General features: G+C 44.6%; 3 protein-coding genes across 4 annotated transcripts; all 3 read left to right on the forward strand.

Annotated features, from left to right (window-relative positions):
- The first annotated feature begins 513 nt into the window (after positions 1-513).
- On the forward strand, positions 514-928 carry LOC121144624 (nucleoside diphosphate kinase, mitochondrial-like). Its single transcript, XM_040962944.1, has one exon. The coding sequence runs from the start codon at positions 569-571 to the stop codon at positions 902-904; it is 336 nt and encodes a 111-aa protein (XP_040818878.1). The 5' UTR covers positions 514-568; the 3' UTR covers positions 905-928.
- An 11,923-nt stretch (positions 929-12,851) lies between these two features.
- On the forward strand, positions 12,852-83,987 carry C5 (complement C5). 2 transcript variants are annotated; one of them, XM_040963134.1, is made up of 41 exons: positions 12,852-12,973; positions 16,020-16,212; positions 16,756-16,918; positions 19,559-19,629; positions 21,002-21,093; positions 23,650-23,732; positions 25,948-26,038; positions 27,586-27,700; positions 30,123-30,249; positions 32,388-32,503; positions 33,959-34,144; positions 35,368-35,571; positions 37,428-37,637; positions 37,761-37,910; positions 39,989-40,118; positions 41,703-41,765; positions 42,799-42,996; positions 45,023-45,113; positions 46,470-46,543; positions 47,891-48,030; positions 48,304-48,531; positions 48,953-49,013; positions 50,630-50,719; positions 51,376-51,585; positions 52,033-52,108; positions 55,427-55,586; positions 57,264-57,359; positions 58,959-59,130; positions 61,932-62,143; positions 64,244-64,396; positions 66,937-66,999; positions 68,974-69,055; positions 70,010-70,067; positions 74,344-74,446; positions 74,767-74,841; positions 74,959-75,064; positions 76,116-76,199; positions 78,027-78,116; positions 80,766-80,849; positions 82,718-82,856; positions 83,453-83,987. In XM_040963134.1, the coding sequence occupies exons 1-41, from the start codon at positions 12,909-12,911 to the stop codon at positions 83,589-83,591; spliced, it is 5,043 nt and encodes a 1,680-aa protein (XP_040819068.1). In that variant the 5' UTR covers positions 12,852-12,908; the 3' UTR covers positions 83,592-83,987. The 2 variants fall into 2 exon arrangements, with proteins under 2 accessions (XP_040819068.1, XP_040819067.1); XM_040963133.1 differs by lacking the exon at positions 12,852-12,973 and having other exon boundaries at positions 15,652-16,212.
- Positions 83,988-109,185: 25,198 nt separating this feature from the next.
- On the forward strand, positions 109,186-124,913 carry TRAF1 (TNF receptor associated factor 1). The gene is made up of 7 exons (XM_040962929.1): positions 109,186-109,743; positions 111,330-111,414; positions 116,759-116,824; positions 117,269-117,679; positions 118,923-119,100; positions 121,073-121,221; positions 124,623-124,913. Exons 1-7 carry the CDS (start codon positions 109,604-109,606, stop codon positions 124,839-124,841), a joined length of 1,248 nt encoding a protein of 415 aa, XP_040818863.1. The 5' UTR covers positions 109,186-109,603; the 3' UTR covers positions 124,842-124,913.
- Positions 124,914-132,860: the final 7,947 nt, after the last annotated feature.

Genomic DNA, 132,860 nt, shown 5'->3' on the forward strand with positions numbered 1-132,860 from the left:
TAGCATTAGCTTGATTATAGCCCACAAAGTTGTCCCACTTTGAGGAAAGGGAGCGAGCCTGTTGTACCCCCAGAATTAGTCACATATTACTCATGGACCAATCCCAGGGAGAAGGTGTGACTTCTAAGGCATCTTCTGGCAAAATGTCTTCCGTGACTGAGCTGAATAACCTGGAAAAGGGCAGTTTAGGAAACTTGAGCAGTTGATATTCACAGCATCTGTAGGATGAGTGTACTGGTTCACTAAAGTGAATATGGTTAGGCTATCAACTGTATCTACTGTGCCCAGAAAGTGTACAAGATCAGAATAGCTTCCAGATGTTTAGTGTCTCTAACCAGTTTTGAAACTTTTTTCAAAACCGAGACTCCCTTTTAAATCTTTTGCAACTTGCTCATCAAAAACTAGCTTCTTCACTTTGAATTCCAAAGTTTAAAGCCTGTCATTTACATTTCTAGACTTGCTTTTCAATGATCTTACTGACATTAGTAATAAACCTGAAGACTAACCAAGAAATTTAAAGCTGAGTTCACAAGAATGACAGTCTCAAGAATGTGCACTTTGGCTTGGGATGGCCCTCCTGGCCTCAGAGTGTCCGCTGATCGTGGTGAAGCCAGATGGTGTCCAGCAGTGGCTTGTGGGGGAGGTGATGGAGATGAAGATGCTTCAGGTGCCTGAGAGTGTCATTGCTGAGCATTATCAGGACCTGCAGGAGAAGCACTTCTCCCCGACCCTCCTCAGCTACATGAGCTCTGGACCCATGGTGGCCACGGTCTGCACATCAAGGGCTATGATAATGGCCACCGACTCCTATGAAGCTGCCCCCAGGACCATCTGGGGGGACGTTAGTGCCCACATCAGCAGGAATGTCATCCATGCCAGCGATTCCATTGAGGGGGCCATTTAAACCAAGTTTTCTGGCCACCAGGTGGACCAGAAAAAAGAAAAGGTGTTTAGGTGAACACAAGTAAAAATTTGGAACATTTAGCATGCTAACTCCATAGCAACAAAATACAGCAACCTCTGAAGCAATGAAAATCAACTTTGAAATTGTTAATTCTCTTGGGTGTGTTCATGGTTACAAAATCTTTGCTCTGATTGTTTGCCTTATATCCTGAAAGAGAAGCAGCCAGAACAGCCAGACACCTGCTTTCCCTTCAATAGCCAGTCCCGCACCACCTGGGCTGTGCGAGCCAAGTCACCCTGTTCTTCAAAGGTCAGCCTTCTGTTATTGGGTTGAGCAACCACTAGGTGGCAAATAGGATTGGTTAACCTACTGTCACTTCTTGAATGGGCATAAGAAAAATATACAGCTTATAAGCAGTCAAAATAGTATATTATTTGTGAATTACCATAGCATCAAAGGGAAATTCAAAAATTTCTCCTCGTTCTAATTTTCATTGCTGTAAGTTGTTTTCCCAGGCTAAAAATGGTAACAAATAACTAGATGATGTCTTTCTTAGATGAGAGCTGAGATTCCTGCTCATATTTCGGACGTCAAGTGGAATTGCTTGAGTACAAGAGACATGCTGAAGAAAAAAAGGTTTTGTAATTTAGTAAACATGAATCAGACCTTTCCTATGTGAAAGGCATGAGGGAGGGAGGTTTGCCCAGATAAACAAGATCGGGACTTTGGACTTCCAGAGCTCAGGCTGTAGGACAGTAGTGCAAGTGGCTTCGTGCAGGCGGGGGATGCTGGGACTGAAAGATGAGATCGATCACTGTGGAAGCTCACCAGGTTCTGGGGCGCCGACAATAGTCACAATGAAGGGAAGAGTTCTGGTGTTGCTGATACTCACCTACCTTGTGCCAGAACACTGCTTGCTTGAAATAACAGTTATCATTTCAACTATATTTTATTTATTTGCATTTAGATTTGCATTTGGTGAAACTACAGTTGTCTATCTCGATGGAACCAGAAAATTACTTTGTTAGCCATAAAAACTTTGCGTACTTCAAGATTATTATAAGAGCTAGGTAAGAAAAAGGTAAGAAAGTTGTTTTTTTTTTTTTTCCAGAATGTCAAACAGGTTTCATTTCAAGGTCCAATATGACATGATTGTTAACACTTGCCTGGGCCCTAAACTGAGAACCATTCCTAAGGCTCAGTGTAAAAACAACTGTGATTAAGCTTATGTACCATAATTTAGGCTCAAGGATATTTTCATCAAGTGTATTTGCTGATTCCAATTCGCTACTGTTTTAAGTTTTGTAATCAAAGATTATATAGCACAGTAACTATGCAGGTGATTATACTGTAAGAAGTGTAAAAACTTAGGTAGGCAGACTAGGCAAGGCATAAGTATGGGCCAGGTTTGAGGCCAGATTGGGCTGAGCTTGGGCTGAGCTAAGCCACCCACTCCTGGATGTGCACAAGAACCAGATGGCATGCTGGCTAGGAAAATTTAAAAGATTACACACAAAAAGGCATCAGAAGCCATAAATGTGTCCTAATGGTCTGTTTTTCAGCCATGTTCCTTCCTCCCCACGCCCCAGTCATTCATAATCACTTTAATGGGTCACATGGGCCATAATCAAAAACTTCGATGAAGAGTCAAAATAGTTCATTGGGCATTCTCATCCGTTTTTGTGCTCTGCTTTCACTCCACTCAGGCTTAGAACCAAAGCTAGAAAAGAGCCATGATGAGTAGTGATTATTTCATTTGAATTTGTTTATTCACTCCTTTAAATAATGTCCTATTATTTGACTCAGGTACAAAACTTCAAGAGGGGAGGAAGTAAGTAATTTTCTATAAAACCTCCTGATCGGAGTTATATCCCTAAGGCTTAACTCTTGGGTAAATTTTGAATAGTGTGCTTTTGTAAACCTATGAAGTAGAAATTACAGAAAGAAAGAGAGGGGAAAATCTGAGAATTAAGATTTCAATCATCTAAGGAAAGTGAACGAGTCTCAGTTAACACTAACCACAGTCAGGTGTTCCTCTTAATGGTTACCAGGTGTATTTTTCTGGAAGGGAACTAAATATTTCTTTTCTGAATAGATGTTTGATTATTTCCTTCCTGAACAGATACTTGAAGCTACAGACAAGAGTAAGAGGAATGTGGAGCAAGTGGTGGCAGAAACAACACTGAAGTGTTCCACTTGGTAGTTCTCATTATCCAGACAAATGCATATGCAAATGACTCCCAACAAAATGGGAATCAGTTCTGTCTCCAAAGAACATGAATATTTTAGTCATGAAAATAACGCTGTACACTTCCTATTTCTGACCTGCACACATTCTTCCTCCAAACTCACTGATTTCATAATTTTGTTTCGTTAAAAAATGTTATTTTCTTGTGATAAAAATGCATCTTAATGTATATCCTAAAAGAAATTTTAAATGTATGTTGTTAGTGATTGTAGGTTCTAAGTTGTACAAATATCTCTAAAACGTATTCTTCCTGCTTTACTGAAACTTTATTCCATTTGATTAGTAGCTCCCAATTCTCATCTCCACCATTCCATTCTTTCTAAAGAAAAAAATTTATTTTTATTGGAAAGGCAGATTTATAGAGAGAAGAGGATAAGATCTTCCATCCACTGGTTCACTCCTTAAGTGCCACAACTGCTGGAGCTGAGTCCCACTAAAGCTAGGAGCCAGGAGCTTCTTCCGGGTCTTCCACATTGGTGCAGGGTCCCAAGGAGTTGGGTCATCCTCCACTACTTTGCCAGTCCATAAATTAGTGCCCAAATGAGATGCTGATGATTGAAGGTGGAGGATTAGCCTGTTGAACCATGGCATCGGCTCCTGAATTTTATTAGTCTAGATTTCATATAATTGATATCACCCATTATTTGTTTTTCTGTGACTGGATTATTCCACTTAGCAAAAATGTCTCCAAGGTTCAACCATATTGTCACCTATCGCATAAAATTTTCTTTTATTTTTCGTTTTAATTCTATCTATCTATCTATCTATCTATCTATCTATCTATCTATCTATCTATCTATCTATGCAGTGAGACAGACAGAGCTCTCATCTGCTGTTTCTCTTTCATGACGCCTGAATTGCTAGGGCTGCCTAGGTCAAAACCAGAAAACAAGATCTTGGTCTGGATCTCTTTCATGGGTGGCAAGAACCCAAGGACTTGAGCCATCTGCACCTTCTGCCTCCCAGGGTACACATTAGTGGAAGCTAGAATCAGAAGCAGAGCAAGAACTCAAACGAAGCACCTTAGTGTGGATTGTGGCCATTTCAACCCATGTCTTAACCACTATGTCAAAGACCCACCTTGAGATGTATGTCCCCTTCTAACTGTGTGTCTGTAATCTTTATCCATTCATCTGTTGATTAACATTAAAATTATTTTCTTGGCTATTATGGATGGCACTGTGACGGACATGGGTGTGTCACTATTTCATTAAGATGCTAATTTCAATTCTTTTGGATGAATACATAAAAGTGAGATTGCTGATTCACATGTAGATACATTTTTTTTTTAGAAATCTCTATGTTGTCTTTCATAGCAGCTACATTTTTTATCATTCCCACAAATAGTTTACAAAGTTTCCAAGATCTCTCTATCTTCATCTATCCACTTGGTTTCATTACTTTAGGATTGAGAAAATCTTTCCAAGGTTTACTGGTTGACAATTCCACCTTCATGCATCCACAGACCCAGGAAAATGATGTGAAGCTTTGCCAGGCGAATTGTCCAAACCTGTTCTGTCAAGGCAGTTGATTTTCCCTGCTGGGTTGGATGAGCTGGTTGTCATGTTCCCCGTGTGAATCTGAACATTATGTCCACTGTGCAGGCATCAAGAACTGAGTAGGCCAAATCCTGGAAGAAGTTCCTAGCTTTTGGCTTCAGATCAGCTTAGCCCTGGCCATTTGGGGAGTGAACCAGCAGATGGCAGATCTTTCTCTCTGTAAATCTGATCTACCTTTCCAATAAATAAATAAATTGTTAAAAATGGATAAATATTTAAAATATGAATTAACTAGGGAAATAAAGCTACTAAATAGAACTCAGAACTAGAGAGAATTATAATGGAGAGAAGCATCAATATGTGACTTTCTTCTTTTCTACATAATAAAAAATTATGAGAATTTGAAAAATAGGTACTCAAGGAACCTACTAGCACACTAATGTGTATTGTTACCTTTTATAGGCCTTTGTATTATTGATGTGCTGCAGTTGCTGATGCTTGAAGACCATTTCCCAGCCATAAATGGCAATGCTGCAAGAATTGATTAAAAAGTATACTATCCAGCACCAAAACTCTGGGAATGTAAGCAAGTAGGTAAATGCATGACAGTAGTATCAAAAGATGAGGAAGCAAAATCATTTCACTTAGAGCACAAGGCATGTAAGTAGGTGGAAGTTTATGGAGGGACGTGGAAGACCATCAATACTCTGAAATCTTAATCTATGGTGAAGGAGACAGGGTCACATTTTGTAGGGAATGATGGGAGTTGGGGAAAGGTTTCCCTAAGTAAAGCTATAGAAACTGAAGGCACTTGAACAGTTCCTGGGTATTGGGTAGAAGGCAGATTAGGGAGCAAATGCTTCATGGGATAAGTGACTACTGAAGCTGTAAACACTGCAGAGTAATTTTCCAATACAGTTGAAACCCCAAACATTGCTATACCATATTTACCACAATGGAGGGTCTGTTTGTCTAGAAAGAGCTCTTTGGGCCCAGCACAATAGCCTCATGTCTAAATCCTTACCTTGCACGACAGGGCTCCTGTATGGGCACCAGTTTGTGTTCTGGCTGCTCCACTTCCCTTCAAGCTCCCTGCTGGTGACCTAGAAAAGCAGTAGAGGGTGGCCCAAAGCCTTGGGACCCCGTGTTCACATGGGAGCCCCAGAAGAAGCTCCTGGCTCCTGAAACTTTATGCTGGTTCCGGGCTTTAGATTGACTCAGCTACGGCTGTTGCAGCCATCTGGGGAATGAACCAGCTGATGGAAGATCTTTCTGTATCTCCTTTCCTCTGTAAATTTGTCTTTCCAATATAAATAAATAAATCTCTAAAAAGAAGGAAAAGAGGAAGGAGGAATGAATGAAGCAAGGAAGGAAGGAAAGAAGAGGAAAAAGAGAGAGAGAGAGAAAGGAAAGGAGGAAAGAAAAAAAGGAAAAGGAAAAGGAACTGTTTGACAAGCCTGGAACTGGCACACTGCTATCTACTAAGCCCTGGAACGTGCCCTTCCCTTGACTGCCTGGTGACCTCACCCGGGGCATCTGTGGTTGGAGAAAAGGTCTTTTTGGTTGAATAAGAACAGTAGAAAAATTGTATTTAAAGAAGTGAAATCACAAACTTAAAATGAAATGCTTCAATACATTCATTTGTGAATTTTGCCTTCTATTAAAAGATAGTATTCTATATTGCCTCTTTATCCTCCCTTCAAAAAAACCAATAGTTCTGTGAGAGCTCAATCTTACGTTTCTAATAATTTGCTCCTCAATATTCATGGATATTAAATTAAAAAGAAGAAAACACTGTTGGGTGTTTTTAATTAACCCAGAATTTATGCTTTATTTCCTCATAACCATTCGAACCTGAATTTAAGTATTTAAATTTAAATATAGGGTTTAAATTAATTTAAATATAATTTAAATATAGGGTTTAATTTAATATAGGGTATAATTTAAATATAGGGTTTGGTTTCCTTTAATGTTGAGTATGGCTCAGTTTCAAGTTCCAAAAGGAAATGCAAATTGAATGGGATTTCCAGCAAGGCTACTCCACGAGAATTGCTTCAACACAGAAGTATCGCTTTGTGCCTTCTTTTTGCAGGCTCCAACTCAGAAACAATAATTGACATTCCAGCAGCCACCTTGGACTGTGATGTAACATTGAAGTTGGAAATTAAGAGCTATAACAGTGGGACAACAACAACAAAACAATAGTTCCTCTTTCTAACAATATGTGGAACCACTATTCTAGCCCTTGATTTCCAGCCTCTATATTTCTTTCATGTGAGAAGAAAAGAAATCTATTATATACATTAAAATTTAACTATAATTAGTATTATCTCAATTAAAAGATTTTGGTGGGGCCAGTGATGTGGCATAGTGAGGAAAGCTGGCATATGCAGTGTTGGCATCCCATGTGAGCTCCAATTTAATTCCTGGCTGCTCCACTTCCAGTCTAGCTCAGCACTAATTCTCGTGGGTAAACAACGGAAGATGGCCCAGGTCCTTTGGCTCCCTACCCCATGGGAGACCCAGAAGTTCCTGGATCTGGCTTCAGAAAGGCCCAGCACAGCTGCTGTGGCCATTTTGGGAATGAATCGGTGTAAAGAAATTTCTCTCTTTCTTTTTAACTATACCTTTAAATAAATAAATCTTTATTTAAAAGACAGTTGCTTCTAGCAAGTGAAATATATAAGCAGGAATTCATTGGAGGCATGTGGTCTGCTACTCTTCATTTTTAAAATAATGAGGAGTTTCTTTTTATTTTTTAAAGATTTGTCTATTTGAAATTCAAAGTTACACAGAGGAGAGGAAGGAACAAAGAGAGAGAAAGAGAGATCTTTGATCCTCTGGTTCACTCCTCAAATGACTGCAACAACCGGAGCTGGTCTAATCTGAAGCCAGGAGCCAGGAGTTTCTGCCAGTTCTCCCACGTGGGTGCAGGAGCTCAAGCCCTTGAGCCATCCTCTGCTGCTTTCTCAGGCACATGAACAGGAAGTTGGGTCGGAAGTAGATTAGCCCAGACTCCAACTTGTGCATATATGAGATGCCAGCATTGCAGATGGTGACTTCACTTACACAGTGCTGGCCCCAATAAATAATTCATTAATTAATAAATCATTTTAAAAAAGCTTTTCTAAAATGTATTGTTTTATTTGAGAGAGAATGAGAGAGAGAGAGATGTCATCTGCTGGTTCATATCCCAAATGCCCACAATTGCTGGGTCTGGGCCTGTGCAGAACACAGGAGCCAAGAGGTGGGATCCCATAGTGAAGTCTCGCGTGTAGGTGACAAGGACTCAAGCACTTGGCCCTTCACTACTGCTTCCCAGGGCCAGAGCAAGGAACTGAACTCAAGCATTCCTGTGCAGGACCAGCATCTTAGCCACCAGGTAAGTGCTTGAAATAAAAGCTGATAATCCCTGTGAAGATTTACTAAGGTAATAAAAAAAAGTATAGTGCTTGGAAGTTGGATATGGCAGCTTCCATTACATAAAATGCTGAAATTTTGGTTTGTACTAAGAAATCAGGTTATCTTTTTGTTGTTGATGATGTTAATAGTTTCAATATGAAAAGAAAAGAAAATCTCGAGGAAACTACCTAGGAAACAGCATAAGTCAGTGTGATTTCCTGGAACTTTAACAAATGTTTACAGCTCGCATTGACTTGGTTAGGTGGACAGAGTATCTCCTATTTTACTAAGAAGAAAAGGGACAATTGTGAAACCAGAGTTTGTGTTGGAAATATGTCCCTTTTTAGACACAGGTGACCCCAACACAAGTATGTTTCCTCTTGAAAGCTATTAAATACTACCAGCAGGTGACACTTCCAAAGTAGGCTTGTGAAGCCTCGTTTTTTTTTTTAAATCTTCAAGTACCTTGGCGAGTCTAAGTGTCCATAGCAGAGGAGCAATCACCTACCAGTGGCGGTGGTGAACATAAGGAGCTTCCCCAGGAACTGCGTTTTAAGGAAAACACCAGTACAAGTTATTATGATTTCATGACAAACTATACCAAGTGTTAGTGACTTACCTGAATTACCTCCACAGTCCATAGGAGCAAGAATTCAGGAATGGTGAATCTGAGTAGTTTCCAAATAAATTCTCTGATGAGGTTATAGCCACCTCAAGGCATGAGTAGGGATGAAGAATTCACTTTCAAGAAAACTCTAGGCAGGAGGTGTCAGTCCTTTTCCACTCCGGCCTCTCACAGGCTTTCTGAGCCTCCCCCTACCTTTTGTCTGGCTCTCCCCAGAACAGGCAGTCTACAAAGGAGAAGGTGAGCACAGCATGTCTGCATGTAGGACCTGACCTCGGAGGCCATTGTTCTTTCGGTGTGTTTTGCTCTATTGGTCATTTGAACCAGCCATCCTACAGAGGGGTAGGAGACCACACAGGCCAATGAGGTGAGGATTACTGTGGACCATCTCGGAGACTAGCTATGACATCTAGCCTCTGAATGAGTAACAGCTATTAGAATTAGGTGGAATAACTTAGACTGAACAAGATGTGAGATTGAAGGTAAAAGTGTGCATTGGTGGAACCAAAGAGGGTGAATGGGATGGGCTTTGATGCATTACCAAATCTGAGGGCTAGAAAGTACAGCTCAAGCGAACTTATTTGTGAGGAATAATGCAAGCATGGAATCTTCCTTCTTCATATTGTGTCATACTCAGAATTGCCCACCTGCCTGGCACTGGCCCACTGCTCTATAATGAAACCAGCATGACTCTCACATGTAAGCTTAGAGCAATTTCATACTTAGAAGGCACTTGTGTTTTGCTGGCTGTCTCCAGACTTGCAATAGGTGCATGAAAATTAGAAGAAGCACTTATGGATTATACCACCTCACTCCCCCTATTCAGCCTTAAGGCACCTGTGGTTAGCCATGTGGTGAGTTTAACTTCTAAAAATGATAGCACACAAAATATTGCTAAACTTTTATTCTCTGGAGTTCAACCCATGAATGTGCCTCTCTACAACTTCTCTGATTTTGAAAATCCTACCAAATATATGCTTTCATCATATGAGAAAAAAGAGTTCTGTATCTTGTATTAATGAAAAATTTGCTTCTAGACTCTTTTACTAGATGTGAAACAACTACTTAAAGAATGCTTGTTTGAAGCATACAAATTTACCAGCCTGCTAGAAGCACCTTTATGTCATGGTGACTTCAGGGAATAATCACAAGTAATTCCCTTGAGAAGAACTGGGCAGGAACCAAGCAGGGCCTGTGGGGGAGGGGGTGGCTTATGCAGTCAACTGGGCTTGATCTTGGGGTCCTAGCCAAGGTAGCATTAGCACAAAAGTCAGATGAGCACCAAAGTTTCTGCCTCTTTCAGAAATGCAGTATTCCATTTTGAGGGAAATCAGTTTTAGCTTTAGAATCCAAAGTTCAAGATTCTCTCAGAGAGGCCCAGTGCAATGGTTTAATGGCTAAATCCTCACCTTGTATCCACCAGGCTCCCCTAGAGGCACCAGTTAGTGTCCCAGCTGCTCCATTCCCCTTCCAGCTCCCTGTCTGTATCCTGGGAAAGCAGTAGAGGATTACCCAAAGCCTTGAGATCCTGCACCCTGTGGGAGACATGGAAGAAATCCTGATTCTTGGCATCAGATTGGCTCAACTCCAGCCATTGCAGCCACTTGGGGAGTGAGCCTGCAGATAAAGATCTTCCTCTCTGCCTCTCCTTCTCTCTGTAAATCTGATCTATCTTTCCAATAAACATAAATAAATCTTTTAAAAAAAATTCCCTCAGAGGCACATTTTAGAATATAAAGAAAAAAGAATCCATCTTTGAGCCACATATAGAAGGCAGATACAATTTTTAAACAGTTGAGAACCTGTGAAGTGTTGTACTTTGCTACTTTTGAAAACCTTTGAGGTTCATCATTCTTAAAATGTCTCCTAGCAGAAAAACAGGCCAGTGATGTATCAGTATCAAGTGTTTCTTCTAGAACACAACAAAAATTCAAATGTTTCCCACCCTCCCTTAAATTTCTTTTTCCTGAAAATGACGACAAAAGTGCTTTGTTTATTCTAACTTGACCCACCTTTCGCAATCCAGCTTAATCATTCTACAGATTTACTTTTGAAAGAAATGAGCTTGTGGACAGACAGTAGCTGTGGATGTTTGCTGTTTCAGTGGCATGCAGTAAAAAGCTTTAGTCAAATTTGAACATCAGATTTCTCGAGAGTGCCTTTTCTAAAAAGAATTTCAAGCATTATATTGGTAAATATAATCTTATTAAGGCAAAGTGCTGATGTGACCATAAATATTTGATTTATACAAATATATTTAGTGATTTTTTTAAAAGATATTTTTATTGCTATTTGAAAGGTGGACTTTACAATTTTCTTCTCTAAAATGGGACAACCAAGGAGCAATTCCTTGCATGCCCTTTGCAAACTTAGGTTATCCTTAGACAGTTTACGGAACAAAAGACACAAGCGTTTAGGTTTTCTCTAAGAAAAACCATCTCATAAGCTCTATCAGTTTGAAATTGAATTGATACAGATGTTGGTCAATCAATACCAGTGTGACCCTACCTGAGGGGTGACCTCAAATGTGCCACATCAGAACTCCTGACCCAGGGAGAAGAGGCTGAAGGCAATGTGGTCCTAGGGTCCAGCAGTGTCCTGCAGGGTGCCCAGACTCCCATTGTAGAGTCCTTTTATTTACATTGCTAAAACTGTTCTCCTGTGAAAATGTGGGCGAAGGAAATGAACAAGTATTTTTCAAAAGAACAGATTCAAATGGCTAATAGACATATGAAAAAATGCTCAGGCTCCCTAGCTATCAGGAAGCTACAAATGAAAACCACATTGAGGTTCCACCTAACTCCAGGGAGACTAGTCTATAGTCAGAACTCTACTAACAACACCTACTAGAATGGATGTGGGAGAAAGGTACCCTGCTTCACTTTGCTGTGAGCATAGGCTAGTACAACCATTATGGAAGTCAGTATGGAGAGTGCTGAAACAACTGAAATTGATCTACTGTATGACCCAGCTATCCCACTTCTGGGAAGATATCCAAAGGAAATGAAAGCTGCATGAGAAAATGATCTGTAATCCTATATTTATAGCAGCTCAATCTGTAATAGCAAAGACATGAAAACAACCCAGGTGCACACTGAGAGAGGAACAGATAAACAAATGTGGTATATCCGCTCCGTGAAATATTTCAGCCGTTCAAAAGAATGAAATTCTACGATTTGCAACCAAATGGCCCAACTAGGGACCATTTTACTCAGTGAAATAAGTAAATTCCAAAAGGACAATATTCCTTTATTGGAATATATATTCATATATTCTCTCTGATATAATGCAACCAACTTGCAAAATATAAGATCAATAGCCCTTTCAATACTGTTTTTGCTACATCTCATGGGTTTTGGTGTTTTTGTTTTCATGAAAAATATTTAAAATATTTTTCTCTTATTAAATTCATAGGTCATACAGTAGCGTTATTTTCTTCAAGAAGGTTTTTGATTTTCGTTCTCATTTATTCAGCAACACATTGGTTATTCAATAGCATGTTATTTAACTTCATGTTGTTGTATAATTTTCAACTTTATTCCTGTTGTTGATTTTGTTTTATGGCTTCTCATTAAAGGGGATGGATAGTAACTATGTAATTGAGACTATGTGAAGCTACAATGCAGTATGCATCTCTACTTCCAAATCACGGATGGACTGCCAGTGAAACTGTTAAATATGTGTTGACAATGGGAGTCTGGACTCTGCCATTGCCCATACCTGCAAGGTCAGGATACACTTACAAAGCTGAATGATGGACTTATGACTGCTTATGAAGGACTATTGTAAAAATGCATGGGGGAAATCAATGGATGGAAAGGGAATTTGTGGAGGGGGTTAAGGGAAATCCCAGAGCCTATGGAATTGTATCATTGCAAGATAATTAAATATATGTAATATATATAAATCCTATATTGTATAATAAAGTGTATATTATATATGAATTGTATGTGATATATAAATTATATGTTATATATACATTATATATACACACATTTATGTATAATATGTATGTATTCCCTCAGTATAAATAAAACATCCCTTAGCCTTACTCCTGGGTAAGAAAGGGTGTTTTATTCCTAATTTTAATTTTCCTACTTAGATGTCCTTCTTCCTAACAATAATTAACCAGAAAACGAATTTACCCGAATTCTTCAAGCACAGTTAGTTTGTTTTAAAGGAGAGTCACTTCTCGAGGGTTGTATCCATGGTGTGCTGCTACCTCCAGTCATGGGCCTTTGGGGAGTGCTGTGTTTTTTAATCTTCATGGGGAAAAGTTGGGGGCAGGAGCAAACGTAAGTAAAACAAACTGTCTTCATTTTTGAATGCATCTTAGATATGATGAGTGAAAATTAAGTTCAACAGATCCTGTCAACTTGAAAATATAGCTTTCTGTTTTTGAGATTAATGAATTACCCATGAAAATCATGGAAAACTTTGATTTGATGAGTAGCCAATAAAAAAATGCAATTGTTACTTGTAAAAATTTAGTTCAAATTCCTATTTTAAAATGTACAAGATGAACTCAAGATAATAAAATTTCTCAGGAATTACTTTTTTATGTACTACACGGTTCAGTGAGGGTTACTTGAGAATCAGTTATAAGATTGGAAGAGTCTATTGTCATAATTACTTCTGCATTTATGAGCCGATTCTTCACAATTTTAGTGTTATTATTCTAGTATTGTACTTTTAAATCTATGTCTTAAACATGGTGCTGTCAGATGTGGAAATAATATTTTAAGGCTGAAAAGTTACAAGAGCTATCTATACAAATCTGCTCACTTTTCATACAGAGCTAAGTTCAAGGGAAGTAACTAATACTGGTGGAGAGACAGAGGCAGGACTTTCACCATCTCATCTGCCCCTTTGATTTCTCCACTTTTCCATAAGCCTATCCATATGAATATATTCTAAATATGCAAATATACTTAGCATACCATCAATGTATAATACTCTTGTGCCTAATCAGATCCGATCACATGACCAGTCATACCATTACATTGTAAGGTGGTTTTTCTAATTTAATCCCCTTTGAAAGACAAGGAGAAGCTCAGCAAGATGAAAGGATTTCACATCAGCAGCAGAAATGAGGCTAGAACCTGGGTCCCCTGATTTTCGATCAGAATTATTCTGAATTCCTTCTAATACACTGCCCTGGCTCTTGCCAAAAAATATTCCTCACTTTTTGTAAAAAAGAAACTGTGGTAATTGCCATGTTACACACTAATCATTTCATTGATTGAGTCACCAAACGTGTTTTAAGCACCTATCATGTGAGAAGTTCTGAGAGTAGAGCAAGCAACTGAGAGAAGACAATTCCTAGAGCTTAACACTTTTTGGAGAGAAGCCAATGAGGAATGAATGAGCCAATGAAAGATGACTGGGTGCAGGTCAGGTGGTTGTTAGTATAAGGAGCGCAAAACAAGGAGAAAAAGAGGTTAAAGGAAAATGACAGGGTACTATAGAAGTGTGGGCAGCGGAGGTTGTCTTAAGAAGGTGGGACTCAAAGTTTGAAAGAAGGAAGTACCTTGGGGAGAATGTTCTAGGGAGAGAACTACTTGCTCCTCAGCAAAGTCCGTGACCCAATCCTCTGCATCTGTTGACAAAACTCATGAAAGTATGAAATTCTGGAGGGATGGTACTACTGACAACACTTGAAGACTGAAGTCTGTATGAGGGGTGATTCCAGCTCCATCTGTTAGGGGGGTTTGTCCACTTTCACAAATCAATGAGCAGTTTCCTTATCTTCCAATGAAATAATAAGACCTTTCTCACAGAGTCGTTTTAGCAACACAAAGAGTTTACCTGTGCTGGAGTTTTTCAAATACATACTATGGTTACATGAGATCCATATTACTATGTAACCTCACAGCTGCACTTTCATTTTCTACCCTCCCCCTGCTAAGCGCTTGGTAAGGAGAATTCAACTGATTGAATTCTAGGGATTGTTTTCTTTCCTCTTTCGCAATTTGCCTGTCAATGACTAGATGCCCTCTGTGATTTGATTACTGCCAAGCTGATTTCATTGTTAACAAAAGATTCTTTTTCTTTAAAATTGTAAAAAATTTTGATTCAGAATTTTGTACATATATGGGGACTTTTTTATTCCTAAAAAGCTTTCAAATTTTTTAATGTGGGCAGGAACTTGCCCTAATTCTGCCAGGTGAAGTAATGTGGGTGCCCCCCGCCCCAAGCCTATGGGGCCACCTGAATCAGTTAGTCACCTTTTGGTTGAAACACACTTCTTCCATGTAATAACACATACGGGTCTCACTTTTTAAATTAGATGCTATTGTGATATATGATTAAGAATCTGGTTTGCAACTCTGAGTTTCCATTCAAACAATAAAAAAAAATTACACATGTCAAATTTCAAAAGCTTATATAACTTTGCTTCTATTCTTGTATAAATTTCATGAAAAAATAAAATGGAGAGAAGCTTCTGTGATTGTGAACAACCCTTGTCCCATTGAAAGAGACCTGAATATCAAGTCCTACCTCATTCACTTACGAACCTTAGATCAAACTCACCTCTCTCACTTGTGAAAATGGAATAAGAATAGCAGCTACATCATTGTCTTGTGATGAAGACGGAAAGACTTGTATGCACTGGGGTACTATGCCTCTGCTAGGTGGCAGCAGCTCGGTGATGTACAATTGTTCTTGTATGATTGTGGTTATTTGTGCCTCCAGGGCGGCCATCCCTACTTCTATTTCCAGGTACATCTCCTCCCATCCTACTGATATTCTTCTTCTTCACCTATTCAGTATGGCATACTGTTTTTAAGATTATTTCCTTTCAATGAATACTGAAATTAATGAATCATATTTTGTCTTGAACACTAAGCATGCTGATTGCTTTTGTATGCATGTTCTTATTGAGCTCTAACCACAGTCAGAGCTCAAGCACTTTAATCTCAGAGAGGGATGGTGACATTATGATGGTCACTTTGGCCAAAAGAGAGAGCCAGAGTTCAACCACTGCTACCTATGTTGTTCTTTGTTCTGTTGGGCAAAAAAGTGTGCTGACCCCGTTTACGTGTGCCTGCTAACACCAGGAAAGGTCATCTTTGGTGGCAAAGGCTCAGAAGAAGTGCCATTTGGATTTTATAAAGGTAACGCTTAATCTCCAGGTTTTTCTTTATCCCAAATTATTTCTTCCTGGAGACTATGCTAAGATTATCATAGATCACGAATGAGTTTTGTTTTAAATGGCATGCAAGTTAAACTACATGTATCTTACATCAGATCTCTGAAGTGTGAGAAAAATTATCAACAATACAAGAAAACGTGTCATGTAAAGATATTGAACCTTCTTTTTTCACCTTGTTTCAACAGATATGTCATCTCAGCACCCAAAGTATTCTGTGTTGGAGCATCTGAAACTGTTGTAATTCAAGTTTATGGATACATGGAAGCATTTGACGCAACAATCTCTATTAAAAGTTATCCTGATAAAAAAATCAGTTACTCTTCAGAGTATGTTAGTTTAACCCCCGAAAATAAATTCCAAAATTCTGCAACCTTAACAGTATGTATTTATTTTGTATTTTATTTTTTATTCATAGAATACTCTTGACAAAATACATTGAGTTTAAATATTGATAGCATATAGATTTGATTATTTATAGTACTCTGTCACTATGATTATTGGATAAATGTCAGCTACTAATGATGAATATGAGTAAAACAGAACATTCTAAACAGAGGAAGATGTTTTAAAGATTTATTTATTCTTAGTGGAAAGGGATATATTTACAAAGAGCCAAAGAGAGACAGAAACATCTTCCATCTGCTGATTCACTCCCCAAAAGGGCCCAGCTATGGGAGGTGAGTTGATCTGAAACCAGGAGCCAGGACCTTCTTCGCAATTCCCATGGAGTGCAGGAGCTCAAAGATTTGAGCCATTTCCACTGCTCTCCCAGGCCATAAGTGGGGAGCTGGATCAGAAAAGCAGCAACCATATGGGATGCCAGTGCTGCAGGCACTGTGCAAAAGCCGGAAGTATGTTTTTGAACAATGCATAAAAACTCTCACATTTTATATGTTTTTCCGTTGGCATTTTCCTTTACAGATACAACCCAAACAGTTGTCTGGAGGACAAAATGCAGTTTCATATGTTTATTTGGAAGTTGTTTCAAAGCATTTTTCACAATCCAAAAAAATTTCGATAACCTATGACAATGGATTTCTCATCATTCATACAGACAAACCTGTTTACACTCCACACCAATCAGGTAAAGTTGCTTCTCTTCCTTGAAGGTTAGACACTGGGTGGGATTCACATTATATGGTAAAGCTTTTTAACATCATCTGATGTCAAGTGTAGACAGATTTCCAAATGTATTTGAAATACTTTTAACTACCATGAATTTTATATTTTCAAGGAACACCTAATTTATAATTCATAGGAAAATTGCTAAATAAGTTGCAGTATCAGTAATTACATTATTTTTTGCAATAGTTGCTTCCAAATAGAAAAATGAATCTATTAAAATAATATTTAAAAATCATGTTAGGTAAACAAATACAGATTTTAACTGGAAATGTGATCTTTGGCAATGGGCAAAAAGTTTGTTATAGAGCCATGATCATAAAAGAAATCCACTCTGGAGCTAATTCTCGAATTCAGAATGTTACTCCAACCATGGGGGCTCAAATATTTTGGCAGAGTATAAGCTAGATCACTAAAACATATGAATATTAATTTTCAGAAAAGGATCTATTTCGGAAAGTTTCTCTTAGAAGTTTGGTATTGATGGCTCTGTTAGAGGGAGAAAGGGTGAGTCATAAAACATAAGCAAGTGTAAGGTTGCTCATACAATCCTGTGTTTGTAAAGCCTTCAGTTCCCTTATCTCTCCATCTCTCCATCATGAGCATTTGCGCACAACAGAGATGGAATTATGAGGTACACATAAGAGGAAGGAGGTGGCCATGGAATTGTGTTAATGGCGTTGTTGGAAAAGTGTGGAGAGAGGGAGGCAAGACCAGCTGACTTTCTTGAAGATCTTTACACATAATGGATACTTGAGGACCAGGCAGGAGGAGGACGAGGAGTAGAACTTGGCTATTCCATTACAGTTTCAACAGGAGCACTCCTGGCCTTGGAAAGGAAAGACCTAGCGAAGGTGGGGCTGTTGCCGTCAGCTTGGGAGCTGTGCCATTGTAGTGCTGTCTCTTGACTTCAGGAAGCTAACTGATGAATAAGAAAAGTCTCTGCCCATAAAGGTTAGGTCCTTTAAAACAACAACAAAAAACATATCCTTGCCCCTGTTTTGTGGTACAGAATGCTTTACTGATTGGATCCTGTTGGCGCTACTCACCGCTTAAGAGTCATCAGTCTTTGTCCCATAAGATCATAGCCCTTTACCCCGGGCCTGAGGCCTTCCATACCAAGCAAGATTTTCCTTATGGATCACCTAATTTATTATGTCTCTATCAAGACTTTACCTTAAGAAGATATGGTATTCTCATTTTTTGACAGGAGTTTCAAAAATTACTTATTAATTTGAGAGAGAAAAAGAAAAAGTAACAACAGATGAGAGAGTTTCCATTGACTGGTTTGCTCCCCAAAAGCCATCATGGTGTGGAGTTAGAGACTAGGACTGAATAAACGCCTCCCACTATGGGAGGAGGCACCTACCAGTCAATAGCAGATGTTGTTGCTAGTCTTCTGTATATAGGCAATTCTTTCTGGCGTTAGGTGGAACCTTAGTAAAACCATTGTTTTTCAAACCATTGCTTGTGATGATGGTTCCCCACTTGAGCACTGGTTCAAGCCCCTGGCTGCTCGACTTTTATTTATTTGTTTAAAAATAATGACTTATTTAAAGGTAGGGTTACAGAGAGATGGGGGAGAGGCAGCGAGAGAGAGAGAAAGAGAGAGCTCTTCTATCTGCTGGTTCACTGTCACTGAAAAGAACCAGCTCAATTGTCTCAAACAACTATGAATTAAAAGTTACACATTTTGTTGTTGAAAAACAGAAGGCAATGGAGAAAAATGAATAGTTACTGAGCTCTGCCAATATGCTTTTTACAGACAATAAGGATTTTGTTTAATAAATAACAAAATATACAATTCAATTACATCTCACTTTTTCATAATTAGAAGAGTATATTATATCTGAATCAAACCAATATTGTCTCTGATATGAGACAATATATGTCACTCCCATATAATCATGTCACTATCTTGATACCATGAAATTCTTCTTTTCCCAAAGAATTAATAATTTTTTTTAAAGATTTACTTATTTTTATTGGAAAAGTAGTTACAGAAAGAGAAGGAGAGACCAAGAGAGAGGTCTTCTGTCCATTGGTTTATTCCTGAAATTGCTGTAAAGGCTAGAACGGGGCTCAACTGAGTCCAAGAGCCAGAAGTTTCTCTGTGTTTCTCACATGGATTCAATGACGCAAGGACTTGGGCCAGCCTCTGCTGCTTTTCCAGGCCATAAGCAGGGAGTTGGACCACAAATGGAGCAGGCAGAACTTGAGCCAGTACCCATATTTGATGCCAGCACTGCACGTAGAGGCCAGGCCACTAGCCCACTACTCTGGCCCTGATACTACGCAATTCTTAACCAACAACGATTTTATTATAGTTTAGCCAATTTTGAACCATGGATGTATTCCAAAGACTTGTATATAAATGTATCTGAATAAATTCATTAGGGAAATCAGCACTTTAAAATAATTCCAGAGGATTCTCTTTAAAATAAGCCAATCTTTAGTAATGGATATGTATATAAACTAAATTTTTTCTTTCTTTCAAACTTTATCTGGTGATGTATACTGACTTTTTCGCTGTGGTGGGACTCTTATAAGGATGATTGTTCTCAAAGTAGCTTTGTTTTGATGGTATCACTTGTTCTTACAGTAAAGGTTAGAGTTTATTCATTGAATGATGACTTGAAGCCAGCCAAGAGACAAACTGTCCTAACATTCATAGTAAGTATCTTATTTACTTAAATGAATACAATTATAAGTTAATAAAAATAGTCCTCTCCTGGAAGCCTTGAATTGGGCCATTTGAAAGGAATTCACTTAGGCCCTTTGAAAAGAATGAAGCTCACTCCATGTAGAAAGCAGCATGAACTCAGCTGGGGGGGCAGGCAGGCAGGAAGAAGGATAAAATGAGAAGAGATAAATTGACTGATGCAAGATCTGGAAGAAAACCAGTCAGAGGCAATGACAGTGAAAATGCCCTTCCTCTGTGGGAGATTACACGGTTGTGGGTGTGTGAGTTTAATGTCACATCTCCAGGGTTGGAATCGTCAGAACCCTGGCACTGCATGACAGAAGAATGGACGCGTTACCCCATGTAAGAACAGTCCCCTGAAAGAGAGTATGGGGAAGCTAACCAAGCCCAGAGCTGCAGGGAGTCCATGTGTGGGCAAACTCACAGAGAAGCATCATCTTAGGGGGATTACGCACAGTGGGCGACAAGACGAAGAGCAGCAAGAAGATGCTTGGCTGCAAGTGTAATTACTGTTCAAAACAGGCTCTTGCAAGCTTCATGATGTTTAATTCCAGAGAATCAATTCCGACCATGAGTTTCAGTCATGGCAAATGGTGCCAAGATTTTCAATTAAAGCTGAACTGAACAAACATGGAAAGTCAAAACTAGTTTCAGCAATTATTAACATAAATATAAAACTTAAGGGGGGAGCATGAAAATTGTCATTTTCATATGTAGCCATTATCAAACTCAAATATAATAGATGTATTGTACATTCACTGAGTGGCTAAAAAATACAAATGAACATCTATAAGAATCAGATTCTGAAATCCATAAAGAATCCTAAGTGTTTGGTTTATTTAACTGTCAGGTTGTTTCTCTTTAACTTTTATGGATTTTTTAAAAGCTGTATAATAGAAATTTGAATCCCTTCTAGATATTGAGGAGAGATGGAGAAGGTTCCAAAAAGGGAAAGAGAAATGACTAAAATGAACAAGATTTGCCTTCTCTGATATTTAATTGATCCTCCTCCTTCATATTGAATTTGAAGATATTTTTGTAGACCCAAGACTGTGTAATCAGTTAACAACCGTGAGATGTGGTTCCTGTGCTCTAGTGGTTGTTATGATTTGAAAATGTTCCCTTTCACGCATGCCTGCTTGCCTTCCACTTTTCCACTAATCTGCCATGAAATGAATCAGGATGAAGTCCTGACAGTGATCAGGGCCATGCTGTTGGACCTCCTAACCCCTGTGAATGTGAGCCAGAATAAATCTCTTCTCTTTCTAAATGACCCAGTTGCATATACATTGTTACAGCAAGCAAAACCAAACTAACTAACCAGTTTGTTTTTATTGAAAGGATCCTGAAGGATCAGAAATTGACATGGTGGAAGAAACTGATTATACTGGAATCGTCTCTTTTCCTGACTTCAAGATTCCATCGAATCCTAAGTATGTAAAAAAGTATTGGTTAGTCAAGTTTCCTCTACAAAGCCCATCTGCTTTGTTGTGAAACAAATGTTCAGTTAGAGGGAGCCATCTAGTGATAGTAAAAAGTGTCATGCATGTATGTAGGTAAACTTTAAATCTAGAGAGGTATTAGGTCCAGTTCCTGGGCAATAATAAATAAACAAGATAAAATAATAAAATAAAATAAAAATCCCATTCATTCCCACACTCTCTCCATTTCTTCCATTTGTCCTCATGAGAAAAGATTTAAGAACATCTTTAAGCAGGATTTGCTATAAACATATAGCAAACATATGCCCGGTGAGTACAAATTGTAATAGAAATGAAATATACAAGCTAGAAATGAAGACTGCAGTCCCTGCCTTCAAAAAATTTGTGATAGAGCAGGATGAAGAAGATAGAAGATAGGAATAAGACATGGGCACCTGTAAGTGGCTACCATACAATCTTAAAGCAAAATCTGTTACAACGTTCCTTTTTCCTCTACCCTCTATAAAGGCGTCTATAGTTATTTCACTGTTACATTTTTTTCTGAAAATTTGAATTGAAATTGGAGGGTTTAGACAATCTGGATAATTTTAAAAGTATAGACTTGAAAGTACTACATGCTGTATAGAACAGCATGGAATCCATTGTTTTAGTACTGTGGTCATTTCTTCAACTTTATCTTCTGCCTGTTGCCATGTGGAATGGTGTGTGTCATGTCCAGTATTCATGTACCTCTGTGCCTTTGCCCATGCTGGTCCCACTGCTCAGAGGCTGGTTCTTCACAAAACTGGCTTATTTGCATCTTTTACGACTCAGAGTAAATGAAGTCTTTTCCAACAGGCTCCCACTGTATGCGACCTAAGGTGGTCCTCTCTTTTTCTCTCCAGCTAAACACCATAGATATCTTCTTCACTTATTACAGTCATGTTTATGTATTATTTATTTGCTTGCCTTTTTATTCCCCACTAGATTATAACCTCCTGAACAGTGATACCCAATTGGCATTGCTCATTTGTTGTGTCTCCAACACGTCAACACCATGAACACTTGATCAGTATTTGTTCAATTGATGATGATGATGATAACCGTAACATTAGCATTTATTGATTCTGTGAGCAATCTGCAAAATAGATATTGGTTCTCCCATTTTACAACCTAGGTTAAGTAACTTCCCCAAATGAAACCTGACAGAAAATTAAAAGTGGGAGGTTTGAATTCTCTTGGACAAAGTATTGCTATGACTCAAGGGTTTTTCTGTACTTTTTATTTTTTGTTTCCAGTAGTTATCTGGTACTCAGTAAGTATTTCTGAGTGAAGCTTGTTGACAAAATGATCTTCCTCCTTTTTTTTTTTTTTAAAAAAAAAAAGTACACTTTGTCTCCAGCCACAACTTCATTTATGTAAGGTGTTAATTTTATCATCCAGGTAAATACTTGACATGTTATATTTTCCTAGACACATTATTATAGACATTCTACTATAGTGTGGGTTTTAGGATTATGTAAGTATTAAGGTTCCATCATGTAAACCCTCTAGTAACCTAAACTTTTAAAACATATAATTACTATTTTTTAAGTTTTATGACCCAATTCCATAGGCTGTGGCATTTTCCGTACCCCCTCTCAAAATTCCTTCTCCCTCTCCACTGATTTCCCCTATATTATTACAATAGTCCTTCATAAGTGGTCATAAGTCCATCATTCTACTTTTTTTTAAAGTGCATCCTGACATTGCAGGTATGAACAACGGCAGAGAGTCCAGCATCCTATTGTCAACACATATTTAACAGTTTCATTGAAAGTCCATCCTTGATTTGAAAGTAGAGATGAATACTGCATTGTAGCTTCACATCTGGATGTGATAGTTTCAATTACTTAATTACTATCCATTCCCTTAAATGAAAAGCCATAAGCCAAAATCAACAACAGAATAAAGTTGAAAATTTTACAATAACATGAAGTTAAATATCATGCTACTGAATGACCAATGTGTCGTTGAAGAAATGAAAAAGCAAGCAAAAAATTTCTTGGAGAAAATGATGCTATTGCATGACCTGTGAATCAGTGAAGAATTTAATAAGGGGAAAAAACTATTTTGAAGACATTAAAATAAAAACAAAAATATAAAAACCCTATGAGTTGCAGCAAAAACAGTATTGAAAGGGCTATTGATCTTGTATTTTGTAAGGCGGTTGTCTTATATCAGAGAGAATATATGAGAACTGTCTTTTGGGGATTAACTTATTTCACTGAGCATTATGGTTCCTTGTTGGGATCAAACATAAGCTTTTAAAATCTAAACTAATGATGACAGGAAGGTACAGTATCTACAATGAAAGTGCACTAAAAATGAATTATTGAACATTACCTTTTATTTTGGAACTGTCAGTTATTTCTGCTTTTTGCTTAAAAACGTGTCACATACAAAATATATTACTCAGACTATCCATGCGCATTATTTTCTCTTTAAAGCAAGAATGTATTTGATTTTCTTTGAGTAGATTGAATTTGCTTGACTACATCTGTAATTTCAAATACTTTGTTCCCACAGATATGGTGTTTGGACTATCACAGCTAAATATAAAGAGGATTTTTCAACAACTGGAACAGCATATTTTGAAGTTAAAGAATATGGTAATTTTTGATCATTAAAGAAGTCTACCTATAAAAAGTTAATGTCCTTGCAACAGTTTATTTTCATTAATGTACTTAATTAAAAGCTGCTTCTTTCTGATGCAACCTGTGGCTGTTGCTACAAGCACTGGTTGGGAAAAAGTCAGGTGGTCGTAGCTTGCATATCTAGATTCTAATTCCAGCATGCCCTTCCCTGTTAACCAGTCGCGATCAAGCGCACTGAATCTTTGGACTTGCTTGTGTATCATGACAGAGCTGAAAGCGCTAGTCTCTTAAGGAGTTGGGCTAATTGCAGTGTTTCCTAGAATTATAATTTTAGGAGAAAATTAGGGCAATCAGAAGAAAAAATTGAACCAAGCAAGATTAATAAATGGTTTCCTACAGTCTTACTACCAGTTAGTGATAGGACAAAGAAAATTCAGTTTCCTTACCCCTAGTCCAACACTGTTTTCTTTCTAGATCATAACTTCTTGATAATTTAATGAAAATGTAAGATATTCTTATTTTGAAATCAATAATATTAATGAACTAATAATTGACATATAGTTAATATTTCCATTTCTTTTAATAGTTTTCTAGAATATGTGTGTTCGGCTATTAAATTTGACTGTCTTCTCCCTGATGTCATGTTTTATTCCCTCAGGAGTCACAAAATGATACAGAAAGCAATACGTGTGCAGATTTTCAGAATTAACAAGGAAAATAATGACAAAACAAATTTGCTAAAATGAAACTCAGTCTTAAAGATTACAGGCTCCCCGTGGCATATAACCCTAACCAAGCTTCCTTCCTCCAGGTGTTTTTGCTACTTTGCAAGCCTTCGAGAATCCATTCACCTCTTATTTCTACAGCCACTCTCACTCATTCCTCACCAAGCTTCCTCTCAGCTGCTGCAAACCACTGTCTGCTTCCAAACTATTTGGCTTGAAATGACCCCAACCTTCAAATGGAAATCTTTCCATGTTTTTTCTCACTGAAGAGTCCCCAGCAGCTCTCTCTCTTTTTTTTTTTTTATTGCAAAATTAGAATCTTCTTGAATTCTTCCCATCGTCCCTCCCTCTTCGGTCTCATTTTATACCACCTCTCTCCTCTTTTCCCCCTAGTGCAGGTATTTGTGCCTGGGATCCTTCCATAACTCCTACACACTCTGCAAGTCTCAGCTCAAAGGGCATTGACTCAGAGCAGCTCCCCCCAGTGCCTCTTTCTTGGTTCGGATTCCCAAGATGTTGTATCAGTATTCATGACTACAGTTTAGGTGTTTACGTGTTGTTACATCTTTTCCTCCCTGCTTTCCTATGGGTTCATCAAGAACAGTTGTGTCTGTCTTGTTAACTAGTAGATCCTGTTGTCAGGCAGGTGCCTGCTACATTGCGAGCAAGGATGTGCTGTTTCCCAGCACCTCCTATCACGGTGAGAACGTGCTTGCTTTTTGTTAGCATAGCAACACAACCCAAAGCAACAGATTGCTTTGTCCTTTTATTTCTGGGCTTCGCTATCCATAACACATGTGAGTAGTATCTCAGTCAATTGTTCCACTTAGCCTGTCCACACATCAGGTTTATTTAATAATTTAGTTTTATATTAATTTTCATGCAGATTAATAAAATTAGAATCCATGTGAATTCATAGAAAAAACAGTGCCATTTTCTCCTAGATAGCCAATTTGCCAGAGACTAAGAAAAAAAAAATCCACAACTCCCTTTTTGTTCTAATTTTCCATTTTTTATTGGTATTCTTTCTTATAGTTAATAACAAAGTCTTTTTCACTAACATCTGAGTTCTGTGCTGTCATGTGAAGACTAGATGGATTTTATCTTACCAGACCAAAAAAATCGAAATGCTAAGTCAGAATTTTCCTTTTCTATTTTCAATTCATAAATCAAACAGATATTGTTTATTAAATAATTATTAGATGGGGAGATGGGAAATATATAAAGATAGGGAATGGTCGTTTGTGTACACTCCAGTGGAGGAAGTATTCTGTTACCTATAATGTTATAATCAAAATGCAAGTGATTGCCTCTGGGCGTAATAGAATGATGTGACCTCAGATGGAACAACAAGGCTAACCCAAGATGTTGCCCTGGTTGTCCCTGAAGATGACGACGATGATGATGATGAATATCTTGTTGATGTCACAGCTTGCCCAAGTATACTTGTTTGCTATGCTTTAAAAAAAGATCTCTAAATATTGTCTTTTCATTTTTATTTTCAGTCTTGCCACAATTTACTGTCTTGATAGAACCAGAAAGTAATTTTATTGGTTTTAAGAACTTTAAGAATTTTGAAATCACTATAAAAGCAAGGTAAGAAAGTTCCTCTTTTTTTCAATTTAACCAGCTATACTGAATGCCAACTAGTTTGAGGATAATTACCCAAAGTGAGATTTATGGTTTCTTAGCAGAGTTTTCCATGGCTTACTGTCGTTCACTTGCTTATTCTTATTTTAGTTATGCACTAACAAGAAAATGGTCTTAAAGGCCTAAACCCAGTGTGTATGTTCAGAAACCACTTTGAGTTAGAATACTTGTAGTGAGCTATTAAAGCCTTCACTCACCATTTTTCATGACTTACTAATTCAGCTAAATGCTGCCAAACTACTTGAAAAACAGTGCCTTAAAAAAAGAAAACCACACACATAACAATTTGCAACTCTGCTGAGCAGTTCTACTGATCTGAGCCATACTGACATCATCAGGGCACAGCCACATGGCTGCAGTCACATCTGGCAGTGACTGGCAGCTGGCCGGTGTTAAAGGATCTGGGCCATGTGTGTATGTCATCACTCCGCAGGCCAGCCTGGAAGGGCAGCAATGCTCACAGAGAAAGAATGGAAGCACGAGCATCCTCTGGGGACGTAGGCTAAGCACTTGGCACATCATCACATGCACTACTTTCCTTTTGCCCATGGCCACCCCACAAGAAGTAGATTCTTTCCATAACCTTTATGTGCAAGAGTCCACAAAGGCTGTGGCTCCGTGGAGAGGTGAAGCATCAGAATTAATTTTGCAACAAGCTGCTCTAAGAGGCTAGATCACTTGAAAATGACTACATAATGTAGCTATTACTAGCCAATTTAGATAATTACATGTGCCAAGCATTTAAGAACTCTGCATGTATCAGCACATTTAATCTTCATAACAACTCTACAAGGGAGAGGTACATGGTGTTGAAAACTTTGCGCAAGTTCACACAAGTGTGCACGGCTTCTCGGGTTCTGGATTTGACGCTTCTAGATGAAACACTGCTCTCTATCACTTCTCCCTTAGCATTTATTCTGGAAAACAGTGTTGTCACTTACTCTAAAGCAGAATGAAAGGTTTACTTGAGAGAAAATTATGGAAACCAGTGCTTATGATGGAAACAAATTATTGTCCAAGCCATGATCAAGGAAAAGTTTCTCTCTCTGTACAGTATTATTTGCAAGGTAGAAAGTTTACATTGTTCTTGCTCTAATTCTAAACCAAAATGGAAAGAGTTTAATTTTTTTTAGAAAGAAGTACTTTATAACAGTGCTATTGCGCATGCTCCTTTTAAAGACTTAAGATATTGTACTGAGAAACACCCCACCACTGTCGTGATCTGTGACAAAATAAAATGGCCCGAGAGGAAGAGCGTGGAGCTGAGCCCTTTCATCTCCCAACATCAGTTTTCCCATGTAGCACAGAGCGATACAAATCTGTTCATACTCTAGCTTTCTTATTGTGGTTCTGTGAAGATGGAATGTGATAGAAGGTGGAAAGCGCTTTAAAGCATATCAAGGGGGTTTTGTAACTTCAGATCGTTACCATGTTATCTGGAGCTCATTGTTGTAACCATATTAGCTAAATGATCTCATTGTATTGTTCAACAGATATTTTTATAATAAAGTAGTCTCTGATGCTGAAGTTTTTATCTTTTTTGGAATAAGAGAAGACTTACAGAATGATCAAAAAGAAATGATGCATAAAGCAATGATGAGCACAATGGTAAGATGTTAAGACACAGACACTTATGTCTGAAGGTGATGTGAGAAAGCCCCTGGTCCCATCCCTGGCTTTGCACAGACGTAGAACTTGCAGGGAGAGTCCTCTCTCAGCTTCCCATCGGCTTCAGGATAAACTCTTGCCAGTGTCTGCTTGCTGCCATTTTCTCGCCCTTCCCTCTTGTTGCTGTTTCTGTAACCTCTCCTTGTAGTTCTGCTGGCCTCCCCGGCTTTGTAGAACTATTGCCTCCACTTGGGAATGCTCGCTCATCCTGTCCCCTGTTGCCTCTTCGCTTCAGGCTAGGGCCTTCTCAATTGTTAAGTCTCAGTGGGCATGCCCTTTCTCTGTGGAGCTGTCCCAATTCCTCTAAACTTCGGTAGCTGGCCCTGCCCCAGGTCTCTCTGTCAGGAGCATTTCCCCCACTTTATGGCAGCGGCTCTCGACCAAGAATGACATTTGTGACTATTACAAAGGGGAATGAAGTGTTAGCGCCATTCTGTGAAAACAGACCCGGAGGCTGCTACACTCCTGTGATGAATGCATGGAACGACCCCTGCAACCAAGCAGCCTAACGTATAAAATGTCATCAAAGCCCAGGCTGACAAAACTGTCCTTTATCAGAACAGTTCATTTACTTATTGTTCACTCTGGACATTAAATTCCTTGTGATCTGACCTGTTCCGGTTACATGCCTGTAGACAGTATTGTCCCAGATTTAGTGCTAGAGGCTGCTGGAACCGAGATTAGAGCCATGTTCCATTTTCTTTTTTTTTCGGTATGCTTTATGCATCACCACAGATGATACAGGTTCACTTTTGTTCACTGTTTTAAAGTAATTCTTAACTTGTTTGATAGGGAGACAGAGACAGAATGATTCTCACATGTACTTGTTCACTCCCCAAATGCCCACAAGAGCCAAAGCAGAGAGCCAGGTTGAGGCTAAAAATTGGGACATTGAGCTGTGTCTCTCACCTGGGGGGCAAGTACTCACTACTTGAGCTGTCACCTGATGTTTCCCATGGTACTTCTTGGCAGGAAATTGAAATCAGGAGTTGATCTGGAACTGAAATGCGGACACTCTGATACAGAATGCAGATGTTCCAACAGTGTCTTTACCACTTTGCCAAGAGCCTGCCCCTCACTATTCAAATTCATTGCTTAGCCTCTGACTTGTACTTTTTATTTTTTAAAATGTATTTGTTTGTTTGAAAGTCAGAATCATAAAAAAAAAAAGAGGGAGAGAAAGAGGGAGGGAGAGAGACATCTTCTCCCTTTGGTTCATTCTCAGATGGCCATAACGGTCAGGGCTGAGCCAGGTGGAAGACAGGATCCAGGAGCTTCTTTAAGTTTTCTCACATGGATGACAGAGGCTCAAACACTTGAACCATCTTCTGCTGCTTCCTGGGAATAGTAGCAGGGAGCTGGATCCAAAGTGTAGCAGCCGGGACTCGAACTGGCACCCATATGGGCTGCCAGAGTTGTGAGCAGCAGCTTTCTGCACTATTGCATGACACTGCTGCCCTAGACTTTTTTCTTCAAAGGACAGTCTTATTTACTCAAGACAATTAAATGCCTTTTTAAAAATTAATATTTCTGCTCCAAACACTGTGATTCGGAGCAAAATAAAACAAAAAACTGTGTTTCCTTAAATCAGTTTTAGAAGAAAAGGGCCCAGTGCAGTAGCTTAATCGCTAAAGTCCTCGCCTTGCATGTGCTGGGATCCTATAGTGCACCGATTCTAATCCTGGCAGTCCCACTTCCCGTTCAGTTCCCTGCCTGTGGCCTGGGAAAGCAGTGGAGGATGGCCAAAAACCTTGTGACTCTGCACCTGTGTGGGAGACCCGGAAGAGGTTCTGGACTCCTGGCTTTGGATCGGCACAGCACCGGCTGTTGCAGCCGCTTGGGGAGTGAGTCATCGGATGGAATATCTTCCTCTCTGTATATCTGACTTTCCAATTAAAAAAAAAAAAGAGCAAAATAGGACAAAACCTGTTTTACTGTTCTGATTGTTAAATAAAATATTATGAGTTGCCTTGTATCCCTTTACCAAGGGTATAATTTTAAAGTAGTGCTTACATTTGGAAATAGTGAAATAGAGTTAAGCATTTTAAAACCCAACAAACCTTTAGTCAAGGACAGAAATAAGCTAAGAGGCCTGGAAAGATGGGTGGTGGCTCAGAGGTTAAAAGATAACATCTTTGTCAGCTAAGTACCAGAAAGATCTGCTGGTCCACCTGTTGTGTAAGACTCTGCCCCATCGATATACAAATAGGTTAGAAAGAAGCATTCGGGGCTCAGTCATTCCCTTCACTGGTGATGTTTCATCTTTCCTCCGACATTTGCCTGCAACATAGAGGTGCAGAGTTTGTTAATTTTTCATTGTGGATTCTGTGAAGTAACTCTTATGTCTTTCCCCTTTAAAAAGTTGACAGATGGAATTGCTCAAGTCACATTTGATTCTGAAGCAGCAATTAAAGAACTGTCATACAACAGTCTAGAAGAATTAAACAACAAGTACCTTTATATTGCAGTAACAGTCACAGAGGCCACAGGTAAGTGCCGTGTGTGTGTGTGTGTGAACTTTCTTTTGGAAATGACTGAACAGAATATTGACAGTATTCATACTCTCCATAGTTCTTTCATATTTTCTTTTCTTTCTTTATATCTTCAGTTATATCTTTATATCTTTAAAAACTGGGGTTGTGGAGCTCTGCCACTCTGCCACTGGGCTCCTGTTATCTCGAGTGCAGAGATGGGATAGCACTGCCCAATTGGTGTGCAAAGTGGTTCTGCAGGCTCTCTGGCTTAAACATCTGACACCCCAGTCCTGTCCATCAAACCCCAAATGGGATTGTATATGTAATGTAGTATGTAGGTAAAGGTAATATCATTATCTTTGTTCTAATTCCCATATCCGTGCGATGTTGGAGTTGAACTGCCTGTAAAGCCCTTTGCAGCTGTGTGATTCAGGAATTTTATCTGAAATGGAAGTTGATGATATGTCTCTAAGATGAATGTTAATGGAGGAGCCCACCCCGTAGGGTTACAGTGAGACTCAAAAAGCCAGTGGATGTAAGACAGTCTAACAGAGAGTGCCTGCAAGGCTTCCTCTTCTCCCCTTCTCTGCCCCTTCCTTCTGCTGGTCTGCTTCTCCCCTCCTCCTCTTCTCCTTCCTCTCATTGCTCCTCCCCTTCACTCTTCTAGTCCTCCTCTTCCTCTCCCCTCCTCTTTCCTTCCTTCCACTCATTGCCCTTATCCTCCCTCTTCTTCACAAGGGTCCACTTACTGTTTCCTCAGTATCTTGCCCAGGAATCTCAACCCCACACCTGTTGTTTTAAATACTGTTAATTACTCTTTTGTGTTGAGTGAAACTGTCATAGTTCTGACATGCCTTGATTACTAATGGTCCTTGTGTTTTCAGGTTTATATTGAACCCCCAACTAACCTTGGACAAGCAATTTTCTCACACTGAGCCAAATTTTTATGTGTAAACCAGTTGCTCTCCAAGATGGCTCTCGCCCTTTAAATGTGTCCTTCAGTGGTAGCAGAAGGAAGAATTCAGGGCATCATTGAGCTGTGAGCACCTTGAATATATTCAATAGATGCATATTACATGTTGGAAAATGAGAATATCTTTATACTCTATGCCCTACTTAGTTTTTCAACATTGTCTGAATTTTTTTTTCTTACTTTATTTTTTGCCCTCAACCAATTTCAAATTAATTTATCAGTATATATGAGGTATTACAAAGGATTGTCAAACAGGCAGGCTTGCAAATGAGAATGCACCCAGCAGTCAGAGGTGAAAGAGATGAACCAAGGAATCCATTGGAAGAAAGAATTCTGTACTTGGTCTAAGGAAAATTCTTTAATGCCTTCAGAGGAGGGCATGCTTCTGCACAATTTTGAGCAGCTAAAATGGGTGTCTTGAAGACAATCAGACTTGAGGGACTCTAAGTAGGATCTCAGGGGAAGGATGGTAGACAGGGGAAGTGGAGAACCTTTCTCAGCAAGGGCAGACCAGAAAGAGTGGAAAGCAAAGCTTGTAGAATACCAGATTATCCAGTTTAGCTGAAGGCGGAGGGGCGGGGGGTGGTGAGAATTAGGGATGTGGTATTGGGAAGGAGTTCGAGAGTTCTAGAACTGCATGTGTTATTCTTCATAGTTTAACTTGAGTTGATTATTAATAGTTTCAGCAGGATGGTAACACTGTTGTGTGGACCCAGAGAGTTCTCTCTGCAGCAAGCTCTTCCTCATTGTTGCAAACACTTTCCCTAATCCCTGCCCTTGTGTGGTCTCTGTAAGGCCCAATCTCTGCTCTACTCTCTTCCCTGTCTCCTCAATCTCTTGGGCACTTTCAACCAAATCACAGGCCATTATGAAAAGTGATGTCTCTTCCTGGTGCTCCTCTTTGGTCCAGTCTCACAGCTCTGCTTGCACAAGGGCATTGCTCCACGTGAGCCACGAATGTAAGGCCTTACAAACTCCTGAGACCTAAGCTCTTCTCCAGCTTGCCCCTCTGAACCATGAACCACACCCTACTCCTGCCAGTAGATGAGTGTGAACAGGAAGGGAGTGAATGGCTGAACATGTCTGTAGAGTCATATAAAGACAAAACAGATGTCCTTGCACATCATTATACTCCTAAAAATAAAAAAAAATGTCAGCATGTTGCCTGTCATTTCCTTAGGTGGATTTTCCGAAGAGGCAGAAGTACCTGGCATCAAATACATTCTCTCTCCCTATACGTTGAATTTGGTTGCTACTCCTCTTTTCTTGAAGCCTGGAATCCCCTACTCTATCAAGGTAGATGGGGAAGAAAAACCCCGCTGAAGATGTTGTCTGTTTATGCAAAGTACAGGGATGGCGAATAGGGGGCAGGGGCTGGGGAGGGCATCACAGTGAGGACTCACTCTGGAAGACCCGCTGCTGCGGACATAGACAGGACTGGAACTGCGCAGCAGCTGCCGCGGCACAGTCATTTCAACTGCTAGGACAAGTGCCAGCCTGTGTGAGATGTTCTATAAATAAAGACTGCATCTAATTATGTGGAAGTAAAATTGACACGTCTATACATTTTCTTAAAAAGATTTATTTATATTTGTTGCAAAGGCAGATATACAGGAAAGATCTTCCATCTCCTGATTCACTCCAAGTAGTCCCAAGGGCTGGAGCTCTCCTGACCCAAAGCCAGAAGCCTCCTCTGTGTTTCCCACGTAGGTGCAGGGTCCCAAGGCTTTGGGTCATCCTTGACTGCTTTCCCAGGCCACAAACAGGGAGCCAGATGGGAAGTGGAGCAGCTGGGACATGAACTGGCTCCCTTATGGGATCCTAGCATGTGCAAGGCGAGGACTTTAGTCACTAAACTACCATGACGGGTCCACATCTACAGTTTTAGAAATTCTATGATTTAAAATTATTTGGTGGCAGCTTCAAGTTCTACATTTAAAATGCACAATTTATTATTAACTGTAGGTAACTGGCTTTTTTAACAAAAAGATGTACCAAGCCCAAAGCAAACTTTAAATTGCTGTACCTTTTTATATGCATATACAGTGTGTAATATTTAATCACATAAAGTGCACATAGTAATGTATACTATATCATGTAAAATGTAACATTACATAGAATAAACATCTAAAATGTCTTTTATACATTTTATATCACATAGATTTGTAAAACTGATACACATAATACTCTATTCATTTAGAAAAGGATAAGAAATAGCTGTATCTCCTTATGTTTGTCATATCTAAAAGAATCATTCTCAGAAAAGATTGCCTCATGTTGTCCAGATACAATCCTAAATTCATCCAAGAAAACGTAGACGTTATATATAGCACAAGGCCATATCATAGCTACTGTTTGACTTAGCAATATTTATAAGTGGGGTTCAAATAGTTCATGGGGAAAAAAGAATGAAAAAACAAATTTCTTTTGGTGCAATAAATTTTAAAATTCATACACACCAAGAATCTTCACAAAGTTCATGGAAATGCTCATTATAAATATAAGGGATCTCATAAAAATTAAAACATCTTTTAATTTTACTTTTCCACAAAATTCTTGAAATACAGGAGGATACATTCCAGAATGATTTAACTAATGCAACCTTTCTGCTAGCTGAAAACAGATTTTTCTTTTCTGAATCAAATATAATTTATACTTTGTGGGGGGAGGAAGGAAAATTATTTCAGATTTGTTATGCTGTAAGAGAAGTGATGAGCTGTTGAAATGGATTTGGATTGCTCGGACACACAGGTGCAGGTTAAGGATACGCTTGACCAATTCGTCGGAGGGATTCCAGTAACCTTGAATGCACAAACAGTCGATGTCAACCAAGAGACATCCGACTTGGAGTCAAAGGAGAGTATAACGCGTCTCAGCGATGGAGTAGCCTCGTTTGTGCTTAATCTGCCATCTGGAGTGACGGCACTCAACTTTGACGTAAGCTAAATTCTCTTGCTCTGTTTTCTAGAACAACGTGTACTTTTCACCGTATGTTTTGGCTAGAACATAGAACAGATGTGGAAGGTTTTATACACAAGTCCAGAGAACAGTTCTGTAAGGTTACATCCAAAACAAATGAGTACCAGAGACAATCTGCCAAGCCACTGAATGGTTTCTTTAAAATGAAGGACTTAATTATTTCTCCCTACATCGATATAACTTCTATAGGTATTAGAATCCAGAAGCTCCAGTGAGCACCAGTTGTCGGGATAGCTTCTTTCCTCTCCCATAACCCAGTTTTTATTTCTTTTCAGTCACCAGAGTTCGAACATGAAAGCTTCCCTTTTTCCTAATGCACAAACCACTGTACCTCAGAGCTCAGTTAGCAGCCTTCTCTCCTGGAAGACAGTTTGAAGTTGTCGATTTCAGAAACAGGATGAGTCATTGGATAACACAGACGAGCAGATGCAGCATGTGTATATCCCCTGTTATCTATGAACACTTGCTAAACCCTGGACACATTTAATATCCATGCAGTCAGAATACAGGCGGAGAACACCTGCCATTTTATGGCTGAGGAAACAAATTCTAACCTCTCCTTTTATTACACTGTTTATTCAGTGGTCTAATTAGCGCTGAGATGTAAACTAATGTAAACCTGATGGAGTGTGAGCCATTAGCTCGATGGCCGTCTGTAGGTGGGTGGTGCTGCTGTGATATTATTTTTGCCCACCTGCACTTATAAACACCCCTCTATTCCACTACTTCATGATGAAATTAGGGCAACGGTCTGCAATGTTCATTCCCGGTCCTGGTCCCCCATCCTCAAGAACCGCTGATACCTTCCCATCATGTTCCTTCTCCCACCCCTAATTCCTGCCACCTCATTCTGAAGGAAAACCCCAGTTTACCGTGACATAACAGGAAGTGTGCTGATGTTTCTCCTAGAGCATCGTCTGTCTTTGTTTTACCAGGCTTTTCTACCATAACCCATAATCCCATTGTTGTTTTCTGTAGTCTTCATAAAATTTACTTGAGATCAGGACAGCTGTACAAACACTGGGGCGATAGATTTGCTGTTTTCTTTAGCGCTTGGTGCTGTGAAATTTCTAAAGTGAAAGAAAAAAAAAAGAATTTAAAAGATAGGTTTCACAGAAAGCATCACATGTTTTGTTGAGCTTTTGTTTTGTTTTTTTCTTTTTCTTTTTTTTTTTTTCCAGGTCAATACTAATGCCCCAGATCTTCCAGAAGAAAATCAGGCCAGCAAAACTTTCCAGGCAGTAGCATACTCATCTCTCAGCCAGAGCTACCTGTATATTGACTGGACTGAAAACTATAAAGCCTTGCTTGTGGGACAACATCTCAATGTGTTGGTTACCCCCAGAAGTCCATATATTGACAAAATAACTCACTATAATTACCTGGTAAATATTTTGATATATTTACATCTTATTCTCTCCACCTGGAGTATTTTCCTTTGCTTATAGAAAAACATTAGAATGACTTACATTTTTTAAAAATATTGCAAGGCAGAGTTACAGATGGAAGGAGAGAGGCCAAAGAGGGAGAGAGGTAACAGAAAAAAAGAGGGAGCTTCCATCTTCCCACCTGCTGGTTCACTCCCTGAAGAGCCACCGTGGCCAGGACTGAGCCAGACCACAGACAGCAGCCAAGAGCTAATTCCTGGTCTCCAGTGTGGGTACAGGAGCCCAAGCACTTGCACCATCCTCCACTGCTTTCCCAGGAGCATTAGCAGGGAACTGGATAAGAAGTGGAGCAGCCAGCACTTGAATTAGTGCCCACTTTGGATGCCAGCACTGTGTGTGGTAGCTTACCGTGCTATGCTACAGCACAGCTCCCAGAATGACTTCTTACATTTGTATTTACAAAGCAATTTTAGGAATATTATCTAATCTAATCTGCAGATTTTTCAGAAACTTTTGAGAGAAGGCATAATTGATTTGATCATTTCACAGATGAGGAAACCAAGCAACAGAGAGAGACCATGGCCACTGAATTCAGCAGAGGAAGACTACCTAAACCAGAGCCTCCAATTCCTGATCTAACAACTCCTTTCCTCATAGAGAGCTCATTGAAACCACCTCACCTCTGCTTAATGCATGCCAAACAGTGCACGCCTAGACCTAACTCACTGGCATGAAAAGGGGGACCCAGCTCCTGCTGGTTAAAGAGTCACACGATGCCTGAAATTGCATCACTGATATTAAGCAGAAGGCAGAGCAGTAAAAGCCCTGGTGAAATCTCGGAAGGAAGGTGCAAAGAAGGGAAAGGCATGAAAATCTTCCTGATACTGGCCAGCGAGACAGCCAAACTGGCGGTGAACATTTTGCAAGAAGAAATAAATAAAGGAATACCATAGAAAAATACTAAGCAATGAGGGATTAGAAAAATTGTTGCTGTGTACCCAAACTGTGTGTGTCTCTAAGGACAATTTAAGGGATCTGGGAAGATGTTTGGCTTCAAGTGATTTTCTTTTTTTAAGTCTAAGGCCTACAATTAGAATCTGGTCCATGACTTTAAAACTTAATCCCCAAATAAGACACACTCCCTGTCCTTGTTTGTTTGTTTGTTTGTTTTATCAATGAAACAAAGGTGATTGTAATAATAAGTGTGATGACTGTAAACAGTTTGGGGTTCAAGTTTTAGTTCTCTAATGTCCCAGTTATGTGCTTTTGAACTAAAGTCAGTGTGGCTTTTATTTAGTGCCTGGGTCTCAATTCACTTCATCGAGGCAATATTGCTGTGCTCTTGATGTGTTGTGTGAATTCAAGGAGTTATATAGGTATTAACATTCCCGGCAAACGGTGCACCCAAACATGTTATCTTTCATTTTCTTTAATATAGTTTTTGATCTAGCTCCAGACTCCATCCTGAAGCACAGATTTGGTATTCATGTTTTTTTTAAGATTTATTTTTATTGGCAAGTCATATATACAGAGAGGAGGAGAGACAGAGAGGAAGATCTTCTGTTTGATGACTCACTCCCCAAGCAGCCACAATGTCCAGAGCTGTGCTGATCTGAAGCCAGGAGCTTGGAGCCTCTTCCAGGTCTCCCATGTGGATGCAGGGACCCAAGGATTTGGGCCGTCCTCAACTGCTTTCCTAGGCCACAGACAGGAAGCTGGATGGAAAGAGTGGCTGCCAGGATTAGAATCGGTGCCCATATGCGATGCCAGCACATGCAAGGCGAGGACTTTAGCCTCTAAGCTACAGTGCCAGGCCCTTGTTATTCATTATTAATGTCATTGTTTATTTTTAGATTCTATCCAAGGGAAAAATTGTGCACTTTGGCACAAGGGAGAAACTTTCAGATTCATCTTATCAAAGTATAAACATCCCAGTGACCCAGAACATGGTTCCTTCAGCCCGTCTCTTGGTTTACTACATCATCACAGGAGAGCAGACAGCAGAATTAGTGTCTGACTCAGTGTGGTTGAACATTGAAGAGAAGTGTGGCAACCAGCTTCAGGTGAGACACAACTGGGAAATTACACTTGAGTTTTTATCTGAGTGAAGAAGGCTAAGGAAACAGATGCCTCTGCAAAGTCTTGCCTCATACAGTTCAACTTACCTTTATCAAATGCTCTTTCAGGTCCGTCTGTTTCCAGATGTGGATGCATATTCTCCAGGCCAATCTGTGTCTCTTAGTATGGAAACAGAGTCACGTTCATGGGTGGCCTTAACAGCAGTGGACAGTGCTGTGTACAGCGTTCAAAGGACAGCCAAGAAGCCCTTGGAAAGAGTTAAGTCCAGTAGTCTCCCCACTTATCCACACTTTTGTTTTCTGTCATTTCATTGACCTGTGGTCAACTTAGGTATATTAAATAGAAAATTCCAGAAGTGTACAACCCATAGGTTTTCAGTTGACCACCATTCTGAAAACTTTCATTGTTACACAAGGATGTGAATCATCCCTTTCTCCAACATATCCATGCTGCCCTGCCTGCTATTAGATGGACTGTAGTGTTTATAAACAAGGAATTTATATTTTACATAATGATCGCAAAGCACAGGAGTAATGATGCTGGCAATTTTATTGCAGTATGTTGTTATTATTCTGTTTTTTTTTAAGGTATTACTAATTTATTACTGTGCCTAGTTTATAAACTTCACCATGGTATATTTATAGGCAAAACAAATACCATAATATACTATTTGTCCTATCAGGGATCCCCTAGGGGTCTTGAAATATATTGCTCCATGGATAGCGCAGTATTTTTATGTGTTTCTGTTGTTGTTACAGAATGGAATGGCTCAGTGCATTGAGCGTAGGTTATAATCAAGGTAGTTATAGGGATGGAATTGAGGAAAGAGCTACTTTTTCATAATCTAATCAACATAGTGGTTCTTAAGAAAAGAAGTCACCTTCATGTTAGTTCCCAAAGTCCAGGTCACTCCTTTTTTAAGGTGTAGATTGTGGACTTCCAAACATATAACTGTGATATCAGTTACATTCATGGAGCAATAATTACATTCATGGAGGAGAATTTTCAGATTTGAAGCAGAGTAATGTTGGTAGTTGATATAGAAGCCCAAGACTGGATAGATAACCGTGTGTGTGTGTGTGTGTGTGTGTGTGTGTGTGTGTGTGTGTGTGTGTGTGTATTAAAAATCTCTGGCAAAGAAGAACTTGAAAATTTTCAATTTCCACTGATTTCCATTTTTTGCACTCTGCTGAGCTATCATTTTCTAGGCTTGAACTTATTTAAACAATTAAGAAAAAACTGAGAAACTATAGCTTAAGGGTGAGCATTTAACCTAGCAGTTAAGACACTGATATTGCATAGTAAAGTACCTGGGTTCAATTCCTAGCTCTGGCACCTGTCTGCAACTTTCTGCTAATGCAGACCCTGGAAGGCAGCAATGATGGCTTACTTAAGTGGGTTCCTACCACCCATTAGGAAGACTTGGGTAATGTCCTTGAATCCTGGCTTTGGCCCAAGCCTGCCCCTGGTCGTTTTGGGTACGTGGAAAGTAGAGCCCTAGGTGGGAGCATTCTCATATTCTCTCTCTCTCTCTCTCTCTCTCTCTCTCTCTCTCCCTACCAAATAAATAAGAACATGGGGGCAGGTATGTTACAGCAATGACATCTCCACTTGGGAAGCCTGCATCCCGCATCACAGGGCCTGGTTTCCATGCACACCCAGGGGAAGCAGATGATGGTTCAAGCACTTGGATCCTTGTCACCCACATGGGAAATGTGGATTGAGTTCTGGGCTCCAGGCTTCAGCCCAGCCCAGCCCAGCCCTGGTTGTGGTGGGCATTTAGTGAATGAAACAGTAAATGTAAGATCTTGCTCTGTGTCTTTCAAATAAAATTAAAATGAGTGACAAAAATACAGGTTAAAAATATTGAGGTGATGAGGCTAAAAATGTATCCAAAGGATATTTAAGATCTAAATTAAAACTTAAAGAAACTCCCCAGACAAGTTCTCACCTACTTAGAACTCTGAACCTTTCTGAAACACAGAAGAAATGTGCTCTTATTTTTCAGCAGCTTCAAAATTATGCACTTGCTAGTTCACTTGTTTGTTTTGAGCATTGTCTTGATTGTAGTATGTGCTATACCATGGTTCTGTTTCCAAGAGTATCTTCACAAAGCCTTTTGTTTCACACTCATTCTTGACTTAATTTCTGCTAGATGCACGAAAGGACAGGCTAAAAGAATGAAGTTGAGAAATGTGGGCTCTGAGCATTTGGTAAATGAACAGCTTAGGGTTTTCACCAAGACCCTAAATCATGTGACAACTAGTACATTTAGTTCTTTAGAGGAATGAATCACATATATGAGTAGGCTCAATGTTTTTGCCTTTCTAAACAGGTATTTCAAGCCTTTGAGAAGAGTGACCTGGGCTGTGGAGCAGGTGGTGGCCGCAACAATGCAGATGTGTTCCGTCTAGCTGGGCTTACCTTCCTCACGAACGCAAATGCAGATGACTCCCAAGAAAGTGGTAAAAATGCTCAGCATCTTTATCCTTGATTTTTCATTGATCATTCACCTCCCATCCCTTGTCATCACCCTTCTGTAATGTGCTTGTATACTAGTCTTACAAGGCCAGGACCATGTAACACATCTGTATAAAATGTTTCATTGACTGCAAGATAAAATATAAATTCTTTAATGTCATCCTCAAAGCTTCTCATGTTCTCCCCAGCTCTGTCTTTCAACCTGCTTTCCAACCTTGCTGTATGTTTAGCTTTTATGGGACCCAGTGTAAGTACTTGGGAAGCACTAGGGTATTTTGAATTTTTGAATCGTTGCCTACTGGGGCTACTTTCTCCTTAATTAACCTGGAGAAGTGAATGTAAGAGTCATCTCTATGAGATCTTCTTTTAGAACTGACCATTCTCTCTTTATTAAATGGGGAAGATATTCTAGGAGCTAGATTCTGTTCTAAGTAATGTAAGTAATAATAAGTAATTTGAAAGGCATAGCTAAAGAGAGACAGATATCTTCCATCTACCAGTTTGCTCCCTAAATAGCCGCAACAGCCCAGGCTGGGCCAGGCTAAGGCCATAATCTAGAAGCTTCTCTTGGGTCTCCTGCATGCGTACAGGGATTCAAGCACTTGGGCCATCTTCTGCTGCTTTCTCAGGCAGGGAGTTGGATCAGAGGTGGAGCAGCCAGGGATCAACTGGCACCCACGTGGAATGCCAGCATTGCATACACTATGATGCTAGCCCCCTCTTTTTCTTACTATTTATCTATTTTAATTTACTTGGAAGGCAGAGTGACAGAGAAAGAAACAGAGAGAGAAATGGAGACTTTGTATTGTCTGGTTCACTCCCTAAATTCCCACATTGGCCAGAGTTGAGCCAGGCCAAAACCAGGAGCTGAAATGCTATCTGGATAGCCCGTGTGGATGGTAGGTACCAAAGAACTTGAGCCATTACCAGATGCCTCCCAGGGAATGCATCAGTATAAGCTCAACTAGAAGTAGAGATATTGAGCTTTGCACCAGGGTTCCAGAGGGAAGGCAACAGCCAAGCAGCTGCACCGCTGTGTCTGCCACCGCCACTGCGCATTCTTGGGCTGTGTTACCTCTTGATTCACCTGCTTCACTGTGAGCTCTTCAAAGGTGACATCTTATTCTCCTTCTCTCTATAATTTCAAAGATATTCATGTTCATACTTCATATTGTGACTCACAGCATGTTTGTAATATAACAGAAAGAGCCTGTAATAAGAAAATAGCATACTCAACAGAAACTTATTACTCCACATTCTTAGGTGTTTCTCAGTACTCAGTGAGTCAAAGAGGTGCAGGATTCAAAACCGAATTCAGATGAAACAAATCAAGCTGCATGACTCTAGATGCCGAGTACCATTAAGATCAAGCAGAGAACACTAAGATGAGCGGTACTAAATGCCCAACCACAAAGAGGCTCTCATGTCCCTGTATTGAATGACTGACTTGGGGATTAATGCTTAATTTCATGAATACTTAAGTAATTTCATGAAACTAATTTTTTACGGTTTTTATCTTCTTTCTCTCCCTTTTTTTTTAATCCCTCGCTCTCTCTTTTTTTTAACAGATGTACCTTGTAAAGAAATCCTCAGGCCAAAAAGAACACTCCTAGAGAAAATAAATAAAGCAGGTACTCTCAGATTTCATTTAATTGTAAGAAGAGTGTGGTCATTTTCCTCATAAGAGGGAGAAAGTAAAACTCTGTGTAATTTCCCCCTAATTCCAATATGATGGGTGAAAAGAAAGGAAGAAACGGATGTCTACTTCACCTCCCTCAGAAGGTCAATCCAGTTCATTTGCCAAACCTTTAATTGGAAGAAAATAGGTCTTTATTAGTTTTATTTCTAGAATATAAAATATTAACCTTTATTTGTCACAAGCTTCATCTGGTAGTCAAAAATCATATTCTTTCATGCTGATAAAATTCACAATCTAATAAACTTTAGCATATATCTAGAAATCAGTTTCTTCTTCTACTTTATATATTTAACAAGCCAATAGCATTTGGGTATCATTTTGAAAATAGGTATAAAGGAAATTATTTTAAAAGAATTATTTCAATGGTAATATGATCATAGGTCATGTTATAGTAAAGAACACCATACTGGAGTCAATGACCTGTGTCCAATTAATAATTATTATTAATAAGATAATATTTGGATAAGAGTTATTTTAATTTTGAGCTTAATTTTAAATTCTAGCCATTTGGAAAAAGAGGAGCTGCTTAATCTTTACAACTTTAGATGAGGCTACTCCTGAACTCCACACCCCACATGTTAAGAAATGTTTGGAAAAAATAGCATTACATAGAGCTTGAAAAAGGAAATTCTTGAATCGTGTTGAAAGCTGTGTTCAAATACTTGGAAGATTCTTGGATATTTAACTTATTTTACTCAGAGTATTGCCCCTAGTTTGCTAGTTTCAAGATATAGCATGAGTATTTGGCTTTCTTGTAGGAAATCCTTTAGCCATGAAAGGTGACTTAGAATGAAACATTTGATGAGGTCACGTTTTCACCTTTGCTGGAGCCGGCTGGTCAATTAATTCGCCAGGGCTGTGTTGGGGAAGGGGAATCATCTGGCCGTAGAATTGTGATTTCTACCCAGTCTGAGATGTGCTGACTCTAGGTATAATCTCAGGCATTTTTATGATAATTTTTCCAGCTGCTAAATACAAACATAAAGTGATAAAGACTTGTTGTTATCATGGAGCCTACCTTAATAAAGATGAGAGCTGTGAGCAGCGAGCGGCCCGGATTACAGTAGGCCCAAAGTGCGTCAACGCCTTCAATGAATGCTGCATCATCGCGACAGAGTTCCGTGCTAATATGTCTCATAAAAATATCCAACTGGGAAGGTTACGTGAGTCTGAGCTTTTCTAGAAGAATTCTGCTTGATAATGAAGAATCTTGTGTATTTTCATGCTGTTAAGAAATGCAGTTTTCATACTTGGTTTAAAATTGAAGGGAGAAAAGAAAATTTGGAAATACCCACCAGGAAAAAAAAAATGTCCTTTTTAGCAATCGCTGTTATGCTAACTATAGAACAGAATGCATAAGTCTGGAGTCAACACCCAGTGTAAATGGAAAGCCAACTCGTTCTGTAAGTCTAGGCATCTGTCCTCTCTGACCCTGGAGCAGGAAGAGTCTGCTGCTGCTGACTCAGCCTGACAGATGCTGGATGTGGTCCCCCTCTCCCCTCCCCCCACGTTCTTTCCAAGATGTTCCTGGATGGGTGGAAGGCTTTCCTAGGTGTGGAATTCCTGCCTGAACCTAATCACGGTTCCCTTGGTGAAGGGCAGATGTGATTTCCCTAAGCTGTCCCCAGTAAGAGGGCTGGACTCACTCACTCATCAGGTTACCAGACAATGGCAGGGCTTGCTTCCTTGCTCCAACACACAGAAGTGTCCAGTTTTCTTCTGACCCTTATACACACGTAGGCTTGTGTCCACCCAATGTCTTTTAACACTCAGGCCTCAAGAGAAGTAACCCATAATCTTGTGTGGATAGCATCTTCTGTATTTTCTTTAAAGCTGATATACAAGTCTTTTTTCTTGAAGTAAATGCAAATAAATGACCAAGTTAAGACTAAAAATTACATGAAACCTCCCTAATTCTTATTTATTTTTCTAAGATTTATTTTATGTATTTGAAAGACATTAGACATTTTTAGACATTAGGTACTTATTAGACATTATTATTAAACATTAGAAAGACATTTATTTGAAAGACATTACAGAGAGAGTGAAGAGATGGAGAGCTCTATGACCACAATGGCTGGAACTGGACCACGCTGAAGCCAGGAGTTTCATCCAGGTTTCCCATGTGGGTGGCAGGGGCCCAAGGACTTGATCCATCCTCCACTGCGTGCCCAGGTGCAGTAAAAGGGAGCTCCATTGGAAGTAAAGCAGCCAAGATTCGAACCAACGCCCATATGGCATGTGAGCATTACAGATAGCATCTTTAAAGATTTATTTTTTTTTAATTTTTATCGGAAAGGCGGATATATAGAGAGGAAAGACAGAGAGGAAGATCTTCCATCTGATGATTCACTCCTCAGGTGGCTGAGACGGCTGGAGCTGAGCCAATCCGAAGCCAGGAGCCTCTTCCAGGTCTCCCATGTGGGAGCAGGGTCCCAAAGCTTTGGGCCGTCCTCGACTGCTTTCCCAGGCCACAGGGAGCTGGATGGGAAGCGGGGCTGCCGGGATTAGAACCGGTGCCCATATGGGATCCCGGGCATGCAAGGCGAGGACCTTAACCACTGTGCCATTGCGCCAGGCCCTGCAGATAGCATCTTAACCTGTTAGGCTACAACATCAGTTCCTCACCCTACTTTTTAATACAACTGCAATTATATTAGAATTATGTCATAATCAATATCTGTATAATCTCAGGAATACATAACAGTTAAAATTAAAAACAATTACTTGGGAGACAGAGAAAGAACATGCTTTCCCATCTATTGGATCACTCCCTAAATGCTTACAACAGTCAAGCTTGGCTAGTGCCCAAGTCAGGAGATGGAAACTCAATGCATGTTTCCCAGGTGGATGGCTATAGCACCCAATTATCTGAGCCGTCACCCCTGGCTGCCCAAATCTTCAGTAGTAAGAAGCTGGAGTCAGGAGTTACAAGCATCTTAACCACTAGGCTAAATGCCTGCCTTTGAACATTTAACACTTTAAGAAATAAGTGATTAAAGATATGTTTATACTTTGCTTTATTGATGCTATTAGTGGGGAAACCTTAAGGCGTTTATAGAACTAAACACAATATTTTACTGATTGTTCAGAAAAATGCTTGTTATCAATTAATGACCATATTTAACAATTCAGCTGTAAGTAGAATATATGTTGTTTTCCTATAACTGAATTTGCTATTTTTACCAGATACGATGCCCTTGTTACCAGTAAATAAGCCAGAAGTCCGGAGCTATTTTCCAGAAAGCTGGTTGTGGGAAGTTCATGAGGTTTCCAGAAGGTATTGTACTTTCAGTGTTCCTCTGAAAAGCATGTGGAAAACGCAAGTATCATCTGCCCATTTCCCAATAGTTGCTTACTACCGAGGGGTTAAGATGATCCTACAGTTTGCTCAAGTTTGTTTTGTTTGCTTCATGCTTTTATTTTGCTCTGGTTATTGGTGAAAGAAGGTACTATTTTATTGTACTATTTTAATTTATTTCACTTTAGCACGCATTCACTGCACACAACTATGTGTATAGACTATATCAAATAGCCGGTTTCATCCTAGAATAGCTGTACTCTAAGACATTTATAAAACAAAAAGAAAGTTTCTTGAGCTCTTTTCTTACTAAAGCCTTTTATTCAACACATTTTTGTGGACTGTATCCGCTATACCAACAGTGAAGGCTCTTGATTCCTCGAGCCTCTTGCTTTGGAGGTCGGCTGCAGATATTGGCTTTCCGATAAAACTCCAGGTACCACATCCAGAGCCTCTTGGATCATCCTGTCCTGACCTTCCTCTGTCCCTGGTCATTCTTCCTCCACCCTTGTCCATTTCATCTGACACTGTTCATTAGCTGGAACTTTCACTGGTAAAGCTTTTTAGCATCCTACCCTGTCTGATTGAGTTCGTTCCCTCTCAATTAGCCCTGACGCGTGAATCACACAGGACCTTATGGGCCTGTTGGCTTGCCTGTCTCCCACGTGGTGTTTGTTACTCAGCTTTCTGTCTTATGTGCAGCACCTGGTTGAGGATCCCTTTTGTACAGAGTCAAAAATAAGTGTATTGGATGAAGGCACACTGCCACTGAACCCTCTTAGTGACTTAGTGATCCAGTCATTACGACATAGCAAAATGTATTTATGCCATTATTTCTTCCACTAAACTGTAAGTTGCTTGAAGTCAAGACTGTATCTTACTAGTGCTATATGAGCAGTATTTGGCTTTAGCACTGACACAATTGATGGACTATAGTAATAAATAAATACATAAACTTAATTGTGATCAGAAATTATTGGTTGTATAATTTTTATGAGCAATGTTAAGATTCCTGACTTTGCATCCTTATTTTAGAATGAATACATTTTGTTTTGTTTTGTGTGCTTCAGTTTTTGCGATGTTTTAAAAGCATCCTTCTAAACTTGAATTCTCATGATGCTGGTGCAATAACTGAAAACACAGGGGATAGAGTTTTGCCAAACATCTTTCTTGATGTGTTTTTCCCTAATGCTTATTACAATTTTGTCTTGTGATTTTTTTTCTGTCTCTCTACTATGACATAATATGAAGCAAAAATGCAGTTAATGGTTACTGTGTTAGAGTGGGTTCATCAGTATCCCACTATATTATAATATCAACATTTTTAACTTACAGAAGCCAGTTGCAGCTTGTGCTACCTGATTCTCTAACTACGTGGGAAATTCAGGGTGTCGGCATTTCGGACAGTGGTGAGCAAGCTTATGTTATATACTCACTTAAGGAGTAACCTAATTAACAAGATATAGCGACCATTGTCTACTTAGCTTACCCATGACATACATCAAACATATTTTAAAATATTCTTTTTAATATATTACCAGAAGGCTTAAATATAATCACATACATTTTACAGCCTGTATCTCTACTTCTTAATAAAAGATGGACTCCCAGTGAAAGTGTTACATATATCTTGGTTGGACTGCTGGACTTTCTACCATTCTCTATACCTACAGTGTCAGGATGCACTTACATAGCAGGATGATGGACTTGTGACAGTTTTTGAGGGACAAACTATTGTTTCAATATAGGAGAAAATGTTGGGGGAGAGAGAATGAGGAGGGTAAAAGAGGAAATCCCTGAGCCTAAGAAATTTTATCATGAAAAATAAAGAATTTAAATATATATATATGTATATATATACATTCTTTTTATATTACCAGAAGACTTGACTATAACCATATATTTGACATATTGATTTTTTTGTTCTTGTACTAGCTATAAATCTACAAATTCTAATGTCAAGTGTCTATTTTCCTTTGCTTTTCTCAGTCTTTGGGAGTTTGAGGACAATTAGGAACAAACATACATCTTCCTTCTTGAGCTAATGCTCTTGGAGTAACAGTACCTTTTTTAAATAAACCTTTTACTTTATATTACTCATTTATTTTTTACATCTATTTTTTATTTAAAAGGCAGAGTACATGGGGGTGGGGTGAAAGGAAAGAGAGAAGAAGACAGAGAGAGAGAGGTCTTCCAGCAACTGGGTCACTCCCCCAAATGGCTACAATGACTAGAGCTGGGCCAGGCTGAAGCCAGGAACCTGCAGCCTCTTCCAGATCTCTCACATGGGTTTAGGGGCACAAGAACTTGAACTACCTTGTTCTGCTTTCCCAGGTGCATTCACAGGGAACTGGATTGGAAGTGGAGCAACTGAGTCTCAAACCTGTGCCCATACGGGATGCTAGTGTCATGGGCAGCAGCTGTGCCTACTGTGCCATAACACCAGTCCCATTTGTTGGTTTTGTTTTCATGTTATTTTGGTTTCCATATACATTCATTAAATGAAGAAAAAAAGAAAATCTAAGAAGAGTTGATGCTTTGGTGAGATAAACCTTCTCATACCCTAGAATTAAGTATTTGTTGAACAAAGGATAGTGAATCGAAAATCCAAAGACGTGCAATGACAGTGTAGATAAAAACATCATCTTGCATTCTGTTTTCCTTGAAGTAAAACCAATGTGAGATGTTTGAGGACTGTCAAAGCTCTTTAGAAATTCCCTAACTTGCCTCTACTCTGTTTTCACTTTGGGTGAAAGGTCTATGCGTTGCTGATACTCTCAAGGCAAAGGTATTCAAAGATGTCTTCCTGGAGATGAACATACCATATTCTGTCGTCCGAGGGGAACAGATCCAATTGAAAGGAACTGTTTACAACTATAGGACTTCTGGCATGATGGTAAGTAGGTCTGATGATCTAATGAAATGATCCTAACACACAACCGAAACCCCAACCTGACTCGGCAGTGTGAGTCAGGGCTGAGTTTGTAGCCATCCCTCCCTGTTGCTAAGTGCCACCACAGCGCGTGTACAGTCAGGATGCCTGAGATGAGCTTGCTTCTGTACCCCAGAATCCAAGGAAGAGAGTCTGTGTCCAGAGAAACATAGTGGAAGGTACACTTTTTTAGAGGTGAAGGATTTTTGACGTCATTCTTCGCCCCTGCTGTTTCAGTTCTGTGTTAAAATGTCTGCTGTGGAGGGAATCTGTACGTCCGGAAACCCAGGCAGTGAGCGTCAGGGCAGGAGGCCTCCCGCGTGTGTGCGCCAGAGGGTGGAAGGCTCCTCCACGCACTTGGTGACCTTCAGTGTGCTGCCACTGGAAACCGGCCTGCACAGCATCAACTTCTCGCTGGAGACTCCATTCGGAGGAGAAACTTTAGTAAAAACCTTACGAGTGGTGGTAAGAGAAGCCCTTACACCGATGCATGTGGGTCCGTAGCCTGGAGAGAGCAGCTTGGCTTTGGATCCTGGCTTCATCAATTTCTGGCACGTTATGTACCTCGTGTCAAATGGAAATTAAAGTAGCACCTACCTCATAGAGATTGGAGAGATTAAATGAGCCAAATGCATGCAAAAACACTTAAGCCAATTACTTGGCTCATAATAGATTTTTTTTAAAAGTGTTTGTTCTGACCCATGTACAAATGTCCAGAAAGTCTGATTCCTCATCATGTATATAACTATTTATACATGTTTTTCTTTTTTAAAAAATAGTTTTTCTTTTTTCCCCATTGGAAAAGTAGTCAAGAACTGTTGTTCCAAGGAACTCAGGCTCCATCCATTTAATTCACCTGCTGACTGTTTTATGCCTTTATTTTTAGCCAGAAGGTGTCAAAAGGGAAAGTCACGCCGGTGTTACTCTGGACCCCAGGGGCATTTATGGTAGGCAAGATGATTTTGTCTTTCATATGTTGTCCATTTGCTTTAGAAATTTAAGTATTTCATAAATTAAAATACTATTATTCAAAGTGTTAGCTAGGAACAGAAAAATTCACTTCTTTAAATTTATCTTTTTGTTAGGACTTCTTTATTTTAAAAGATTTTTATTTATCTATTTATTTTCATTGGAAAGTCAGATTTACAGAGAGAAGTTGGAGAAACAGAGAGAAAGCTCTTCCATTGGTTCACTCCCCCAAGGGGCCACAATGACCAGAGTTGAGCTGATCCGAAGCCAGGAGTTTCTTTTTGGGTCTCCCACATGAGTGCAGGGTCCCAAGGTGTCGAGACATCCTCTACTGCCAGACCACAAGCAGAGAGCTGGACGGGAAGCAGGGCTGCTGGGATTAGAACTGGCGCCCATATGGGATCCCAATGCATGCAAGGCAAGGGCTAGCCACTAAGCCATTGTGCCAGGCCCAAAAACTCACTTCTTAAATCACTGCCCTTTTTGGTTTTACTATGCTATAGATAACTGTGCCAAGAACAAAGTAATTCCATAACTTTAAACACAAAGCATTGAAATAGTAAGAAATACATAACATCTCTGTATGTTAGTCATTTTCTATGGTAGTAATAGTTTATAATGTTTTGTTATAGAATCATCAGTCCAAAGATCACCTAACAAAAAGTCCTGAACCTGACACGATGGCTCCATGGCTAACCCCTCACCTTGCAAGTGCCAGAGTGCCATATGGGCACCAGTTCATGTCCCCAGCTGCTCCATTTCCCATCTGTTTATGGCCTGGGAAAGCAGTAAGGATGGCCAAAAGTCTTGGGACCCTGGATCTGCATGGGAAACCCAGCAAGAGCTCCTGGCTCCTGGGTTGAAAAAGGCTCAGCTCCAGCCATTGCAGCCACTTGGGGAGTGAACCACCAGATGGAGGACCTTTCTCTGCTCTCTGTAAATCTTGCTTTCCAATAAAAATAAAGGAATCTTTAAAAAATAATTTTTAAAATTCTTTATATTCTTACCTAGCACATTATGTAAAAACTTGATAAGGATGATTAATTTTTTTAAAAAAAGGTTTATTTATTTCTTGAAAGACAGAGATAGGCAGGTCGAGCAGGGGGAGAGAGATTGATCGTCCATCCTCTGGTTCACTCCTCAAATAAGCTTGGTAGAGCTGGAACTCAAAGCCAGATACCCTGACATGGGATGCCAGTAACCTAAGGGGCATATTACCCACTATCACAAATGACTGCCTCAATGCTAGCTAGTTTTAGATTTCGGTTTCAGGAACAATTTTGTCTCTTTAAACAAAATGATAAACTACATTTTATTGACAAACAAAATTTATAGAACCTATTTATGTCATGTCTTGAAACGATTAGGAAACACACAGCCAAATTTAACACTTTATTTAAAGAGATCATACATGACTGGAATTTGTTTTAATATACTCATGAATTTTTAACTTTCTTGTAAAATTGTGATAGTGTTACTTTAAGAGAGCCTTTTATTTTGAACAATGCTTTGAAAGTAAGCAAGTTACAAATAACCTGTCAGTGGTCTCCCCCTAGGAACTCTGTAAATCAATTTTTTAATATATATATTTCAGGTGTCATTAGCAGACGAAAGGAGTTCCCATATAGAATACCATTAGATTTGGTCCCCAAAACAAATGTCCAACGGATTTTGAGTGTAAAAGGTAATTTAATAAATGCTTTCTTATTTTTTATTTTACTCTGTGCTTCAAAGAAAACATAAGTATTTTCTTGATTATCTATTTTTGTTTCTCGGATCAGTAGCATACATACCTCTAGGAGTTTCCTACCCCTAAAACTCTCACCCAGCCCCAGCTTCAAAGGCTTACTCACTTTTCTAACCATCTTTTTCCGCTGACCTGATCTCAATGGAGATTCGTTATCTTACCACAGAAGGTGGAGGCTGTCTCTGGCCCAGTGAGTCTACTAAAGTGGGAGTGCAGCTGCTTCTACACTTAAAGAACTTTCCTTGGTCTTAGTGGCCAACCAATCCTGAGCCAAACAATGCCAAGAGAACAGAAACACTCTGCCAAACTCCTGGACCCAAAGGATTTGATTTCAGCCCTTTACATTGTTGTAACAAAGTACCCGAGAGTGAGTCATTTCTAAAGAACAGAATTTATTTCTCACAGACCTGAAGGCTAGCAAGTCTCACCTGTGGATTCAGAGTCTTCAAGGCTGCTCTCCAGACTCAATGACATCTTAAGAAGCAAGTCAACTGGCTAATTAAGGATAGACATGACTGCCCTTTTGCTTTAAGCATCCTGTTGGAAGTTGACAGAAAGTGATTGTGCCTGTTGTGATTTCTTTCTTGTTTCAGGACTACTTATAGGAGAGGTCCTGTCTGCAGTTCTAAGTCAGGAAGGCATCAACATCCTAACCCATCTCCCCAAGGGCAGTGCGGAGGCGGAGCTGATGTGCGTGGCCCCAGTATTCTATGTTTTCCACTACCTGGAAACAGGAAATCATTGGAATATGTTTTCTGACTCACATACTAAAAAACAGAACCTGAAGAAAAAAATGAAAGAAGGTAAAAATATATTTTTTTACATAAAAATCTAGTGATTTTAAACAAAGAATTAAGTTGTTATGTGTTACATAAAATCTTCTTTGGAAAAACACCTTATCCAAAAAAAAAAAAAATCGTAAGGTAGATTCTGCTACTATAACAAATATTATTGTAGAAACATTTTGGCTTAACTTACCAAAGACCTGGCTGAGAATTAAGGCACTTGCATTCCAGACTCAATACGGTCCTTCCCTGATCTTTGAATGAGAGCAGAATGTTCTGTTGGGTAAATTCCCAATTTAAGCAATTTGTACACTTCCTTCGAGACGTTCCAGGTTGGCCACAGAGCATCTGTGTGTGTTGCCCAACACCAGAGCAAGCTTGCTGTTCCCACAGGACTGCTCATGAGTTCTTTAGGTGGGGCGGGAGGGGAGTAAAACACTGTGTTCTCTTTTTTGTGCCTCCTAGGCATAGTGAGTGTCTTGTCCTACAGAAACGCCGACCATTCTTACAGCATGTGGAAGGGAGCAAGTGCGAGCACTTGGTAAGTCGAAGGTTTTGTGTGTTTCTACAGCGGTTGAGTGAAGGCTAACAACCGTTATGGATACTCCATGCATCCAATCACCCAGGCTAAAAGGCCAGGCATCCTTCACGCCTCCCTTTCTCTTAGGATCCACATCTGATTCAGTAAATACATTTAAGTTTACCTTCAAAATTATCCTGGGGGCTAGCGCAGTGGTTTCACGGGCTAATAATCCCCTGCCTGCTTCATGGCATCCCATAACGGCACCATTTTGGGTCCCAGCTGCTCCACTTCCAATCCAGCTCCCTGCTGATGACCTGGGAAAGCAGTGGAAGATGGCCTAGAGGCTTGGGCCCCTGAACCTACATTGGGAGACTCAAAAAGCTCTCCTGGATCCCAGCTTCAGACTGACCCAGCTCCAGCTGTTGGGGGCTATTTAGGACCTGTTCTATCCAATATGTCATAGTCATCTCTGCTACATTCCTTTTCTCCTTAGCATGTATCATTGACATTTTCACCTCACTTCTTATCTACCTCCCTCACAGCAACATATGCTCCAAGTATTCCTAGTGCCTGCGGAACAGATTTTTGTCCTTTACCTAGAGGTCCCAGGCTTGCTTTCTTGGCCATTTTGAATTTTCTGTAATCTCTCCACATGCAACTTCATCTTTGCCCCTGACTTTAATTGCCCATATGCTTTAAGTCCTACCTCTGGCTCCACATTTTTTCCCAGCCTGGAAGCCGGAGGTTCTTCACACACAATCCACACGAAAGTGTTTCTCCAATACACTTCTCCATCTCCTCAGTCAGTGCAGAGCAGTACCCTACACTCTACCTGCCACCAAGCCAGCCAACATCAGCAGTCCTTGCTGATATCTCCACTTCTTTTAGGACTCCAAACTGGATCCGACCAGGCGTAGATGCACATTTTAAAATACATGGGAACCTCATATGTGCCAACTAGGGGATAAAGCAGGGATCGGGATGGGGTCAAGGCAGATTGGAATCCGCTCTAACGGGAGCTAGGAAATAGGTGCCTGCAGGACAGAAACCTGCAAGACAGGAAAACCTCTAGGTAACACCCAGAGCTGTTCAAGAATTTGGTGCAAGACTGAGTGGGTGGTGTTCAGCCAGGAATAGATGAACATCTGAGTGCTAGATCCGCAAGTTTCTGGAAAGAAATCTTACATGAAGAAGAAAATGGCTAGCACTTGAACATCTTCAAAAACATTTTGGGAAATGTATAAAAGAAGCAAGAAGTACAAATATCGCTGATACTAGCATGACTTTAAATTAATGACATTCCTCATATGAGCCTACTCTTTTCTAACAAAGAAAAAAATTACAGAATAGCTTGGATTTTATGTTTAACCCCAAGCCTCCACTGAATTTCTGTTTACTCCCATCCCAAGGATGTTCACTATCACGAGATTGTGCATCCCTCCCAATCAGTTTAAAATATATATGTAAATGTGTATATGAATTAGCATGGTTATAAACAGCATTATATTGAACTTATTGTTCTGCAACTTGTATTTTTCCTCTAATCTTTATTTTTTTTAGACCTTGCAATATAGGTAGATGCAGCACATTGCTTTTTGTTGCCATGTAGTATTTAATGTTACAACCATGCCATATATTGGGCCCGGCGTGGTGGCGCAGTGGTTAAGGTCCTTGCCTTGCACTCCCGGGATCCCATATGGGCACCGGTTCTAATCCCGGCGGCCCCGCTTCCCATCGAGCTCCCTGTTTGTGGCCTGGGAAAGCAGTCGAGGATGGCCCAAAGCTTTGGGACCCTGGACCCGCATGGGAGACCTGGAATGAAGTTCCTGGATCCTGGCTTCGGATCGGCATAGCACCAGCTGTTGTGCTCACTTGGGGAGTGACTCATCGGATGGGAGATCTTCCTCTCTGTCTCTCCTCTCTGTATATCCACCTTTCCAATAAAAATTTTAAAAATAAACCTTAAAAAAAAACTATGCCATATATCGGAGTGCCCAGATTGGAATCCCAGCTCCACTACCAGTTCCAGCTTCCTACTAAAGTGCAGCCCAGGAAGCAGTGGGTGAAGGCTCAGGCACTTAGTTCCTTGCCACCTGTGTGGGAGACCTTGGTGGAGTGCTGGTGTCTGACTTGAGCCTGGCCCAGTCCCAGCTGCTGCAGGAATTGTGAAGAGAAGCAGTATATAGTAGATACCTCTCTCTCTCTCAAAAATATACATTTAAGAAACAATGAAAGCAAAAATAAACTTTAAAAGTAAAGGGAAATCAAGTAGCCTGAGTCCTGGATGTGTGAGAAGCTGAGAGTGGCAGGCTCTTGGGCAGCAGGAGAGTAAAGAGCCCCTCGTGGGAGTTTGGGGTGCAATCCCATGAAGAATATTAGTAGAAGCTCAAAATGTCTTGGCTGAGCAATCACAATCCTTGCAATTTCTTTTTGTGAGGACCAGTATTATGTACATCAGGTTGGGCAGTGTTTTGGATACCTGCATCCCATGTCAGCATGCCTGGACTTGCATCCTAGCTCCACTTCCAATTCTAGCTTCCTGCATATGTGCACCCTGGGAGGCAGCAGGTGGAGACTCAAGCACTTGGGTCCCTGACACTCTCTTGGGAGATTCAAATTTACGTCCCACTTCCTGGCATCAGCTTGCTCCCTCTCTGACTGCTGCAGAGGTGTGAGGCATTCTGTCAGTCTAACGCTCAAATAAACAAGATGAATCAACTAAAGTGATAGAAAACAAAGATTTCTTGTGATATGGCAAGTTCTGCTTCGATGCAGAGCTTGAGGAAGCAATGTAAACAATTCTGGGGATGTTGGGAACTGGGATTAAAGCCACAGACACGGGTTTGTGTGTCACAGCTCGTACAAATTTCACAATCCAGAATTTCATGATGTTATGCCTCCGTATCTTGTATTTATGAGTAAATATGTGCCTCTAATATGCTTCACCTCTATTATTTTTTAACTGTAGGGAATGTTTGTATAATCAGGAATCACTTTTTAGCTTGTGTGTTGGCTAACAATGCTGTAATTATGAAGATGTGCTTCCACATTTGTTTGAACATTTTGGAGATCTCCCCCCAAATTTTCCGTTCTCTTTTAAAGTGGTGGGTTACTTTGGAATTTTATGTTTTTTTCTTTTCTTTGTTTTTAAAGTTTATGTAAAGTGTATAAAGTTTGTTTATTTTACAATATAGATTTTCTTGCATAGTAAAGGAATTTTATGTTTAAAATGACACTTTCTTTTACAGATTGAGAGCTAGTTAATTGACAGACCTTATGAATCAAAAGTTAAAAGAGATTCAATTCTCTGAATGTTTGCTTGATTTTATCTTAAAGGTTAACAGCTTTTGCTTTAAGAGTGCTTGGACAAGTGAATAAATATGTAGAGCACAACAGAAATTCAATTTGTAATTCTTTATATTGGCTGATTGAGAATTGTCAATTAGAAAATGGATCTTTCAGGGAAAATTCCAACTATCAACCAATAAAACTGCAGGTAAGGAAACCAATTGTACACATTAGCAATAGTTTTATTTCCATACAAGTTTGTGTTGCATTCTCATCCTATTATGAGAAAGAAACAAAATTAAGAAACTCCCTCTGTGAATAAGCAAACAGGAAGTTCACTAGAGGTCAGATAAGGGACATCCTAGGTTAACAGCAGAGTTAATCTAGACTGAGTAAATTAATTAAATGAATTGACCAGGCTCTGGGAGTGAAGTGCTGAAGGAAGCAGGAAGAGCACTTCATGTAGAGCAGACAGCATACCTGGCACTTACAGGGTTAATACCATCCTTTTTCTTTTAGTTGAAAATTAAAATTGTATTTATTTGTGATATTAAAGAGCAAAATGAGCTAATGAACATATGTATTACCTAATATACTAATCACTAGTGGGTTTTTTTTATAACATTTTAAAAAAGATTTATTTTTATTGGAAAGTCAAATACACAGAGAGGAGGAGAGATAGAAAGATCTTCCATCCACTGATTCACTCAAGTGGTCACAACAGCCTGAATGAAACTGATCCAAAGTCAGGAGCCCAGGGCTTCCTCTGGGTCTCCCATGCGGGTGCAGGGTCTCAAGGCTTGGGGCTGTTCTCAACTGCTTTCCCAGGCCACAAGCAGGGAGCTGGATGGGATGTGGGGCCGCTGGGACACAAACCAGCACCCATATGGGATCCTGACGTGTGCAAGGCAAGGACTTTAGGCTCTGGGCTACCGCGCTGGGCCCTGTGATAACATTTAAAATCAACTCTTTCAGTAATCTTCAAGTACCATAGAATATGTTGTTATTAATCATAGTCATCATGATATATCATGGATCTCCTGATTTGTTCTTGGCTATATTAAAATTTTTCATCCTTTGACCAACATCCTTGCCATCATCCTCCCATTCCCAGCCTCCTTTTTATTTTCTGCTTCTGTGAGTTCAACTTCTTTAGATTATGTATAGTGTCCTCTGGGTTCATCTATATTGTCACACATGACAGGAGCTCTTTCTGTTTTAAGACTGAGTAAGTGTTCTGGTGTGTGTGTGTGTTTCCTTTTTCCCCCCCATCATCCATTGATGGATATTTAGGCTGCTAGCTTATCTTGGCTATAGAATCTGGGAGTGCAGATGTCTCTTCAATATACTGAATTCATTTCCCTTGGCTGTGTAACCAAAAGTGAAATCACTGACCTATATGGTAGCTATATTTGTAATTCTTTGAGGAATGCTCATACTGTTTTCCATAATGCCTGTACTTATATTCCTACCAACAAAGTTCAGTGCTTCTCTTTTCTCCATTTTCTTGACAGCTCTTTTTACCTTGAATTTGTAGTAGTCATTTTAGTGGATATATGGTAAATTCACTGAGGTCTTACTTTGCATTCGCCTAATTATTAGTGATTTTAGCATTTCCCCACACATTTGTTATGTCTGTTATTTTGAATTAGAAGGAAAGGTGGATCATCCGACGCTTTGGAGCCACCGAGAACTAAATGGTAAGGGACCTTGGGAAGGAGAAATGAACTCCTACAGTCACAGAGGTAAAGAATGCCAGGAAGCTGTCCAGCTCAAGTACATGAATGGCAGGAGTCGGCAATCAAGCACACAATAGACACTAGGACCACAACACTTCACTTTAAAGATATCTGTTCCCTTACCTTTAAAACTTGTTTGTTTTTAGGGTACCTTGCCTGCAGAAGCCAGAGAGAACTCCTTGTATCTTACAGCCTTTACAGTGATTGGAATTAGAAAGGCTTACGACGTATGCCCCCTGGTGGTAAGAGCCTTTTTTCTTTCTTCTCTTTCTAGCACTTATGTTTTCTGTACTAAATACTGGAAGGGGCCACTGTCCAGAAGACACTTTGTCTGCAACGCTTCTTTTCCTTCTTTTCACATTGCTTGAAAGTAGCTTTAAGCCCCAGGATGAAAGGATTTCAGAAATGTCATAGGGATTGAAGATTAACCATAGCCTGACCTGCTTGACTTGAGAACACTAAGACTTCTGAGAAAGGTGAATTTGATTGCTCCATGTCATGGGCTACTAAACTGGGAAGCTGAGACTACAACCAGCAACCAGGACTATGATGGGAAAATGAGCCAGTGTCCTTAGCGTCCCTCTCTCACTTCTGCTGGGTCTTACTGTATGTGTTGCTGTTATTCTATAGTGGAGTCCCTCTTTATGCGTCAAGAGTTGAGGATGTACAGTAATAGGCTCGCTTCATTGGGTTGTACTGTTTTGTTTGCCTAGAAGTTGAGCTGGTAGGGGATGGGGGGATTGGGATGGCCTGGGAAGAGGTAATTCCTTGATCCAATGTTAAATACTCTCACCTGCACGTGCAAAATCAATCAGATGCTGCCTTCAAACCAGGATACAGAACGAAGTTGTGAAAATTCAAGGGGAATAGCAAGACAGGAACCACAAAACAAAACCATTTTTCAAAGTTATGGGTTTTTTTGGAAAGCATTGGTATTTATACTAAAAGTAAAATAACAAGGAAGTGGCATTTTTCCTAGAAGTTAAGACATTGCCATCCCACCTTAGAGTATCTGGAATTCAGCTTCGTTCTGCTTCTGGAGCCTGACTCCAATCATATCCTCCAGAGTGGGTCCTGGAAAGCAGTGGTGATGGCTCGAGGAGCTGGGAGCCTCCATTCACGGGGGTGAGTGAGTGGTAGTAGTCATAGCTCCTCAATGCAGCCACTGCAGGAATATGGAGAGTGAGGCAGCAGAGAAGAGCTGTGTGCGTGTGTGTGATCTCTACCTCTCAAATAAAAACAATAGAACTTCAAAAACTAATAATCAACCAGGACTGCATCCCAGAGCCTGGGATAACAATTTGGAACCAAGGGGGTCGGGTCACGTGAGCAGCGGGCACATGCAGAGTTGACACATCAGGCCTTCTGCTAACCCACTCTCCAGAACAGCTAGGGCAAAACGACAGGGACTCTTCTCACAGGGATTCTTAGAATTGAAAGCTATTTTGGCATATGGGCTCCTTTTCTGATTTTTTTAATATAACACCTCCTGAACCCATGATGAGCCCATCTCAGCTATGCTGAGAGGAATGCTAGAAGTTGTATCTATGCCTTGTACATCTTCCTGGAAGCCAGGCCTGACATTGGGATCAAAAACCAAAGGCACAAACCTTCCAAATGAAGGAGGTCAGAAGCCAAAGGTTTGTCCTAATTGGAACAGGCCCATCGTGCTTTGGGTGATGGACCTCTGCTTCCTCCCAGACGTGCTGTGCACTTCCATGCGGTCAGTCCTGTTTCCAGCCTCTGCCCTGTCAGGATGGTGTCCCCTGAGGGTGGCTCCCAGGAGCCAGCAGCCTGATGCTTGACCAAGAAGTTTGGGTGTCTTCTGTTCTTGTTTTCAGAAAGTCAGCACAGCTCTAATGAAAGCTGAGAACTTCCTGCTTGAAAACAGTCTCCAAGCCAAGAGCACCTTCACATTGGCTATTGCAGCTTACGCTCTTTCCCTGGGAGATAGAACTCACTCACAGTTTCGTTCCATTGCTTCAGCTCTGAAGAGGGCAGCTTTGGTTAAAGGTATGACTTTTCTCTTAAGTTTATTCAGCCAGTATTTACTATATATACAGAATCTTAGGATTCTGGGAGATTGGAGTAGTGAGATACAAACCCCTACCTTCAAGGAGTAGAACCATCATAATACTAGGCAACAGGTGCTATTTTTCATTCATTCAGTAAGTACTTATTCTTTCCTTTATTGACGAGTTGGTATTGAGTATGCTATGCTTATCTCCTGCATGCCAGGCACTGTTCTAGGCTCTGGGGATAAAGCAAATAAATGATACAGACTCCCCAAAAATCTAGGCCCTCATGAAACTTACATACAAAAAGGGGAGGAAAAAACTCATGATAAACAATTAAAACTTTATGAAAAAGCTGGTGATGATTGATGTGTAGTAAAATCAATTAGGAAAAGTGAAGGGGTGGCCTGTCATCCTAGATCAGGTGATTGGGCAGAAACCTCACTGAGACAGGATGCAAGTGGAGACCTGAAAGAAGCTAAGCGAGCAAGCCAGCTACCCAGAGGGTGGTCCTGGTGGAGAAACAGCATGTGGCAAAGCCCAAAGGCACAAGCTCATCTGGTACTCCAAGAAGGACAAACAGTAAAAAAGTGTGATATGAGGAGTCCAAAGTGGGGTCTGGGAAGGAAATAGTGAGGGAGGAAGCGAAGGTCATGTAGAATATAAGAGATCATTACAGGGGTTCTCCACGTGCGCAAGGGACATGGCACTCAAGCAAGCAAGTGGACTGAATGTGAGGTTCAACCCCGTAGCCTGATTCAGGCCTACCTCCACCCAGAGCAAGGAGTGCCCGTCCACATTCAGATGGGGGCCAAACAAAGCCTTAAGATTGTACCAGTTCTTAGTGTGAGAGAGGGAGTGAGCCACTGGGGGATTTCAAGCAAAATGCATGACTTGGTTTGTGTTTTTCCAATTTGCTGTGAAGCCAAGTATTTTGTTTTGAATAATAAAACTACTGCTTTCTGAAGCTAGAAGTGTTGAGATAGGACATAGCGAAAGTCATTGGCATTCCTGGGAATTCCCGAACCCTCTCCTGGCTGAGATTTTGTAAGTCTTACATGAGGTTTACAGCTGCCTGCAAAGTTTCACTCTGTCATGAATACATTTCATCATATACTTTAAAACCACTTGTGTATTTCCTTAAAAATAACGCCAAAGAAATACCCTGGGCTTTCTAAGACTGTAAAATGAATTAAATTTAAAACTAGAAGGAAACTTCATAATGCAAATACTGTGTGAGCTGGAAGTTTTAAGTGTTTTAAGTGTTTCAATTCAAATACAACAAAATCTGAAAGAAAGGGAGGTATCTGGTCTAATGTCATGAAAATAATGCAGCTGTGATTATCTGAGACAAATATGGTATAGATACATCAAAATTTTGACTAACCTTTAAAAATGATTCCCAAATATATTTTACTGGTTTATGAAAAAGATATTTTGTAATATGTTCCACACAAATTACAAAGTTTGTATCTGAGATGGCAAACTCAAGTTACTTTTGCAATAACACATAAAAAATAATTTAGAATCAAGTTAATGAAAATTCTGCATATATGAAATTCTCTTTGGTACTTTACATTTGAAGGAGGTCATAAAATACTTAACTAAGGCTTTTTGGATGTGATCTTACACTTTCCAGGATATGAATTTTTTTTTTCATCAGGGAAAAAATTTACCAATTTATTTTGCTCTGTTAATAGTAGTGGTCCTTCATATGGAAGCAGTGCTTTCTGGTGTATGAAGACTTTTACATTTGTGACTCCTTTGAGTTTTACTGCACAGAAGGAAGCACTATGTGTACTGTAAATATTAGCAAGTCGAGTCCCACAGAACTAAAGGGACTTACCCAAGGAAACCTGGCACTTTCCACTCTGCTGTAATACTGCTCACTAATACATGTAGAAATTGTTTGTTGGTCTTTTAAAATACGAAGAGTTGGAGCCGTGATGGCTCATAGGGTAATACTCAACCTTACAGTGCCAGGATCCCATATGGGCACTGGTTTAAGTCCCAGCTACTCCACTTCCCATCCAGCTCCCTGCTTGTGACCTGGGAAAGCAGTAGAAGATGGTCCAAAGCTTTGGGACCCTGCACCTACATGAGAGACTCAGAAGAAGCTCCTGGTTCCTATTTTCAGATCAGTTCAGTTTCGACCATTGTAACCACTTGGGAAGGGTACCGGTGAGCAGAAGATGTTTCTCTCTGTTTCTCTCTGTCAAAGACATGTGAAAACACAAAAAGACTAATAACATTATATTAAGAGATTTTATTTTGTTTTATTCATCTTAAGGAAGTGCTTCTTTAAGAAAAAAGATTTATTTATTTTATTTTATTTTATTTTATTTTATTTTATTTTATTTTATTTTTGGACAGGCAGATATACAAAGAGTAGGAGAGACAACAATCTTTCCTCTGCTTCCCAAATAGCTGCAACAGTGAGAGCTGAACTGATCTGAAGCCAGGAGTCAGGAACTTCTTGCACGCTTCCCACGCAGCTGCAGTATCCCAAGCTTTAAGCCATCCTCTATTGCTTTTTTCCCAGGCCACAAGCAGGGCGTTAGATGGGAAATGGAGCAGCTGGGACATGAACCAGCGTCCATATGAGATTCTGGTGTTTGCAAGGCAAGGATTTAGGCACTGAGTCATCACGCTGACCCAAGGAAGTGCTTCTAACAAAAAAACAAAACAACAACAAAAACAACAGCAACAACAAAAAACACCTTTTTGAAACCGGAAAGCCAGAATGCATCTAACCACATTTTTCAATCATATTAATGAATGCCCACTGTTGATATGCAGGTGGTAACCCACCCATTTACCGGTTTTGGAAAGATGGTCTTCAACAAAATAAAGAAACTTCCACACCTAATGCTGGCACAGCCGGCATGGTAGAAACCACTGCCTATGCTTTGCTAACCTATCTGAACCTGAAGGAGATGAACTATGTTAACCCAATCATCAAATGGCTGACTGAAGAGCAGAGGTACGGGGGCGGCTTCTATTCAACTCAGGTAAAGTTTCTTTGTGTCATCTTTTGGATACCTTCTTATTGTTTCCCAAACCACGCATTTCACACCCACTCTGACCTCCTTACTTCTATCTGCTAAAGCTGCATATCTTAGGTAATGAATAGAGGTCTAGAACTGCAAGGCCCCCTTTTATCCAATTACTGGATTGGCATCCTTATTACACAGTGGGAGAGATGAGCTGGGGAAGTTCATTCAAGGAATTGGCAAAAGAATCAAAATCAGAACTTCTGTCTCCTGTTGCCAAGCCCAGAACTTCCTTTTTAAATTCTTAATGGGAAGTTTACTAGCAATTGCATCACATATTATGTAATAGACCGTGGCTGTCATGTAGATACCAGTGTTTCCTCCCCCACAAAGAATAAATGCAAAGGTATTGATATATGTTACCAGTCTATTGGTACAAATTCTAATGAGTGCACATTTGTGTTACACATGACTACTGTATAGTGTTATAATTGTTATGTAGAGTTGTGTACCAAACTGTGACATATCATTCTTCACCACACCACTGTGTAATGGTTTAGCACACATGAGGTTATAACGCAGCTGACAAATTCCTATGGCTTAGTGATGTTAGCCGGTGTAACATCCTAACAGTACATTGCTTACATATTTGTAGTGATGCCGGTACAAATGAGTCCATGGTACATGCGACTGTGTGCAGTAAATGATAGTTGATCATGCTGGTGAAAGACCATAGTGCTGGTTTTAGCGAGCTCTAGGGTTTTTAGGATTTGTAATTGCTGCCTAGGGACACCCATGAATAAGGGCGGTTTTAGTGTAAGTGAGAGATGAGTTCTGGGTGATTCCCAGTAACAGGGTCATGAAACTTTCGGGCAAGCATGGGGACTGAGACCTGATGGTTTGGAGGGAAGTATCCATAAGATCTATTTGGGTCAGACTGATTCACCAACCAACATTTTAAGGTGTATTCCTACTTATAAAGGTTTGCTGTAAAACAGACTACCTTGTTTGTGACACCAGCAGCATCCTCACACTTGTAATGTTTACTGCAGCTCTTAAATTCATCTAAGCTTGTATCACTCCATGACGTTCTCACGATGATTAACTCGTGTAGCAATGGAAGCCTCAGAAAGCGTTCCATGAAGAACCAACACTTGATTATACAACTATTTTTCAACTGTGGTTCAAATGTTAGCATCTTCCCTGTGCCCTGGATGTTTAACTAATGAGTGGGTGTATATTGTGTGTATGTGTGAGTGTCTGTGCATGTATCGTGTGTGTGTGTGTGTGGAGGCAGAAGTGGTGGTCCTTCAGGATTAATTTAATGATCGTCTTAGGGCTTCCTTGTGCAGGCATACAGTTGTAAGATTACCAGAAATGAGCACTGTATTTGCATTGGCAGAGGGAGTAGTCAATGATCTAACATTTCCAACTAGTCATTTTTGTGCTGCTATAACAGAATGCTGTACACTGGGTCGTGTGTAATGAGCAGAAGTGTGTTCGTGAACTCAAAGTTCTAGAGGCAAAGTCCATGATCAGGGGCTAGCATCTGACAAGGGCCTTCTTTCTCCATCATTCTGTGACATCAAGGGAGAGAGAGAATATTAGAAGAGGGTGACAGATGTGCCCTTTAATAAACAATCCACTTCCAGTATAAACGGCATTAATCTGGTCATTAGATGGGTGCCTCCATGACTCCAGTGTCTCCCATTAGGCTCTCTCAATTCTGCCGTACTGTTTCCAACACATAAACTTTGGGGACACATTCAAAGGGAGTAGACACCAAAAAGATCTGCTAGGTACTACCTTGTGGCCCCACCTATCTTACATTGCAGTTGGAAAGAATAAACTGTGAATGAAAATAGTACATATCGCAATGAATGTTTATAATGGGCAGAAAGGGAACACTGAAACAGAGATTAATGATGGGAGGCAGAGTTCAGGGCCTCCTGTAGAAATATCCAAGCTAAGACAGAAGCGTAAGAGGTGAAAAAATGATCAGGGAGGAAGTGCCGCTTCTGGCCCAGGGCCTCCTCCTGGTCTGCATTTGTTATCTTACTCCTTAGAGAAAGCTTCCGACTCTGCAGGATCCTTTCTTTTATGTCTTCTTGTTGACAGGATACCATTAATGCCATTGAGGGCCTGACCGAATATTCTCTCCTGGCCAAACAACTGCAGTTGAATATGGACATCAATGTCTCTTACAAAAACAAAGGTAACTTCCAGCTTTACAAGATGACAGAGAAGAATTTCCTTGGGAGACCAGTAGAGGTAAATGAAGAATTTTTTTTTATCATGTTTAACAATTAGATAGGATCTCTGAAATGATCTGCTCTACTCTTATTTCATAAATGTAATGTGTTCACTACTAAAACATATTTTAAATGTCTGTTATGTTGTAAGCAGGAGTGCCCACTGTATCCTGGTCCTTAGGGTTTCAAAAGTAAAACCCCAAAAACCTGTTTGTTGGAGAGATACGATCATTGAAACAGACAAATGCACAAACTGAGACTGGATAAGTACCTAGCAGTCGAGAGCAGGCCTCCTGCTCCCATTGAGAAGACATGTGTGTCAGGTGTGTCCTGTCGTACGAATTAAATCTGGAAGCAACAGGAAGAGTTAGCCAGGTGAAGAAAGGCAAGAACATTCCAGACTCAGACCAGCACACGTGAAGGTACCACTGCAGAATAAGAGAAAAGTTGTGTTTGGAATCTTGCCATCGATTCTGACCTGACCCTAGACATGCATGCAAACCGTGGCCAAGCTGGAATTGGCCTCAAAGTCCCCCAACTCCTTGTCCCATGTCATTTGTTACTAATGAATTGTTGAAAGTGAAAAACTTTGATGGCTATTGAAAAATTGCCAAAGAAAATGGACTTATTTGGAAAAACTGGGTTCCACACTAAAGTTAGCTGCAATTATACTGCTATTGATGCTTATTCTTCTAGTTGCTGTATTTGTATTGCATTCAAGTACGTTTAAATACACAAAAATTATACTCTGGTTTCTCTTCAGATCATATAAATCTTTTACCTTTTACTAAATACGCAAAAACTGGAAATAATCCTCATTATTCACATCTTTCACAAATCTGTAAAAGGTAAATAGGCATACAAAATTCAAATTTAAAGGCAAAAATTACAATCAAATGGTCAGTTGGAAAATATATTGATTGTTGATAAGGGTATAGATACAGATATCTATGTAGATGTAGGGAAAGTATATGTATATAGATTAGGGTATAGATATAGATAAGAGTGCATACATGCATATATATGTATATGCACACACACATAAACACATAGAGAGACATAGATGCTAAATGTAAAGATCCAAAAATTTGAATCACAATAGTCCCTGAAGGCTCTGGTGACATATGTGTGGGCATTGGCATGCCCTCTTCAGTTCACTGCATCACCACTGTCACAACCCACACCGGGCGAGATTGTCCGTACTTGCTTTGTTTGCCTGGGCCTCTGCAGTCAGGCGTGCTTGTGGTCCTCGCTAGGGACTGTGTCCCCTGGAGATTCATGTTCTGAGTCTCAGCTCTGAAGCAGGGCCCTTGACCTGAGGAGGCTGCCAGGCCGATCTGAGGAAGCTGGGATGGTTCTTGTCTGTAGAGGAAGTTGAGTCCAGGACCTGTTGTCATCTTCCAGTGACTTGAACCTCAGCCCAGCAGGCTAACCCCCTGTGAACTCTGAGTTGCTGTGATCTGGGTTGGAATTCTCTACACAGAATTCCCGGATATGTGTCCCATGAAAGAACAAGTGATCAAATGAAGTGTGGGAAACTCTAACTGAAGTTAAACAAGCTATTTGGTAAAAAAAAGAAAAGACCCCTGTTGTTTAATATGTATGTGACTAAATGTGGTGACTCCAAGGCAGAGGCCAGTCACCGGGCATAGCATTCCCAAATTTATTTGTCCCTGGAAGCTTCTCTTCACATGGAACCCCAAGACACTCACTTTCCAGTAGTTGCTGTTATAGTCTGTCAGAAAAAAAAAATCGAAATCTTGACCTATTTTTCCAATGTTTACTAAAATGTGAAGGACAGATTAGCAAGCAAATGCACACCAAATCCCCTTTGCACTTTCTGCTGAGCAAAGGGAAGGGGGGCTTGCAGAGAAGAACGAAAGAAGAGCCAGTTCTGCACACCCTTGCTCTAAAGATTCTCCTATTTGCTACACATCTGGCAGTTTTAGGATGATAGGGCTTCTGTGGAAAGGAGAATTACTCAACTCAGTTCCTGCCTTCACTTTTGTCCTGGCAGGGTGAGAAGAAGAACCACAGCCGCTAAGGACTTGGCAAGCTGGTGTGGGGTGTGGCATTCAGGGATTTTGATAAACAAAGGACAGTGACTAATGGGGACAATAAGGAAGGGCTCAAAGGAGAAAGTAAGAGAGGGTCAAAGGTAGATGCACTTCCTTTGGTGTGTGCAGGCTCCCTGTCCTCCATGTCAATACAGTATCCCCGGGAATGTTGATTCTGAGCTATGCACTTACAGGGATTGGCCAAAAGAAAGGAAGATTCGTTTTGACCATAACCATACGTACATAAAACTGTAGCCAAGGGCGGCCTCTGATGTGGACTTTCTTGGCTCACTCAGGAGAACTTGGACATCCTATTTGTGTGTGGAGGGGAGAGGGAAGCTGCAGCATGCTTTTAGTGCCTACTCGGTTCATAGTTCTCTGTCTTACCCACTTAACCTTACTAGAGCTCTGGGAGAGGAGTCTGGGAGGTGTCAGCACACTCTTCTTGTTCTTTCCTACTGAGTAACAAATGAAATCATGATCTCTCCATCCACCTTCCCAGGTGCCTCTCGATGATGACCTTGTCATCAGCACGGGACACAGCAATGGTTTGGCTACTGTACATGTAAGTACTTCATCATGTGGACTTTGCCAAAAAATCACAGAAATTGGAATTTGGGTAATCATGACTGGAGTAGGAATTCTTGAGGTTTTTTTTTTCTCATCATGAAAGTTTATTTCCTCGTTTCTTGAGGATAGCTTTCCTGGTTACAGGCATTCTTGCTGGCACACAATTTACTTACGGTCATGTCTGTGTTGCTCTTTGTATGCAATGTATTCTGGATATTTCTAGAAATTATATATCTGTATAGATGTTGTGGTTATATACAGGAGTACTTTAAAAAGTTCATGGAGCCATGAAGGATGCAAACACAGTTAAGAAACTGATTGGGACACCCATATCCCACTTTAAAGTACCTGGGCTTGAATTCAACTCCCAGTTAATGTGCTCCTTTGAAGGCAAGAAGCTGAGTTCCTGCAACCCTCATGGGAAACGAGAATTGAGTTCCCAGATCCTGGCTTGGGCCAAGCCCAAGCCAGCTGTTATGGGTACTTGGGAAGTGAACCATCCAATGAGAGAGATATCTCTCTCTGTGTTTCAAATTTCCTTAATCAAAATCTCCATGGAACTGGAATTAAAAGATGTTTATCGGCATAGTATCGGCCCGTTGCGCTCACTTGGGGAGTGAATCATCGGACAGAAGATCTTCCTCTCTGTCTCTCCTCTCTGTGTATCTGCCTTTCCAATAAAAAAATAATAAAAATAAATCTTTTAAAAAAAAAGATGTTTATTTTGGCATACAAATTTGAACTCTATGCTTATACACAGTGAAGCATTATTTACTAGAAAAAAAGAAATGAAGTTCTACCATTTGTAGCAAAATGGACTCAACTGGAAGACATCATGTTGAGTGAAATAAGCTAGACCCAGAAAGACAAATAGCTCCTATTCTGTCTTACATGTGGAAGCTAAAAAACAAACAAACAAAAAACATCTGTGGGTATCAGTATTGCTGCAATACAGTTTTGGAATACTTTATTTTACACCTTTGTCAAATCAATGGATAAGAACGATATATGACTATAAGTTGAATGATCTGTGATTATTTTAAAATTTACTATATAAAGACGAAGTGGTCATTTTTCCATTCAATTATTGTTTATACTCCTCTAAATTCCCATTAAGCTAGGATTTTATTTTGATTTTTGTTTGTTAAACTTATTTCATTAAGCACAAGTCTCCTACTGTAATGTAAATTTCAAGTACATTATCTCAAAACGAAGGAGACTGGGAGAGAAAGAGGGAGAGGAAGAGAAGAGCACGCTCTCAGAATTGTGTATAATCACACTGAAAACTAAGAATTAAAAAAAGCACAAAGGAAATTGTAAAACTAGGATATAAATTAGGAAAATCTTTTAGATGAAGAAAAATCCCACTATAGAGTTTTGAATTTATTAAAATTCACTGATTAAGAAAAAAAACCTCCTTTTAGTATATTGATTGTGTTCCTTAGTAAATCTGTTTCTAGCATTGCCTGCATGGGATGAAATGCCCACTTTTCTGTCACTTCTAATTGCTCTGACGGTGGCTGTCCTTAACATCACCTCCACACATCCACACACACCTGTGACTTGGTGTTTCCCAGAATGGCTTATGCTCTGCGAGAAATCCATCCTTCCGAGTTGTGCTGTATTGTGTTGTGTGTAAAATGAAAGTATGCGGGTTCAAGGACAAGAGCCTTGGGAGCTTTTCTAAGTGAGGAATTTGCTCAGATTTGTCTGCCTGAGTTGAAGCGGGATTCTGCCTGGTCAGAGCTCGCTGTCTTGCCTGCCTTCTTGGAAGTTTTCAGCTACTTCAGAATAAGGAGTTTGCAGAAAGTTTTAACTACTGGAAAAATTAGTCTTTAACATACACCATTCATATTCAGTGATGAAAATAATGCTTCAAGCATCACATCTGCAGCAACAATATTTCTGGAATATCCTTTCCATGATCCTATTTTAAATGGAATCTTTTTGTTTCCTTGTCCCAATGTAGGTCACAACTATAGTTCATAAAACTAGTACCTCTGAGGAAATTTGCAGCTTTCATTTGAAAATCGATACCCAGGACATTGAAGGTAAGCAGCACGATCTCATCTACACTGTAATTTTTCTAAACACAAAGAACATCGGACAGAGCGCTTACCTGATGCAGAGAAACATGCTTACTCAAAATTCTTAATTAAATTCTTTAGCACGCTGCCGTCCAAGTAAACATCATTGTAATTTATTATAATAGATAGAACTCAATAGTAGTTGGACACTAATACTTAATAGTTAAGCGATATGTATTCACCGCTGATGAAGAAATAGTTTTGATGATGGGAAGTATGACTGGTTGCAGAGCCACAGACATGCTTAAGTCCACAACAATGACTTTGTTGAATGTTTGTCAGTGTTCCTCTGCAGGACAGCACATTTCCTTCTCATCTTGTGAGTCTCCCATCCCTTACCCCTCTATTTCAAGAGGTGCGGTAAATGCACAGTTCTCTGCCTCCGTCTTTAACTGATGTAGCCCGTACTCTTATGATCTTTTTCTTTAATATGCCTCTTTCTTTCAAAAAATAAAGAAGGTGTGACCCCCTGTGCTAGAAGGTTCCCCCTCAGGTCCCAAAGGCAGTCTGCTTGCTTACTCTTGTCTCCTCCCCGTTGTCCCACTGTCCCACGCTGGGGTGGATGCTGCTGCCTTTGTCCTCTCGCCTTGCATTTATGACCCCCAGGCTTGTTCCTACGGGAAACTTGCCGACTCCCAACCACTCCAGGGCTCTGCTTGTTCCTCCCTTCAGCATCACCTAAACACGCTACCAATATGTATTTTCTTAAATGATGTCTTCCTTAAATTATAAATTCTTTAAAAGCAGAGAACTGTTCAAGTTAGTTAAAAACTTCCTGGTGTTGTCAGTAGCCATGAGTTTTCATTAACGTCACTGAACGTGTGCTCAGAGACTTGCTCATTCATGATTCTGTTCTGACAGGTTCCCAAACTGCTCAAAAACAGCTTACTCTTCTGTTTGTTTTTTTGTGTGTACTAGCATCCCACTACAATGGCTACAGCAAATTGGGATACAAACGCATAATAGCATGTGCCAGGTGAGCCCATTTCCACAAAGGGGAATATAGACTTTGAGGTCTTACTTTTACTATAGTGTTATTTCTTTGTATCTTTCTGACTGTAACAATGTCAAGGACATGCAAAATCATTCATTATTTTATAGGCAGAACAGGCACTCCTAAATAACTGCTTAATTATAAAGAGCTTTGACTTTGTTCCCATCTACTTTTCCATGTTTATCTTCTGAATCAAACAACATAGTAATACTTTTTATGTCTCTTAAAAGAGTAGAGATGGGATATGAGTATGGGAGAGGGATGCAGAAGTTTCTCTCGTAAGCCACTGCTGCTTTCCTACCTGGCCACCATCACTCGGTGGCTCTCAGCTTGGGCTGCACATTTAAAGTCAGCTGGAGGGTTTGCGGCCATGTCCAAAGCTTGGACCTCCACACTAAAGGCCATTCTGATACAGCCAGGAGAACTCCTCTGCTGACTGACTAGCAAGATCAAAATTAGCCATCATTTTAGTTTCCTGTGTCTGCTAAGTCACCATTTACTAGAAATGTAATGGCTTAATACAACACAAACTTAACCCACAGAAAGTATCTTCCTTCCTTCTTCCCCCCCCCTCCCTTCTTTCCTTTTCCTTTCTTTTCTTTTCTTTTTTTCTTTTATTTTTTCTCTTAAAGACAGAGAGAAAGAGGACACACCAACAGGGAGGATTTTCTATCCATTAATTAGCTCCCCAAATGTCCACAGCAGCCAGAGTAGAGCAAGGTCAAAGCCAGAAGCCTCAAGTTCCTTCCAGGACTCCCACAGGCATGGCAGTGATCCAGCTACTTGGACCACCATCCTCTGACTTCCAGGCATATTATCAGGAAGTCAGATTGGAGACAAAATAGAACTGGAACCAGAGACAAATTTGGGATCGCAAGTGGTGGCTTAACCCAGCACAGAACAATACCAGCTCCCAAAGCAACTTGCTGTCTTAGAATTCTGGGGGTCAGAAGTCTTAACACAAAAGAGTTGTCAGGACTGGATGCCTTCTGGAGGCTTCAGCGGGAATCCATCTCCTTTACCTTTTTCCAGATTTCAGAGGTTGCCTGTGTTTCTTGGGTTGTAGCTTTGCTCTAGCTTCCATGGCAGCCTCGCAGCATCTTCCAGTCTCCTACCACCTTCCATCGCACAGCTCCTTCTTGACTCTCCTGCTGTCTCCTTTGAACAGTTCTTGTGGTTCATATGGGCCCAACCAGATAGTCCAGGATAATCTCCCTCCTTCCAGATACAGTCCTATATTTGCAGTTTTGGATGATCCAGACAAAGCCATCTTTGAGCATTATTATTCTGTTTACCACAACTATGATTCTAAAATGTTTATGTAAATAGAGGTTTTTAGAAAGCATGTATACTTTGGGCTATCCAGGGGAAACAGGGACATAATTAGTGTTCTCTAAAGTCCAGAGAGGACCCCACAGGGAGGCAGCTGACTTCTGGGCAGAGCTGGGATGCATGCATGGGATGCTGTGCTGGGGCCTCTAGAGTCAGCGTAAACCTGGCTGCTGGGTGACAGAGGGGGATGCCTGCTTGCAGGCTCAGCCAGTGCCCTTCCACCTGTGCGCTTGCTTCTCCAGCCTGATGCAGTAAAGCAAGGATATCAGGCTGTGGATCTACAAGTCTGCTGTGTAGTGAGTGGTTCTTTTTTTTTTTTTTAAGATTTATTTATTTTTATTGGAAAGGTGGATATACAGAGAGGAGGAGAGACAGAGAAAAAGATCTTCTGTCCAATGGTTCACTTCCCAAGTGGCTGCAATGGCCGATGCTGCACCGATCTGACGCCAGGAGCCAGGAACTCTTCCAGGTCTCCCACTCGGATACAGGGTCCCAAGGCTTTGGGCTGTCCTCAGCTGCTTTCCCAGGCCACAAGCAGGGAACTGGATGGGAAGCAGGTCAGCCGGGATTAGCATCAGTGACCATATGGGATCCCGGTGTGTGCAAGGCGAGGACCTTAACCACTACACTATTGCGCCGGGCCCAGTGAGTGGTTCTTATCACTCACTGCTTTGACTTCATTAACAGGAAGCCTAGTTCCAGTTGTCAGTATACAAAGCTAGCGAGACACCACAGTGACAATCTCGTCCTTTGGCCTTACAGACTGAGGACAGCATGTTCAGAGAAGGAGGGGTGAATACCCTTTTGGCTGTGCAACACTGAGGTTAAGCCAGGAGGATTCCAAGAGGAACTGTGTAGTCCCTTATTCATGTCAGAAGTTCCCTGCCTTCCGACACATTCCCCCCTGATTCAAAAACACCCGCATACGCAGTCTCTGTGTGCCGAGGGCCTCTTGCTTATACTTAGCTTTTCATAGCCTCCCTGTCGTGTTCCTAAGAAAGGAAAAAACGGAGTTCATTTCTCTCGCAACAAAAGGCCTTTGGGGCAGATTGCTGGCTTTGGCAGCAGGCAAAAGGCTTCTCAAAAGGAGGATTTCTGTTCCACAGTTGAAACAGTCTCCATGGCAACCAGTCATCAAGGCTCCCTCAGCCTTTTCAGGGAAACGCTCGCTCCGTTCTGGAGGCCCTTTCCACCCTGCTGACAGTGTGTGTTTTGCTTCTGTGAGCAAGACTTCCCTGCCCTTACCCACCCGATTCCAGACATGTGCACATGTGTGGCTCTCAGCCGTCTCTCCAGATCCAAATGAGTCACCCGGGTGAAGAACGGGGATTTTACATTTTTACATATCTAAGATTTTACAGTACTCTCAGTTATTGTGGCAAGTGTTACATGTGGAACTTCCAAGTAGGGACTGCTCTGTAAGCAGTTAGCATGGGGAGAGCTAAGCCCTGCCACTGCAGACACTCCTGTTTCATAGCTCCTGACCCCGCTAAGCGAACACAGTTCACTTCCCTTCTGAGGAGCTGCTCCCCTTCTCTCTTCCTTTCACCCTGCCCGCTCTCCCAAGCTCCGCTGTCGCACATGCAGCTGCCTCTTCAGGCAGCCTGAAGCGAGGCTGGAACCTGACACTTGCAGGGAAGTAACTTTACACTGTTCCCCCAGCTCCGCCACCAGACTGCCCTTGCTGTGTGTCCTCCAGCCATGCTGGATGGTAGCACCAAGCCTCTCCCAAGACCACAGCCTTAGAATCCTACAGACAGACTTGAAACACTTCTTCAGAGCTCACTTCACACAACAGAAAATGAGCCTAGAGAGGGGGTTTGATTTGCGGAAATCTGTGGGCAGAACTGGGATAAAACCCAAGTTTTCTGATTTCTCCCTTCAGTGTTATTTTCTCTCCTTCTGTCCCTTCTGCCTTTCTCCTTAGCCTCCCAGACAGAAGACAGTCCTTGAGCATGATCTTTTAAATAAACGATTATGGGAGGTTTTGAAAATGGAGGAAAGAGAGGGACAGACAGAAGAGAGATCATCATAATCTCATTACTGAGTGGTTTTACAGTTTGCAGCTAATTTTCTCCTTTGAATGTACTCCACTAACAAAAGAATTAAAGCAAGAAGTGAGACAAGGATTCTTTCACATATGCATGAAGCAGACGCAGTCACCTGGAATACACGCCTTCCTCACATCCCAGCTTCCCCAGCTGGTCCACTCGTGGGGGACTCCTGTCTTCCAGCCATGGAGTGGCCCTTTGATGCCATTGATCCAGTGAGGAAAGAGGATAGATGACTGGAAGATTCCTTGTAACTCTCAAAGTCAGGGATTCTAACCCACACAGTATCCACAGTGCATACATGGAGACCCCAACTGTGAAAAATTAAAGTCTGCTAAGGAGTAGTGCAGCAGGGGTCATTTCTTTGAGAATATTATCTGCTGGCCCGGTGCAGAAGCCTAGTGGCTAAATCCTTGTCTTGCATTCGCTGGGATCCCATGTGGGTGCCAGTTTGTGTCCCAGCTGCTCCACTTCCCATCCAGCTCCCTGCTTGTGGCCTGGGAAGGCAGTGGAGGACGGCCCAAAGCCTTGGGACCCTGTACCTGCATGGGAGACGTGGAAGAGGCTCCTGGCTCCTGGCTTCAAATCCACTCTGCTCTGATCATTGTGGCCATTTGGGAAGTAGCCCAGCAGACAAAGGATCTTTCTCTCTGTCTCTCCTGTCTGTATATCTCCGTTTCCCATAAAAACATAAAATAAATCTTATCTACCAAAAAGCTCATTGAAATGTGTTTTATAAAAAACCTATGAGTGTTCAAAGTCTTTTTTTTTTTTGGTACCAAAAGTAGACCTATCTTTCAAGTGCATATCCCATCAGCTTCTTGAAGTGCCCATGTGTCTGTTTATTCCACGCCCTAACCTCTGACTTCTCTTAGCTACAAGGCCAACAAGGAAGATTCGCCATCTGGATCCTCCCACGCAGTAATGGACATCTCTTTGCCCACTGGAATCAGCGCCAATCAAGATGACTTAAGAGCTGTACGTGTTTCTTTTAGCATTGTTTTGAGCACTCTCGATTTTACAGACACATTTCTTTCATTTTAATATGCTACTTCCATAGAATCACCCAGAATACACTTTCCAAAACAACGGTCTCCCTAAGTCTTGATTTATCAGAGCCAAGTGTGGAAGCACACGTCTCCGTGTTCTGAAACTGAACATGCAGTTCATGTGCTCAGACTTTGCAAGAAGAGGAGCTGCTGTTCAACTTCCTTGTTGTTTCACATCCCATCAACAGGTGAATGTGTTTAAACAAAAAGCTAAAGATGTTAAAATTGAGTGTTTCTTTCTTCCTTCAGCTTGTGGAAGGGGTAGATCAACTATTAACTGACTACCAAATCAAAGATGGACATGTGATCCTGCAAGTGAATTCAGTAAGCTTTCCATTCTGCCAGTTTCCCCTTATCATCACTATTTAAAATGTATAGGCTAAAATCTCCTGAACATCTTCTCTCCCATAATCGCCTTACATTCTTGCATTTGTCTGACAGATTCCTTCCAGTGATTTTCTTTGTGTCCGATTCCGGATATTTGAACTTTTTCAAGTTGGATATTTGAGTCCTGCGACTTTTACAGTATATGAATATCACAGGCCAGGTAACCAATGCTACTATAAAAATTTTTTTGGAAGACTACTGTGAATTTTTTACAGAAATTTTAGACCCACTAGAGTCCTGGAAATGTCATATATTGTCTCTTGGAAGAACTCATTCTTAGAAGTCTCCACTAGAACATTCAAGAGCTACTATTATACACAAACTACTTGGTGGCATTAAACAAATCATTTCACCTGTCTTCGATTTCTTCCTTTTTCAAAATAACTGGATTTGATTGCCCCCAACTTTTAAACTTCTTTGTCTTGGGTTTATCTGTGGTATCACTTTTATACTCATTACAGCTCTTACTTTTTTTTAGAGAAGAAATCCATGTACCCTTCTATCTCTCTGTTCCTCCCACCACTGCGTCTATCAAATTCCAGTTCTTACACTTTGAAGGTAGCTCTGTTAGAGCAGATTTCACATTGTGGTATGATTGGCTTATATATCTTTCTCACCAAACCCAAGTAGAATGTTTGCATTCTTATGTCCCTAGTATCTAACAGTGTCAGGCACATATCTGTAATAATGTAAACACAGAAATGTTTATTAAGGAAGTGATCTCACATTTCACTATTAGCCAATTATGTGAGTGTTGAGTGGTTAAAGAGCTTATTGGTTTATAGGCTAGATGACTATCTTGGGCAGTTCTTAGAAAATTCTTAAAAATAAACCAAACTGATGACATCATTCATTCTAGTTTTATTTCTGAAATCACAAAGAATAATGATTAGCCCTTTCATCCAACCTAAACAATTACAATTATTTAAATAACATGACTTATTTTCTTCTGATTCATGGAACTATAGAATTTTTTTCAGTCTAAGAAATGAATGTTGAGTGGGTAAATTGCAAGCAGTGAACTTAGCTAGTATGAGGAGATCTTTTTGAAGGTAAAGGAACCATTGTTCATATTTTAAGCTCTGCGGTCCTTAGTCATAAGAAGAAATGTTTGGAATAGGTGGCTTCTGTGATCCCAAGTTACAGAGGAATCAGTATGTCTGTCAGGTATCTACAAACTGCTTCTCTTAACCATGTTTTTATTGCCACAGATAAACACTGCACCATGTTTTACAGTACTTCTTACTCCAAATTCCAGAGAATCTGTGAAGGAGCAATGTGCAAGTGTGTGGAAGGTAAAAGTTCATTCAGCATATTTAAACTGCATGATGTGAAGGCGGACAGGGGCAGACATTTGGCAAACATGTTGTCCCTTGGGACAACCACACCCAGTGTCAGCTTTCTGCTAGTGTGCAACCTAGATGCCGGTGGGTAATGGCTCAAACGTGGGTCTTTGTCACCCACATGGGAGACCCAAGTTGAGTTCCAGGCTCGTGGCTTCATCTGGCCAACCGTGCTGTTGTGAGTGGGGAGTGAACCAGCTAATGGAAGATTCATTCTTCTCTCTCTCTCTCTCTTTCTCTCCGTCTCCCTGTCTCTCCCTTCCTCTCTCTTCCTCTCCCTTCCTCTCCCTCTCCTCCTGCCTTTAAAATTAAGTATTAATTTTACTTTTAAAACATGTGAACCTCATGCTTATTTAAAGCAGCCACTCATAAATCAAAGGTCTTCTGAGAAAGCTGCTCAGAAGTAGCAATGTAGGGGCCATTGGTCTGCCCTACACAGTGTTAGGCCACCACCACACAGGTTAGGCCATCACTGGTTACAATATTCCATATCAGAGTGCCAATATGCACCTTGAATGCTGTGCCTCCTGTAAGTACATCAGAAAAGGCAGCAGATGACAGCCCAAGGTGGGAGACCCAGGCAAAGTTCCTGGCTCCTTGCTTCAGCCTGGCTCTGCCACTGGATTTGCAGTTGTTTGAGAAATAAGCCAACAGATCAAAAATTTCTATCTCTCTGTGATTCTGTCTTTCAAATAAACAAAATAAACCTTTCTTTCATAATTAGAAATTTAATCTCAGTTGATTGAAAGTTAGTAATTCCTTACGTTTGGTAAAGCTGCTTCTCCATCACTCCTGAACCAGTTGGATGATAACGTGCAGGGGCAGACACCATCCGGTGGCCAGTGGACATCAGAGGGATGACACGATATGAAGTTCTTATAACCTTTTTTTTTTTTCTAAATGATAGGAACCTAACCTAAGAACTGGAGGTCCAGGGCTAAACTACATCTCTTCTGTCTTTCTCCTTATTTTTCTCAGTTTATGTGATGCTCTGCTTTTTGGCCAGTTGCATTCGGTTTTCTGTGAGCTAAAGACAGACTTCTTGGCCAAGGAGTAAATCTAGACCTCAGGAAAGGTGAAAAAGCTAACTCTGTGTATGGCTGGTTGGTTTGGTTTGGATTTTTTCCAAAATTGTAAACAACTACACACATCCTAGGTACACATACAATCCTATATCCACAAATCTAATTTGTCATTGTAGATCTTTCGACTGACTTTTTTTCCTTTTTAAAATTGTTATTTATTGATTTAGAAAGAGTTGCAGAGAGAGACAGGAGAGACACAGAGAAATCTTGCATTTACTGATTCTCTCCCTGATGGCTACAATGCCCAAGAGCTTCATCAGGGTCTCCCACATGGGTGTCAGGGGTCCAGCGTCATTAGCAGGAAGCTGGATTGGCAGTGGAGTGGCAGGGACATGAATCAGTACCCATATAGGATGCCAACATGTCAGACTGCAACTTCGTGTGCTATGCCACAACGTTAGCCCCTCAATGGACTTTTGATTATACTCAAGGTAAAAAAATTTCCCCCTTAAAGAGCTGAAGGTGAACCGCCATGCAGTCTAAGCATTGCATTCAGGATCTTCTGGGGGTTTGTTCATTTGGCTTTGGCTTTGTGCCATGTTCTGCTTTGATGGAGGAGAAAGTGGACAGGTGTTAGGAAACTGACATTTGTAAGGTTATGTTGGATTATCTCAGCGGAAACAGCATTTACTCCCAAAGAGAACATCTGCTTCTTTGTATTAATCTTACTTTCATCATTTTTCCACAAATCCAGCTGACTGTGGGCAAATGAAAGAAGAATTGGATCTGACAATCTCTGCAAATACTAGAAGAGAAACAGCATGTAAACCTGAGATTGCATATGGTGAGTTCTAAAGTTCACTATAGTTCCTTTACATGTGGAATCTTACGAATACATGCTCAGTTAGAAAGGCCGAAACCTCACACAGTGACTGCATGGCTGCAGCCTCCCACTCACTCCCCTTGAAGGCACATGCCACCAATTTTCAGCATTAACATACAAAATTACTTATTCTCCAGCCAAGAAATGATTGAATTAAAGTTCATGAAAGTGATATACACACCCAGAAAAGGCACTGTTCTCTAAAAAATCCTTTTGAATTACAGTTATTGAACCATATTCACAGTATACTTAAGAAAAAAAATTTATTTTAGGGCCCCGTACAATGACTCAATGGCTAAATCCTCACCTTGCAAGCACTGGAATCCCATATGTGTTCTGGTTCGTGTCCCAGCTGCTCTGCTTCTTATCCAGCTCCCTGCTTATGATGTGAGAAAGCAATAGAGGATGGTCCAAAGCCCATGGGCCCTTGTGCCCACATAGGGGACCCAGAGGAGGCAAATCAGCTCAGCTCTGGCCATTGCAACCATTTGGGTAGTGAACCAGCAGATGAAAGATCTTCCTGTCTCTCCTTCTGTCTATGAATTTGATCTTCATTTCCAATAAAAACAACTATATCTTTTTAGCAGTTCTGTGGCCATCAGTTGCTGGAGCAGGAACAGAGGCAGCAGTAGTCTCAGGATTTGGCATTTTTACAAATGTGGTCCAGCAATCCTCCAAAGGCTTTGTCGCATGCCTAACTATGTGTGAGAACCTTCCCTTTAAAGAAGACCCGCTGATTCGGAGTCTCAGAGACGAGCCTCTTCCCTGGGACCCTGACGGCCAGGTTGCCAGTCACTGCAGAATGAGGTCATCTGTCTGCTCCCCACAGTGTTTGTTAGTCCTTCCTGGATTAGTTTTAGAAAAAGAGCATAGTGTGTACTGTCTCAGGTCCTTTTCTGCTTTGAACATTTGAAGGGGTTATTTATAAAAATGAACTACAGCTGATACCACGCTTCATGTTTCTCAGCCCGTCTCATGCCCTGTTTCCCACTAGTCGGGTAAGAACCCTGTGAGCAAGCAGAGCATATACTGATTGACCTGGGAGGGAGGCTCCAGGGAGAGGCAGTGCTGCTCTCAAGGGCGTGCCAGAAGAAACACAAGTAGAGGGGCATATCCTGTCCTCTGGAATGATCCCCTTCATCATCTACCAGTTCTCTTAATGGGAATACAGCCATCAGAGTCACTTTCCTATGATGTGTGGTATTTCCTTTTAACTCCATCTTGATTTTTTTTTTTAAATCCAAAAAAGCTGCCTGAATCGGCCAAGATTTTAACAATATATGTGAAAGGGAGGTGTTGGATGTAGCAGTTAAGATGCTTGGGACACGCATGTCCCCTTGTCAAAGTGGTTGGCTCCCAGTCCCAGTCCCACTCAGCTGCTTACTAACATGCACCCTGGGAAGGCAGCAGTGGTGTCTCAAGTATGTGGGACATCTGGAATGAGTTCCAGGCTGGTGGTTTCAGCCTGACCCAGCCCCTCCAGCTGATAAAGACATCTGGGGAGTGAAGCAGTGGGTGCAAGATATTGCTCAACTGCTCTCTTCCCCTTCCCCCCACCATTTCAGATAAACAATATAAAATATACCAGGACTTGAAGAGAATACAAATTCATATTGTTTTAACAAACAGTATTTCCATCAAGTTATTTCTTCACTGTTTAAACTGTCAGGAAACTATCTTAACACAGAATAAATGGGTCTGGATTTATTGTACTACTTTCAAGATTTGCTCAGCTTTTTCTGAAGACTTCAGTCTGTTGCAGGAAGAATAAAATGGAAACAAAACAGTTTCCTTTTTCTACTCATGCCTACATGGTAACTATATTGCCCTGTTCACCGTAAGAACTTACAAATCTGAAATTCATGATGTTTCTCAACCATTTTAAGCCACTAATTTGCATCGCCTCTGCTTCTGCCAGTCTATATTTGGAATAGACTCCTAGACTAGAAGGATCTGAAAAATGGACAAACCTTTTAGGTTATTTTTTTTGGACCCCATCAAAAGCAAACTAAAGGAGATCTTTTCTGAGGTCACATGGACCTATCAAGCTATTTGTCCCAGAGCTGAGGTCAAACCCACTGTGCGTCACTCATTACTGAATGAAGCATAAACAAGCGGGAATGGCTCATGTCAAACATAGCTAACAATCCAAGCAAGGGTGAATAAGAAAACAGAATCCTAGTATTAAAAAAAAAAGTTAGACGCCAGTGGAGACGTGGGGGGGTAAGCAAGGATACAGGAAGGCTCTTATGGCAGGTCTCCTCTGTGGCCATGTGCAGGGCAAGGAAGAGGATCTTGCAAGGACCCCAAAGATATGACTCCATTACCCTTAAAGAATCAGCAAAGGCTTCTTGTTTATCTGCTTTACGTGCTTTTGTTAAGTTACCATGGCCCTTATCAGCCTGCTCTATAGCAGCGGTCAGAGCTGATGGTTGATTCGAGGGATTGAACCAGGCTGAGGCCATGGGGTACAGCTTTCTAAAAAGGCGTAAGAATAGCCTGCCAAGCTTTGGTTATCATTTGTTTGACAAATTCTGGCTCCTACTAGATATGGCATTGTGACATTAATCATGAATTCATTTTTGCTTTTTTATTTTTTTAAAAAAACAGCGTATAAAGTGAGTGTCACATCCATCACTGAAGAAAATGCTTTCATGAGGTACACAGCAACCCTTCTGGATGTCTACAAGACTGGTGAGAAACCATTCGTCTGTTCATTCTCCCGTCTGACAAATACGGAGTAGTTACCGTGTGCCAGGCATTGCATTAGACACAAAGGCTGCAGCTTGAAGAAACCAGAGTTTTTATTACTGTGTTTTACTGCAAGAAGCTGTTTTGTGGTGTCATCTTCCTGGGGTGCCATGGATGTGCTCACATTTCCTTTATTTGAACCTTAGTTGCCATTCTGGTGGGTAAGTGGTTAACACTTGAATCTTTCCACAGTCCAACTTTGAGCACCAGTTGCATACAATATTCATATCACAAGCAGTAATAAGTCATTCCTTTTTTTTTACTGGAATAATATATCACTCTTCATTCCTGAAATACAAAGCATTTATCCAGACCAAGTCTCTTATCAAAAGACATTCCAGAGTCTTGGGAATTCTGTACAAGTTCGGATGACTCCCAAGCCACAGAACTTGAGCAGTGTCATTTCCTCTTTGTACTGGATAGTCGGAAGAGTAATTTTTTATATTTAAAATCCAGAGTTAATACATTTTTTGCATACTTTATCTTCACACTTGAGGTGTTCATTTTAAATGCTTATTTCAAATTTCGAGTTTATATACAAATCAAAATGCTGTAATCTACCACCTATACAAAAATGCTGCACCGTTATAGTAAACCAAGAGTAGGTAGTTTGAGTATAAAAATAGCCTGGCATTTCCCCTGAGGCCCGGGTGCTTGGAGAGGATGAGGAGCTAGGTGAGAACAGATTAGTAATTACTGAAGCTGGGCTACTTACTCTGTCTCCTGAATATATTGGAAATATTCCATCAACAAAAGTTTTTATAAACAGTAAGACCCGTACCACCACACAACCTCCTATGCCATTGGCTGAATTGGCAGATGGTGCTGGAAACACTGGTCAGAGACATTGCTACAACAGGAAGCTACGTCATTGGGACTATGTGTGAGAAAATGAGCTTGACCTAATATGCATATTCTAGAATTTATATTACTAAGCAGGGTGTACCACTTACACACCTATGATTATATACACTTTAGCAACAAGTTCAAATGGTCTTTAGAATTCAGCAGACAATTGTTCAGCAATAAGTCAGACACAGCCTGGCAGTCTCACATAGACAGGTGGTATAAGATGGCACAATAAAAACTCAGATATAAAAGAAGTAAAGGTAAGACAGCTGCAAATGACAAAGAGCTTCAAGGCATGTCTGTCGGACCCTGTAAGAAAAGAAGATGGCTGCACAGGTGGCTGGAATTTACCAGGTCAGCGGAGGGGAGAGTGCGTCTGTGTAGGGGGACCAGCTTCATGGCTACCCTCTCCCTTCCCTGGGTTTTGAGCTTTTTCTGAACTTTCCTTTCATCTTTTTCTACTTGTCAACTACCAAATACCTTTACATTTTGCTAAATAACATGAAAAACAGTAGTGCCCTGTTCTTGCTGGGTTATTTTAATTCTGCAAAAGTTATTACTCTTGCATCATTTACATAATTCTCACTATGTCCTAATTACTTTTTAGATATTCATCATTTACTCTTACAGCAGTTCTACAAGGTAGATTTTATTGTGTCAATTTTTCCAGAAAAATACTGAATACTTAATATTGGCTGGTGTGGGAACTGAGCCCTTGTACAATGAGCATATATCATGTACCCAGAGCAATTCAGCTGGGGGTGAGCCCAAATAGTCTGTCTTAACTCTACAGAAACATAGAAAAACAGAGATATGAAGTCCCACACCTTCCCTGGAGAGCTATGTCTGCTCTCCAGTAGCCACTGGCCTCTCAGTCACCGTGAGGAAGCAGACAACTTGAGAGGCTTGACAACTGTGACATCAAGACTTGCATGTCCTAATCTTACTCCTGTCTGTCTCAGGGGAAGCCGTTGCTCAGAAAGGCTCTGAAATCACATTCATTAAAAAGACAACCTGTGCAAATGCTGACCTGGTAAAAGGAAGACAGTATTTGCTTATGGGGAAGGAAGCCCTGCGGATAAAATACAATTTCAATATCAAGTAAGTCAATATTCTGCAGCCTCTGATCCTCCCTCCCAAGCTGAGCATAGTTTACTATTAAATACTTTGTATGCTTTTTATGGACCTTGCTGTTGACCAACAAGCTGTTAGGGACATAAGTGAAATGAGTCTAAGAGTTATTTAAAGCCATCACATCGCTACTGAGGACATTGCTCCTGATAAAGCAACGTAGGTGAGTGACTGTACCAGGCAAAGAATCCAGCCAGCCAATCCCACCCGCCTAGCCACCACACTGGATTCCCCAGCATGCACTCAGGGTCCTGTGGCTGTTCAGAGGAGAATGTTTATGTATACATTTTATGGTCTTGTCTATTTCCGAAACACAAACATTGCCATCAGAGTCATCCTTAGTAGTTTTGGGTGAGATGCCCCATGCATCCTAGTAGTTTGATAATCCAACCCCCAAGGGTTTATGAACTTTCCCTAGCTGATGCAGAAGAGTTTGGCCAAAGCCTTACCCTTAGATACCTGCCACAGCGGGGGAGGGGGCAGGGAGCCTTCCAAGGAGGCCACATACAGCTTTCTCTATGTGTGGCCAGCATCACAAACGCTTTGTTCTCATCTTTTCCTGCTAGGTACATCTACCCATTAGATTCCTCCACCTGGATTGAGTATTGGCCTACAGACACAGCATGTCCGTCATGTCCAACGTTTTTGGCTACCTTGGAAGAGTTCTCTGAAGACATCTTCTTAAATGGCTGTGAAAATGCCTGAAGGTGGTCGGCTGCAGGCAGGTTTCACTTCAGAGACTCCTAATGCTGAAGCCCCATTGTTGTAAACAGCCACAGCTGGTCTCACTTGACAATCTCACTATACTTAGAATTAGGGGCACTAGGTTTTTATTAGAGAATGACTTTAAAAACTTTGACTCTCAGAAGAATATGGCTTAGGGCAGGGAGGTGAGGGACATGAAGATGGAGACTGCAAGGTTATTGGGCACTAGGAGCCATAACCCGGAACAGCTCCTAAAACCTCCCATTCGGGAATGTTTGCTGGGGCTGGGATCACTGCCGCATTGAAATGCCGCATCCCACCCAAAGCATAGCCTTTGCTTGAAAGAAAATACCAAGAAGACAAAACACATCATTAAAACCTGACTTTGCTTTGAGGATTTGCTAAATGGCATGTTGTTTTCTGCTAGCTCAGCTTCAGTCACCCCAAGACAGCCAAATGGAGAAAACAGTAGAGAACCTTTGCTCTAACATAGCCAACCCTGGGGCCCTTAGCGAAACTGAGGGTGTCGGAGAATGTCTCTCCTCCCTGCCGTCCCCAGCCCCGGACCCTATGGCCCTCTCACACCCAGACTTGCGATCCCGCTGGCCCTTCCTCTCCCTCCCAGCACAGATTTGTTTCTCCAGGAACTTGCCAGTATTTCCTCCACCAGAAGACAGGCCTCCAAGCAGCAGCCCGCACCCCCCCCCCAGAAGGATCCCAAGGCAATGAACTGAGTAAAACAGCAGCAGTGCCTGAAATGAACCCCCTTCTGAAGAATCTGCATTGTACCAGTGAGGGGGACCGCTGCAAGACTGTGCTTCACAAGTAACACAAAGATTTCCCACTTCCAGGAACTAAAGAGTTTAACATCAGAGCACACAATGTGGGCACTGCTTTGGTCAACATGACCACCATGTCTAAGATGCCCAAACTCTGTGCCAATGAGGGATGAAGAGGCACCTCTGAAGCAAGTTGCCAGGTCTCCTGTCACCTTTTGCTGAGTGCAGGGTGGAGGGAACTGCATGTGAGGCAGGAGAAGCTCTGAGCATCTGGGCTGTCTTCTCCATGAACATGACTATAAATAGGTCAGGTCACAATGGCCCAGCTATCCCCCAGTGTCAAGTTCAAGGCAAGTACACTCACTTCCTATTTCTCAGAAAATTACTCTGAATCATTAAGTCTTCTCCAGCCTTTGTTTCCTCCAAATCCTGTAATGTTAATTTACTCAGCAACATCCAAATACATATTGGTCATAGTAAGCACTTGGTTCCAAAATCACTTAGATTCCAACTCAGGAAGACATGGCAATGACAAAGAAATAACATAAGAATTGACTTTGCATATTAGAAGGTTATAGTTACAGGAAACATTAAACCAGGATACGAGAGACCGGAATTGGCCAGGGAAGAGCCATGGTTTCAAATACAATGGTCAAGTCAGGGCAGACTTCATTGGGAATGTGATACCTGAGCAGTAACTGGACAGATGTAGAGTGAGCCACATAACTAGCTGGAGAAGGAGTGTTCCACACACACACTCCAGGGTATCTGGCGCCAAGCAAAGAGCGGGAGAATTCTGGTGTGTGTTAGGAATGACAAGGAGGCTGAGGGAGCAGGTGCAGATGCTGCAGACAAACGGAAATGGCTTCAGCTTTACTTGGAAGGGAGCAAGGAGCCTTCGCAAGAGTTAAAGAGAACAGTGACATGGCCTTTGGTACTTTCTTAAAGAATGATTCCATGCTGAAAATAGACAAAGGTGGAAGGAAGGAAATGAGTTAGGAAGCTACTGCAATAAACCAGGCAAAGGATGATGGTACAACAGCACGGAATGGTAAAAATAAAGATGTTGAAAAGTGGGTGGATTTCACATATATTTTGAAAGTAGATCCAGTTGGATTCCCTGACAGGTTGGAAATAAATGGGAGAGAAAATAAGTAGTCAAGGGTGATACCGAGGTTTTGGCCTGGGAAAGTAGAAGGATGGAGTTAGGGAGATTACACAGGGAGCTGGAACAGCTTGTGGGGAGGTAGGAGTCAGGACTTCCAGTTTGAATTAATTGAGTTCTAGAAGAGATTGCTTCAACATCCAAGGAAAGAAATCAAGATGGCAACTGCTCATACGATTTGAGTTCAGAAGACACGTCAGAGCTGAAAATGTGAATCTGAGATCCACTAGCATATTAAAGCCATTCAACTAGGTACAATTACTGAAGATACATAAAGAGAAGAGGGAAAAAGATTAAGGAAGATCTTTGGAGTGGTTCAATGTTAAGCTGTTGAGGGAAAGGGATGGAGAACCCATTAAGTTAGGGGGAAATGCAAGACAGTGAGGTGTCCCACAAGTTAAGTGAAAAGAAGCGTTTCTAGGAGCATGCTGGTCTGTGTCATACGTTGCCGAAAGGAGAGAGAAAATGAAGATTTTGCTACGGGTTGACGTTCTCCAATGCAGTTTAGGTGGAGCACTGGGGGACAAAGGCACTACTGGAGAGAGTCTAAGGATTAGCAGGAGATTTGGAAACAGGTGGTGTGACCAGTGATTTCCAGAAGTTTTTGTCACACATGGGAGCAAAAGAAATAGGTTTGGGGACACAGAGTGAAGGAGAAGTGGAGATGAGAAAGCACTGAAGAGCATGACCCCGAAGACAGCAAAGAATTGCTCATGCTAGAGGGAGCGTGGAGAGCTGCTGGAATCCCTCAAGATGTGGGTGGGAGCTGGAACACAAGTGGATGACTTGGCTGTATATAAGAATACTGACTGTGCTTCTGTCTGAAGACTTCTCAAAGGCGCCATGCATTATAGTCCCTCTAAATAATTGAGGCTTTGCAAGTCATACAGTCTCCATTGCCAACTTCACAACCCTCCCGTTACAAGACAAATACAGCCATGGAAAATGCAGAAAAGAATAAACCATTTTGGGAGGTAGCCAGGACACATCCTTGGGAGGCAGGATTCCAATCCCCAGAAACAGGGAGCTGATTGCTGGGGGCAGGTGCTGTTGGGCAGGTGGATGTAACAGTGAAGTCTTTACAAGTCCCTTTTCCAGAGAATTGGGAAGGCAGGCCATCACCTGGGCTAGGGGATGATGAAAAGCAGTTGAAGGCGTGAGGAGAAAGGGCTGGGGTGGCATAGGTGTCTGGAAGAGAGGGAGACCACAAACTGAGAACCTGCAGCCTAATCATCTCCTAGGATCGGGGTCAAGTTTTAGTCATGATTATATTGGGACTGGCCAGCAAGGGTTGTAGGAATTTCTTCAGCCACATGCATCTCCTTTTCAGAATCAAATGAAAGCTTTAGTTGTCAGTTCCCTCTGCTCAAGACAAAAAAAGGTGCTACACCTGTAATTGAGCCAAACTGAATTTACTGATTTTGCACCTGGGGAGAGCACCCACCACAAAAACCAGGAGGCGTCTTGGGAAGAGGGTGCCAGAAAAGAGTTGCAGGACGGGGGCTTGAGGTGCGTAAATTCAGAGATAATTCAAGAAAGTACAGCCTTGTTCTGAGTCAGGTGCTGTCAGAAAGCAGGGAAGTCCTAGGATGGAACCCTTAATTCTTTCCAAGCTGGGAGCAAAGCAGCACTGCTTGTGTGATGTTGGTGTTGTGACGCCAGACTCTGAGGGCAACATAGCCCAACTCCAAGGACCAGGCAAGCTCGAACTGATGAGCGAGGATCTTTTCTTTCAAGCCCATTTTCCCAGGAAAACGCACACGCTCCCATGCTAGCTCAGCAGGTTCCCTGAAAATCCATGCGTGGCTAGGGTGGCTGACTCCCCCAGGGATTTAACAACCCAACATGGAGATCCCGAGAGCTGTCCAGCAGCTCTGGGTCGTGTTATCAAGTGCTTTCCTCTCTTCTCCTGAAAAGAGAAAGATTCTACGTATTTATTGTGATGAAAAAGAGACAGGCCCCAGGAACATGCTCTTCAGTCTTGGGAGATCACAATATTTCTTTTCGCCTCTGAATCAGAAAGGGAGGAGGAAGGATAGCATGAGGGAAAGCCAAAGGAATGAAGAGAAAGAGAAAGGCAGGAGGGAGAGGGGGAGGGACTTTTATTTTTAAAGATTTTCTTTATCTCCATTGAAAAGTCAGATTTACAGAAAGAACTCCCATCTACTGACTTCACTCCCCAAGTAGCCACAAGGCCCAGAACTGAGCCTATCTGAAGCCTCCCCTGGGTCTCCCGTGTGAATACAGGATCCCAAGGCTTTGGGTCGTCTTCCACTGTTTTCCCAGGTCACAAGCAGGGAGCTGGAAAGGAAGTGAAGCAGCCAGGATATGAACTGGTGCCCATATGGGATCCCAGCACATGCAAGACAAGGACATTAGCCACTAGGCTACTGCCCCAGGCCCAAGATTTATTTTGTTATTTTACTTCTTTCATTATTCCTATTATTATCATTTTATGATACAGTTCCATAGGCCCTGGCATTTTCTTTGCCCCCTTCCCAACTCCCTCCCTTGTCACTAAGTTCCCCTGTATTATTACTATAGTATAGTTCTTCATAAATAGTCATATGTCTATCATTGCGGGCATGGACAATGGCACAGAGTCCAGCATCCTATTGTCAAGATACTGTAAACAGTTTCATTTAGAGTCCATCTTTGGTCTGGAAGTAGAGATGCATACTGCATTGTATCTTCACATCTGCATATGATAGTCTCTATTACACAGTTACTATACATCCCCTTAAATGAAAAGCCACAATACAAAATCAGCAATAGGAAGAAAAATAAAAATTTACAATGCCATGAAGTTAAATAACATGCTACTAGATGTGACAGTCTCCATTACACAGTTACTTACGTCCTCTTAATTGAAAAGCCACAAAACAAAATCAGTAACAGGAAGAAAAAAGAAATTAACAACGCTGTGAAGTTAAATAGCATGCTATCAAATGACTAATGTGTCATGGAAGAAATGAAAAAGAAAATCAAGAACCTTCTTGAAGAAAATGATGTTACTGTATGATCTATGAGTCACTGAAGAATTTAGTGAGAAAGTGTTTTGCAGAGATGAAACTAATCAAAAAAATCAAAATCCATGAGATATAGTTTCCACTGATTTTTGTTGGTGAATGTGTCTCCTGTAGGCAACAAATAGATAAGTTTTGTTATTTTAATCTAGTCTACTAATCTATTATATTTGATTGATGAGTTTTAGTCATTTACATTCAGGATTAATATGAATGGGTGTTAATTTGGTCCTGTCATTTTAGGAATGGGTTGTTCATTGATTTAGTCTTCTGTTATTTTACTGGGATGTTCTTCCCATTTACCTTTGGTTTTGGTGGGCACTATTCCTCTTCTCTGTCAGGTGAACATCTTTAAGTATCCTTTGTAGGGCAGGTTTGGAAGAGGCATATTCTTTTAACTGTGCTTTACTGTGGAAGAATTTTATTTCATTTTCAAAGACAAAGGAAAGCTTTGCTGGTTACATTATCATGGGCTGATAATTTTTTTCTTTTAGGGTCTGGAATATGTCACTCCATTCTCTTCTGGCCTGTAGAATTCCCTGTGAGAGGTCTCCTGTGAGTTTAATTGGCACTCCTTTATATGTCAGTTGATTTTTTCACGTGCGCTTTTAAGGATCTTTTCCTTACGTTCAATTGAAGAGAGCTTGATGATCATGTGTATTGGTGACGATTGCTTTTGGTCAAACCTGTTGGGAGTTCTGGATCTTGTTTCCCAATTCTTTCTCTAGATTAGGGAAATGTTCCCATATTATTTCATTGAATACAACTTTAATTCTAGCTTTCTGCACTTTCTAGGACTCCCATAACTCTTATATTTGGCCTTTTAATAGTGTCTTTCAATTTTTGAATACTTTTTTTAGCTTGACCCAGTTCTGCTTCCAGCTTTTTGTTTGTTTTCCCTGGTACCAAAAAATTTCTTCTAATTTTGAAATTCTTTCTTCTGCCTCCTTCATTCTACTTTAGAGACTCTGCACTGTACTTTTCTACTGTGTTCTTCATTTCTGATATATTGCATTCATTTCCCGTGTGACATATTCCTTAAATTCCTTGAACGTCTGCTTTATGTGCTTCTTTGTGTTGATAAGAAACTTTATAATAAGTGTTTTGAATTCTGTATCTCGCATTTTCTCGATGTCTTCCTCAGTGAACTCTGAAGTTGGCAAAGGGTTTTGCTCCTTTATAGGAGAGTCTTCAGTAGTATTCATTGTGCCTCTGTTTCTTCTTTTGCTTTTGGTCATTGTACTTCTGATTAGCAAATTCTTTTCCTTGGGACAGGTTTCTAAGATCTGTCACCCACAGGTCTACAGTTCGATTTTACTTATTGCAGTTGGTACACAGCTCTTTGTTTGCAGTCACTTGTGCCACTTCCTCAGTGAGTTCCAGGTCTGCCTCAGTGAGTTCCAGGTCTGGGGTCTTATGTTAGATTTCCACCTTGGTCTCCATAGCCCAGGCTCCTGGCTCACCACTCTCTACCTCCTATGATACTGTGCTGAGGCTGCACCGTTGTCTGTACAACCTTTCTCCCACTTCTTGTTGGAGCAGATCCCAGGATTTGGGAGACACCAGGTGTCTTATATAGCTAGGTTGTTGGTGATACTGTTCTTGCCAGGAACCTATTGACCATTTGTTCTGAGGGCCAAACAGACCTATTTTGATCCATACGATGCCAAAGTCGGTATTATTTTCCTGTGGGACCAGTGCAATGCAGTGAGCTCAGTGTGTTCGCTCCCAGCTCAGCACTTACACAACTCAACGTTGTCCCTGCAGTCTTAGAGCCTTTGCCACACCGTACAAAATGGTGCCTGGTGACTGATGTGCCACTACTAGAGTTCATGATCTACTGGCCATCAGGTCTGAGGGCTACCCAGACCTGTCTCGGGTGGAACTTGTAGAATGCCACATTGTTGCAGTTCACTGAGCCAGAAATGAGTTCATTTCCAGCTCAGTGCATGTGCAGCAATGACCGTAACCTTTGTCTCTCTAGACAAAAAGGCGCTTGATTCAGCTCTAGGGTGTGAACTGGACTGACTGTTCCTGCACTGACCTTCTGGGACCTACCACTCTGTCTCTGCTCCTGGTCAGATCAAACAGACCAGCATGATGGGCAGTTCTTTGTCTGCGTTCACCTCCTGAGCTCCCAGTGAACGTCCCTTCCCACCTTGTTGCTGGTGGAGTTCTGGCTGCTGGTGGAGTTCAGATCGCCATTAGTTGAATGCCGCTGGGGTATCAGTCACTGCAGCATCACACCGTTGCGTCCGCTGCTTTTCTGTGTCTGTCAGTCTCCAGGTGCCCCTCTGCTATTGTTCTGTCCTCTCGTTTTCTGGAATGCGCCCTCACTGCTTCACACTGACTAATGTTTCTCCGTCTGTTTAAACGTGTCCTCACCCTATTCTGCCATCTTGATTCTCCTCTAGGAATCATGTTTTAAGATGAGAACTCTAAGAGCCTCTGGATCCTTCTCAGCTGGAGACTCGTCACCCTGACAGACACGCTGGCAGAGACAGTTCCCTTCCTTGGAACACCCCCGTGCACTCACTCACTGTTTCTATCATCATAATCAGATGTGTGTATGTTATGCAAACGGTCATGAATTACATAATCCTGAAATGTCCAAACCATTTGGACGAAAGCTGATCTCCTCCAATTGGCTAGGGGAACCACAGCCCTGGTGGGGCAAGTTTGCCTATGGCCACGGTGTTGTTCAGTGGAAAAGCTGGGACTACAGCCCGGGGTCTCTGACAGTAAGAATGTGCTACAGGGGTAAAATAAGGGCCCATACATGAAAGACCTTTTAATTGGAGAATTTGGAGCAAAGATAGGCATAACATTAACAATTAAAAACATCTTTGTGTCAAGATAACATAGGTGGAGGCAGTCTAATGTGTCTCTGAGAGGTGGGGAGAAGTCACAGGCGTATTTCTTCCAGTAAGAAGGAAAAGTGCCGGAGGCCGTGGGTCTAAGAGCAGGGCCACACACCGGTTATGCCTACTGTGGATTCTCCTGCTCCACATACCACCCCCGCCCTGCCCCTGCCCCTGATGCTTTTAGTACTGGACCTTGAGTAAGGAGATTCTAGAGTGTTCTACACAGTCAGGGACTCCTGCAAGAAGGGAAGTAACCCTTTCACAGCCTACAGCTTTGCTGAGAGTGATCTTAAGGAATGGGTTGTAGAAAGGCAGAGGGAAGGACCCCAGGGACCAAATGATAGGGAAACAGGTGGGAGAGAGAGAGAGAGAGAGAGAGAGAGAGAGAGAGAGAGAGAGAGAGAGAGAGAGAGACTCTGAAGGAATAGAGAAGGATGCTAGGGAATGGAATGTGCAAGTGGCAGGCCAGGGTGTGTGCCAATTCTGAGTCCATGTGTTTCCTGCATTCATTCAGTCAGTCAGTTCTGTCTTCCCCTGAGGTCTCACCTGCAAATGCAAGGAGGGGTCCAGGGACCCCAGGGACTTGCCAAGGCCCCGCAGTCAGGACTGGAGTTCAGGCCCCACTAGCCTCCTCTTGGTGTTGACAGAAGAACGGAGAGCTCACCATCTCAGGAGCTGGCCTGGTGCTGGGAGAACCAAGACCCCTAAGGGCCTGAGTGTCTAGGGAGGAAAATGGCAGCCAGAAAAAGGGGGGGTCTCAGGCTCAGGACCCTGGGGACCACTGCCCTGAGCCTCTGAGAGACCACCTTGCTGTCCCCCACCAACCCAGGACCCTGACTGCCCCTCTCAGCAGTGGAGGCTTAACTGTGATGTTGAACCCGGTATGTTTGTTCTTTCCCTTTGACTCATGTTGGGTTTTTGTTTTTTTTTCTTTGCACCTGTAATAATTTATCTTGGCTTATTTGTTTTGTATTTATATCTGGTCTTAGATATTTTTTTCCTTGTTCACTTCATATTTCAGTAATGTTCCTACCAAGTATTATTGGTGCTCATTTGAAAAAAAAATTTCTGCCTATATTGTGCTTGCTAAACAACAGAACACAGGGCAGAACACAGCCAATGGGCCTGGCAGTGTGTGTGCCTACGTAAAACAGGCCGCTCTGCTTGTGAGGTGTGCAGGCACTCCTGTCACTACACACCCCGGGTCCAGTGTCCTAAAGAGATGAAGTCCCATCCAAAGTGGCTCCCAGGGCTGACAAAATGGCTCAGAGGATTAAGCCACTATCTGCAATGCTGGCATACTACATCAAAGTCCTGGTTAGAGTTCTTGCTGCCCCGTTTCTGACCCAGCTCCCTGCTAATGGGCCTGGGAAAGCAGCCAATGGTGACCCAAGTGCTTGGGCACCTGCCATTCATAAGGGAAACCTGGATGGAATAATCCAGAATTACTCATGACTTGCCCTAATACTGCCTGGCTGTTGCGGTCATCTGGAGAGTGGCAGAAGATTCTCTCTCTCTCTCTTCCACTCTCTCTGGGTCCCTTTCTCTCTTTCTCACTCTCCCTCTCTCTCTTTCTCTCTCTCTCACTCTCTCTCTCTCTCTCTCTAACTCTGCCTTTCTGATAGAAACCTTAAAGAAAGGAAACAATAACCTCTGTAAAGGGCCTCGGCTCCACATCCACACCGCGCTGTGTCCCGGTTCCTTGCCCCTCACAGCTCCCCTGTCGTGCCTCTAGGACCTCCCTCACTGGAAGAGCAGGCATGCTTGCCAGCTTTTCCACTCCAGTTTCTAGCACCAGACCCAAGCACATACGGGAGCTCTGCCCGCACGTAGGTGCCTCCTGACAGGCTGTGGCACAGGCTCTAGGCTGGTCAATGACTGTCGCCACTTGCTCCCTGACCCACCAGAGGCAGCCCTCTCTCACCTGCATCCCCACGCCCAGCTCCTGGCCTTCATGTCCCTCCCCGCCCATACTGTAAATCCCGGCCTTGGCACAGGGAATTCCAAAGATTGCCCAGTGAAGGGAAATGGAGCTCTCCTCTTTACAGACCACTTGGCAATGCATCTCATGAGCCAGAACATGACTGCATCTTTTGCTCGAGAAATCTTCCTGTTGAATTACGTATTCAGAGTAAATCCACAAATGGAAAAAAATTTTTAAAAGGAAATGTGCGCAAAGGTCTTGTGTGGAAGATGAGTTATCCATTCAGTATGTATTTGTAGTGCACATCCTATCCTATGAGCAGGACTGGAAGATTCCAAATGGGGAATTCCTGGTAATGAAGGCCCTGCTCTCCTGAAGGTGGGCAGCCTTGGGAGACAGATGATTAACACTTACAGAACTCAGGAAAATGACGGCTTTTCTAATTCCCCTACAAGTCACTTTTTAAATATTCATTATTTTTTAATTTGGAAGTCAGAGTTACAGAAATAGAGAGCAAGTTCTTCCATCTGCTCGTTCCCTCCACAAATGGCTGCCACAGCCAGATCTAGACCAGACTACAGACAGGAGCCAGGAGATTCTTCCCAGCCTCCCACGTGGGTGTGCAGGGGCTCAAGTACTTGGGCTATCCTCTTCTGCTTTCCCAGGAGCATTAGCAGGGAGCTAGATTTGCAGTGGAGCATCCAGGACCTGAACCAGTGTCCATATGGGATGCCAGAATCATAGGCAGCAACTTACTCACTATTCCACTATGCCACTGCATTGGCCCTGACTAGAGATAATTAAAATAAAGGTCTGTGGTGAAGGACAGCCAGGCTGTTGAAGGTTCAGAAGAGAACATTCCAGAAAAGGAGCCTGATGACCCTAAGCAGCCAGTGGGCCAGGGAGGTTGTTGGGGCTGCATACAAAAAAGCCCAGGTTGGGAGAAGGGGCCAGCAGAGTGAGAGGGGCCAGGGACAGGGAATTAGTTAGCACTGGGGAGAATTTGGGTATTATCATCTGAGAGCACCTAGTATAGGCCTTGAGGCCAGACTGGCAGTGAGAAGTGTGGCAGGGGGAGAGGCTGGGGGAGAGAGGTGATCTCAATCAGAAGTAGAGGGTGGAAATAAAGGCAGAGAGAAATGGATGGAGGCAGCGCAGGTCAGGAGTGGGGCTGAAAGAACTGCTGTGGGTCATGAAGGCAAAAGAATCGATGCTGAGTCATGGATTCTTGCCTCGAGAAGCTGTAGAAACCAATCTAGGAGACAATGTAGAGAAACACAGAATGAAGAAGTCAGGAATTGAGCTGTGTGCCCCTAAATATGCTACCCGAAGGACACCAGGGCGTGGCTCTATTCGCAAGTAGATGATGATGAGTAGTTAAGCAGAAGTCACAACACCACGGCTATTCCTACGAGTACAAGCAACCCTGAACACCGAGTCAGAGACCACAGCGAGAGCACAGCCTGAAGAGCACACCAAGGAGCAGATGGCCACGTCAAAATGGAGGCAGAAATGGGAGGAACCCCACCAGTCTCCACCAGCCCCAAAGGTGGGAGAGACAGAGCGAGCAGATTCTCCCCAGGGCCCCGAAAGAAACCCATCCTGGTGACACTTTGATCTCAGACGTCTCACCTCCAGTAGTGTGGAAGGAGGCATTTCTGTTGCTCCACGGTCCCCAGTAGACAGCACGGCTGAACTTTTAGGTGATGGCTGTGAGGCCAACATGGCTTTGGAAGACAGTGGTAGAAGCAAGCGGGAAATGACAACAGAGGAATTCTCTCATTTAGCAGATCTATTCCCTATCACTGCCTGGCATGAACAAGGACCACTCATGAATCAACTTTATTTTGTCTCCTAATCCTCTATAAAATGCATTCAGAAGTCCCTTTTCTGGCCTTTTGAGAAAACTCAGGCATCTCATGAGCCTGTTCTGATCACTCTGAGGAAGCAGGAAGTTTGCTGATGATGTCCGTGACCAGACAATCCCATTCATCAATTAAATGTTCAGTCCCATGCCAAGACAAAATTGCAAGCTTCCATTAGAATTCAGCCTTCTTTCCTAGCCAGGCTCTGCTGCAGGTGAGGGTCCACAAAGCTGGAAAAGGGGCACAGGCAGGTCCTTTTCCCCAGAACCATCTTCCCAAGTTTGCTGCCTGCAGCTTCTTTGTCCACCTGTGCCAGTCTACCTGTAAAATGTGGGGTGTAAACCTTAGTGCCTCAGCCACTTCTAAGCTCATGGAGTGCCATAGCATGTTTGTATAGGCTCAATGTGACTTCTGTGGAAGGGATGGAGCAGCGAGGAGAGGTAGAGAAAAAGAGAAACCAGGAGCGCTCTTACTTGATCAGAACACTTGATCACAATGGCTTTGGGGGGCATTTTAGTTGACCCCTTTGTGCATAGACAAATGCCCCTATCGCTGAGGACCCCCATTCTTCACAGGGTGCACTGCCCTGTAGCCCACTGCGCACTTCCACCAGTGCTTGGAGCTTCCCCCAAGGCGTGGCATTAGCTCTTCTTGGGCATGTCCCCTTCTAGACATGGACATGCGTCCTCTGCCCAGACCAGCTTCGGAAGGTCGGGGACTCCAAGCAGAGCTGCCCTTTCCTTGGTCTCGTTTGTCCTAGATGCTGCCTGTGTCGCAGCCCTGAGACTTCTCAGGTGCCAGCATCTGCCAAAATGCATCTGCCTTCCATTCTAAAATTACCGTGTGCATGAGCTGAGAGCAGACCAGTCCTGAAGCCAAACGGGAACACCCAAGAGGCTGCAAGGCCAAGAAAGGAGGGGGCTTCCCACAAATGTCCCAGTGTTTCTCCCTGTCATTTCTGATCTTGAGGCTTCACCGAGCCTCTGCAAATTAATCTGTATAATGGGAGGAAGCCACCTTCCTCCCAATGGTGTCTGCAAAGCTCAGGTCACAGAGGTGGGCAAATGTCAGCAGCATTCAGCAACAAGTCTGTGACTCTCACCCCCACCTCTTCTCCCCGCACCTTTCTATGTCCCAGACTCCGCACTGAGTAGATGTGGAATAACTCAAGGGAAAGTGAATCAGGTGAAGTTTGTAAACCTCGCCCCTCAGCCCCACCAGGAGTTGTGGGGCAAGCAGAGAGCCTCCACCTGTTCCTTATATTTTCAACAATGAAACAAAACACCACACGCTAGTGACACACACTGGCAGCCACTGGGGATGAGCCTACGTCCTCCAGCTTCTCCCCACTGCCAGCATCTGACTCAGTTTCCCCAGTTACCAAGCAGCATGAAATAGGTCCCCCTTGGTCCCCTCCATCTGCTTGGCAACTACACCCCCCCCCCCACAGTTAGGGAGATAGTGCCCAGCAGGGGGCACTCTGAGAGTAACCTCCTTGGCCTAAGGGGAAAAAAGCAATAGGCCAAGGAAAATTCTGGTGGAAAAAATGAACAGAGGATGCAGGTTTATGAATCCCAGACATTGAAAAACAAAACTGCTGAGCTGTCTCCCGAGTTAGGAAAAGAGAATATTACAACCGCCTTGAGGTCCAGGAAACTCTCCAGGAGGTTTTGGGCTGGCAGGAGGAACTTGGGGTGGCTCAGCTGGGGTTCCAGTGCCCTGGGAGATGGGAGACAGGGGTGGACGGGGTGCATGTGGGGTGTGGGGAGCACATGTTATTGGACACAGTGGGGGTTCATGGGTTTACCCATGCCATGCCCATCCGCTTTGTGTGTACCTATAAGCACAACCCACAGAGCATCCCTGGGCACAATGCTAGATGCAGAAGTGACAGCAAACGAAACATAGTCCCCAACCCCCGGAGCTTAATGGAGGAGCAAGCTAGCAGGCACCTTTAGTCCTTTGCCTGGGTGTTCGGGGGCGTACTTTGTGTAGCAGGTCAGAACCCCAGTTTGGTGGTCAGATAAGCCTGGGCTTCAAGGTCAGCCACCCACTATGTGATTTTGGTGGTCTCTGGGACATTTACCCTTCTCAGCTGCAAAATACAAGCCTGCAAACCACATCCTGGGATGTAGACTGTGTGAGTGCGCAGCGAGGGGCTCCACCTGCATTCATGTGTGCGTGAATGCAAAGGCAATGCACAAGTTACATACTGGCATGTTTGCATGTCTGCTCAGGATGTGTGGATGGAGTGCCAGGCTATCCCAAAGCCCACAGTGACCCGTGGACACAACCAGGGAGTGTCCTTGTGTGGTGTAAGTTTGTACTTTGGCTCAGAGAGTGCTCTAAAAAACAAGACATTTCACATAAAACCCCAGATTTTCAGTTTCTCTTGCAGCCTGGAAAGACGCAAGCCTCCAGCGTGCACGTGTGTGCCTGCCCGCCACAGCCCTGCTTCCTGATGCTATTGTCGGTCCCCGGGGCGCCCGCCCTCCTGGCTGGTCTCCAGGGCTGTACTTGGCAGGGTGCCACGGCAGCTTGGTTGAGCTTATGTGCAGCTCTGCTGTGGGGGAGAGGAGGAGCCAGCTGCTGTAGGAGGGTGCAGTGGCGACAGGGAGGTATCCTGGGCCTCTCCCTGGCGGCTGTGCCCTGGCTCCGGAGGATGCTAACAGAGAAGGCAAGAGATCGACACCGTGGCTTGTTTCATTGACTTGATTTTGCATTTTAAAATGTTCAAAGGAAAGACAGGTATTTGACCCAGTGGTTAAGACACCTGTGGCAACATACAGTGTTTTGGTTCAATGTCTGCCTCTGGCTCCTGACTTCAGCTCCCTTCTAGAACAGACCATGGGGGGAGGCAGTGATGGCTCAGGTGACAGGACTCCTGCTGCTGCCCATGTAGGAGAACTGGATTGGGTTCCCAGTCCTAGCTCTGACCTGGCTTAGCCCAACCCAGCCCTGCCATTGTGCAGTGTTTTGGGAGGTACCACTAAATAGGATCTTTATTCTTCTCTCTCCCTCTCTTGTAAGCCAGTGTTACAAGTGTAGCTCTGGAATGATTAAGATCTCCTGGGAGAAGCTGAAAACAAACACATTTAAAAAATCAGGGGGAGCTCATAGGTGTGAAAGATAACACCAACCTTTTCCTAGCATCCCTGAACCCTCTAATGTTGGCAAACCAGCCCCTCCCATAGATACCTACTGGGCCTTGCTATGTACAAGACAGAGACTGAACATGGGGGTCAGGGAGAGGAGCTAAAAAGCTATCAGGGACTTCAAAAAGCCCATGGGGAAAAATGAAATTAGAAGATAATCTTAAGGGAAAGGCATTGTGGCATAGTGGTTTGGACCACCACCTGCAGCTTCCAGTTAATGTTCCTGGGAAAGCATCAGAATATGGACCAGGTGCTTGGGTCCCTGCACCCACACAGGAGACCTGGAGGAAGCTCCTGGCTTCTGACTTCAGATCAGCCCAGCTCCATTTGCTGCCATTTGGGGAGTGAACCAGTGGATAGAAAACATGTCCCTTTTTCTCTCTCCATCATTAATGCTTTTCAAATTAAAAGAGAGAGAGAGAGAGCTTAAGAAAAGATGAGCTTCTCACACGGGATGCAATAAGCCCAAATCCTTCCTTGCAGGATCCAAGGTCATCGGAACAACAGGCAGGAGCCCCAAGTGGTCCGCAGAAACAGAACAGTAAGCTTCCTTCGGGACTAGGGAGAGGAGCTTTCTCTGGTCCTTACTTAGTTCCAACTTTGGATCCCCACCCTCTCCTGCAATGACCATGAGGGTCACTCCGGAGTACCCCCCCCCAACAAAAAAGCAAACAAAAAAATTTAGAACAGATAGACAGAGAACAACAAGGAAAGCTTAGAACCAGACAGGAAATGGTCAGCGTGGATCCACATATAATTTACTAGGTAGGACACAAAGATTAGTTACTCCTCACTAGGGTATTGAAGATTTCTCTGCACACCCCTCCTAAAACTGTTCTGCACCTCAACTGTTGACATATGCCTTGTTAGAGTTATAACCCAGTTTAGACTATCCTAAAATCTGCCAAGTTCAGTAAAATTATGCTTCAACACCATAAACTACTAAATACTAAAATGAAAATAGACACGAGACAGCTGAATAGTACCCTATAGCCATTTTAAGGTGTATAGCAGCCAGTTCTGTATATAAACTAAAAGTGAAATGTCAATGAAGTAGTCACAGGATGTGGTTAAGAACTTGCGTTTTTTTAACATATTAGTTTCTCAATACCATGTCAACTAATCCCATAATTTTGTAAAATGTTGTTGATGTTGTGTTGGAGCTTTCAATTGATCGGGATGACATTCTGCCAGCTCTACCTTCAGACCAGAGATTGTCTCCCCAAGAAACCATTGAATTTATCTGGACAATAAGATGCTGGACTCTATGCTTGGTATATGTTTGCAAAAAAAAAAAAAAAAAAAAAAAGAATCTTGACTGAATTTGAACTGTAATACTACAACAAGGTGGAGTAATCTACCATGGGGGGAGGGTACAGCGAGGGGTTGGTACAGAGCCTATGAAACTGTGCCAAATAATGCAATGTAATTAATAAAAAAGTGATGATGATAAAAAAGAAAAGATGAGCTTCTTTGGGGGCAAAATATTATGAAATCCATGCACAGTTTTTAGGTAATATGCATTTTCCATGAACTTTTTGAATATCCTTTGTATCTGCCCTGTTTCTTGGCCCTCTGGAAACACAGTCTTGTGGCGAGCGGTGGATGCAGGGACAAAAGGATAGAACTCTCTGGGGACAAAGGGACTTGAACGAAGCCTCTGGAGCTCTGACTTCCTGTGCAAGCTTGTTTTTCTCCCTTCCGTAGGACAAAAAGGCCACAGGAAATGAACCAACACCAACCCCACTTTCACAACTCCTCCCAGCACCACGCCTTGGCATTCTGCAAGGATGTGAGGGGTGCGAGCTGGGTGCTGAGCCTCTTACTGCCACCCACGTTCCTGCTCTCAAACCTTGGCTTCTGTTGGGAACTCATCTGGGCTGACCTCTCAAAGAAACCCATCCAAGGAGGGTTTTCACACAGCTTCCCTCATTTAAAAAACAAGGTCTAGCATCTGGCACCAGGGTCCCTGGTACCATCCCACCAGATGGGAAGCGCAGTCCTCCGACAGGTGGTATCACTGTATTTCTGTCCCAGCACCAGGATCTGTTCACAGGTTAGGCATCCTCTGAGGCCATTCTCTCGCTTTGCATGTGGGAATGTTAAGGCCTAAACAAGGGAAGAATGTTCTCCCTGAGTCCTGCAGTCGGTGGCAGAAGTGGATCTCTTGATTGCTGCATGTGAGCCCTCCCCCATCCACAGCGTTACTCTCCCAGGTTGAGCACTCAGAGTGCAGGGACAGGAGGACCCCGGGCTACATCCCTCCCAAACCAAATATTGACCACAGTTGAGTCCCCAACACCAAGTTATTCTTGTTCTGCCCTAGCCAGTACCGCAGTCTCACCAAGGCAAACACAGAGGGAAGTCACTGTGCTATACCCAACAAAAGGCCCTGGTCCCGTGTCTTGGCTTCCAGCGTCCACAGGCCTGACATAGAGCTAAAACCAGAGTGTGTACATGGCCAGAGATGGCAAAGAGAAGCAAAGGAGTGGCTGGTGTGTGCCCCCGTCTTCCTTGCATTTCTTGTCCCAGGGCTTCATCAAACCTTTCTCTTGTAGCACATCCTCTGACCAGGGGTGTCACTGGCACCCAGATCCTATGCTAATCTTTTCTGTATTGTTCCAATTTTAGTAAATGTGCTGCTGAAACGAGCAAAACACCCAGATCCTAAACTGCCATCCCCAGGAAGCCACCGAGGCAGTCAATGACTAAGACTAAGAGAAAAGTCCCAGGGACAGCCTGCTGCCTGCAAAGAACTCCCACGGGCCGCTCAGTCTGGCTTCAAGGCTGAGTCCCTCTCGACACAGGGAAAGTCACTCGATGGAGAAACCCCTTCCAGAAACAACCTCTTTGCAAGTTTTGGCTGCACTCCCATCTTTAACTTCCTAACACCCAGGGAGAGAGAGACAAGGCCAAAGGTGTTCCATGCACCCGATGGCAGTGAAATCACACCCCCGTGGCTCAGATCAAAACCTTCATGTAGAATGCCTGACCGGATAGTGACTCACCAGCTCAACACGCAGGACAGGGCTCCTCTGTCCCCAGACCCAGCTTTGCCTTTGCATCTCTAATTCATTTGGTTTTATGACTTAAGAAGGAAACCCTGAGCCCTGTTTTCATCGGCACACCCAAACACGCAGCTTGGCATGCGAGTATGTATGAGCTGAGTTGGTGCGTTGCTCGGTTTTGTTGTTGTAATTAGTTCTTAGGACGGCACCATGGACTCTTCTAATCTAGCAGGTTGCTGAGATCATGTCACCATTTAGTCAATGATGACTTGGGACAAGATTGATCAGGGAAAATCAAGATGCTGCTAACAGTGATTGTGCTCACCAATTGTGCCAAGTACAAGCATGAGTATAGCAGACACCAGGCATGCTGCTGTTGGCAGAGAAATATAGAACATAAATCCCACCCAGGAAGGCCTTTGGGCCCTTGGAGAACACATGGCTGTCTCCTCCAGGGTGCCATGTTACATGGTGACAACCAAAAGCTTGCCCAAACAGTTATCATTAGCTGACAGCATTCACTCCCTTCTTCCCTCCCACCCTCCTGCTCTGGAAGACAAAAGTCATTAGGGTCTGGGACCCATGTCAGCCGCTGAGCTGGAACCATGCTTATGCCCTAGCAGTTCATAGATATTCAATCAGTGTATGTGTTGGAAGGGAGGGAGCCCATGAAAACGGCTGCAGCCTCGAGGGTCCCACCAGCCATTCTCTTCACCCCTCCATGAAACCTTCCCCCAATCCCTCCCTATCACTGCATTCTCCCTGTTCCCCCAGGCCTTCCTGAAGCTTAGACAGGAATGGGAGCCACATTACAGCACAGATCCATCTCTCGTTTGAAAAACAACATCATGCATCAAGGGGGAGAGCCAGCTGACGCATGGATTCTGCATGGGGAGTCAGCTGGTCCTCCATGAGGCCCTCCCAAACCGCCACACCTGGATCTCCTAAACTGAGAACGTTGGCATGCCAAGGATCCTGAAAATTTGCTATTCCATCCTTGTCGAGGCCCCGAGCAAGAAGACAACTCCAGGCTGGCCCATGGAGGGGACCAGGAAGGATCCCAACACGCTCCAGACTCGGAACAAATGACAAATGTACCCAGATCCTGAAGCAAATGCACTGCGCCCACCCACAGCCTGCCAACGGTGTGAGCCTCATCACATGATTGGGCTCAGCATGTCTTGGTTTTCTCATCTGGAAAACACAAAACTGTTTACTCACTGCTGCTTAGTGATGCTGTTCACGACAAACAGGAGCACCGCATGCCGAGTGCTTGGAGCAGCTGCTGACACGAAGGGACAGGCAGCCGTTGTTTATCTCTGACTGCTTTCTCCACAACCACAGACCCCAGTCTTCCAGATGTTTAAGCTTGAATCTGGTCTGGCCTTCTCAACCCCACGAGGGGAGGGAGGACTGATGACCCAGGCATGGGTTACCTGTCCCGTCTCTAACTGTGCCTTTTGTCACCAGCGCCCTGGGCCAGGACATAGGTGAGGCAGCCTCTGTCAGGGAAAGGACTGAGAGGACAGAAGTGAGCCAGCAAGCCAGGAGGAAGAATGGCTGTCTCCACATCCAGGACCTGGACACATCCAGTGGGCTCTGTGCTTTGCAAACTGTGGGAACGTGCAGGGGCCTGGAGCCCTGCAATCAAGGTAGGGAAGTAAAAAGCCTGGTGCAGAGGCTCTTGGCCACCTGCGCTAGTTAGCCCAGCTTTGCCACTTCTCTCTGCATTGTTGGGCCACAGGTGAGATGGTATTTCAAGCCTGTGGTCCCACAGCTCGTACCAAATTAGAAAAACCAAGTGCATTGCAAGATGTTTAAGCTATTTGCTGGGCTGGCTCAATTGGCTCAACTGGCTAATCCTCTACCTCCAAGCACTGCATCCCCTACAGGCTGGTTCATGTCCCAGCTGCTCCACTTCCCATCCAGCTCCCTGCTTGTGGCCTACAAAAGCAATAGAGGACGGCCCAAAGCCTGGGGCCCTGGACCTGCGTGGGAAATCTGGAAGAAACTCCTGGCATCAGACTTCAGATTGGCTCAGCTCCAGCCATTTGAACATTTAGGAAGGGAACCAGCAGGTGGAAGATCTTTCCCTCTCCGTCTCGCCTCCTCTCTGTAAATCTGCCTTCCCAATAAAAATAAATAAGTAAATATCTTTAAAATTAACTAAATAAATGTTAAGAGCTGTTTGCTGCTAAACAACCACGACTGGAAAATCTGGGTATTATTATTTCTCAGTTACGACTTAAGCCTTCTTCTTTGATTTGTCTGTCCCCTCCCCTGAAGCAACTGACTCAGTGGGCAAGGACAAAATGAAAACCCAGGGCTGCTGATGGCCAGTCCACCACTCATGTCACTCAGACGGGGTACGGGGAAGCACATTTCCTTCACCTCAGGAAGACACTGGCAGGACCTGATCAGTTTGCACCATTTTCTGCCTTTCCCCATCTTGAAATGGACGAGATACTTCCGCCCTAGGAAGCAGCGGGCCAGGAGGCATTGAGACACTTAGAGGCAAAGGTTAGGGGGATCCGCTTACATTCTACCACCTTTGACACAGAACGGCTCACACATCTTTAAGTCAACCAGAATTCTTGCAGAAAGCCTGTCTCGAGCTGATTGGCAGGAAGCACAAACCAGAAGACTATGGGGCCAGGGAAGAGACTTCAAAGTCAAGGGTCCGATGGCTAAGAGATTAGGGCCAAATCAGAGAATGAGCGCCTTTGTTGGGGGAGGGGGCAGGTGGCCTCCGAGAACAAGCTGGCCAGACGCTGCAGAGAGGTGGCCGCGATGCAAACCTCACCTACTTCCCCGTGTTCACTTTCTGGTTCCTCAACCGCCAGACCTGAGGCCTTGGCCAGATGGGCTAATTTCTCTTTTCAAGCTTATTTTTAGAAAAAGAAATTCTCCTTGGTATAGCTGAGTGGTCTCCAAAAGGGTTTATTTCCTTTCTGAGTCAGGTTCTGCCTCGCCGGGTTTGGGTCTCAGTCTCTACATTCATGCCTGTCCCGGGGCGCTCCGGGAGCCTCCGGTGACACCCCCTGTAGCTCAGGAGCTGCCCCCCCCATGAAGCCAAGTGACTGCAGATAAGTTTTTGGTACTTTCCAAAATTAAACTATTTCCCTTGGTAAATTTCCAGCAAGTGAGCTCATTAATCTGAAAACAGGATGTGGCACATGAAGAGAGTGAGGTCAGATGGCCTGCTCTGTGGCTCACACTACCTTAGGGCGGCAAAAAGGGGTTCAGGGGGCCTGGGGGCTGCGGAGAGCCCAGGCCCAGGGTCGCAAATCCTCGGGAAACCTTGTCTTATGGACTTCATCAACCATCAATACTTTTTTTTTTTTTAAGTTTCATTTATTTTTATTGGAAAGACAGAAGAAGAGACAGATCTTCTATCTGGTTCTCTCCCCAGATGGCCAAAAGGCCGAAGCTGAGCCAATCCAAAGCCAGGAGGCAGGAGCCTTCTCCGGGTCTCCCATGCGCGAGCCACGGACGGGCTCAAGGGTCCCAAGGGTTTAGACCATTCTTCACTGCTTTCTCAGACAACAAGCAGGGAACTGGATGGAAAGTGGAGCAGCTGGGACACAAAGCAGTGCCCATATGGGATCCCGGTGCTTGAAGGAGGGGGATTAGCCAATCGAGCCATTGCACAGGGCCCAAGAATCAGTACAGGTTTTTAAAAGACCTGTTTATTTTACACAGAGGAAAAAGAGAAACAGAGACAGACAGAGACCTTCCATCACCAGCCAGGGCTGGGCCAGGCTAAAGCCAGGAGCCTGGTGCTTCAACTGGGTCTCCCACGTGGACACAGGGACCCAAGGTCTAGAACAATCCTTTATTGATTGGTTGCCCAGAGCACATGAGCAGGGAGCCGTATCAGAAGCAGAGTAGCTAAGACAGGAACCTGTGCTCATGTGGGATGCCAGCATCTGTGGGCAGCAGCTGAACCCTCTGAGCCACAGCACCGGCCCCTAACAGACTTCAGTTGCTTTCTCTCAGATTTAGGAAGCCACCTCCAAAGGTTCCTAAGACCACCCCTGTTTGTCCCCAAACTGGCATCCCCCCCTTCCTGGGTCAGGGGACCCACACTTCTCCTCACCAACAGGCGGGTCCTGCTGTATAGGCCTGGTGGGTCCTGCTGGACAGGCCTGTCCACTGTGAGCTCAAGATAGCAGTTTGCTGTCATAGGCAGGAGAGACTCCCATCCATCCCAGGTTCAAAAAACAAAACAGAAAGTCACAGGAAGTCAAAGCTAGCCCAGTCCCCTGCTCCCAGAATGCAGCTGGGCCTCAAGACATAAAGACGATGCTACAGCAAGAATACCACAGCGTCACCAGAAGGTCAAACCTGGCAGGACCCCAAGGCCGGCGTTTGTCTCACTGTGGAATGCAAAAATAAAGTCTGCTTGTAACTTTTACGTGGAAAGTCTGCCCCAATGTTCCATTCACACACACGCGGAGTGCCGTGTATCTAGGATCTGGGTCCCTTGTTGCGCGCAGGCGTGTGCATGGACAAAACACAGAAATTGCTCCCTAAGGCACCGGTTGACTGGAAGTTCCTAGCCGAGCGAGCACGTAGGGCAAGCGTGGACAACCAGCCTGAGTTTCTCGCACAGAAATCCCCGTGGGCTAAGGCGTGGGTCCCGCAACTTCGCAGCTTATTCCCACGCGAGACAGCAGACAGGCAGGGTTGTTAGTATGCGTGGTCACCTGCCAGGCCTCGGTTTCCCCAACCGGGGTGCCAACATTTCCTCCCCCGGAACGGCCTCAGATGTGGGCACTGGGTCACCGCCCCGACCCGGCCAGGGAGGATGGCTGCGCCAAAGGTGGTTGCCCCTGCACCCTGCCCGGCTCCGCACCCCAAACCCCACGACGCCAACGTGCTGCCAGCTCCACACGCCCCATCGGCCACTGGCAGAGCCCAACCCTCCCCTCCCCCGCTCGGGCTTCTTCAGTCTCCAACAGGCTGGGACCCTGCTGCTCACAGCTGGAGGTTTGGTGGTGGCCAGATGACGGCCACCTGTGAGGGAAGGGGCGCAGCGACTGGGTGTAGGGGGCCGGCGAGCAGCCCACAGGCAACCCACGGAGGCCTCCTCCTGAGCTGGGCCCTGTGGCCTGAGCCTAGGCCATCTGGCCCCGGGCACTCCGTGGGTGGAATGTGAGATGGGACTTCAGAAGAAAGAGCTGGGGCAACCCAAGGGGGCTCCCTGGGGGAAAGTGAGTGATTCCTGAAGGCAGGGCCTGGGGCCCTTCCCAGGTGCTGGCCAAGGGACTGGGTGGGTAGAAAGGGGGCAGGCCTGGGCATCTCACCACCTTGGGGAGATGGTTGCCTGCCACGAAAAGCCCCTGTGGGCACCTTTTCTACAAGTTCCACTGTTGGAGGACCAAAGGGCAGATGGGGGTGGGGGATTTAGAGAAGGAGGAAGGACATGTTAAAGTCTGTTGGATTCAGGCATGGCTTCTGAGTTCAGAAGTACTTCCCCTTCGCCAGCCTTGAGCAGGTGCTTTGACTCTGCCTCAGTTTCCTCATCTGTGAAATGGGCATGATGTGGGCACTCCCTGCTTCCTAGGGTTCAAGTGAGAATTAGGAGAGGTGAGGTCTGCAAAAGGACTTGGCCCAGCACTCAAAAGCAGGACATCTTCTTCGCTTTTCTGACAAGAGCAGATTTGGTGACAACAAGCACCCAGAGCCTGTTGCGGGGAGGGGCTAGGTTCCTCTCCCTGGGAAGAGGAAGCCAGGGCAGGGGGATGCAGGGCAGTCTGTGGCTTGGGGCATACAGTCAAGGGAGCCCCTTTATGCATGGCATCATGGTCACTGAATGAGCTGGACACTGGGCTCAGGCAGCCATTGGGGGCCATGCCCACTTTGCCTGCAGCTCCTGGCTGTTGCTGTCCTTCCACAGGAAGAGAGGGACTGTTGAATTTTTCTAAGCTCAGATGACACCATCCGACAGGCTCTGCCTGCCTGGCAGGTTCCCTTTCCGGTGACAGATGCGAAAGTTGACATTAGTCCCGGTCCCTGATTTGCAACAGCTAGCGGGGTTTGGACCATCATCTGAGTAAGGTGGCAAAGCCTTTCCCACACCACACAGTACCTGTCCACAGGAGCACACAGAGGGTTTGGAGCGGGGAGAGTGGGATGAAGCTCCCGTTGCTATCCCCATTTTATAGATCAAAAACTGTAGTTCTGGGGCCAGCTTTGTGGTGTAGCAGGTTAACCCATTGCCTACAATGATGGCATCCCACGTAGGTACTAGTTCAGTCCCAGCTGCTCCACTTCTAGTCCAGCTCCCTACAAATGCATTTGGGAAAGCACCAGAGGGTGGCCCAAGGCCTTGGGCCTCCACACCCATGTGGGAGACTCAGGAGTTCCTGGCTCCTGGCTTTGGCCTAACCCATGTCTGGGCAGGGCCATTTTGGAGGGTGGCAGATCAAATGGAAGATCTCTCCATAATATGCCTTTCAAATAAATAAATAAATCTTAAAATGCACTCTCAGGGTCTTTGTGGCAGTATTCATCATTAACAACCGGTCGGCCCTGGATCAGAGTTCAAAGCTGTGTGATTCTAACGCCTACAATAATAAAATTCAAGGCCCCAACAGGGTAGAAATATATGCAGGGTTCACCTTCTTTCTCTTTTTCATGTCTATTTATTGTAAATGTAGCCAGAGAGTGAGAGAAAGACAGAGATTGTCCACCCCCTGGCTCATTCCCCTAATGTCCACAAAAGCCAAGATGGGCCCAGGCCAAAACCAGGAGCACAGAATTCCATCCGGGTATGCCACGTGGCTGGCAGGGACTCAGGGATTCAACTTATCTTCTATAGCCTCCTAGGCTGTGCATTGGCAGAAAGCTGAATTGGAAGTGGATGCAGGCAATGGGATGCAGGCAACCCCAGCAGCAGCAACTTAACCGGCTATGTCACAACACCTGTCCCATCCCCTCAGTGGGTGTGGCAGGTGGATGCCCTGCCCATCATCCTAGCCTCCCCCACACCCAACCTGTTTGTCTGGTGGAAGAGCACGGCTCTCAGCCCCACAGCGCTGGTGTGACTTCCCACTGCACCAGCAGGGGTTGCACGACCATGGACTCAGCCTGCTGCTTCTCTGAGCTCCTGGCAGGCTGCTGTAAGGACTGTGAAGGACCACCTCACTCCACCTCACCCTAGGAGCAGTAGACATGTCTGGAGCTGTGCTTCCCAAGGTTCTCTTTTCCTGTAAAAATCCACCTGTGTCCCACTGGGCTGCTGCTGAGAGCAAGCCCCCTGTGATGTCGCGTTTGCTTTGTTCTCAGGACGGGGAAGTGGTGGCGCCTGACCCGAACCACCTGTGACTTCCTGAATCAGGCAGCAGGGACAGGGCCCGGCAGAGGCTGATTCCAAACAACACAGACTTCAAAGGGGGCGGGGGTGGGGGCGGGACTGTGTGTGGTCCCTGCCACACTAGGCAGCAGTACCCGCTCTCCAGTAGCCTGGCGTGAGGGTCCGGGCAGGGCACAGCCTCTTGTAACCTCTGCTTTTCCAGATGGGCTACCTGAAACCCGCAGTGCGGAAGTGACTTTTACCTGAGATCAGCCAGATGTTCTAAAACACCTATAACTTTTAGAACCTGCTTCCAGGATGCTGGGGTTTTCCAGCGACCAGGCAAAGCGCTATGGCCGAACAGTAGGACTGCTCAGGGCCAGCTGGAGCCGGCTGTGGCTGGCTCCTCGCCCTCCTCGCCCTCCTCGCCCTCCTCGCCCTCCTCGCCCTCCTCGCCCTCCTCGCCCTCCTCGCCCTCCTCGCCCTCCTCGCCCTCCTCGCCCTCCTCGCCCTCCTCGCCCTCCTCGCCCAGTGCTGGGGAGCGACGGAGGAAGCCAGGGGGAGCCGGCGAAGCCTGTGGTGCTCTGCCTCTGTGGTTCCTGAAAGTCTGACTCGGTGTTTCTCTCGCGCTCTGTCTCATTCTTGCTCACTCCAAAAAATGACTGCACACTCCTCAAGCCTTCATTCAGCATCCAGGGGAATTTTTCTCACCACAGAGGGTAATTCCCACCCCCATCCCTGCGGTGACTCAGCCGTGACGTTGAACCCCACACACCAGGGAGAAGATAAAATCGTCAGGCTCCCGCGCGCCCTAGAGGGCGGCTTGGGGCCACCAGCTGGTTCTCCTCTCATCACCGTCTACACAGCTGGCCCCTCTGCCTACAGCAGCTCCTACAGCCGGCCTGCGACCTCCCTGCGCCCCCGAGATGGCCTCGAGCTCGGCTGGCAGCCCCCACCCAGCCCCCGATGAGAACGAGTTTCCCTTTGGGTGTCCCCCGACCGCCTCCCAGGACCCATCGGAGCCCAGGGCCCTTTGCTGCACAGTCTGCCTTCCAGGAAACCTGAGGTGAGGGGCCAAGACTGAGTGGGGTGTGGGGGCGGGGCATGGGGCGCCCTGGTGGCAGGTGACGGTGCCAAACTTGGGATGGGTCTCGGCTTGCACCCCCTCCCTTCCTGGGCCCTGGCACTGCCTCCCTGACAGTTGCTGGAAACAAAAGCAGAGGCACCTGCTTGTTGAGTGCCTGGTGGCCTCCTGCCTCGGAGAGGCTGTTTGCTGCCTGACAGGTGATGCGAGGCCCTACGCATGGGAGCCAGAAAGTCCTTAGAATAATGAGGAGGAAGCCTGGTGCTACTGTGAGCCAGCAGCCCCGCAACAGGGGACCAAAGTCTAGAGAGACATATACGTCCATGTGTCCATACACGTACGTGTATCATATGTCCATATTACATATATGCATCTATGTATATATGTATATAATTTTATCTATGTATGTATTTGTGTTGAAAATATATATAACCCAGAAAGGTATGACACCAGGACCATCATCAGCATCCTTCCTTGAGCAACTATTATGCCCCAACTGTGTGCCAAGAACTGTGTCCCAGATCAGAACTGTTCTCATCCTATGTTTTCAAAGGATATACAGTCCAAAGACAAGGCCAGATGGTCCCAGGTCACTTCCCTGAAGAAAACAAGCCTTTAACCTGACCTTTTGCTTGGGGCTTTACAGCTGCAGGAGGTGGGAGGACCAGCCCGGGCAAGGGATGGGTGGGAGCATCACGGGAGGAGGCCATGATCTCAAGAAGGTAAGGGGAGCGGAGGGGGCGGCAGGGGACAGGGTCAGCGCTGGCCCATTTCCCCAGCAAGATCGGGGCTGGAGGTTGGTCTGGGACTTTTGTGCAGTCCTTGGGCTTCCCTCTCCATCCTCCCACAACCTGTCAGAGGAGGAGGAAGGAGCTGTCTGAGGCTGGCCCAAGGGGGCTGGGCCCAAGTGTCTGCCCAGTCCTGCTCCTGACTCATGCCACTGAGGCCAACCCACATGCCCCGGGGCCTCATTTCTCTCCCTGACAATCCCCGCCCCAGCCAGAATTGCAATGCCTGGGGCACTCTCCTGCAGTGACACAGGCCCCAGTCTGACACTGGCCACGCCTGCCTAGGACCTGCCAGCCTAGGTCTCAAGACCCTTCCTTGTTCTAAGAGTTCTGGGGTCATCAGCAAATGGGAGTCCAACCCCAAGCAGAGGACCCAGAGAAGGATCCAGGCCCTCGCATGCCCACATTCCCCTGCCTGCACGCCAGGGCTTGGGAATTGTAGGTGCCTTCAGGTGTTACAAGAGCAAGTCCTGTAATTCCTCCAGTGAAGAACCAGGGCAGCACCCTGTTCTCAAGCATGGGAATGTTTCTGCAAGAAAAGGTGTGCACTGCACCATGTGGGACAAGTCAGGGCTGGGATAGACTATGATGTACTTCAGAAGAGCAGCAGGTGCTCAGAGCCTGGCTGGCTGCAGGATTGCAGATCACAGACCTGCTCGGTCGGTAGGGGTCTTTAAGGCAGCTGTCACCATGCCCAGCACTGTTGAGGCTTTAGGAGCCGGCAGGAGAGTGCAAGGGGCATGGAGTCTCACCCAGGGGATTTGTTCCCTTTTTTCCCAGGAACAGCGAGGACCGGATCTGTCTCACCTGCAAAGGGGACGATCTCCAGTCTGCGAGCCCAGGAAGTCTGCGGACACAGGAAAAGGTACATCGGCAAAGCCATGAAACAGGGTCCCTCCGTTGTTCGGATTGTCTTGAATTGAGGCCAGCTAGATGGCTACCTGCGTGGCCGCTGGCTAGCATCTCCCTTGTGCTTTTGAATGTATTTCTGCCCTGAATGTGTCTGTGAAGAGGCTGGTATTCACAGTGGCAGAAGACCAGGCCCCCTAGACACTGACTTGTCTGGGGGACAGAGACCATGAGGGTGACAATGACTTCCAGGCAGGGGGCCAACGAAGACGAGCTCTAACCCCATTACCTGCTTTACGGCAGCCCTTGAGCTTGTATATATTTGAATAGCTGAAAAGAAAATATCAAAAGAATAATGATATTGGGGTAACATGAAAATGATGGGAAATTCAAATCGCAGTATCCTTAAGAGAAGCTGTCTTGGGAGCCAGCCACACCCTCTCCCTTGGCTGTTTTCCGTGGTCACTGGCTCCCTAGGGCAGTGCCATTTGGTGCTTGCACAGAGAACTTGGAGCCCAAAAAAACTGCTGGTCTGCTCCTTGGTAAAGAGTCGGTCTAGGAGGTTCTGTCTGCCCCTACCCGCCCTTTTCCAGCAGGGAAAAGCCACTGTTGGCACAGCTCCGGGGCACCCTGAGGAGCACGGGAAGGGTGGGCAGAGACCTTCCTAGGCACCCCAGTGCAGCACTCGGAGCCCTGCCAACTGAAAGAGGAGTGGCTCAGGGACGCTCTCTTCAGCCCAGACGGTCCCCCATGCCAGCCACAAATCAGCCACTCTCACCAGTTCCTTACAAAACCATGGGGGGACAAGATGAACCAAGAATGAAGAAACTAGAATGAAGTTTTGTTTTGTTTTTTAAAGAAAACTAGATGTTTTCCACTGATTGATAGAATCAACCATTACTGGGAGATTGTGTCCTTCCTATAGATGTCTTTGTGTAGATGACATGATATGATAGCAGGTGGTAAAGTTTTGGGCAGGATTGGAACTTAGTGTAGACACCCATATCCAAGGCCTGTTGACACCCATATCCAAGGACTTTGATTCAGCACCCAACTCCCAGTTCCCAGCTCCAGCTTCCTGCTGGTGTAGACCCTAAGAGGCAAGGGGTTATGGCTCCAGAATTTGGGTCCCTGCGACCTGTGTGAGACTTGAATTTGTTCCCAACTCCTGGCTTCGGCGTAGCTCTACCCTGGCCACTGCAGGTGTTTGGGAAATGAACCAGTGGATGAAAACTCTCTCTTGCTTTCTGTTTCTCTGGCTCTCAAATAAATAAATAAGAAAAAATTTAAAGATAACATTTTTACGTTAATGTCTCAGTTGAATAACAACAAAAACCCACCTGTATTGGTCCATGAATCCAAACACATAGAAATCATTGTTTGAAACATACCCTTCCTTTCACGTGGGGTCCCCCCCACTCCCTACAGGGAAGTCTCAAGGCCAAAAATGTCACTGCTCAGCTACCTCCCTGCCCCCACCTTGAGATGCCTGACTTATTTCTGCCAAAGTTTCCCCTTGCAACAAGCTGTGATTGGGGGCGGAAGGGGGGATGTGAGCAGCCAAGCGTCCTAGGAGGGCGCTGGAGGCGAGTCCTGGGTCCTGTGTTTCCAGGTGCTCAGGAGGCACTGCGTGGTCTCCCCAGCGCTGGGGCTGTCCAGGTGTGAGTCAGCAGTGGCCAGGGCGGCTTGCCCTCACGCTGTTGAACCTGAGGCTGTGAGTCCCCCCTACTCCTCCTGTCTCACACCAGCCCCTGCCTTTCAGAGAACTCAGGGGAATTTCCTGCGCTGGCCGAGCCGGTTCTGAGGGCTTTCCTAGCCCTCCACTGGCAGGCCCCCCGGGGGAATGACAGTAAGAATGAAATGCATTTGCCCCCAACTTGACACTCTAGATAGAGCATTCCTGTGGATTAGCATCCTGAGCCTCCTGGTCTGGCCTTCTTCAGAGACTAGCAGTAAGACACAGATACCTACAGCCAGCAGCCCCTGCCGCCTCTCACGGCCCCCATCAGCAGGAAGCTGGGGTAGGAGCTGGAGCTGGGCGTCAAACCCAGGTACTTCAATCTGCAGTGGGGGCATCTTCACCCCTGCCAAAGCCTGCTTTTAATCTTACCTAGCAATGTCTTTACCCCCAGCTTGTACCATCTTCTGTCCTATCAGTGCGTTCATTCAGACCCAGTCTCAGGGCCCACCTGCAGAAGTGGCTCCTGGCTGCTGCTTCTAACTTGTTGTATTCTTTCCTCTTGACAAAAGCAACACATTTCCACTGCACAGAGCCTAAATAGCATAGGCAAGACATACGTAACTATCTCTACTCCATGGCGTTCACGCTTGCACCTTTCTTGAAGTAAAATGTGATGACAGCGAGAGGAGCCTGGCCCCCATCTTCTCAGTTACGCTGTTTCCTTGCCATGTCACAGCTCCTGAGGACCTTGGGGATTCCTAGGCTCCTGAATCTTGCCCTAAATCTGAGGGGGAGAAGAGGCTGCCTGTGCCATGGGGCAGGGACGCGTCTGATGCAGGCAGACTTCCCAGGAATACCAGCCCTGCCCTCCCTACCGGCTTCCCCATTGTATTAGTCCATTTCAGTACTATAACGAAATGCCTGAGACTGGGTAACTTGGTAAGGAAAACAAGTTTATTCAGTGCACAGTTGTGGAGGTCCCAGAGCATGACACTGACCTCAGCGTGGCTCCGGGGAGAAGCACCGCTATGGTGGGAACACATGCAAGAGAGAAAGCATAGGGCCGGACAGAAAGATAGAACAATTCCGTGGTTGGACTCACTCTTTAAAAAAAAATATATATTTGTTTTTATTGCAAAGGCAAGCTACCGAAAGAGAAGGAGAAACAGAGGTCAATATCACCACATTGGAGTCGGAGCTTCTGAGATAGAATCCTTAGGGGACAGACCCCCTCTGAACCTGGTGTGGACCTGCTTCCCGGGGAGGGGCCTGCAGGAAGTAGGGTCAGCAGCCTGATCTGCAAAAAGCCACACACGAGAAAACCCAGGGGCTCCACTGATTCCCGGCCCTGGTGGGAACTTTAAGGGGACTTTTGATTGTAAGTCACCACTTTGCACAAGTGGTGGTTCCTAAGTTTGCCTGGGTATTCCCTCCTGGGATTGCAGGAAGGGATCCCCCACCAGGAGAGCAGCTGGGCTAAGCCCAAAAGTGTCCATCTTTGCACCTGCTTTTCGTTCACTTGCTTATCGGTTTGTGCTCATCCTGCGTTTGTTAATAATACAGCCCCCTACAAGCAAGCAAGCAATACAGCCCCCTAGAAGTGTCCAGAGCCACGGCCTGTTTGCTCAGCCAGAGGGCCATTAATGTTGCCCTCCTTAGAGTCTCCGTCCTAGCCTACAGTGATCTTTCCCTAGAAGGGACAGTAAAGCAGTGGACGACTGCTATGGCTGGCAAATCACATACCATTCTGTTGGGCAAGACTGCGCAAATGGGTGGTTTCTCACTCTCGCTGCCCTCCAAGGCCCGTATGTGCAAGCCAGAAATAAGCTGGTCTCTGATGCCAGGGCCTCCAAGCACTACCTTCACTTACTGTTGAATCAGAAAATGCCAGGAGTGCCAGCCACCCCCAGCAGTTGCCCTTTGGTTCTAGATTCCTTTGTGTCCTTTCCAACACAGGAGCCTCATCACGCAGGAACTGAGTCCTCCACATGGGGAGGACTCTGCCTAGGGCAGTGTTTGCTCTTTATTTGTATTAAGCTGAAGTCTGGGGCCACCACAGGGCAGGTCATCTTCTTGTCCTCTGAGACAGCCCTGACCTGTGAGAAGGCACTAACCCTGGTTTTCTTGAGCCTGTCCCTGGTCCCTCTGCCCCTGGGGTGCATATATTCCATTTATCTGTGTCTCCTGAAGTGTATGACACCTGGAAATGAACTCCTGGATCCTACACTTCTGATCCTGATGTTTGCATTCATCACAGTGGCATCCTATGCGGTAGATGGTCGTGGTGTCTCTATTCCAATGGTTGGTGATACCTCGAGGCTTTGCGAGGAGGCCTTCTTGCACCGAAAGTCACACCAAAGTCACACCAAGTGAGAGGCAGGGGCAAACTCCGGCTCCTGGGCTGGCAGCATCTCCTCCTTGTGGCTTCTGTGTGGAGGGTTAACCTCCACATGGCTGATGCGGGTTTAAATAACAGTCGGCCTGAAGTGTTGGAACCACCAACTACTATGAGAAAAAGAGGAATAGGCAAGACCACTTTCACCCAGAAAAACCAGACAGGCTTCCTGAAGCAGATGGCAGCTGAGCTGAGCAGAAGTTAGCAGAGAGCAAGCTGGTCTGATACATGGACCCAGCCCTGTCCCTTCCCATCTCCCTAGCAGAAACAGCCCTGGGGCAGCCAGAAGCCTGGCCAGCCCCTGGGGCATGGCCCAGCAGAGTGGGCAGTGCCTGGCATGCCCCGGGCCTCGTTATTCTGCACAGCAGTGGCACACATGCTGCTTGCTTCCTCTCAACACCCACCTGCTGGGGTACCCTCAGGTCTCCCAGCCAGGGCCTCCCTCTGACACCCTGAGTGACGCGCCATGAAGGGCCAGGGTGGCCAGTGAGGTTCCTGCACAGCCAGAGAATGGAGATGCAAACACAGAAGGCCCAGTGTTCGCGGCGCTCCCATCTGGGTCACGCTCTTGCTCTTTCCTCCTCCAAGGAAATTTCACTGCAAGTTTCATTCCTAGTCATTTGCAAGCAGCAAGGCCACTCCCGCAAGGCCATGAGGGCTACCAGAAATTCACCAGGACAGGCCTGGGATGGAGCCCCATCTCTTGCCCAAAGTCTGATCCCATCCTCCGCTGCATTGATTCCCAGCTTCAGGTGAGGCCGTCCTGTGGTCAAGGTGAAGGCTATGTAGTGGAGATGGAGAAACTTGCACGTGGAACCAGGCGCCACGAGTCCTGGTCCCGTTGACCCAGGTGCCCAAAGCCCTGACTCACTTCCTCGTGGTGTTGCCATACCACAGTGAAGGATAGATGGACAAGAAGGGATACCAATGGGGATGGTGAGAAGCATTGTCCTCACAGACTTCAGGAGGAGGGGAACATTCTCTATGTGTCTGCTGTGGGCAAGGTGCTGGGAATGCAACCGTAACCCTCCCAGAGCCCCTAGACTGGGAGACAACCCAACAGTGAATGGAATGTATTCTGACAGGACAAGCAGCCATGTTGATTGGGTCATCGCAGAAACCCTGGTCCTTTTCAAAGGGAGGGACTGGAACTGAGGCACAAAGGGGCCACAGGGAGCAGCAGGGGTGCAATCAAGCGACCCTGTCTGGTTCCTCTCTGGCAAGAGCCCTGAAGGTGGCCATAGCAATCCCCATAAGATCCAGTGACACGGTTCTCGTTTCCAGCTTCTTCCGGAGGTGGCTGAGGCTGGAGCCGGGTGCCCCTTCGCAGGTGTTGGCTGCTGCTTCAAGGTGAGTGTTTACCTGTGAGAAAAGATATCTGGCCTCCTCAGCCCCAGACCTTTGGGTCCCCCATCCAACCCCTCCAGAATTTTCCTCCTGGAGCTGTCCCTTATAAATAACGACTTTCTCAAGATACAAATCTCACTATTAACTCATTGTGGTACTTCCTATACCACCTAAGCTTTGGTCTAGCAGCACCAAAATGGCCCTGTGTCTCTCTCCTTGGTCCTGAATCACTCTCTGGTGTAAGGGCTGTGCAAGACTGTTGCCCTCAGGCCTGGGATACTACTGAGTGTGGTCCTGTCTGATGCAGACCCTTTCTCCTGCAAACCCTTCTCCCCTATCATACAGACAGCTGCTGAGTGAACAGACCTGTGACAGGTGGGGCTCCCCGCTGCTCTGTGGCCACTCCTCTACCTCTGTGGTCACTGACCAGCCTCGCTGTCTTGGCAGGGGAATGCAGAGTCCTTGCAAGAGCACGAGGCCACCTCCCAGGCCTCCCATCTTAACCTATTGCTGGGATTCATGAAGCAGTGGAAGACTCAGCTGGGCTCTGGCCTGGGGTCCGGGCCTATGGCCTTGGAGCGGAATCTGTCAGACTTGCAGCTGCAGGCTGCCGTGGAGGTGGCGGGTGACCTGGAGGTGGACTGCTACCGGGCACCCTGCTCCGAGAGCCAAGAGGAGCTGGCCCTGCAGCACTTCATGAAGGAGAAGCTCCTGACTGAGCTGGAGGGGAAGCTGCGTGTGTTTGAGAACATCGTCGCTGTGCTCAACAAGGAGGTAGAGGCCTCCCACCTGGCACTGGCCGCCTCCATCCACCAGAGCCAGCTGGACCGCGAACGCATCCTGAGCTTGGAGCAGAGGGTGAGTGTGCGAGGTGAAGGCTCCTCTAAGGCTGGCTCACAAGTCTTTCTCCTGATCACTCTCCCTGCTCAGAGTGGGGGCTCCTCCACTGAAACCCAGGTCCCCCTGTTTCCAGAGCTTTCTAGAAGAGTCTTCAGTCAGATGCTAGCACCAAGGTCAAACACCCACACTGAGACCCTTGGTCTGTTTGCTTGAACTTCTGCTGTGATGGGACACCCCTTCCTTTTCCTTGGACAGCTCATTCCATTGCTGGTCACTTTTCGCTATTAGTGAATTTTTCCTTATCACAAGCTACTTGTGTCCCTGGTCCTGCCTTTTAGGACATGCAAGACAAAGCTGCCCTCAGGTTCCCACGGCAGCCCCTGAGAGAGGAACAGTCTGTGGTTATGTCCATCATTGGGCCAAGTGCCCTGCCTTGCACTTTCGCCCGTGCATCTGAGCATGCATCCTGTTGTGCCTGTACAACCAGGCCTGGATTGGCAGGCTTCTGCATGCCTGCAGTGTGGTACCCCAACTTCCTGAGCCCGCCAGTCCCCAGAGGACTTGCTTCTGCAACAGTCCCTGGCACAGAGGATCCACCCCTTCTGGATCTCAGGGCAGACACTGTGCTTAGAGGAGCTGTTCCCATGCCAGTGTTGTTTGTTTGTTTGTTTGTTTGTTGCTGCACATTAAATCTCCTACTGCACCAGAGCTGTTGTTGAGGCTCAAGCAAGTCACTTTCCCTCTCAGTCCCCCAGCCTCCTCTTTTGTAGATTCAGGGACTAAATTTTCTTTAAGGACACTCATCCCTTGCTTCCCTACCAGAGCAGGCCTTGCTTTCCTTCCATATTTCACTGGGAAAACCCACTAGAAGGGCCAGGCACTGGGCTGGAGTGGCCAAGTCTGGTCTCTGTGACTCCAGACCCAGTGAAAAGTGAGGGCGCCTGCCAGCAGCAACCATGGCAAGGCAAGGATGCCCACAGACAGTGAGCACGGCTCCAGCCCTCAGGGGCCGGGGGTAGAGGTAAAGCAGAAGAATGTAGCTCAGGTAAAGCGGAAGAATGTAGCTCATTAAATCATTGCAAGGTAAGAACTCGGGGGAGGGATACTGCGTGAGAAGGAGTTGGCCACTGAAGTAGGCAGGACAAGGCATTCCAGGCCAAGGCGGTATAGGCAAGTATGTGAGGAAGGCTTGGTCAGGAAGACTCATCTCCAGACCCTGCCCTCCCCACCTCCGCCTCCAGCTGAAAGCTGTGCCCCGCAGGTGGTAGAGCTGCAGCAGACCCTGGCTCAAAAAGACCAGGCCCTGGGCAAGCTGGAGCAGAGCCTGCGTCTCATGGAGGAGGCCTCCTTCGATGGCACCTTCCTGTGGAAGATCACCAACGTCACCAGGCGCTGTCACGAGTCAGCCTGCGGCAGGACCGTCAGCCTCTTCTCCCCAGGTAGCACCTGCCAGGGCCCGGGAGAACAGTGCTGGGCGTGCAGCCATGCTGGGGATGGTCACGGAGACCCTAGTTAGGCTGGGATCCCTCTGGTCCCAGTGTGGAGGAGACAGGCTAAGAGGCCACTAGGCAAAGCTTGCTGTGCTGTGTGGCTCTGAGCAGCCCTTCATCCTCCCTGAAGGGCAGTCCCTTTGTGCCTAAGCCTCCAGGTGGCTATGCGCTTCCTGTGGACAGGGTGCCCATGAGCCCACGCCGGGTGAATGGCAGCATGCCAGTGGTGAGCGTGCACAGGTGGATATCTGGGCCCCGACTGTCAGGGAGCCAACGAGCTGGGCAAGCCCAGGAATAGGCTAGACCAGCACGTGCATCATGTGTGACCGTGGGGAGCAACAAGTGGCATTGTGAAAACACGACCAGTTCCTCACCATTGCTGCTTCCCTGGGCTGGGCGCAGTGACTTGTGTAACACGACTACACCTGTGTTTGTACGTAGAAGGTTCCCACAAGCAGGCCCTGGGCTGCTGCTGGATTGGAGATGTTTCAATATCATTTCACAGATGAACAAACTGAGGCCAGGCTGGACTCAGATCTGTATGGTTTCCCCCCAGTCCCACTCACACGCGTCTGTGTGCACCAGTGGGTTTCTGCTGGTTGAGGCTTCAACCCCAGCTTCACACCTTTCCTGCTCATCAGCTCCTCTGTGATACCCAGGGGGCAATTGTACTGATTCCCCTTCTGCCCTGGACTGTGTGGGGGAGATGCTGGGCAGGGGAGTCCGGGGCCTCCCATAGTCTGGAGCAGGGCTGGCCCCAAAGCCGAGCTGCTTGTCCCAGGCCCCAGGAGCAGCATTACACAGCCCCGAGGCCTAAACAGCCCTGGGCAGCTCTCCCCTCCTACCAGCACGCCTTTGCTCTACCATTCTTTCCCTGGAGGGAAAAACAAGCAATGCCTCTGGCTTCCTGTTCCACAGACACGGAACAGGCAGGCATGAGTCAGATTGTGAGCCCCGCCCCTCGCCACCCCCCTCCTGCTCACCCCTGCACACCCGCCCCACCCAGGGAAGGGTCATCGGAAAATGACGTGCTAGAACCCACACTTGCAAGGCAGACTTACTGGGGACAGGGACTGTCCTTGGCCAGCAGTGGCTGCTGGGACTGACAGCTCCCCCTCACTCCCAGCTTCCCGGAGACTCTCACCACTTAGCCTGGGACAGCAGAAAGAAACCAGTGTTTGGGGAAAAAAAAATTTAAAGGAGTTGCCTGCAAGGTTTATATTGGATAGCTAGTTTAAGTCCCAGCTGTTCCACTTCACATCCAGCTCCCTGCTTATGGACTGAGAAAGCAGCAGAGGATGGCCCAAACACTCAGGTCCTTGCACCCGTGTGGGAGACTTGTATGGAGTTTCTGGCTCCTGGCTTTAGCCTGGCCCAGCCCCAGCTTTTGTGGTCATTTGAGGAATGAACAAATCAATGGAAGATTCTTTCTGTCTCCTTTTCTCTCTGTCACCCTGCCTCTTAAAATAAACACCTCTTAAAAAAAAATAAAGGCTGAAGGTAAGAAGGCCCATCTCTAGCTACCTGCCAAGGATGCTGTGAAGGTGAGCAGCCACTTTCTGTTACCAGGCTGCGTTTGTATAAGAAGCTTCTGGATAGATCAGGAGTTCTCCAAGTGGTCCCAGGGCCAGTGGCATTGGCAGCTCCTATGAACTTACTGGGAATGCAAACTCTGTGTCCTCACCAGTAGGGGGACCAAGTGAGAACCTCTGAGGGTGCCCCCTAAGCTGTACTTGCGGTCAGCGGTTGCCAGCCCCAGGCCTTGCTGACTTCCAACAGCCTTGTCCTGTTGAACACCATCCCCCCCCCACAGCCTTCCCGGCTTTGAGTCTCTGACCTAATGCTGTCTAATGGCTGGACCTTGGCTTTCCCACCAGCCAAGCCCAGCACTGCCCAGCTGACTGTGGCTTCTGTGTTCCAGCCTTCTACACAGCCAAGTACGGCTACAAGTTGTGCCTGCGCCTGTACCTGAACGGAGACGGCACAGGCAAGAGGACCCACCTGTCTCTCTTCATTGTGATCATGAGAGGGGAGTACGACGCTCTGCTGCCGTGGCCCTTCCGGAACAAGGTATGAGAAGCAGTGGTGGCGGGCGGGGGATGGGATAGGGGGTGATGGAATTGAGGTGGGGACATGGTCCTGGTCCTGATGTAACCTTGAACTTGGCCTTGGGACCTGGCAAGTCCCCCACCCTCTTCCATGATCAGTTTCCCTCTTATAAAACAAGAAGCTGAGTTCAGATCCAGTAGCCAGAGCATTCTGGCTCTGTAAGCCCAGGAGTTCAAATGTCTGGGAACAGAGCTCTCCCGAAGGGCCTGTAGAAATGCAGTTTTCTTGGTGGATTGAATACAGAGAGCTGCCTGGAGGAGGCGCTGTGGGGCCAGCCTGCACTAGCGACACGCCTACTCGCTTGCAGGTGCCCAGATCTAGAACCCTGACAACACTGGGTGCTCTATAGGAGCACTCTGTCATGGCTGGTGCACCAACTGGTTGGTTCAGCCCTTTGGAAGAGAGCCCAGTCGTACCTGTAAAAACTAGACACGCCGTTCCCCTGGAACTCAGCAGTTACAGTCCTTGCTATTTTCCCGAAGATGTCTGAGAAAGCCTGCACACAATGCTTATAGCAACCATATTCATAACTGCCAGAACTTGGAGAAAACCAAAGATGCCCTTTGGCAGATAAACTGTGAGGCATATGAGTGAATAATCACGCAGCACTAAAAAGAAAACAAACAAAACACTGTCAAGGCATGTAGGAACCTGGAGGACCCAGACATGCATACTACAAGAAGGCCGTCTGAAAAGCCAGGCTTATTGCGTGAATCCAACTCTGTGACAATCTGGAAGAGGCAGAATATGAGCAAGCAAGTGGCACTGCACATTAAGCTGCCACTAGAAGCACCAGCATCCCATGTCTCAGTGCCTGATTAAGCCCAGGTGACACCACTTTCTATTCAGCTTCCTGCTAACGCGCCAAGAGGGGCAGCAGAAGATGGTTCGAGTATTTGAGCTCCAACCACTTCTTTGGGAAACCTAGATGGAATTTCTCTCAGCCATGCCCTGGCCTAGCCCTGGCTGTTACAGCCATTTGGGGAGTGAACCAGTGAACGGAGGGGGTCTCTCTCTCTCTCTCTCTCCTTGGCTTTCAAATAAGTAAATAAATAATTAAGAAAAAAAAAAGTTCAGTGGTTGCCAAGGATCGGGAGTAACGGACAGATGAATATGTGCAGCCCAAGGATTTGGGGGAGGAGAAAGTCCTCGCTGTGCTGGCGTCCTGGGGGCCAGATGATGCGATGCATTCTCTATGTCCACAGACGTCTTGGTTGTTACAGGTGTGCCACCCTGGGGGCTGGAAGTGTTGTCTGGGGAGAAACCTCTCTGGTACAGGGCACCTACCAGAAATTTATGAGAAATCTCTGTACTTTCTGCTCAATGTTGTCCTGGATCTAAAACTCCCCTAAAAATAAAGTTATGTCAAGTGGGGAGCAAGCAGGATCTGGAACACAGATGGCGGGCTGGTGGGGGAGGCAGGTGCACCCCACTGGTCAGTGGGAATTGGTTTCCAAAGGAGCTAGGAGGCTTTTTTTTTTTAGATTTATTTATTTTTATTACAAAGTCAGATACACAGAGAGGAGGAGAGACAGAGAGGAAGATTTTCCGCCCGATGATTCACTTCCCAAGTGAGCACAACAACTGGTGCTGTGCTGATCTGGAGCCAGGAGCCAGGAACTTCCTCCAGGTCTCCCACATGGGTGCAGGATCCCAAAGCATTGGGCCATCCTTGACTGCTTTCCCAGGCCACAAGCAGGGAGCTGGATGGGAAGTGGAGCTGCTGGAATTAGAACTGGCCCCCATATGTGATCCCGGCTTGTTCAAGGCGAGGACTTTTAGCCACTAGGCCACGCTGCCAGGCAACAGGAGGCTTAAAAAAAAAAAAAAAAAGATTTATTGCTTATTTTTGTTGGAAAAGCCAATCGGGCTTACAGAAAGAAAGAGTCCACTCAGCGCACTCCCAAAACAGCCAAGATAGCCACAACCGAGCCCATCTGAACCCAGGAGCCAGGAGTTTCCTCCAGGTCTCCCACATGAGTGCAGGGTCCCAAGGCTTTGACCATTCTCCACTGCTTTCCCAGGCCACAAGCAGGGAGCTGAATGGGAAATGAGCAGCTGGGACATGAACCAGTACCCGTATGGGATCCCGGCACTTGCAAGGCAAGGATTTAGCCATCAAGCTATTGTGCCAGGCCTTCCAGGAGGCTTTTAAAATGCCAGCAATGGGGACACATCCCAGTGAGCCCAAGACCTGAACATCAGATCTGCGGGCTCTAGGCAGCCAAGGTTAAAACAGTCTTCAGGATAGAGGGGAAGGCAACTTGAGGCTCCTGATAGGCAGGCCAGATCTACAGGCCGGGGTGGAAGGGTTCCTTGCTTTTGATCATTTTATTTCTTTCAATGATTTCTTTTCATCCACTTGAAAAGTGGAATTGCAGATAAAGAAACATCTGTGCCCCAGTTCATTCTCCAAATGGCTGTACCGGTTGGGGCGGAGTCCCTCCAAAGCCTGCATTCTGCAATTCCATCTGCATCTCCCCTTGGAGTGCCGGGAAGCAGTGTGCTTAAGCTATCTGCTGCCTCCTGGGCTGAGTTAGCAGGAAGCTGGATCAGAGGCAGGAGGTGCCAGCACTTGAAGAAACACTCCAATGTGAGATGCAAGCATCCCAAGCCCACCGCACCGTCCCTAATTTTAAAAATTTTAAAATAACTTTGAAAGAGAGAGCAAGAGAGAGAGAGAGAGAGAGAGATCTTTCATCTGCTGTTTCACTTCCCAAGTGACCACAACAGCTGGGGCTGGGCCAGGCTGAAGCCAGGAGCCTGGAGCACAACCCAGATCTCCCACATGGGTTCCACAGGCTTCCTCCCAGAGTCACATTAGCAGGAAACTGGAATCAACAGAAGCAGGTCCTTCCACAGGGCATGTGGGCACCCCAAGCCATGTCTCAACAGCTTCCCCACCAAACACCTGCCCACTCGTGTGTCACTTGCAGATGACCAGCAATGTTTCAGGGCATTGATTGACAGCCCCTCAATAGAGGACTTACCAGGCCTTACTCTGCTGCCTTGTCCCAAGAGGTTCTGGCTGGAACTGACACATCAAAACTGAACCAGAAAACACATTGAGGTTTTTGAGTCCAGCCTTCTTGTCAGTGCTCCAACCTCACCTTTAGCCTCCAACAGTCAACCAGTTGTAGATTCTGTTGGGTAGAACATGAGATCCTAAGCTTAGGACAGCCCCAAGACTGCTCAGAAGGGCAGGTGCAGGCCTTTTGTCATCTCTTATTTCACGTTCTGAGTTAAGGATCCAAGGGGCTAAGTTGTCAATGGGCACAGAGTTGGCTCTAAGCCAAGCACTTGTTGGTCTGGTCTGAGGGCCACTGTCCAGGCCTAATCTCCCCATACCTCTCGCCCTGCAGGTCACCTTCATGCTGCTCGATCAGAACAACCGGGAACATGCGATTGATGCCTTCCGGCCGGACCTCAGCTCAGCTTCCTTCCAGAGGCCCCAGAGCGAAACCAACGTGGCCAGCGGCTGCCCACTCTTCTTCCCCCTCAACAAGCTACAGTCCCCCAAGCATGCCTATGTCAAGGACGACACCATGTTCCTCAAGTGCATCGTGGAGACCAGTACTTAGGCAGACGGACAGGTGGGGCTCCTCGGGGAGTTCAGCAGGATGACTGTGCCATCTGCCCTTGACGTGTAAGATCCTGGAACACAGAACTAAACTGGCACTTGCAGGACCGGCAGGTTGACCAGCTGGCCATCTGCTCACCTAAATGGGCAATGCTATTCCTTATAATTCTAACCACAGCACTGGGAGACCTTGGAGCCACACTAGCCCTGACTGTTGAGCTGGACTTGACCCAAGATGGGGACAGAATGGGACCCAGCCTGGGGCACAGCTAGTGAATCGGAGCTATAGGATCTAGGTGGAGAAGCTCCTGGGATAGGCACATCTCTGCAGGGACTCCAGAGAGAACCAGCCATGAGTTTGCTCTCTCCCTGCTCAGGGTGCCAGTGTGGCTCAGTCCATCCAAGCCTGGACCGACTTGTCCATCCTGGAAGCAAACAAGCTGATCCAGGAGGCTGCACTGGGAGGTGGGGAGGCCATTGTGCAGAGTTCGGATTTAAAGACCTCCATGGCTCTTTTCAGTCCAGAAAGCTTAACTCAAGGTCTCTGGGCTGCAGGAGTTCTGCACACACACAGGAACCTCAGCCATTAGGTTCCCCCCTCAATCCCGGGACCAGCAGGTAGGCTGACCTGGGCTGTGGCGCACCTGCAACCCCGGGTCTGGCAGCTCAGCTTGCTGAACACAGGGCCCATGCCAGCCCCTGCATCCAGTCCCTCCTGGAGTAGAGCGCCTTTGCACATCATCCAGGTGGGACCCAGGAGCTTGTCCAGAGCTCCCGGGAGCCGGAAAGAGGGTGTAGGCAAGGATATGGACTTGTCACCCACCCTGCTTGGAGGCCCCGCCTTTTGTGCTCGCCACAATTCCACATCAGCCATCCACTGAGAAGCAGGGGGGCACTCACCTCCCAACCTTGACCCAGGGCCTCTGTACCACTGGGCAGAGGTTGTCCTTTTGAATGTGTATTAAAGCCAAAGGATTTTTAAAAATCTCTTCTGAGGTTTCGTAGTGCATGTGGTTGTAACAGTTGGTGTCACTGAGAGAGTTTGAAAAGCCCATTGCTGAGTCCCAGGCAGTGCCATCACTTTGGCAGGAGGCATTGGAGCCTGGGGTGCTGGCAGGAACACCCCCCCCCCCAGCCTCAGTCTTCCTTTCTCTGTAATGGAGGCATACTCATAGTCTGACACTCAAAGGGGCTGCCCCATAGGAAAGTCAGGGACACACACCCTAGGCACTGCTACCTGGTGGGGCTCAGCAGTAGTCCAGGCCCATGCTGACAGTCTCTCCCTGATGGCTTCAAGAGTGAAAGTCACTCACCTGGGGCCCAGCGCGGTAGCCTAGTAGTTAAAGTCCTCACCTTGCACATGCCAATATACCATATGGGTGCCAGTTGGTGTCTGGACACCCAGCTTCCCATCCAACTAGGGCCTGGGAAGGCAGTTAAGGATGACCCAAAGCCTTGGGACCCTGCACCCATGTGGGAGATCTGGGTTCCTGGCCTTGGATGGGCTCAGCTCTGGCCACTGCAGCCACTTGGGGAGTGAATAATCAAGAAAAAAAAAAAAAAGATCTTCCTCTCTATCTCCTCTGTCTCTCCTCCTCTCTGTATATCTGCCTTTCCAATAAAAATAAATAAATCTTTTTTTTTAAGTCACTCACCTGGATCGTGCAAGTGCCAGGAACCCAGACTTGAACCAAGATCAGGCTATGTCCAGGGCAAACCTTTAAGTCCATCACTTTTTAAAAAAAAGATATGTTTTATCTACTTGGAAGTCAGAGCAAGAGAGATAAAGAGAGAGAGAGAGACGTTTTCCATCTGCTGATTCACTCCTCAAATGGCTGCATCAACCGGGCTTGGGGCAGGCCTAGGCAATGAGCCCAGAACTCCATCTTGGTCTCTCACATGGGTGGCAGGTGGGCCATGGTCCCCTGGGGACTGAACTCTCGGATGAGGTGTGGGGTGTGGAGGCAGACCATTTGCAAAGCCAAGTGCATCAGTGTAGCACAGAGCCAGGGAGTCCCAGGCAGAGGTGGCCAGGGGGCCCCAGAAGCAGCTACGTAATCTGACAGTGGAGCCTCCCCGGGCAGAGGCCGGAAGCCGAGGAGCACAGGAGCCCCTTGAGCACCCAGGGGGAGCACAGTCCTGCCCAATCCCTTGACCTCAGCCTTGCAGCCCCCAGAATCGAAAGGTTGCATGCCTGTGGTGCTTTAGGCCCTGAACCTGCAGGACTGAGCTAGTGCCACCAGAGAAGGCGCCTGGCACACTCCAAGGGCAGCTACTGCAGCCGGAGACGAGCTCTAAGTCTAAATCACACATCAGATTTGGAAGGCTCCATGCCCAAAAAGAGGGAATTTATTGTATTCCTGTTTTATATTGATGACATGTTGAAACGGTCCACATGCTGTTAGATTACATGAAATATATTGTTACACGTAAGTTCACCTGTTTAGTTTTTTTTAAAAATGTGACTATTAGAACTCTAAAATTCTGTCACTTACTTTTTATATTCCCCCTGGGCAGCAGAGGACCTTCCTCGTTATTGTGGCCAGGTGGATCTGGCTCTAATCACCCTGTGTGGTCCCAAGCCAGCACCTCTATAACAGGGGCTGGGAACTATGTGCTGGGCTAAGGAGCTACCTGCCCTCCCCCACCTACCTAGTCCCCCCACACACATTGCAGGTTGAGGGGGTCCGCGAGGTGAATGGGTCTCCGCCTCCCCTTGCCCCACTCCCATCTACCTGTGTCCCGGTCCAAGTTCCTGCCAGACTTTTATTTTTAGCTGGCTGTGCGCCCCAGCACTGCCACCTCCCCGCCAATAGGGGTCTCCAGAGAGCCCAGTTTCCTGGCTCTGGGCACAGCCTAGGCGCAGACTCCCGACATCCCTTGCAAGTAAACAGAATCGTAATGCACACGGTGAGGTCGAGGTGAAGCTGGAGGGAGGCAGGGCTGGCTCTTGGAAACGTTCCGTCAGCTCAAAAGCCCAGCCCTTGGCAGGGGCTGTGCGCCACGCCCTGTTAACTCGGAGCGGCTTCTGGATGCCACGCAGCTTTTCTCCTTGGAAAGTGTTCTAAGTGAGAGAGCCGCAGGCGTTGGAGTTGGAAGGAAAGGGGAGGGTGGGGGAAGGCTGGCGTCAGGGTGTGCAGCTTCGCGGCTCAAAATGATGTGAGTCAGAATAGCAAAGAAGGTGCCCCACCAGCTCTGAGCAAAAAACTAGTGCTGCCTCCTGGCTCAGACGCCAGTGCTTTGGCGATTGGGAGCATCTGGGCTCCAACCCCAGCCTGGTCCTTCAGAGCTCTCTGGCCTGCCACCACCACCAACAACCACCCCCTGCCCCTTGGCTGAGGCCAAAAAGAGTGGTCACCCTACAAGGTCACACAGCGAGTGAGGGGACAACAGGGGGATTCTGCTGATAACTTCCTAAAGATATAACCCATCCTCTCTACAGTTTATTTATTAGTTGCAGCTATGCAGCCATCACCACGGTCAATTCCAAAACATTTCCATACCCTAAAAAGAAATCCTGGATTCTGACCCAAACCCTCCCCAGCCACCCCAGTTGCAACCTCATTGGAGCCTTCCAGGCTGCCAGTAGCGCCTGGCTAACAGTAGAACTCAAAAATGGGGTATCCAGAGCCGCATTTTCAGAACCTAGACAATGATCATCTGAGTTGAAGGTACAAGTTCAAGGTTAAGCTGTTCTATCAAGAGGCTGTGAAACAGACCCAAGTTCTCCTAATTCAAGAGGGTTGTTCTCTGGCCAAGTTACATCTGATCTGCCCCCTTCTAACCCCTCCCTTAGGATGGTACTGACGCTCACCCATCCACTCCCAACACCAACCTCAGCCTCCTCACCCACGCCTCATCAAGACCATCTCCTTCAGTCGCTGGCATGGCACAGTGGTTTGGGGAGACCTATGGCTTCATGTGTGCCCCCAGGGGTCACTGTTAGGGTATATGTGAATAACATTTATTCATAATCAGTTGGCTTTAAGTGAGAATCAACTCTGCTGGTCTGGGTGGGACTGACCCCAAACCATGCCCACCAAAGCCCCTGGCCCTGCAGCCCACCTGGCAGATTTCACACCGGCCTCACCAGATCCTCCTCCCAACAACCAGGCAACTAGGCCCTTCCACTCATTCGGATACAGTCTAGAATGTTTAGTTTGAAGCGTTGTCCTGTTTTCTAAACACAAACGGATTTTGAGTGGATGAAATACATGATTAAGTAAAGGCTGCCCATTTCATAGTAAGTAAATGAGCAAATGCGTAAATGTATAACCGTTTAAATAAGGTATATGAGGGCCCATAGAGAATTAAGGAGGGTTATAGAAAAAACTGGGGCCAGCATTTGGCCTACTGGGTAATGCCATTGCCTGCAATGCTGGCATCCCATACAGATGTGCAGGCGGCTTCATTTCCACTCCAGCTCCCTGCTAATGGACTGTAGAAAGCAGCAGTTGATGGCCCCTGCCACCCACATGGGAGACTTGGATACAGCTCCTGGCTCCTGGCTTCAGGCTGGCTCAGCCCCTGTAGTCATCTTGGGAATGAACCAGCAGGTGGAAGATCACCCCCCCACACACACTCTGTAACTCTGACTTTTAAATAAATGAATACGGGTATTTCATGAACATCACCGACTCCTCTTTAAGGCGATTTGCTCACCGTCAGCAGCTGCAAACCTCTCAAGAGGCTGGCACAGAGTAAAGCTTTCTGGAACTTCCTACACATTGTTTTCTTACTTTAGGAGTCTTAGTAACCTCCACCCCACTCCAGAGGCAGGGGAAGGGGAGGCCAGGCGACTGTCAGCCCTAAGCTGGAATGGAAAGAACACTGGACTCCCGTCCCGGTGTGCGGCATAGCAGCCGTGTGAACTCACGCTCAGACAGCACCTGCCATGAGCGCACCTGTCATAATGAGCAGACAATGAAATCCTGACCAGAAGCCTGTGTGATAACAGGTGAAGCCTCTGTCTGCAGGATTGACACTCCATACGGACAATGATTCAGTCTTGGCTGCTTCACTTCCCATTTAGCTTCCTGCTAATATGTCTGGGAAAGCAGCAGAGGATGGCCCAAGATTTTGGGTCCCTGTACCCACATAGGAAACCCATCAGAAGCTCCTGGTTCCTGGCTTTGGATAGGTCCAGCTCCAGCCCTTGCAACCATTTCAGGGGTGAACCAGCAGATAAAAGATCTCTCCTTTTCTCTGTGTAACTTTTTACCTTTCAAATAAAAAATAAACCTTTAAAAAGAATCCTGACCAGTGGGTGCTGATGAACCGGCTGACCTCAGGCTTAGGAAGGGATCCCCAGGCACAGGTGGCCACAGAGGGTGGTCAGGGTAGGGGCGGGGACTGAGGCTGGGTCTCTGCAGGGATGGGGCTGATTTACTTAGGACAGTCTCTGAAGCGTCCCACCAAGAAGCCGTTTCTCTAATATTGGTTCATGAGGCTGGGCTGGGGCTGCCTTCATGCCACCCACTGCACTGGTCTTTATTTCCCGTGGGAACCCGCAAAGTCTACAGGCAGGTGAAGCTGAAGTAGACAGCCAGAGGACGCCAGCAAATGGATGTGCCTGCCTGCAGCCAGAGCGGCCCAGGAGCCAGAGGAAGCAACTAAGAGCCAGAGTCTGTGGGCTTCTCTGGCTCCCTGGGGGCGGACCCAGCCGCTCAGCACCCCCAGCCATCTGGAAGGCATTCGGAGGCGCTGGCCTTCCTAGCGTGCTCCCAGGCGCCTGTCCCTGGAACACACCCAACCCTCTCTTGGCAGCCAGGACCTCGGCGTCTGATAAGGGGGCCTCTCGCCGGCTCCTTGCCCCGGAGCCTGGCCAAGGCCAGCGCGATTGCCGGAGGAGCTCACCCTGCATGGGCAACATCTTTCCCCAGCTCCCCAGCACTGGACAGCTTCTCTGACACACAGCCCCAAAGGGACTGGAAGGTAGCCTGGGGAAAAGGGGGCTGCATGGTGCCAGAAAGGCTGCAACCCCAAGGTCCTATAGCAAAGTGTCACAGGCCGAGTAAAAGAATAAAATCCTAGGTCAGCGCGGTAGCCTACTTGCTAAAGTCCTCGCCTTGCATGCACCAGGATCCCATATGGGCACCCGTATCCTATTTGGGCACCAGTTCGTGTTCCCAGCAGCCCCGCTTCCCTTCCAACTTCCTGCTTGTGGCCTATGAAGGCAGTCGAGGACGGCACAAAGCCTTGGGACCGTGCACCTGAATGAGAGACCCAGAAGAGGCTCCGTGCTCCTGACTTCGGATCAGCACAGCTCCAGCCATTGCAGCCACTAGGGGAGTGAACCAATGGACGGAAAATCTTCCTATCTCCCCTTCTCTCTGTACATCTGCCTTTCCAATAAAAATAAAATAAATTTTTAAAAAAAGTCCTATGCTTGACTTTTGGGGCCCCAGGCTGGCTTCAGATGGTATCTGCCTTACCTTTGTTCTAGTGGTCATCCTGGATTCCCAGCACTAGTCCTGTGCCAGGGAGAGCTGGTTGGAAGCCCACGTGTCGCCTACAGAAGCCTCTGCTTCTGTGAGTCTGGCCCCAGCGGGCAGATGAGACGACTGAGGCCGGGAACTGGAATCTACCAGGATGCTACTCTGCAGACTGGCCGCGCCCCTGCTCTTCCTGCCTCCCATGGGCAAAGCAGTGTTGGGTCTTCCTCTGGGTTATTCGATTCATGGTTCTGGGGTGCCACTGGAGAATTTGCATCTACCACAGGCTCCCCAGCTGGCACCACACTTTGAGACCCTCCCACCCACGCCCAGCCCTACAGAACAGTGCCTTTTTAAAATCAGCACTAAGGCTGATCTGAAATCCATTGTCCATCCTCTCTCACCACAGGACCTCAGGTGGATGGTATCCGGGTTGCCTACCTGGCATCATATCCTTTGGGGAGGGACCTCAGGCACCCCTAAATGCTCTTCTTGTACCCTGTCTGAAGGTGTACACATCTATCCATCAGGAAGGTCAAGTTGTCACTCAAGATGGATTTGCTCACTTAGGGGATTCCCAGGAGAGGAGCCACCCTGAGCTAGGGAAAGTCCAAAGCTGGGATTAGAGAGCTGAGGGGTGGCACAGGCAAGCAGTGTCTGCAGCAGCCGAGCCTGCAGGAAGGGACAGCCACTCCTGAGTGGGTCGCTCCCTGCTGGCTCTGCTCTGACCTGGGGACCCTAAGGAGGCATGGTGAACCTAGACGTAGGACAAGAGCTTCCAGAACACCTTTGTGTTTTACTCACCCGGCCAGGACATGGGACTGCTTTGTCACCCTCTCCAGCTCAGGTGGGAGGCCATGGTCCCCAATCCTGCCACACACTTTATTGGGTCATTCAATGATGACCTGGATGTATGAGGATCAAGGTTATTCTTGGTGAGGGGTGGAGGAGGAAGGGCAGTTAGTCCAAAACCATGACAGGTACCACTTATTAAGTGCAGATGAGACCGCAAACACTTGACCTCCACAGTCGCATTCGGTCCTCCCCACAACTCTGGGGGAGCAGGTGCTGAGATGATCCCCTTGTGCACGTGAGGAAAGTGACACCACGAGAGGTGTAAACCACTGAGCTGAGGTCCTGGGCACTAGGAAATAACCGGGCGATTAACTCTAAACCGCCGTTTTCCACTCCATCATGCTGCCCTCATTTCCTGAACACCTGTTCCGTGCCGATCGAGCCCAGGGTGGGACCACAAAATGAATCATTCAAGTAGTCACTTATTCAATAATCTTTCTCTCTTTTTTTTTGAGCACTTACTATTTTTATAGGCTGATTTATTTATAGTTGGTCTCATTCCAGAAAGCACTTAATGTCGTTAGTTGGTATACAAGAGAACACAGCTCTGAAGGAGCAGGCAATGTGACAAGTGACAAATCAAAGCAGACAGTGGCAACATCAGTAGACCCGGGAATGAGAGACGGGTACACTGCGTGCCGCTCTGGAGAGTACATACTGAGTGGCCAGGCACCAGAAAGTGTTCTAGCAGCCCAGACTCAATCCCACCCACTTTATACAGACACACTGGT

Source organism: Ochotona curzoniae, unplaced genomic scaffold (assembly GCF_017591425.1).
Source record: "Ochotona curzoniae isolate NIBS_2020 unplaced genomic scaffold, NIBS_Ocur_1.0 scaffold_3208, whole genome shotgun sequence".
NCBI classification, from domain to species: domain Eukaryota; kingdom Metazoa; phylum Chordata; class Mammalia; order Lagomorpha; family Ochotonidae; genus Ochotona; species Ochotona curzoniae.

What these genes read in the sequence shown, in the direction of transcription:
- C5 (XM_040963133.1), top strand. Translation starts at nt 15,877, where the DNA reads ATGAGTTTTGTTTTAAATGGCATGCAAGTTAAACTACATGTATCTTAC. An exon ending in TAACTCACTATAATTACCTG is followed by an intron (nt 35,572 to 37,427) that starts GTAAATATTTTG and finishes GTTTATTTTTAG; the next exon opens with ATTCTATCCAAGGGAAAAAT. An exon ending in GCGGCTTCTATTCAACTCAG is followed by an intron (nt 62,144 to 64,243) that starts GTAAAGTTTCTT and finishes TCTTGTTGACAG; the next exon opens with GATACCATTAATGCCATTGA.
- TRAF1 (XM_040962929.1), top strand. Translation starts at nt 109,604, where the DNA reads ATGGCCTCGAGCTCGGCTGGCAGCCCCCACCCAGCCCCCGATGAGAAC. An exon ending in TCCTGAGCTTGGAGCAGAGG is followed by an intron (nt 117,680 to 118,922) that starts GTGAGTGTGCGA and finishes TGTGCCCCGCAG; the next exon opens with GTGGTAGAGCTGCAGCAGAC. An exon ending in CGTGGCCCTTCCGGAACAAG is followed by an intron (nt 121,222 to 124,622) that starts GTATGAGAAGCA and finishes CTCGCCCTGCAG; the next exon opens with GTCACCTTCATGCTGCTCGA.
- LOC121144624 (XM_040962944.1), top strand. Translation starts at nt 569, where the DNA reads ATGGCCCTCCTGGCCTCAGAGTGTCCGCTGATCGTGGTGAAGCCAGAT.